We start from the raw sequence: 144,179 nt of genomic DNA, 5'->3' as shown, positions 1-144,179 counted from the left end.
GTTAAAATCTTATGATTTTTGTTATTTTTGTCATTAATACAGTTAATTAAATTTTTGGTCTTCCTAAAATTAAACTAGCTCTGAATTCCTGGTATAAAACTAGTCTGCTCAAAATGTATAATCTTTATAATATGGTGTTTTAAAATCTTTGAATTTGGTAGGATACCTTCTTTTGCTATATTTGTAAATGATTTACATAATATTGAAATTGATCATTCTTTGAATGCTTGATAGAATTGTTGTGAGGAAGATTATTTAGTATTAGTTACATATAGTTTATATGGACCTAGCAGGAAGGGCTGGAGGACTCCAAGATGGAAAGGAGCAGGAAGTGGTGCTTGTGCTCTGAGAGAGACTCCATTAATGGTTGGGACATAACTGTTGCTAACCCTGTGAGATCTCAGTTAGGAAAAAACTGCATCCAGATTCCCTGGGATCCTGAGAGGTGGAGGCTTTCAGCAAGTGGACAACAGACCTGCAGAGCTGCACCAAGTGGGGAAGTGGTTTGGGTTCTGGTGGACAGCATTTCAAACTCACTTTCCCTACCTGGGTACCTTGGATCACCTTGGCTCTTGGCTTCCTGTGACCATCCTTGGATTTACCGTGAGACCCAAAAGCCACCCTCAGGCCCTTTAGCTGAGCTGACCAAACCTGGCTGGAACCAGGTTTGGAGGAGCTATCCCTATGACTTCAGTACTGCTTCTTTTGGGCCCTGCCTGGCTTAGGTCAATAGGATAGTGTAGACAAGTCCTTCCCTGCCCCTGTGGTTTGCCCTTAGGTTTCAAGTATAGAATTCCTTATTCCCATCCTTTTATTATTTCCCTCAATTAAACTGTTATAAACTTTTACCTTTTTGCCTGTTGGTTCCATAGGCCCTGACCTTGGTGAGCTAAGTGACTGTTGGGCCAACTGCTATTCCTGTGTCAGTTAAAAGCTTGGCAGTAAACCCTGGTCTCCCTATCCTGGTTGGTCCTGTCTCTCCTTCAACCCAGTGTGAACCCACAAACCATTTTGTTACATTTAATAATAATAGTTAACATCCCTGGTGCCTCACCATTACAGAATTCACTTCTGATTCTTTCTGATCCTGAAAGTTTTTCCTTTGAATTTCATTTATGGATTGTGTAGTTTCTTTTCCTAAAATTGTTTGTTTAAATTCTCTATTTTTTTTTTGCTTTGTTGAGTATTTTATATTTTTGTAAAACAGCTCCTAATGATTACTTTAATTTCTTCTTCATTGGTGGTGAGTTCACCATTTTCATTTTTGATACTGATTATTTTATTTTCCTCTTTCCTTTTTTTTAAATCAAATTAACCAAAATATTCTGTCTTTTTTTAACTAACTCTTAGTCTTATTGATTAGTATAATGGTTCCCTTACTTTCAATTTTATTAATTTCTCCCTTGATTTTTAGGATTTGCAATTTAGTCTTTAATTGAGGATTTTTACTTTGTTCTTTTCCTAGTTTTTTAGTCGCATACCTAATTCATTGATCTGCATTTTCTCTATTTTATTGATGTAAGCATTTAAAAGTATAAATTTTTCCATAAGTACTGCTTTGGCTATATTGGACAAATTTTGATATGTTGTCTCTTCATTGTGATTCTCATTAATAAAATTATTGGTTGTTAATATAATTTATTATTCGACCCACCCCTTTTTAGCATTAGATTATTTAGTTACCAATTAATTTTTTATTTATCTTTCCATGGAGCTTCATTAATTATAATTTTTAGAGGGTGTGATCTAAAAATGATGCATTATTTCTGTTTTTTCTGCATTTGGCTTTGAAGTTTTTATGCCCTACTACATGGTCATTTTTTGTGTACCAACCATGTACTACTGAAAAGAAGGTATATTTCTTTCTATTTCCTTTCAATTTTCTCCAGAGATCTATTACTTCTAACTTTTTAAAGATTTCATTCACTTCTTTTATTTTTTTCTTCTTTATTTTTTGGCTTGTGTATTTACAGAGGCATGTGGGAGAAAGGGGAAGGCTAAAGCTTTCAAACTAGATAATCAATGTGACTTCCCCATAGACTAGCACTTATATTTCATCTACAACATGCCAACCAAGTGTTAAGTACTTTACAAATATTATCTCATTTAATCCTCACCAAAATCTTGGTAAATAGATACTATTATTATCCCCATTTGAGGAAATTGAGGTAAAAGACTTACTCAAGGTCACACAGCTAGCAAGACTTCCTATCCAAGGCCCATATCTTTTTTCCATGGTTACATGATTCATAATCTCCCCCAATTCCCTAATCTCTCCTCCTCCCATCCCAAAGATGACAAACAGTTCCACTGGATTATACATGTATCATTGTTCAGAACATATTTCTATGTTATCCATATTTACAGTAGAGTGATCTTTTAACAGCAAAACCCTAATCACATCCTATGTCGGTGATGGCAAACCCATGACATGCATGTCAGTGCTGTCAATAGCAATTTTTGATGACACACGGCCTCATACAGAGAAATATGGGGCCACATGCCAAGGATGAAACATTCGCTGTAGTGTAGTTTAGACACTGTACACTATAGATGACAATTCTACCTATATTAATTTACCTATTTTTGTTTATTAAATACAGTTATATCTTACAATTATACATTTTTTTGTTATTTAAACTATAAATATCAGGAGGATTATGGTTTTTTTTTTCTTGAAGTGACATACCACCTGAGTTATGCTCAGTTTTTTGGCGAATTTTGACACAACAAGCTCAAAAGGTTACCCATCACTGCACTAAGTGATTGAACATATATATTTTCTAATGCATTTCTTGTTCCATAGTTCTTTCTCTGGATCTGCCTACCTTTCAAATTGTTCTTTCCTTCCAGTATTTGTTTTTTAGTATTATGCTAAGATTGTTTGGAGAGGATTCTCATGGTGGTTTTGAGATTTCTCTGTTTCTACTCCATTATCTTGGCTCCACCTCTGTAAATACTTTTGCAAGAAGCCATTTTGGACCAGCATGATTGCCAATTACTGAGTTAGAACACAGAATGCAAAGATGGCATTGAGCTGGCATGAGACCAAAAGTCAGTTGAGATGTGCCTATAAAAGGAGAGAAACTTAGAACATCAGGGTCTCAATTTTGAGATACTGGTGGGAGGGCAGGATCATCTCAGGATTGTCTCTTAGAAAGGTTACTGATATCTGGTAGGATTGGGTACTTAGACTGCTCATTGGCTATTCTGTGTCAACAGTGCTAACAGCAACCAGCTTCGGTCATCATTCAACATCCATATACAAATCTACTAATTATCAACAAGAAGATCAACTCTAAAATCAAAATCATCTTGAATTGAGATAACCATCAAACAATCAGTCAGGCAGGCTTCAGGATATCAGTTTCTTTAGGAATCTACTGAAGATTTAACATAAATTCATTGTATAGATAAGGTTTAGGATTCATCCTTAATCCCTCTTTTCTCAATATTTACCCCAACCTTTCCTTTACCTTATTTATCATCATTAAATTAGTTAATATAAAAGAAGCTGATACTGACCTAATTTATTCTCAACATTCCAAGGGGAAGTCTGTCAGTTACCACTTCTCCTGGACATTACTGAAGACATCTTTAAGCTTACTGATCTTCTGGGTTTAAATTTTACAATCACAGTCAGAAAAAGCATTCATATCAGAGTTTATTATTCTTGAGTTCATTTTATAAACTACTTGCTAATTGAGGGAAACCAATCACTTCCTCATTAGTCAGTGGTAACAGGTGGAGTCAAGTGAGCAACATAATCCTGTCAGCTGATTCATCATAAACCACATTCAGCTGCAGAGTCACTAAGGCAGATTCAAAGTAAACACTTTGACTTCCTGGTTAAGATGGTGGCAGAGTAAAAAGCAGTTGCTTAACCTCTCCTAACTGAAACATAAAGGACTCCTCAAGAAGACATAAAAACAAATCCAGAGGAACAAAGGGACCCCACAACAGGGCGCAGCATTGGAGGTATGTGGAATTGGGGCATTTCCATGCTATAAAGGGGTGAAACAGCTCTCACTAAAACGTGAGCTGAGCAACCCTCTCCCCCACCCCACACCACCTACAGTGCCAAAGCCAGTACACAAGAGTTAGGGCAAGTTTGGGGCATGCATTAAGTCCTTGGCAGCTACCTGGGGTCACCAGGGCCTGCTCCTGAGAGCAGCAAGACTTAAGACCCCAAGAGGCTAAAGAACGCGCGGACTTTGAACACAGACCCTGAGCTCAGGCACAAGTGCAGGCACGGACGCAAGCCCAGACAAGAATCCTGAGCTCAGGCGAGGACTCAGATCTTGAGCGCAGGCACAGACCTTGAGTGGGGACCCAGTGTAGAGGGGTGCACAACTGTTGAAGCAGCACCCTGAGACTGTTAAAGGAGCCTCAGGCAGAGGAACAAGCAAGGGGATCACCAGGAGGCTTGACCCTGAGAACAACTAGTCCTGAGACCTCAGGAGCCCAAAAAGAGCAGACAGACCCTGAATGTGAGGATAAACCTGAGAGGGCACAAGGCTAACAATGGCAAGCCAGAGACAAGAACCCCAAAAGAGAAAGATCATCAAGAAGAAATCTGTAACACTGGACATCTTTTACACAGATAAAATCCAGACAACAAAGCAAACAGCAGAGGAGAACAAACAAGTAATCATATCCAAACCTTCCCAAAATAATGAAAACTGGCCACAAGCTATTGAAGAGTTCAAATCTGAGATGAAGAGAAAGATGGAAGAGATCTGGCAGGAAAATAACAGTTTAAAAGGCAGAATTTTGCAATTGGAAAGTGAGGTTCAGAAATCAAATGAACTGATAAGCAAATTGAATACCAGAAATGACCAGAATGAAAAGGAAAACCAGTCCCTAAAGGCTAGAATTGATCAATCATAAGCTAATGATCTCTCAAGACAGCAAGAACAAACAAAGTAAACTCACTTTACCATCCATATAGGAGGTTTCACTAATACCTCCTATTGCTCCACCAACTCAAAGGACCATTTTTATTTTACATCTTCCAACATTTTCCCTTTTTCTTTTTGTTAATAAATGTGTTTGGGGATGTGAATTTTCCCCAAGGACTATTTTGACTACATCAAAAAAAATTTTTTTAATGTTGTTTCATTGCTGACATTATTGTTAATGAAATTATTGTTTCTATGATTTGTTCTTTAACTCATCAATTCTTTAGGATGAAGTTATTTAGTCTCTAATTGATTTTTAATTCTTTTTTCCAGGAGCTCTTTAATATAATTTTTATTTCATTGTGATTAGTAAAAGATGTGTATATTTCTGCTTTCCTGCATTTGTTTGTGAGGTTTGCTCTTCCTCATACAGAATATTCCATCTTTCTACTCCACATTTCACAGGCTGTACCCCATGCCTGGAATTTTTTCCCACCTTTCTCACCTTTGAGCATTTTTCTCTAGTTGTCCCTCTAGCTTTGAATGCTCTCTCTCCTCATCCCTCTTATTCCTGGCTTTCTTCAAGACCCAACTAAAATCTCACCTTCTGTAATAATCCTTTCTCAGCACACTTAATGTTATTGCCTTACTTCTAAGATACCTCCAATTTATCCTGTATGTATCTTGGGTGCATGTTGCTGTTTGTTGTCTCTCCTAACAGAGTAGAAATTCTTTGAGATCAGGGACTACTTTTCTTGTCTTTTCTTTGTATCTCCAATGTTTAGCACAATGCCTGGCACATACATAGAAGATACTCAATAGATGCTTATCAATTTGTCTTGTAATAAAAAGCACGACTTTCAGGAATAAGCAGTTCCTCTGTATTCTGTCTTGGTCAAATCACATCTTTATTATAGTATTTAGTTCTGGGCACCAGTTTGTGAAGAACATTGATAAGCTAGAGAATGTCTAGAAGAAGGCAACCAGGATGATGTAAGGTCTATAGGCAATGCCATTAAGAATATAGTAAAGGAAATAGAGGTATTCAACTTGGATAATACAAAGGAATAGACAAATTTTAAAAGGTCTCAAAAAGTAATATCTTTATTTTTAAAGTTCCTTATTGTAGAAAATGATAAGTAAAGGTAATGGAGACACCAGGGATATTATAACAAAACTAAGTGATTTGTGGGTATACACAATGGGGTTTATGAGAGACTAGACCTGGACACGGAGACCAGAACAGCCAAGCTGCTCCTAACTGACAAAGGGACTGCTAATTAACTGTCACCCTGGGCCAAAGGCTTTGAATCCAACAGGCAAGGTAACAAGTTATAACTGGTTTTAATTATGAACAACTAAAAGGTGGGATAGGGATGTCTACTCTAAACCCTTAAAACCTAATGACAAAACCCACAGGGAAAGGGGAGGATTTATTTCTACACTAACTTAGTGACCTAAACAGACAGGGCCCAAGGAGGTGTAATGGAGTCTCTGGGTGACTGCCTCAGACCTGGACCTGCCAGGCTTGAGCACAGCTAAGGGCTGATGTGGCTTTGGATTTCTCACTGCAATCCACTGATGATCTGTGGATGCCAAGAGCCAAGGTGGTCTCAGGTACCAAGTAGGGAGGGTGTGCTTAAGATGCTGTCCACCAGATCTCAAACTTCTCCTCTTCCTTTAGTACAGCACTGAAGACCTTGACTCTTTGCTAGATGCCACCACCACACAGGATCCCAGGGAAAATCAGGATGCAGAATGCCCTTTTACTCTGAGTTCTCCCAGGCTGGCAACAGTTTTTGCCCACCATTAATGGAGTCCTCTCTCAGGGCACAAGGCACTTCTTCCTGCTCCTTCATTCCATTTTGGAATTCAACCTTAATTCTTAATTACTATCTAATCTTCCTCACAACATTATAAAATAGCAAGCTATTCTAATTATTCTAATATTTATTCTAATATTCTAATTTAGCTAAAGTTTCCTAATTTCCATAAAGACTCAGATTATGTAAGTTAAGTTTTGCAAGGATTTGCAAGAAGTTAGTACCAAGTCCTGCCAACATCATAGCAGAGATACCAAGCACAGCTGAATGTTTCAAGGTCGTGGATCTCTGCTCAGCGTATTTTACCATCCCACTGCACAGAGACAGCCAGAAGCTGTTTGCCTTCTCTTGGGAAGGGAAGCAAATTCTATGGAGGCATCATCTTCCACAGGGTTTTTCGGAGTCAGTTACCATATTTTGCCAGATCCTACAGAGAGACCTTGAATAAATCACCTTTACCCATAGCAAGCTAATTCACTGTGTGAATGATTTGCAACTAATGTCACCAATAGCCAAGATATGCCAAAAAGACAGTGCACAGTTGCTAAGTGAACTGTGCAAGCATGGCCACAAAGTCTCTAAATCAAAGCTGTAATGACTTCCTAGAGTTGAGTATTTAGGATTTATCCTAGAGAAGGGCTCAAGGAAAATCTCCCAGAAGAGAATAGCTGATATTCAGAAGCTAAAGCATGTGCTCTAATAGGAATAACTAGCTACTGTAGACAGTGGGTCCTAGGGTTTAGTTTAATTGCAAAACCTTTGACTGAACTTACTAGGTCCATTGTCACAGAACCATTAAAGCTAAAGAAAGAGCACAAGCATGCTATCAAGAAACTCAATGCTGCGATTTTGTCCGGACCATAACAAACCATTTCACCTGTTTGTTCATGAAGACAAGGGTATAGCTTCTAGCACTCTCATGCAAACTCTGGGAGACGAATTAAGACCAATAGCTTATTATAGTTCCACCATGGACCCGGTAATTCATGGAATGCCTGCGTGTCTTAAAGCAATAGCTGCAGTGACTCTGATGATTAGAAAATCCTCAGACTTGGTATTAAGAGGACTTCTATGAGTGTATTCCCCACATCAAATTGAAACTACATTGAGGAATACAAATCTACAAGCTTTTACATAGCAGAGACTGTCACAATACCAAGCCGTGTTGCTAGGGAGTGAGAATCTATCATTTCATCAATGCAAGAATCTCAACCCAGCTACCTTAATGCCAGATCTACCATTACAAGGTGAATGTACCCATAGCTGTAATGACACTCTACAGATAGTGCAGAAAACCAGAGAGGATTTAACTGATATTCCCCTTGATAATTCTGACATGACACTGTTTATAGATGGATCTTCATATTTAGTAGATGGCACTAGATTCACGGGTGCAGTTGTAACAATGCAAGATAAGACACTGTGGTATGCAGCATTACCATCTAACATCAGTGCTCAAGGGGCAGAGATCTTAAGCCTCACAAAGGCTCTCCAATTAGCAAAAGACAAGTCAGTAACCATATATAGAGACTCTAAATATGCTTTTGTTTTTGTTTGTTTTTTTTAAAACCCTTAACTTCTATGTATTGGCTCCTTCGTGGAAGAGTGGCAAGGGTGGGCAATGGGGGTCAAGTGACTTGCCCAGGGTCACACAGCTGGGAAGTGTCTGAGGCTGGATTTGAACCTAGGACCTCCCATCTCTAGGCCTGACTCTCAATCCACTAAGCTACCTAGCTGCCCCTCTAAATATGCTTTTGGAGTAGTCCATAGCACCGGGGAAATTTGGAGACACCGTGGATTTATAACAAGCAGTAGAAAGCAGATAGCATATGGAAAATTGATTAGTGATCTCCTGGAAGCTGTCCAGTTACCTAAACAAGTGGCAATTGTTCTTTGCAGAAGTCATCATAAGCTGGTAGATAGTGTCGCTAGGTAATCATAGGGTGGATGTAACAGCCAAATTCGGGGTGAGATATGGACCATTTTACAACCCAAGTTTGTCTTTAGTGGAAGAAACAGATTTGCAAAATGCTTATTCACCAAAGGAAGTGGAGGAATGGAAGAAAGAACTTGGTGCCTGATTGGTGAATGACATTTGGATATCGTCATTTGGAAAGCCCATATTACCAAAATCTCTGTACTACACACTTTGGAATGCTATACATCAACAAGGTCACTATGGCATACATGGGATAATTTATTCCATTCATCGCCATTGGATAGCTAAAGGCATTACAACTCATGCCATAAGGATATGCAAGAAATGCAAAATTTACTTGCAATTCAACCAAGGAGTAACCAGAAATAAGAACTTTGGTAGGAGAAAACTAGCCTACACTCTGTTTGAAGATTTGCAAACAGATTACATTTCAATGCCTTCATGCCAAGGGTTCAAGTATGCCTTAGTCATAATAGGTCGACTGACTAGGTGGCCTGAAGCCTTTCCAGCCAGAAAAAAACAACACTGCATTTGGAGCAAAAGTGTTACTAAGAGAGATAACACCCAGATTCTTTATTCCATCTCACATTGGCTCAGATTCTATAAGTCACTTTGCTCAGAAAATTTTAGGGAAGGTCTATGAAACCCTAGGGATAAAAAAAAAAAACTACATTCCATGTAGAAGCCTCAGGCTTCAGGGCAGGTGGAGAGATGTAACAAACAACTAAAGACTCTGATTGGCAAGTTCTGTGCTGAAACACACTTAAAATGGCCAGATGCATTACCTTTAACTTTATTTCACCTAAGAAGTCAGCCAAGTAGCATAACACACTTTTCACCATTTGAAATGCTATATGGACATGCACCTTGGCAAGGCAGTGCACCTCAGAAAACAGCTTATGTGTCACACCTGATAAATATGAAAAATGATAAATGCTGGTATAAATATATAAATTAGTATTTTAATTAAAGCCATGTTTATAGATAAAGTTATCAGACCACGTGCTTGTAAGCATTCAAAACTGCCGCCTCCATTACTGCCTCCAGTCTGCTAGCCAAGACCCTACCAGCAAAAGAGACCACTCCCTCCTAACCCAGGAGATTTTAAACCCTCTCTGCGTCAACGTAGACCTCCCCATGCCCCAAAGACCCGGAAACGGAAACCAGTTGGACCATGTTGGATCACGGGAAATGTAGTTTTGATACATTTCCCATGTCCATAGAAATATATACACTTTTAGATGGCATTTTCCCAATTTCACTTTTACACACCTAAAAACTGAGTGCAAGCTTTATGAATATATCAAGGCACTTAAGGAGAGGTTGGATGAACTCCATAGTTTGGGTGTAATCCAAGAAAGAGTTCTTCTTGATTATTCATTGAATGATTACAAACCAGGAGACACAGTCTATATTAGAAATTTCAGCAGGAAGTCCATTCTTGATCACAAATGGACAGGCTCATATGAAATCCTATTAACCACTCCAACAAGTTTAAAGGGCAAAGGAAAAGATCCATGGTTCCACATTTCACATGTGAAATCATCAAAAGATGTGACTCAGCAGCAGCAAAATCTAAACCCAGCAGACTTAACATCTGAAAAGCAATCTACAGAAACCATAAATATACATCCAAGCAGTGATATAGAAGAATTAAAGGATGATTAAACCATCTAACAATAACATCCATATCCATAGAATGAACCATCTTAGGGAAACATCAAAAAATTATAACATCAAAATCAATAAATCAATAATAAATCAATACATCAACAAATGCAAACAACAATTAGAAACATCATTTTGAACCTACAATGGATATAAAAAAAATTCGCGTCATAAAAGTATCTAAATTTTTTTTTTCACTACACAAAATAACACAAACTACACAATCACACTTATGCAACAAAAATTACAGAAGAAAAGAAGGGGACAAGTAACTTCAGACAAGTCGAGGTGGCAGTCAAGATGGGTAAGTTGATTACAGATGAAGGCCAGAAGAAAAGCTTCAAGACATCACAAGACATCACAAAGCAACAAGGACAACAGGGCAAGACAGGACTGTCAAGCATCACAAAGAACTAGATATCATCAGGACAAAAAGAAAGGACTATCCCATAATCTTCAAATAATAAGGTTTGAATTGTGTAGGGTGGAAACATAATACAGCATAACATATCTTCAGCACATGCTCACTGCATCCAACATAATAGCTATACATGCAATACAGTACGTAAACAACTAAAGAACAAGGCTAGATGGAGTAGGTGAGTTTAATCATGATACAGAACATTTGTAGGTCAAATTTCATTATATGAAGATTTAAACAATTTCACATGTACATAAATGTACATAATGCACATAGTTAAGAGCAGTTTAGTACCTTATCCACACCAAGAGACATTTTGTATCTTGCTCTGGATGACAGTGCTTCTATTGCTCTTATATGTATAAAGTTACATTGTATATATGTAAAATATGCACTAACATATGTAAATAGATTTGTACTAACATGATTAGGGAAAGACAGATAGGGAATTTGTGACAGAGTTAGAATAGGGTCAGAATATTGTCTAGGAATAAGTTAGAACATAATGTATTATAATAATATACATAGAAAAGCAAAGTTTATTTACTTAGCTATTAAAAGCCTAGAGCATATTTTTAAGGTTTAACATTTAGGTTTTTGTAACTAACACCCTAATATAGCACAAGATTTGTTACTTATGATACTAAAAAATTTTGCTAACATTAGGAATGTTAATTTCTTGGTTAAAGGCTTTAGAATAGTTTAAAGTTATAATGTTGTATATGATTTTATAGTAGTCTATATTGTAAATCAATGCTGAAACTATATTTGCTTATAAATATGTAGTTTTCAATAGTAAAACAAACTGTAAGCTTGCAGTAACAGTTGCTTAGTTGCAATGCACAATTGTAGTTGTTAAATGTTATTGATTTATGTTTGCAAATGTGTTATTGTTACAATGCATGTGCTTGTTGTGCATATACCTGTTATATAAAACCCCACCTTTCCCCAAATTTTTCTTTCCTTTTTCCCTGCCTTAGACAGAATAGAAAGTAGATTAGTTAAGGCATAGAAAGTGATAGATTTATTATTTTGTGAAAGGGGGTAGACATAGATAGGAAAACATAATTCATAGTTAGCATAGAATTATAGTAAGTAGATATACACATAGGAAATTTTTAGGTTAAAAATTCCCAAAGACAAAATGGGCATTATTGTAAATTAAGTTTTGCAAGGATTTGTAAGAAGCCATGTCTTTGGGCAGGGTTTCCAGTTGGACATTTAGAATCTTGGGAGATTTCTGATGCCATCCTAGGGCACAACAACAATCATCAGTTAGGCTGTGCCGTATATAAGGGAGAGAGAGACTGGACCCAGTGACTCTTTCTGGAGCCAGGGATCCAGGGTGGTTGGAGTCAAATCTTTCTCTCCAAAATTTATTGGTCTAGCCAAGTATCAACCAGCATACCTGAAAGTTACAGGATTACTACTGAACTTTAGGGTCAATTATCAGCATCCATCAAATTATCACAGAAGATTTATCCATCTAAATATCTTCAATCAAGCTGCAATATAATTTGTCTATAGGCAAGCAGTGTCCACCAAAGCAAGGCAAAAAAGGCCCTTTCTGACTCAGCTCAGCTTTCAACATTCTGAAGCTGTTAGGTTATCTACTTTGAATTAAGATTAGACTTCATTTAAGGATTCCTAAAACCCTCTTCCCTTTTCTCAGTTTCCCTTGTTGTTTGATTACCTCAAGTAAAACCTTTGTTTATAAAACTCAAACCAGTTACTGACCTTTGTTGGTTGGCCTGGCAACAAGATAGCTTCAAAGAAGTTTTAGGGAATTTTAAGGGATAAAGGGGGATCCAGTTTTACTCTCTGAGGCAGAGATTAAGTACCATCACCAACATTAATAGTCAGATGTGTTATAGATCATTATTGATATTCTAATAATATTGATTTAGTTAACATCAGTTGATACCAGGAGAATAGTCTTCCTGAAGAACCATATTGTGATTGGTTGAAGAGATTCTACAGGAAGTTTAGTTGGATTATCTGACTTCCTGTTTATACCAAAAGACTTAATAAAACTCCTCTACCATCTAGGGTTTTTACTTTATTCTTCCTAACAAATTACATCATTTCTATCAAGTCCCTCAATGATCTTAACAATCAAGAACTGCTTTTCAACATGAGGCCTTTATTTTCCCAGCTGCTGATGCTTCTCCCAGGGTTATACTGTATATATTTTATTTGTGTTTAAAATATTCTTACCTATGTATATGTTGCCTTTTCTGTTAGAATGTAATGTTTCTCTCTTTTTATGTCATCATATAGCAGGGATTTAATAAGTGCTTGTTGATTGGTTGACTGATTTAATTACCATACTTAGGCCAGATCAGAGAGGGGAATGATTGAAGATAGAGAGATGTTGGGAAATTATTGAAATATTTTGTCAGGTGAGGTCAGCAAGGTCAGAATTAGTAAGAAAATGAAATAGGAACATACAGTGAGTAGGGAAAGAAAGCCACAGGTGTGAGAGAGATTTCTAAGACAGAAAAGATAATTCTTAGCCACTGATTGGATAGAGGAGGTAAGGTTTGAAGAGGGATTCTGAGGATGATAATCAGAAATGGATGGGGATTTAGGAGAGGGGGTGGCAGCAGCTTGGTGGCTCAGTGGATTGAGAGTCAGGCCTAGAGTAGGGAGGTCCTGGGTTCAGATCTGACCTCAGACATTTTCTAACTGTGTGACCCTGGGCAACTCACTTAACCCCAAATGCCTAGCCCTTACCACTCTTCTTCCTCAGAACCTAGGATTGATTCTAAGATAGACAGTAACAGCTTAAAAAATGAAAAAGAAAAAAGGGATTAAGTTTTTTTTTAAACTCTTACCTTGTATCTTAGAATTGATATTAAGTATCAATTATTCTAAAGGAAGCAAGTGATATAGGCAATTAAAGTAAAGTCATTCACCCAGAGCCACACAGTTAGGAAGTATCTGAATCCACATTTGAACTCAGGACCCTTTACTCCAGACCTGCTTCTCTTCCCACTGTGCTACCTAGCTGCCCCAGGTGGTTAGGTTTTAAAGAGGAAGATGATAAGTTCAATTTGTAGTATTTTCTACAAAGTGTATTCAATGGAATAAACTCAATTAAAAATTGAGAAAAAAAATTAAGGAAAAATCACAAAGATCTACAGTGCAAATTCCCATGTTTCTTTGTCATGAGGAACTTTCATGGGTTAACAAGCCATTGCTATTCTCCAACCCTTCTTCCTCAAGAAAAATAATATACATTTTGACCAAGTATATAATCTGCTCCAGGTCCAACCAAGCACAGATTTGTTCATTCAACAAATATTTATTGATTACTAGTATATACAAGATACTCCACCAAAATCTGTAAGGGATAAATAAAAACAAATCTCTTTCTTCAAGGACCTTCGATCCAGTAGGGAGCATAAGACATCAGACAAATAATTATAATACAAAGCTAGAAATGCCCAAAAAACAATTAGAAACATGAAGCAGGTCAAGATTACAAATTTAGATTTGGGTGTCATTTATGTGGAGTCATAACTGAAATTTCAGGAGGGCCTTAACTAAGGTGGTGGTTGTGTGAATAGAGAGAAAGGGTTGAATAAAAAATGTTATAGAAAGATATAGCAAAATTTAGCACCTAGTATGATATATGGAGTCAGGGAGAGTAACAAATTAAAATGACATTTGGGTTAAAAATTGGTGTCAAAGAATGGTGCTGACTTTGACAGGCATAGGAAATTTTGGGGAAAGGATGGGTAGAGAGAAGTGGTATGGGACATGTTGAGTTTCAGATATTTATAGGACATCAAGTTTGAGCTATCTAATAAGGCAGCTAGCTAGTGAGGGGTCTGAAGCTCAGGGGATATATGACTCAGGAGATAATAATTAAGTCCATGGTAGAAGTGTAATGCCATAGAAGTGAAGTTCCAAGGGGCTTTGATTTAGTGTTTATACTAGAAAAAGGCCAAGGAGGGTGAGATTGGGGAAAAGCCTAGGGATTTGGTGACTTAGAGGTCATTGGTGACCTTTGAAAGATTCCAAGGTATTAAAAAGTAGAAATGTAGAATAGGTTTTGAACATCTGAACTATGGAAGACATTTAATAGAATAGCAGAGAAAACAGCCTTACAAATGACTTTCTTTCACTGCGTTGAAAAAGCAATTAATTTCTTTGAATGTGAGTTTTCTCATCTCAAAAACAGGGATTTAAACCAATGCTTGCAATAAGCAGACATCAAGTTTCAGGCATTAGTACTCTCCTAGATATTAGGGAATACAAAAAGAGAAGGAAAAGAAATTGTACCTGTCTTTAAGGAAGAACTCCTGTGGCAATATCCTTCCTACTACCAACCAGTTAATTACCTTTAATGGACAAGTAAACCTAAAAGCCTGCCACAGGCCACCAAACTGCTTATAGTTTGGCTCCCAGAGCCATAATCTCCTTAAGCAAGTTCTGGGGAGATGAGCAACTGCCTTTAAGACTGCTTAAGTGCTCACTGCAAAGGACCCAGAAAAGAAATTTCTCTGTTAAAGTCCCAGGCCTGTCAAATGGTTCAATAACAAAAAGAGATACGGTTTTAATGGGAAAAAAGGATGTATTTTATCTGCTTTGTCTGTGCAACTGAAGAACAATTGGGTCTTTCCATCTGCCTTGCAGTTAAACTTTTCTATATGCTTTCTCCTCTTAGCATGCTAACTCCTTGAGATAAGATTGTCCTACTTTTCTTTTTGTATCCCCAGCACATGGCAAGTCATTGCATGTGTAAGTTCAATGTTTTCCATTCATTAACTAATAGAATTTACATTCCACTCAGAAGAGCTCAAATGACTTGTAAAATCAAATAATTGATCTGAATAACTGACATTTTTAGAATTCTTTAAAGTTCAAAAAAGATTTTACATAAACTATATCATTTGAACCTCACAGCAACTCTATAAAGTACTGTAACTATTGTTATTACCATTTTAAAGATGAAACTTGGGGACATTAAGTAACTTGCCTATATTCTTGCTACTAATAAAAAGCAGGCATTGAATCAAGATCCCTTATAACTTCGAACTCAGCATTCTTTCTATTACACTAGATTGGTATTATATGCATGCAAAATATCCTAACCCTTGGAATAACTCAAGTTAATTCCTATCAGTTTTATCACACTGGCAATGGTTAAAAATGACTTCCAGACTAAGAAACACATAAGCTCTGTCAAGTTACTATGGTCTAAAGTCACCTAGATTCCTGGAATCATTGTAAATTATTAAAAAATAAAATAAATATTTAACTACTCATAATGCTATCATCTGGGCCTTAGTATGTGAAATTTGAGAGGCAACATTGAATATGTGAGCAATTGAAAAGAACTCCAGCCGCTGGACACATACAAGTTTTTCCCCTGGTCATTCTTTAAGATAATTGCTGTCCAGTAGTCAGTCTGCATATAAATGAGTAGTAACAAAACCGCAAACTTTATTCCCCTGCTGATACACACAGTCCCATTCCTCCTTTTACCCACGTTTCACGCCCTTCCATTCAAAGCCGTGACTCCGTTTTAAGCAGCTTAGAAGATTCGGGTACAATAAGCTCTCCGATAAAAATAACTAGGTGCTTCCGCGCCCAGAGGAGGAACAAGCCCAGGAGCCACAGACACATCGAAATCCTATGTAACGTCTCATAATTTTACCTTCTACAAAACCTCCTAAGCGCCTGTAAGGGTGCAGACATTAATTGCCTACAAGTACTGCTGAATGTAGGAAAAATACTCAGGAAGAAGCCAAGAAGAAAAGTAGGGATTCTGCTCGGTTCTCTCTTTTGCCACGCCTTTCCCGCCAATCAGTTGAGTGCGCCTGCGCTCTTGCTCCTCCCGACTCTTCTCCACCCTAACCTAGAAAGGGCCAGACTCAGTCCCGCCTTCTGAACCGGGTCAGGCATTCCCAAACAGGAATGAGGCGCTAAAGTCACGGAACGCTGCTGGTGACGTAGAAGGAAGTGGCTACTGAACTGGGGGCGGGACAGTAACTCCATTGGGTGGGGGTTTAGTTTGCGGAAGTAGTGAGGAAGGTGGGGGGAGAGGTCCTGTGGGACTAGAGGAAGCTGCGGGAAAAGGACCGGAAGAGGGGCCGTCTTCCTGGGGTCCTAGAATCACTATCTGGCTTCTGCATCCACTCGGTAGTTCGCGACCCGACGCCGTTGTGGCTTCTCGCCTTCCACCCTTCTCTCCTGGCCGTGGGCTCCTCCCGCCGCCATGGCGTCTACCAACCTCCAGGTACTCAGACCACCTACCTCTCCCGCCGCCTCATCCCTCCCGGGAACCCGAGGTCACGAGGTCAAAAGCCGGGATAGGGGGAGGGAAAGGGTGGAACCCGGCTTGAGCTGGGGGTGAGGTGGGAAGGAGAGGGAAGAGGAGTAGGAAGAAGAAGAGGAGGAAGAGGTAGAAAAAAGGAAGAGGACAGGGAGGAGGTTCGGGCTGTGGTTTATGCATCTCCTGTCTTTTTACGAGGTCCCCCGGTCTCTCCGCTGCCCCTGTCCTGATTAACCAGAAGCCCTACCTGTGGTATGAGGTCAACAAGCCAGATATGGAGCTAAGCGCTAGGAGCACACAGGAAGACAAAAAATTAAAAACATCTAATAGTGTGCCCAGTGCTTGGGGCGTGTCAGGCCGGTAGCCAAAAGGGACTTTATTTTACCGGTGAGGAGATTGAGGCCCAAAGGAGGTACTTGCCCAAAGCCCCACAGCTGGGGTGGCAAAGCCAAGACCAAAACTCTGGGCTCCCCACTCCCTAGACCTGGTAGTGCTCTCCTTCCACCATAGCATGAAAAGCCTTGATCAGCTAGGTCAGCTGTCAACCTATATATATATCTCCAGATGTTGAGAGAGGGAGAAAGAAATTTTTCTGGTTTGAGTCTTACAGTAGATCATCTAGAGATATTAGAAAGTATTAGCACTCATACTTTAATTGTTTTTCTGTTCTGTCTCTCTTTGACCCCATTTAGGGTTTTCTTAGCAGAGATACTAGAAAGATTTGCCATTTCTTTTTCCAGTTCATTTTACAGATAAAGAAACTGAGGCAAACAAGGTTAAGTGACTTGCCTGGGGTCACACAGCTAGTGATGGGCTGGATTTGAACTCGGGTCTTCTTGACAATAGGCTCAGTGCTCCTCTTATCTACTGTCACCTAAGGTGCCCTTGCACTCATAATATTAAATGTCAATTTGAGGGTTTATTTGGGGAGGTAGAATTTACTGACTTTTGGTTTCTACCCTAAAGTAGACCAGAGCCCTCAGAGTAGCCCTTAAGATCCACTCTCCCTAGGGTAGTGATGGTGAACCTTTTAGAGAGGCAGTGATCTCCTTAGGTTCTCTTTAGGTACCCTTGGAGATAGGAAGGTGATAAGTCCCACCCGTATCCCTCTGGTTTTCTAGTAAAGAATTCTGGCAAATTCTGTGCTAGGAGGACAGCACATGTGCACACAGAGAGGGCTCTTGAGTGCCCCTCTGGCATGTATGCCATAGGATGGCCACTATAGTCCTAGGGCTTTGGATCAGGACTGGCTTTTGATTTCTTATGAATAAGTGTGACATAACCTGGTACACTATGATGCATTTATATAGCTTGAATGGACAGCATCCAAACTTACCTTTTAGAGTAGAATATCATTCTAAACATTATTTCTTCACTCCTTACAATTCCATTCTGTAGCTTATGTTGTCAATCAGTCTTTTCAGTTGTGTCCAACCCTGTAATTCCAGTTGGGGGGTTTCTTGGCAAAGATACTGGAGTGGTCTGCCATTTCCTTTTTCAGCTCATTTTATAGATGTGAAAACTGAGGCAAATAGGGTTAGATGCCTAGGGTCACACCGCTAGTAAGTGTTTGGCTAAATTGGAACTCAGAAAGATGAGTCTTCCGTGACACCAAGCTTTGTACCCTTTCTACTATGCCAACCAGTTTATACTTAACCTGCATAAATACAAATAATGTATATGTTTTATTAATCTTACTAGTACAAAACTCTATCTTGCCTATATTTATAATATTCCCAAATGAGAAAAATTGAAATAAAATTTTCCTTTAGTTCTGGGTCATGTTCCTAGGACTGTTCACCTTTGACCTCTTTTTGGAGCATTCACATGACAATCAGCCACACAGTGCCAGGATGCAGGTCTGATGAGCCTGGAAGGAAGGGGTTTCCCTTTACACAATCCCCTGTGTTATTCTGTTGGGAGATAGAAATCTCTCAATTGAGGTCTTTGAGAGATTAACATGCCTGTTCTCCCCAGTGAACCATTTCACATAACCAGCTTATACCTCTAAAGATTTTCTTACTAGAGGTGTATAAAATATTGCACTTTACAAAGGGGGAATTACAATGATTTGGGCATAAGAGGGAAAGAAAAGAGAAAGAAAACAAAAATGATTGATAGACACATTGACAAAACACCAGTTAGTGGGCACTCACCTTTGGCATAAGAGTTTACATTCAGAATAAATGATATGTTCAACCCCCTTCAGTTCACTTCATTATATCCCAAAGTTCACTCTGGATCTTTTGATGCAATGTGTGGTTTACACAGGCATCCTTATGGCCCCTTCTCCAAAAGATCCACTTTCTTGATTAGGGATGTTGGCAATTTTCTCTTCGTAAAATTTCTCCAAAAGATTTTAAACGTTGGATTTTAGGATAATTATAAGCACAAGGAAATTTGCATAAGTAACTAAAGATACAAGCTTTTTTTTTTGAACTATAAAACTCATCACTGCTTGATTTTCAATTGCTCTTTTAAAACTAGTTCTGCAACATTATATCTTTATGTCTGACAATTAGGCCAAAAAATCCTTTCAATTTTTTCTATGTAAATGAGTCCAAATAAATTTTCTAACCTGCATCCATTTTTCCTAAACTATTAAAAATTAGAGACTGTATTGTATAAAGTGCTAGAGTCAGAAAGATGTGGGTACACGTGTTACTTCTGATGCTATTTGATGAGGCAAGTTCTATTGGTAAAGGGAATCCCCAACCTGACAGTCACAGATCCTTCCTTTTTTGACAGACATACTTAGTGGTCTTTGTTCAATACATTTTCATTCTATTTTTATTGTATTTTCACTATTTGAAATGAAGGGACCAAATTCTTGTATTAACTTTGCTAACATAGTGGAAAGTACTCTGAAGTGGTACTTATGAGAATCTGGATTGGAGTCCTGATGCAATTAATTTCCTATGTAATTCTGGACAAATCAGTTCACCTCTCTGGGTTTCAATCTGCATGTGTTTGAAATGAAAAGATTGGACTGGGTGATCTGTAAGGTCCCATCCACTTATGAAATTCCATGATTCTACAGTAATGTATTATAGAAAATGTTTGGGTTTTGCTGGATTCTGTAAGAAATCATGAAAATTAATGCTATTTCAGGCTTCAGCAAAAGTCTAGTCTGACCCCTTCATCTCACAGATACCCAGACACAAGCCCAGAGAGGTGACATCACGTATAATTGCTAATTAGTTATTCTGAACATCTTTAATAATAATTATTATTTTTAAGACCCTTACCTTCCTGTCTTGGAGTCAATACTGTGTTTTGGCTCCAAGGCAGAAGAGTGGTAAGGGCTAGGCAATGGGGGTCAAGTGACTTTCCTGGGGTCACACAGCTGGGAAGTATCTGAGGCTAGATTTGAACCTAGGACCTCCCATCTCTAAGCCTGACTCTCAATCCACTGAAGCATTTATAATTATTGATGGAATGTGATACAGGACTGTTTAGTTAACAGTGAAGAAAATAAAACAAGAAAATATTATCAGTAATAGATAGTGGTTCTTGGAGTGAGCACATATAGTTTTTTATATAAATGTGATTTTTCCCTATTTGTCTAATATCTTTTCCTTTCTCTTGCAGTAATTGAACTTATGTAATTATGGAGTTTGGTCTTACTACTTCAGATTGAAAGCTTAATTCTTGGCTGCTATAATTTAAATTGAATGATATTTACTTTTCTTATTTTTCTAGGACTGTTTTTTTTTCTGCTGAACTTTAAGATATTGGGTAGTTTTTAATAGAACTTTAAGATATGTTTTTTGAATTATATATTCTTGATAAGTATATTTAGATATTTTTGGGAATTGCAGTTTATTAAAAATTTTGTTTCATTAAATTAAAATGCAGTTTGATTTTAGAAAATATGGACTAAATTTTGTTTAAGATAATTTGACCATTTTATGGAAGTTTTTCCAAATTAAATTTACTTTATATTATTGACATAATCATACTACTTTGTTTTTCATTACATTGTTGTATGTGTCTTCTTGCAGAAAGCAATAGACCTTGCTAGCAAAGCAGCACAAGAAGATAAAGCAGGGAACTATGAAGAAGCTCTCCATCTATATCAAAATGCTGTACAGTATTTTATCCATGTAGTTAAATGTAAGAATTCATCAGTTAATCATTTTTCTTCTTTAACTTTTTCTTAAAAACAAAAGAAAGATACTTTAATACTTCAGAGAGCTGTGATTTCACCATTATGAATTCTTTCTCTAGTAATGCACATCACAGTCCCTCTATGCTTTTGTACCTGGTCTTCAAAAGTTCTATTATTCTTTTAGAATTGACATATAACCAAGTTTATGAATGTTTTGTCATTCCTTTTGTTCCGAAATCTTCAATACTTCTTGGCCTATTAAGTAAAATTTACTCTTCTGCCCAATATCAGCATACTTCCATTCTAGCACAACCCTATACCTTTCCAGATTTATCTTGTGCTGTTTTCCTCTATAGCCAAAATGACTACTCATTGGCCTTCCCATGGATAATACTAATTTTAACTAGTAGAAAGCACTTTACAATGGGTGAAAAGGCTCTTTAGCATACATTATCTCACTTTACTCTAACTGTAGTCCTATAAATAAGTATTCTGTAGGTAGTATTTTCTTGATTTTACAGATAAGGAAGCTGAGGCTTATAGAGGTAAAGTGACTTGTATAATCATGTGGCTCTTAATTATCAGAATTAGTCTTGGATTTTGAATCCCAGGTATTTCCTTGACTCCAATTCTTAACACTCTTGGCTTTATCTCACTACCTTCAACTTTGTCTCCATGCTCATGTTTATATTATTTCTTATGTCTGGATTCTCCCTAACCCTGTCCCAATTCCCCATTTTATTCCTATCTATACTTTAAAGCTCAGTTCAAATACTATTCTTCCATGAAGGCACACTTTATCAATAATATTCTTCCCCTTAAACATTACATGTAGCATTCATCTTTCTAAAATATGTAAGTTATATATTACAGTTATTTGTACATTAAAAACACAAAGGTAGAAATTGGATTTTGTCTAAACTTTGTATATATCCACAGAGCCTGCCTGCCTATTTTTTTAGTTGAAAATTTGTATCATGAAAACCAATCTTGAGTAGCTAACAGATACAATTACATCTATAATATAGTATTTGATTTGTGAATGGTAATGCTTTAAAATGTAATGGAGGGGGCAGCTGGGTAGCTCAGTGGATTGAGAGCCAAGCCTAGAGACGGGAGGTCCTAGGTTCAAATCTGGCCTCAGACACTTCCTAGCTTTGTGACCCTGGGCAACTCACTTGACCCCCATTGCCTACCCTTACCATTCTACTGCCTCGGAGCCAATACACAGTATTGACTCCAAGACGGAAGGTAAGGGTTTAAAAAAAAATGTAATGGAATTGGTATGCATAATTTTTGAAAATTAGTCTACTAAATCAGATGAGTTTTATTGCATGAACTTTTAAAAGAATTTCTAAGAATATTTGGAAATCTGGCACTTATGTATTAAGAATGAATATTCTTCAAAAATAGGTGAAATAAGAATTGTTAGTAAATGCCAGTTATTTGCCAGTCCAGCAAATGATCCTTTGTATATGTAAGTTGATATATGAAAGATTAATTTTAATGTGTACTATTTTCTTCAGGAAGTTTTATGTTGACTACTTTAATATGCAGTATGTATATCTGTAATTCATATTTTAAAACAATACTGATACTTTGTTTAAAGGTGATAGATACAATTCATCTTTTATGCTTATGAAGTAATTGTTATCAGTAAAGATTTTGGATATAAGAGAAATGGTTAATATGTTATAATTTTAAATTTTGTTTCTCATAAGTGGTTTTATTGGGAGCAGTGAGCTCTTGATTATCTGTTCTAGATGAAAGAGAAAAGGTATATATTATAAAATTGAAATAATCAAACACACTTGATTTTTATTTTTTTTTAAATATTTATACACAGAGTCAATCACAAGAACTTAAGTATTCCATTGGTGTCTTCCCCCCCCCCCCCCAGGAAAAACCTTTAATTTAGTCTGTTTTAATCATTGACTGAGATAGAGACAATGTCTCAAATCCCCAAAATGGTATTTTCATCATTTAAAAAGCAAGTTGGATGGGCAATTTGGATAAAACATTGTTATCCACAGTACTAAGTAAAAGATCTGCATCTCATTGGGCAGATCCTTATAGAAAAAAACATGAACAAAAGTCACAACATTTAAAAGAAAAAGATTTACAAAGACTGGGATCTGAGCTGTGGAGAGTATATCTACTCCATTGCAATTTTGGATTTTTCAAAAAATCAAAACAAAACGTAGATTAAAAAGTTCACTTAATCTGCTACTCAAGGAATTAATGAAGAATCTCTATTCTCTTTTTAATTAGATGAAGCACAAGGTGACAAAGCAAAACAAAGTATCAGGGCAAAGTGTGCAGAATATCTTGATAGAGCTGAGAAGCTAAAAGAATACCTGAAAAAGAAAGAAAAAGCCCCTCAGAAACCAGTGAAAGAAGGACAGTCCAGCCCAGCTGATGAGAAGGGGTATGTCTTATACATTGCTATCGAAACCTTTATTTTCTAGATTCAGTACTCAAAATAAAAATTATTTGTTTAAAACCATTAAAATTTTAAGTGATGACAAAACAGACATCTTCCCTAAATATACTGGTAATAGGAACTCAGTGAGTTTCTAGCAATAGTACTTATTAATTCTGTCTTCTAGATCTTTACTGCATAAGATTAAAAATCATGGTGTAATGGCAGTCTGTGAATTGGAATATACTTATGATACTGGGACATTGTTCTGAGAAGAATTGGGGTATATAGATAAAAATGAAAATTAGATCTTTGACTATGAATAATTTATTAAATTAAAGCTTCATTTGTTGAATGTACATGAATGTCTTATTCAGATATGATTATTTGGTATGTCAAAGAGATAAAAAGTTGATTTAAAACAATTGTAAATACATATAAAAGTATGCTTTCTAGGTGAGTATATTACTGGTAAGCACAGATTCTACTGTCTGTTTAACAAGAAAAATAATATGCAACCACAAAAGTACTTTTGTCTCCTTGTTTAGATCTTTAGGTTGTTTATCATTAGACATGCTTTTCTTGATTGTGGAAGGAAGCTCAAAACTGTTGAGCCGAATGTTACTAGAAAATTGAGAGGATATATTTATTAAGTTCAGTTTTTCAGTTAAAAACAGAAGGGGAAAGAAGTAATAGCTCCTATAAATAGGTCCATTAGTTTTCAACCTTTACTGTGTTTTCTAGTAGTTGTCTTCAGACCATCTATCATCTGTCTTCACCTGTGGACTTCAAAAAGAATCATTAAATTTGTTGTGAGAAAACAATCTCTGATCTTTATTATTAGTTGTTAAGTTCTAGTTTAAAAGATCAGTATTAATACCTATTGCCAATATTTCATTTCATCAGCGTGATTATTACATATCACTTAAAAATATATAGATCTTGACATATGCTGAGTGGCATATATTAAATGACTCATTTGTGCTCTTAAGTTGCAAATATATGAATTGTTGCTTGGTCCATCCTCACAGTTTCAGGAGAGAAAAATTAGTAAAATAATGTATTATAATTATTATGTACATGCTTACTAGATTTTAAGCTCCAAATTATAAACTCCTTGAGGATAGAGACTTAATCATTTTTCTTTTTTTTTTTTGTTCCCAAAATATCACATTATGCCAGGCATAATTAGAACTTAATAAATATTTTAATTGAATTTTTTTAAAAATGACTGATTTTCCCCACTAGTTTCAGATTTTGCATTATATAAATGTAAAAAGTCTGTTCATTTTTATAAAATGCTTTTATGGCATACCTAAATTTCTTGTTTTAATCTTAAAGTTTATTTTTAAGTGAACTGGAATTAGTATACAGCTTGAGAAAAGCACAAAAAGAATCAAAATATATTCTAGAAACTTTCTCCTCTTAAATGCAAAAAATTCATTAGAGAAATTATTTAAGTTACAAAGATAGACCAAACAACAGAATATTTTTTAAAAATGAAAACCTTGAAACATTCTCAAAGAAAGATTGAAAACTCTCAATCCTTTACAAATATAAAATTGTACATTTGTTTTAATATGTTTTGGTAACTTTAAAAAAAAAGAAATTATGAGTCAATAGTGAACTCTAGTGATCTGTAAAACTTAAATTTAGGAACACAAAGTTTGTCTAACAATCTGTTTATGAAAGACAACCAGACTTTAGAGCTCTGGTTCATGGCTTCTTAGTCTCTTTTTCCCCCCCCCATTCATTGCTAATCATTTGATATATATAATGGATTTGATATTTTAGTACTTATTACTTTAATCTATTAAACCCAAGTAACAAACTGTTGCCAGCATTTAGTAATATACATATTTTAAAATTTCCCCTTAAAAATCATAAACATCTACAGTTTGACTTTTCCCCCTATTACTCATATCTGTTTTATTTTATTCATATCTGCTTTATTTTGTATCCTATCAGTGAATAGTCATTTGAATATATTTAATTCTTTTTATTAGGAATGACAGTGATGGGGATGGAGAATCAGATGATCCAGAAAAAAAGAAACTTCAGAATCAACTTCAAGGTTGTTGTTCAAGAATTCCCCCTTAAATTTGTTACCTTTTAAAAATAATTTATAATTAATTGTCATTTAAGTGATATATTTGAATAAGATTCAAGAACCAAATCTCTTTAAATATTAGTAATGTGATGTTAAATTATCTGTGTTTGTTTTGATTTAGAGCATTTAAAAAGAAGTGTGCTCCTCTGATAACTTTTGGCGGGGCTTTTCGCATAACAGTAATTGCCTTTTTGTTTCCTCATTAAATAATAGATTTTCAGGCATTTTCTTTATTTTCTGCCTTGACTCTGTACTAGCTAACTGAAAATCGGTCAGAGATCTACAATTCTTATGAAGACATTAATGATAAACTCAATCAGTGGATCAGAGATATATATCAAACATTACTGCTGTGAGACAGTATACCAAATGATTATAAATGAAAGATGATGTCTTATTAAAAGGAAAAAATGAGAAATCATTAATTGGGCAGAAGGAACAAAAAAAATGTGAGTGCTTTTTATATGCAAAGCACTCTGCTAAGCTCTGGGGATACAAATGAAAAAGCAACACAGTCCCTTCTCTCTAGGACCTTATGTTCTAATAGGAGTAAGCAACATTTATGGGAGGTTTTAACTTCAAGTCAGCTGTGAAGGTCCAGCGGTAGAACAAATTAGAAATAACTTTATTCTGATTATTTCCATAGCTTCTTTTATTGCAGCCTTATTCTTTTGAATTCCTACTTGTTTGCCTTCATAAATAATTTTCAAGTAGCTTATCACTCTACTTCTATAAAAATCTTTTAATAATTAGATCAGTGATTCAATCTCTATTGCCATTATTGGTAGGATTTGTAAGACATTATAACCTTTTTAGCTTAATTTTTGAACAAAATAGTATGTTTTATATATTCCAATGATTCTCGGCCTTTTGGCTAAGATCAAGTGTCCTATATATCCCAATGATGTTTGGGATACTTAGTATTTGAACAGCTAGGTGGCATAGTGGATAGAGTGCCAGGTCTGGAGTCAGGAAGACTTATCTTCCTGAGTTCAAATTTTGCCTCAGACACTAGCTGTGTGACCCTGGGCAAGTCACTTGACCCACTTTGCCTCAGTTTTCTCATCTTGAGATGAGCTGAAGAAGGAGCACCTTTGCAAAGAAAACCCTTAATGGGGTCGCAAAGAGTTGGATACAACTGAAAACAACTGAACAACAAGAAAATGACAAAATGGTACTTAGAAGCAAGTCACTGTTGTTGTGATGATTATGCATTTACTAAGTGTGGAGAGTTACTACCATGTGACTATTTTATAGTCTTAGAGAAGGAAAGGACCTAAAAACTCATCTATTCCAAAACCCCTTTATTTTACATTTGTTGAAACTTCTTAGAAAGGACAAGTGGTTCTCTGAGAGTTATACAGCTAGTTAATGCATAAGCAACACTAAAACTTGGGTCTCCCAAATCCAAGACCAGTGTTCTTTTTACCATGGCTTTATTTCAGTGCTAAAGCATTTTCCATTTCTTTGTTTTGCAATTCTTTCTCATAAAGTAAATATTTAGATGGACTGACTTGTTCTTAGTTCTTACTTTTGGAAGAAATGGAAACTACACTTTCTTTTTTTCGTGCCCTACCAGTTAATATTTGCTAGATCTAATTATTGCTTTTCTGAAAAAATATATTTTTAAACTTCTGGTTTAAAAAATGAGGAAATAAAGTTGGCATTTGGTGAAAAATAGGTAAAAATATTACTAATAATTGTTCTATGTTGTCCTCTTTTAGTCATACTCTGCTTGTATGTAGATCTGACATTTATAAGATAATGCTTCCCTTTATATGGAATATATTCTTTCTATATCTCTTGCTGCAACAAAGCAGTATTTTAAATCCCTCTGGAAATCATATGGTAATTTTGTGTGTTTAAGGATGTCCCTTAAGCCAAACCTCTTAGTGTCCTGGACAGCTTTCTAAAGATCATAAATTGGTCAAATATGCTCTTGTACAGAGAATTTCTTTGGAGAATTTTTTCCCCTAGTGGTGTCCAACTCAAATAGAAAGGATTCTCTCAGGCCACATATTGACTTGGAAAACCACAAGTTAACATTATCTCTCTTTTATTTTATTTTTCTTTATTTCGTTAAACATCGTCCATTTATATTTCATTAGTAAGCACTAGAGAGTTTAACAACTCTGTGTTACATCATTACATGGGTCTAGGCCAAAACAAAAACAAAAGTAGACTTGTAGGGTTACACTACTGTAAGGTACTATAGAATTATAAGCTAATATTTTGCTATCATACCTTTGAAGAAACTGAGAGAGATTAAGCAACTGTTCCCCTTAAACAGCTAATTGCTATCAAAACAGGACAAAACTACGGAAGTCTCTTGACTCATGAGTCCAATCTTCTTTCCACTTTTTCACATTATTTTTCAGACAATATTTCAAACCTTTTTAGGAAGGTTTTATAATGCATACCTTCAGTACTTCCATTTCATATTTCATTATCTCAGGGGTTTGTGATTTTTGTGGTTGTGGATATTCCCTTCACTGATGCGTATTGCAATCCCTGTGACTTGTTTAAACAGCTTTTAAGATTTTCTGTTGATGCATCGCTGTACAGATAAACTGTTGATGAGCCTCTCCCTACTTACCTAGCTTGTTAGTCCTCAGTTGGCATTCCATCAGAGAGCTCACATGGCAGGCCTCCCCTCCTTAGCAGAATTGACTAGAGTTTGCACTTAACTTGTGTTCCAAGAGCCTGTTACCTCCACATCAACAGTGAGGTGTCAGTAGTACTTTGGAAGAGGGTCTTGGGTCCATCAATTTTTAGATTAAATAATATCATAGTCTTTCTTAATTCGATTTCTAAAATAATTCCTATTTTAGGTGCCATTGTTATAGAACGACCAAATGTAAAATGGAGTGATGTTGCTGGTCTTGAAGGAGCCAAAGAAGCTCTTAAAGAAGCTGTGATATTGCCCATTAAGTTTCCACATCTCTTTACAGGTGAGATCACTGACTCATTTGTGTGAGTCAGTTGGTAGAGAGTTATCTGTTCAATGAGGAATAGCCCAAGGAGTTCTTTTACAGTAGAACTGTCTTTGAGATTGTCTGGTTAGCTTAAGAAACTCACTTTAGCTTCAGTCTCTTAGGAGGAGGAGAACATCATCAGTAAAAGTAATGGCAACCTGTCTGGAATGAGAAGCAAGAGGATATTTTAGCAATTCCTAATATAGAATATGGCCCTTAATAATAACAAATGACTATCTTTTCCACTAGTGGTAATGAGTTTACAAAAAACCATGTGTTCATTCTTGCCCCCATTCTATGAATTAATTAAAAACATAGCTTTTCAGATCTTAACAGTAAAACCGAGTTTTCTTATGTGCTGAGCTAATTGTTGTGAATAGGGGTCAAATCCATTACTGACAACACTATAACTTGAACCAAAAGACTTAGATGGGACTATCATGTATAAAGTGAGCATTCAGTTAATGCTGTTATTTATAAGGAAGACCATGTGCCAGCATGGCATTGATTTTCTTCTTTTGTTGCAGCTTATAAGAATATTTACTATCTTATAAAGAATGAGAAAACTTCTTACTGAAATGCTAGACAAAACTACTTGGTGTGTGAAAAAATATGTAAAATTACATGAGCATTGTGTTAGAATAATTATTATTTAGTATTTGAAAATATAGCCCTATTGATATCTTTTGACTAATTCTCCAGCTAGTAAGTGAAATTTTTCTCTCATGTATTTTGTATATATACATGTGTGCATACACACATATACAAATATATTTACATATTTGTATTTAAATAGACTCATTTAAAAAATTAATCCTTGTCATACTTTTTGTCAGATTTATTTGCCACAAATACTTCCCACAAAATACTTTTTTAATCTTTTTACATTTATATAAAACATATAAATATATTTCTAATAACTTCTTGATTTCAAATTTTTCCTTTTCCACAATTTAGGTAGATTCTTCTAATTTTAATGATTTTTAGTATATTTAGATAATTGATAGTTACTGCAGCATATTATGTAATGTGGCTTCTAGACCCATTTTTTCCTGTATAACTTTACAACTTCCCTCAGTTTTGCAGATCTTTTATATAAAAAATAATCTTTAATGACATCTTATTTTCCTTGTTTAGTTGTGTTTAAGTAGCCGCTTTTAACCCAGAAAAGCCATCATAGTTTTCTCTTAGATAGTGAAGCATACATGAACAAAAATTTGCCTGAGTTTTTTTAAACTTTTACCTCCTATCTTAGAATCAATACTATGTATTGGTTCTAAGGCAGAAGAGCAATAAGGGCTAGGCAATGGGAGTTAAGTGACTTGCCCAGGGTCACACAACTAAGAGGTGCCTGAGGCCAGATTTGAACCTAGGACCACCCCTACCCACCCCCATCTCTAGCCTTGGCTCTCTAACCATTGAGCCATGTAGCTACCCTCTGCCTAATTTTTACATTAAGCAATAAAACTGGGTTTAAAGCCTAAATTCCTAATTAATGGTACCTAATCTAATTGTGTATTAAGTAATAAACCTAACTCTAGCTTTACACATAGTCTTTCTAGAATCCAGAGTTAAATAGAAGAACCACATGTGATTGAAATCATAGAATTATGATAGGGCATCATGGGATAGCAAGGTGGCTCAATAGATACACCAGTATACAGTATTGATTCTAAAACAGAAATTAAGGGTTTAAGAAAAGAAATATACTCATTACCCAAAATTTTCCTCCAAAGAAGGGGTATTTCCCTATGACGCCATAGTAAAATGCATTGTAGCTGATACTTGGTCAGAAAGTGATTCATGTAAATAAGAATGCTATCTATAAAAATAGTGATGAAAGGACTTTTAAAATGTCCATCAAAAAGTCTATCTAGAAAAACAAAGAGTAAAATACTTCCAAGTTGTATCAATATAAGACTGACTCAACACATTTTTATACCCTATGGCACTGCTTATAGCTTTCTTTGTCTCACTGTTCAAAAGACTTTTTCTGTTGTTGTTATGAAAATGTATTCCATAGCATTGTTTACTGCCAGAGTTTAAGTTTTAGGGATGACTGGTTATCTGGTTATGATCCTATATTGGAATTAGTAATATTGATCCTATCTTAAACTTAATTTCTACTCTTAATTTTAGGTAAAAGAACCCCATGGAGGGGCATTCTTCTGTTTGGGCCACCTGGAACAGGGAAATCCTATTTGGCCAAAGCAGTTGCTACAGAAGCCAACAACTCGACATTTTTTTCAATATCTTCCTCTGACCTTGTTTCCAAGTGGCTAGGTGAAAGTGAAAAGTAAGTTATCAACTAGAGTTTATTAAGACACATTTCTTCATAATTCTTTAGAATCGTCTAATATCCATCACTCTCATAAAATGCAATTCCTACAAGAGTTCAGAAATTCATTGTACTTTTTACAAATTGCTTTTTTGGAATATTCATTTGTATTATGCTTATTAAGTTAGATAACTACTACTAAGTTGCTGTGAAGTATAATACCCTTGAAGGGAAGAACATTTAGATAATAAATTATTTCTTTTGTTTAAGTTCCATGCTCTCACTAATGAGGATCTGTTTGCAGAAAAACAGAACTATTATAATAGAACTCAGTCCCAGGTGGTAATGCTGAACTCTAATTTCCTGGCAGAAAACAAGCAAGGAGCAGAATACTATTTCATTTAAAAGATAGCTACATATTATTGGTGTTGTGATGATCATTCATGTTTATTGGTGAAAGTACTTGGAATAAGTGTTTAGAGAAAACTGTATATAAGTATATCTGTAAGAGGGAGATTTAGATATTTATAGATATGTATTTAAAATGTGGTTGCCAGGAGTCAACAATTCAGATTGGTTCCATAATTAAAATAGACCCAAGTCAGGATCCAGCTTAAGGTAGTTTATTTACAATTAGGAAGGTAAAAGGTAGGTAAATAGAGAGAGGGAGAGGCCAGTCCAGGCCTGGAGACGCCTGGACTGAGAGAGAGGGTTAAAAGACTAATTAAACTAGGTTACAAGCCACAAGACCTTAGAAATCAGAGAGGCTATAAGCCTACTTAAGGCAGAGCTTGGAAACGCCAAGGAAGTCAGCCTACCTTACCCATGTGACAATTCAGAGTAGAAGCATTCTGAGGTCTCAGGGGAGCACCTTCAGCACCAAGTCCAAAGCCGGAACTTCTTCATCAGGTTGTAACCCACATATTTAAAGAGATAGTGTCTCTCGTCATTTCCTATGGGCCACCTTTAATTCAAGTGGACCAATGGCAGCCTCTACACTGATTTGGACTGCCCAAAGGACAGTCCCTTGTTCTTGATTTTATACTTATTGTCAAGTGTGATTAACTATCTCCCCTCCCCTTTTGTGGGAGGTGGGGATGATATAATCTAGATTGTCATGTGTGATTAAATCTCCACTCCCCCTGAGGGAGGTGGGGATGATATAATCTAGATGCCTAGGGTAAGTAGATTTTTGACTATGAATGGGCTAGAGTTAATTTAATTTACACATATCCTATATAATATTAGCTTGATTAATGTCAGTTTACAATAATGTTATGTACCATTTTATTTTACAATAAGTTAAGTACCATTGTAATGACACAAACACCACTGTAAAATTATTTGATCAGCTATCTATGACATTGTTCTTATAAATGTCTCTTCTGTAATACTTTTCCTCTGAAGTCTTATTTTAATGAAGCCAGTTAGTAATATCAGCTAGACTTTATTTATATATATTTATTTACTTAGAATATTTTTCCATGGTTACATGATTCATGTTCTTTCCCTCCCCTCATCAGGTAGATGGGCATGGATTAAACAGTTTTCCAGTGTTCTCTTGACTGTTAATTTCCATTACCATTTTGTGAAGACTTTCCAATCTGTTATTTCTCTCATCTCATATCTAGGAGCAATGTCTAATCACAGTTTTGCAAATGGATAGTGTGTTATTTAGAATTTCTGGGGTTCCATTTAGAGGTATTAAGCCTCACTATATGTAGATATATGATAAACTTCCTGTGGACATGTGGGGGGACTTTGAAACTACATTTTCCATGGTCCAACGGGTTTCCTGCTTTGGATGATGTCTTCAAGGTAAAGCCCAGCTTTAAATATTGGGAAGTTGGCTTTGACTTCCTCTTTGCTACCTGAGCATGCTCCCAGGGGAATGTAGAAAGGATTAAGGAAGGTACGGAACTTAACGGTGGAGGTGGAATTTTTGAAATAGACAGGTGCGTGGTCCAGTTTTATTCTATGAACATGGGCCTAAATAAAATATTAGTTTTCCTATAATATCAGCCTTTATCATTTTTAATCATTACAATAGCATGGTTTAATAATTTTTAATTTTTTTATGCCCTGCGGGGCTTATTTAGTCCCGTTGTGTTGTTCCAAAACAGTTTTTGTTGTGGGGGGAGGGAATAAGAAAATGAGAAGCATTCCTGAAAAACCAATTTTCCAAATTTGGAAAGTGTAATTTTCAATATACTACAGATCTCTCTTTTATGAGCTAAACATACGTTAGCAAATATGAGCATTTCCACATAAAAAGAACAAGAAAAGAGGATTGTATATGAAAGTGAATATGTTGGATATGACTTTATTTTAAATATATATGTGTATATATATGTATACATATGTGTGTGTATTTATATTTGTATACATATATTAAATTTAACACTATTAACAGTGAGTTATTTCTGTGTTCCCTTTTGAACTTCCTACTTCTGTCTTCTATATATTTTGAAATATTTTATTGACTTTTTTCTTTTTTTTCACATCACTCTTACTACCCACTTCCCCCAAAATAAAAATATTTTTTTATTTTTATTTAGAATATTTTTTCCATGTTTCCATGACTCATGTTCCTTTCCCCCCCCAAACCCCCCCTCCCCCGTCTCTCCTCCCCTCTTCCAAAGCCAACAAAGCAGTTCCACTGGGTTATACATATATCATTGTTCAAAACCTATTTCTGTTTTATTCACATTTGCAGTAGAGCAATCCTTTAATAACAAAACTCACATCCCTATCACATCCCTATCATACTACATGATTGATCTCATATTTTTCTAATATATTTCTGGTTCCACAGTTTTTTCTTTGAATGTGGATAGTGTTCTTTCTCCCAAGTTCCTCTGGATTGTCCTAGGTCATCGCATTGCTGCTGGTAGAAAAGTCTATTATATTTGATTTTACCACAGTGTATCTGTTTCTGTGTACAATGTTCTCCCGGTTCTGCTCCTTTCGCTCTGCATCAATTCCTGGAGGTCTTTCCAGTTCACATGGCATTCCTCTAGTTCTTTATTCCTTTCGACACAATAATATTCCATCATATATATATATATCATATAACAATAATATTCCAACAGATACCACAATTTATTCAGCCATTCCCCAATCGAAGGCTACCCCCTTTTTCAATTTTTTGCCACCACAAAGAGCGCAGTTATAAATATTTTTGAACAAGTCTTTTTCCTTATGATCTCTTTGGGGTACAAACCCAGCAGTGGTATGGCTGGGTCAAAGGGCAGGCATTCATTTAAAACTCTTTGAGCATAATTCCAAATTGTCCTCCAGAATGGCTGGACTAATTCACAACTCCACCAGCAGTGTCCCAATTTTGCTATAACCTCTCCAACATTTATCACTTTCCTTTGCTGTCATATTGGCCAATATTCTAGGTGTGAGGTGGTACCTCAGAGTTGTTTTAATTTGCATTTTTCTAATCGGGAGGGATTTAGAACATTTTCATTTGCTTATTGATAGTTTTTATTTCATCCTGTGAAAATTGACCATTCATGTCCTTGACCATTTGTCAATTGGGGAATGGCTTGATTTTTTGTAATTTTGACTTAATTCGGAAAATTAAACTTTTGTCAGAGTTTTGTTATAAAAATGTTGTCCCTGGTTTTTGCTTTCCTTCTAATTTTGGTTGCATTGGTTTTGTTTGTACAAAAACTATAAAAGTATTTTCTTATAGCAGATAAAGTAAAACAAATCTGCATTTTGTTCATAATCTGAAAAAAATGTCTCATTTTGCACTGCTAGACCATCACCTCCAACTAGAGGTGGGAACAGTGTTCTTCGGTCTTCAGGGTTTTTTAAACTGTTTTTTAAACTGTTACCTTCTATCTTAGAATGAATACTGTGTATCATTTTCTAGGCAGAAGTGTTAAGGTCTAGGCATTGACTTGCCCAGAGTCACACAGCTAGGAGTGTCTGAGGCCAGATGTGATCCTAAGACCTTCTGACTCTGGGCCTGGCTCTCCTATCTGCTGACCTACCTAGCTCCCCCTTCTAAAATCTTGATTGGTTATTGTATTTTTCATAGTTTTTAAGTTTTTCATAGCAGAGTTTTTTCTTTATGTTATAGTTTTTATAAAAATTGTTCTGATTATTGTCTTATCAGTATATGTCAGTGGTTACAAGTCTTCCCAGATTTTCTGCAATCTTTTCCTTTCATCTTTTTTTACCTCTGCTTCATACATACAGTGCCCAAGATATCACAAAAAGCTGTCACTGCTATTTATGCTTATTTGTATTGTCCATAATAGACTTCACTAAGGTCTGTTATGATTAAAAATGATAAAGACTGATATAATAATAAAAATTAGTAGTTTAATTAAAGCCATGGCCATGTTGGTAAAATATATATATGACCACGCCTGCCTAGCTTTTACCGACGGAGTCCATCCTCTCTCCCACATGCCAGCCAGCTCCTCAGGAAGATCAAGGGGCTTTTTCTAGACCCTCCCCTGAATTTAAACTGTCCTATGCGAGGGGACGTTTGACGTCCCCATGCCCAAAGAGCTGGAAATCGGAAACCCATTGAACCATTGGAAATGTAGTTTCAAAGTCCCTCACATGTCCATAGGGAGTCTGTAACATACTTTTAAATGGCATCTCCCCAATTCCAAATATACAGGCCAGAGTATCAAACTAGTTAATTCTGAGCAATAGGTTTCTCATTTGGTAAGGAATTTTTGTTCATTAATAAACTATGAAAGAAAAATTCAAAATACTTCTCAGTTCCATATGGTTCCCTTTTGGTTTCTCTGGTAATGGTGGCAGAATGGGTAAAAAAAGAGACAAAGGATGCCCTGATTCAGCAACTTTTAATTCTTCTGTAAACATTAACTTAACTGTTATTAAGCCAGTGAACATTCAAAGTAATGCAAGCTCAATGTGAATCAGTAGTACTGTGCTGAGGAACCCAAAACTAATGTGATCCTGGACTATGATTAAGAAAGGCACAGCTTCTAGGACTAGGGAGGTGTCTTATTCGGTTTTGGAATGTTGATAAGCTGGAAAGTGTCTAGAGGGAGGAACCAGGAATGTTGAAGAGCCTGCAGTTAAAATCATATGAAGATTAGTTGAAGGAAATGGACATATTTAGCCTGAAGAGAAGACTCAAGGACAGTGCCCAGTATAATTACCGACACATACTAGGTGCTTGTAAATGCTTTTTTATGTAATATGCTAGCTGTCTTCAAGTATTTTATGTGGAGAAAGACTTAAATGTGTTCTCTGATCTCTGCAGAAAGAAGTAAAAACAATAAGTGAAAAAACGTATGATTACAACATAGACTTGTTCTCAAAGCTAGGTATGTTATAGGAGGGATTTCTTTTCTATGTAGGTTGAATTAGGAGATCCTTTTGGTTTCTCAAACTGTGATATTAAGTGGATACATTGTTAGAACTGAGTCAAATCTTGACATTCTTGAAATGGCTAGACAAATTGAGCATATTTCATATACTTAAAGTATGCCAGACTTTGGCGACAAGTGCTAAGGCAACAAATACAAGCAAATAAGAGAATCTTTGACCTGAAGGAACTTTCTTTGTAATGATAGGAGGGGAAGTCAGGGAAGGATAGCCAGTAAAGCAGTTGTCAAGGAAGAGTAAGTCTAGAGAATGGAATCTGGATAGCAGGGGAGCATTGCTGAGACAATAGTCCAGTGAGATGGTCACTAGTCAAGAAAGTAGAGCCCCAGGGCATGAGTTTTTTCAGGGTGGCAAAGTGGTCAGCAAGGAGATATGAGTCAGGAGTGAAACTGGAAATGAAATCAGAAGGCAAAAGGAAGTAGCCCCTAAATGATTCACAGATTCTGCTTGAAAAGGAATTGATTTTCTCTTGTGTCCAAAACCAACGTTCTCTATCATACTCCATGCCTGCTCTCCATCATCCTGCTTCTTCTACGTGACAACCCTTCAGAGCAAGACCTCTGAATTGAAATAGCTGCTGAGCCACATGTTGAACCACCCCATGTTGAAATGGGCCAACAGAAACAACAGTAGGGAAAAAGCTTAACAGAAATTGAAGCAGAAGAAAAAGGAAATGAAAAGCATCAAAAAAAAAAAGAAAAAAGGAACTGGAAGAAGCAAAGGGAGAAGGTTAATTTGCTGATACCAGTATGATACTTGTATTTTCTCCTTTACACTGTTCACCTTTGGCCTGAGTAAATAAAACCTATAGTTTTTTACCTGAGCATTCCATAGGGAAGTGAGTTATGTTCTACATGTGCTTCCAGGCCAGGTACAGGGGGGCACTTCACACTAACCTGAAACAAATTCTATAAGACCAAATATGCTTCTTTGAAATTTATTTTACTTAGGTGTGCCAGTGAAACCTTTTCCATGTGATAGGCCTTCAGATACTTTATGATTGTTATTAGAGGTCACTAAGTCTTTGCTTCAGGCTAACCATCCCCATTTCTTTCAGCAGGCTTCTTATTTCACTACCATAAGATTCTCTTCCATTTTTGTTGCTCTCTAGGCACTTTTTCTAGCTTATTTGTCTAAATAAAACAGAGTGCCCAGAACTAAGCACGTATTCTAGATGTGATCTGATCAGAGCAAAAATCAGTATGACAGTCATGTTATTCTGGATTATTTACGCTTCTTAATGAAAGCTAAATGGCAGTAAGTGCATTTGGCTACTGTGTCACACTGTTTACTAATTGAACTTACAGTCTACAAAAACCCCAGATAATTGTTACATGTTTTCTAGTATTGAAATTGACCTTTTGTTCCCAAATGAGGAACTTTTAAGTTTATCCTTTGGAATTTCATCCTGCTAAATCTAATCCAAAATTCTAGTTTCAAAGATATTTTTGGATCCTGTAATCTGCAATGTTCAGTCCTATCCAACTAGGTGTCATCTGCAGACTTGATAAGCTTGTCATCTATGCTTTTGTCCAACTTATTGATAAGAATGCTGAACAACATAGGACCAAGGACAGATCCGTTGGGTCACCTCTCCACTATAGAGTTATCTCTAGACTGAAATGTATTTATTGACCACTATTTAGGGGTGGAGCCAGTCTACCAATTCTGAGTCCATCAATCCAAATCTACTCAAGACAGATGTATTAGTATAATGATCTCTTTGTGTTCAAAATACAGTGTTCTATTATCAGTATTTATAATAATATCCTTGAAGCCCTGTATATCTTCAAGTGCCTTCTTCAAATCATCTAAGGTTAAATTATATTTTTAATATTAAATGTATTTATTCTATTCTACTTTTTAAAATTAGCAGTTCCTGTATGCTATATTCTTATAGAATTCCAAAGTAGAAGAGACTTTAGAAATTGTCTAGAATCCAGAGTTAGAGGGGATTTGAGAAGTTAAATCTATACCTGAACAGAAATTCTATCATACCATGCCTGATAAATGCTTAAAGGTCTTTAGTGATAGGGAAATTAGGAGGTAGCAATTTCCAATTTTAGTTATCTTCAATTGCTAGGAGGTTTTCCCCCCCTCATGTTAATGCAATTTGGTGGCAGTGAGCTAATCAGAATACCTTGTTCCACAAACATTCTTTGTAAATGGAGAGTAACTACTTTTGGTTGCAGTCTGAAATAACAGATTTAGACATATATTATATCCTTGTTATTGTACTTTTTGCCATAATTATTTAATTCCATTTAACCAGAGAATTGTGAAAATTTTTAATTGATTCTGATCTAATACTTAGGAATTTTTCCAGGGTAGTTTAGGACCAATTTTGTTTTATAAAATCTATAGAGTTCAAATGAAACCATATTTATAGGTTATGAGATTTATTAGAAGCTATAGCATTTGTTATTATGACTAATGCACACTACAAATAGGCCCTTTCTCTTACTGCTATTAGTTATTTCTTTCTTTCCTTAAATCTTTAATGTTCCATAAGATAGAACAGAAAGAAGTTGTGTGGAAAATATGAGACTTATTGCCTGTGTTTAATAAGTTAAAAGCTTAGGCCACATCTAACAAGAAAGCCCTTGTGTTCTTTGCTCTTTGTTATATCAATATTTTGCCTTTTGTTTCTCCAAACCTATAGACTGAGTCCTTGCACGTAGAAATTGGAATAGGGCCTGGACCTGTGATCTCATTCCTTTCTTTACCTCTTGGGTGAGGAACATCCTTCATCCAATTAAGGTTGGCAACTTCTCTGCAATTTTTGGTCTTAGAGAGTATCATAACACACTGACTTGCCCAAGGTCACATAGCCAGTATGTGTCCAAGGTGGAACTTGAATTCAAATCTTTCTTACTTCAAGGTTGGCTTTCTTTTCCCTATAACACTCGACCTCTCTTGAACAGAAGTCACACCCAGACTCTATTTAGATGTCTGGATGAACACCTTTGGGAACAGTATGGAAGGTTGACATGACTTTTTTTTTTTTTTAACTTTACTTTTTGTTTTAGAATTGATACTAAATATCAGTTCTAAGACAGAAGAGAGATAAGGCCTAGGCCAGTAATGGTAAACCTAAGGCAGGGGTATTAAAGGTGGCACACAGAACACTCAATGTGGGCATTTGGCCACCCTCATCCCCACCCTGATTTCATTACTAAAAAGGCTGAGGGATTTGGGCAGAGCTGCTCCCCTCCCTCTCTCCATCATACCTGATGACATTTTTTCATATTCCCCACCTCTCTGTCTAGTAGCCCAATAGGAGAGCTTTCTCCTTCTCTGGGGGGGGGGGGGGGTGAGGCAGGGTCTGCCCAGCACTTGGTGGAGGGGAGGGGTGTGGCACTAGGTCTGGGGAGGGGGCAGGCATAGCACATGGTCTGGTGGTGGTGTGGGGACAGGGCCTGGTACTCCATCTCAAAAAGGTTTGTTATCACTGGTCTAGGTAATCAGAGTTAAGTGATTTGACCAGGGTCACACAGCTAGGAAGTATCTGCAGCCAGATTTGAAACCAGAACCTCCTTTTTTCTAGGTCTGGTATGTTATCCACTGTGCTACCTAGCTGCCCCTTGTGACATTTTTTAGTAGAACATTTTTCAGACCTGATAGCATATACTTGTAGTCTGTGTTCCTAGAGATGTTGAAGTCGGTGGATTGCTTGAGTGCAGGAGTTTCAAGCTGCAATAGGGATAATACAGAAGATAATCACCCTTAGAGGCCCATTGGCATTGGGATCTGATCCATGAGTGCAGGTGCATTTTAAGCTTTGGCAAGATAGAGTTCAAATAAAACCCATGACATGATTATACTTGTGGATGGCCTTAGTTTGGGATAGGCTTTTGAAAAAAACACTATATCTGTATAATTCAATTTTCCATTTGGTGTTAAATTAAGAAACTCCAATATGAAAGCAACATTATATTTGTTTAGTTACATGAAGGCAAGTATTAAATGTCTACTGTGTGTAAGACACTGCTAAGCACTGGATAATATGGATATGCACAGAAAAAGTCTCTGCTCTTAAGTTGTTTATGTGGGGGACGCCAACATGTAAAAGGAAGCTGGAAAGTGATGATGTGGACATGGTAAAGAAAGTCCTGTAGTATATGAGTCAGCAGTATAGTCTGGAGGGGAATACATACAAATATTTGTAATGCTGTAATCTATTAAAAATACTTAAGCAAATTTTCTGATCGAATATGCATGCTTATCTATCAGGCATTTGATGCTTGAATGTGAGCAAAGCCTTTTTTGATTCCTATAGACTTTAGGAGATCAGTGGTAGAAGAACTTAGACTATGCAATATAGATATCTTTCTTCAAGAAAATATTCAAAAAATCCAAAATTGTAAAACAAATAAATTAGGGACTAATTAGAAGCTATAGGGTACAAGAACTTAATACTAAGTCAAACTTTAACTAAAAACAGCTTGAAGTTCAATCAAAGTGAATGGTAAAGTTTCTTTGGTTATAAATACCTAAATGAGTAGAGAAATGTAATGTGATTTACATAAAACTTTCCCAGAAAATTTTTATATTATAAAGTAAGGTGCTTTATATTTCTGTATGTGGGTATATACATATCTACACACGCAAATACTATAACCCAACAGCTTTTTCTTTTATGTCCCAAGAAGATCACTTAGTTGCTATAAAAAGGCTATTCTTCTTGCCTTTTTCCCTAGATCTTAACTCCCTTCATTTAAAAAACAAGCCTTTAGCACATAGGTCTTGCCCAAAATACTTTTCATAATATTTGCAAACAATATTCTTTTGGGTTTTTAAAAAAACCCTTACCTTCTGTCTTAAAATTAATACCATGTATTAGTTCTAAAGCAGAAGAGTGGTATGGGCTAGGAAGTGAAAGTTAAGTGACTTGCCCAGTCTTACGCAACTAGGACATGTTTGAGGCCAAATTTGAACCTAGCGCTTCCCACCTCGAGGCCTGGCTCTCAACCTACTGAGCCACTTATGTGCTCCCCATTCTTATGGTTTTAAAAACACTTTACCCTACCACAAAAACTGAATAACTTTTATTTCTAGATAATTAGCTTTAGTTTTCTCTTTAGAGATCTTTCAATAGCTTAGGCAAAGTGTAACTAAATTATCTCCATACCAGTTATTTCAAATATAGATGAAGTACTCCCTTCTTTACTGAAGTTGGGGAGCTACTCGCATGGAACATTGTCAGACTTGGTTGATGTGTTAGTTTTACTGAACTGCTTTTTTTCTTTGGTATTGTAATAAGGAATGTCAAGGTAGATAGGTGAAAATTTTAGAAAAGTATATTGGAAAATGCAAGCTTGAGCTGAACATTCTAAGGGCTTTTGGAATGTGGCTGAAAGGTCACAGGGCTTTTGAACTCTGGGACAGCTGGGAGCATTTGCCACTGGTGGAGGAGCTTATGCCCTGATCTCACTGGAGAGCCCCCACTTGGAATGCATTTTGAGGAACTACAAATAGGTCTGGATCAGTAGTTTTGGAGGGTGGACCTCCTGGCCTGTGATAGCCTATTGGAGTGACCCAGTGGAGTTTGTGGACCGTACCAACATCCTGAACCCTGGGACAGCTGAGAACATCGTTGGAGCAAGTAGTGAGATCCCCCAAACCCTGTCAAGCTTGCATTTAGCCTAGTATAGTGTAGTGTAAGTTTTATCTCCCCTGCACCACCTAAAAGGAGTTTGATAATAAAATAAGGTATGGGAAATGGGGCAAACTATTCTTAACAGCTACAGGAGAGAAGAAACAGGGGTTTAGGTAGTCCAGGAAATCAGGGTAGGGAAGATAAAACTTACACTACACTATACTAGGCTAAATGCAAGCTTGACAGGGTTTGGGGGATCTCACTGCTTGCTCCAACGATGTTCTCAGCTGTCCAGGGTTCAGGGTGTTGGTACAGTCCACAAACCCCACTGGGTCACTCCAATAGGCTATCACAGGCCTGGAGGTCCACCCTCCAAAGCTACTGATCCAGACCTATTTGTAGTTCCTCAAAATGCAGTCCAAGTGGGGTTTCTCCAGTGAGATCAGGGGAAGAGCTCTCAACTGTCCCATAGTTCAAAAGCCCTATGACCTTTCAACCACATTCCAAGAGCCCTTAGAATTTCAGCTCAAGCTTGCATTTTCCAACATACTTTTCTAAATTTTTCACCTATCTGCCTTGACTTATTCCTTATTACAGTTTATAAAGATTGTTGGTTGGTTAGGGAAGGAGTATATTCAGAAAAAAAAAAAGTTATATAGAATCCAAAGATGTAGTAACAATAGTCTGGCTTAGTTTAGGTTTTAAATACAAAATGTAACTGGGTCCCATTTAACAGATGTGCCGAGTGTTGTTTTCACATGATTCATTATAGGAGAATATACACATAGACTAAAAGTGCTATCATGAATCAAAATATTTTTGGAAATCCTCATGGAATTTTCTTCAGTATGTGGTATAATCTTTTGAATATCCTTGGTGGTGACAAAAGCTTTGTCTTTGATGGCAAGTTTGATGTCTAGAAACAAACAGAAGCCATTCATATCCAAGTGTGGAGAGTAAAGATGGATCATCAGGCTGATAATAGAGTTTGGGGAGATAACACCAAGGTACCACTGTGAAGAAATGATTAGACTGATTTTTCCTTTTATGACTGGTTCTGACGACAACTCCATAGGTGAACACTCATTTACATGGAACTTTTTTCATGTGAAATATTTTTCTAAAAATAATATTATATTAGAGTCATATCTTATCTGTCATGGCACATTTTACTAGAAAATGACAGAACAAGACAAGCTAAACTATTTGTATGCCAGATGTAATTGTAAAGAAAATAGATTTAAACATATATGGGATAAAAAAAGTTTTTCTTTTTTTAGTGGAGTTGTCCAGCCAAATCTCCTGAGGGTTAGCAAAGAGAAAATTTGAAGATTGTTAGCTTGTATTTTCTGACATCCCAGGACTTAAAGATGAATTGTAGACATTAGGATTTTTCCACATAATGTATCCATAGTAACACCAAAGATTGTTTTTGTCTTCTTATTTTATTACATGACATGTCATAGTATATAGAAAAAAGAGCATTTGATTTGGAATCAGATGGACTGGTTTCAAATGCTAGCTCTAGCACATGGTACTTCTGTGACCCATGGCAATCATTTAACCTCTTTGGGTCTCAGTTTCTTCCTTTGTAAAAAGGAGAAATTGGACTAAATTATGTACCTTCCATAATGCTAATGAACATTGAAAATTGGAATAATTTTTTTTCTTTAAAAGGCAATTTTTTTAAACTCTCACCTTCCATCTTAGAATCAATACTGTGTATTGGTTCTAAGGCAGAAGAGTTTTAAGGGCTAGGCAATGGGGCATATAGCTAGGAAGTTTCTGAGGTCAGATTTGAACCTAGGACATCCCGTCTCTGGGCCTGGCTCTCAATCCACTGAGCCACTTAGCTGCTCCCTAAAAGGCAAACTTGGAAAAAAAAAAAAAAAAGCTCACTTTGTTAGCATATCCTTATACTTTGTCCTTAACTACAAGTATTAGGAATGAAACTTTGTATAAAAAAATCAAACAACAACCCCAGCATTTTTCTATTATATCAGCTTTGTTTGTATGATACCTATTACTATAGTGCCAGGCCCAATTAACTAGCAAAACTCATTTGTACAAAATATCAGTGGGGACAAAAATATCTTCCCTCATCAGTTTTGTGAAAGTTTTAAAATTGATTGCTTATACTGTTATCTATAGTTGTTCTTTCATCACCATAGGAAAAACAAAAAATGAAAGGTCTAATAGTATTTATATAGCTTCTATAATTATTTGGAGATATGAGTACTTTTTCGTTTTTGTCTTTTGAATCCCCATTGCCCAGCATATGGGCACATACAGATTCTTGTCAAATGATTGAGCCAGAGAGGTAGCATGGTATAGTCGGCAGGGGACTTGCCTTGAAGTCAGGAAGACGTGGATTCAAGTCTTGTTTCTAACACATCTTGACTATGTGACTGAACAAGTCACTTAACATCTTAATGCCCATGGCAACTTTCTGAGACTGAGTTGCCAGTCTGCAATGTTGAAGGGAGTCTTCACCCTCAAATTTCCTGTGCCCAGTGAACTCTTTAATTCAAGACCCATCCACCCTCACCTCAAAAACAATGTCAAATATGAGGAGAGAAGTTCTTTATCTTTGATCAGTAATAGATATTCACAGCAATGAAGTAATGGGAATATTCTCATTGTTAAATAAAACCACTTTTTAGAATGTCTTAAAGAAGGGAAGGGAATAAAGCATGTGCCTACAATGTGCTAGGTGCTAAGCACTTTTTACAAATATTATCTTGTTTGATCAATCAACAACCCCGGGAAATTGGTACTATTATTCTAATTTTACAGTTGAGGAAACTGAAGCAAACAAGTTAAGTGACTTTCTGCGGGTCACATAGCTAGTTAAGTGTGTGTGATTGGATTTGAATTCAGATCTTCCTAAATCAAGGCCTAGTATTCTTTAACACGTGGATTGCCTTTTCTGTCTCTGAATCTATCAACCTAAGATCTTTATTTTTCTTGCATTTAAACATTATAATGGTTTTTTTTTTTTACCCCTCCTTACTTACCCCTAAAGACCTAAAGAACAAATATCAACTCAGTGCTCATCTTAGTTAAAAGAAAGGGATCTCTGTTATGTTAAAGACTCCTTTTCTGGAGATGCTTAAATTTCCTATGCCTTTTTTTGAAAGGGGTTATAAACTTAAATTAATTTAAAATAAGTTCTGTTTCCCATTGTTACATATTTTTGTAATATTTCCATTAATATCTTTAATTAGCATGATAGACTAGAATTGAAAATATTTGTTTCTTTTCAGACTAGTCAAGAATTTATTTCAGCTTGCCAGGGAGAACAAACCTTCTATTATCTTCATTGATGAAATTGATTCTCTATGTGGCTCTAGAAGTGAAAATGAAAGTGAAGCTGCTCGGAGAATTAAGACAGAGTTCCTGGTTCAAATGCAAGGTAGGATTTATTATTTTAATAACCCCATTTATATGTTTAATCAGCTTACTACATACCGTGAACATAGTGAGTGAAATTAATTTTCATAATCTGTATATTTTGTTGTAAAGTATATTTTCAGTGTTTAATTGTCCGTCACTTACTGGAAGATTCAAGTTAAAGGGGCTATTTGCTATATCATTTAATAACACAGAAAAGCCCTATTAAAAGTATTTTCTTCTTCAGCAATTATTAAACTAATTAGGGAGTAGTTTTAAAGAAAACAAAATTGACATAAGAACCACTTGGATTCTTCATCTACAGAGTACTATATTTTTAGGTATACATAAAATTTATGCATACATAAAATTATGATTTAGTAGACAGCAAGATAAAAAATTATTAAATATAGTCTTTATTTTTGTGCAGGAGTTGGTGTGGACAATGATGGAATTTTGGTACTGGGAGCTACAAATATACCCTGGGTTTTAGATTCTGCCATCAGACGAAGGTACTATAATCATGATGATTTTCCCTAAAAATGCCACCACTAAATAATAATAATCCCTTTTTTGTTGTGAAAAATAGCATATTAAATCATTATGCAATTTTTGCATATTCATTTGACTTTTATTATGCTAGGAGTTTTCATTGTATTTCTTACTCTTCACCAAGTGGTATTATGGAGTAGGGTTAGTAAACATCTTTTTTTAATTCCCTAGTACTTTTGCACAGTTGCCTGGTAAGGGTTTAGTAAATGTTTGTTGACTGACTGATCAGGCAAACATGACGTGAAATTTTACAAATGTACTTTAATTGACATTTTGTTTTCTGTTGTGTTCTTTTCTAAAATTGTAGTTTCTTATATTTTTTTACAAAAACAATAGATGACCTGGGTTAGTTTGCCACCTGGCCAAAAAAGCTATTTCTCTAACTTTTAAATAAATCCATGTGTTGAATGTTATTGGGGAGAGGGAGAAGATACATAGTTTCCACTGTCTTCACTTGATATTATTCCATTCTATGTTATCTCATGTACACTACATTTTCTTTGCATTCATCTAATTCATTCAGCAGGAAACCTAGCAAGAGTGGATAAATATAAGCAGTATTTGAAAAGTATAATCTAATTGTGAATGAATGTTTAAGATCAGTGGAATGATTTTGAATGACCCTGCTTTTGTTGCAGTGTAACTTAACTATATGAATTAGTTTTAAACTTTATTGGACAACTTTCAGAATATGTTCCTATATCACCAAGACATCCCCAAACCCTTCTCATCATAAACAGCAAAATAAACCTCATCTTTACATGGTACTTTAAGGTTTACAGATTTTATTGAAGCTGATATAAGTTTTAGATGTATAATAGCTTTTATTTGTATTGTATCACTAAACTTTTGAGTTACAGAGAGGTCAATTTTCATCAGTAACATTAGTTATTACTTCTTAAAGGTCCCTACACTGACAAAACACAGGTCTGGAAGAGAAATAGCTAGTTTCTTTTTGAAGCACCTTGCATAATCATAATTTACTTTTATGGCATATAGCATAGTACACTTTACTTGTTCATTTATACATGGCTAGGAAAGCAACCCCTAATTATAATATCATCTGTAGGAACATATTTTGGAAAAATATGGAGATTTTTTTTGAACATCAGAATTGAGTTCAGAATAATTAACTTGATTATCCTTTTAAAAAATTGTTTCATGGACATTTTCTACAAAGAAAGTAAAATATTCAAATACAAGACCTAATTCTGTTGTATGCAACACATTAATATTTTTATTTAGCCAAACTTTGCATATATAATTAAGATTATCACCTGCTTGCTCTTTATTTTCCAGTTTTTAAAACACAAATATATTTTCTGTTCCTTCTCATATTTTTCAGATTTGAAAAACGTATTTATATTCCTTTGCCTGAAGATCATGCCAGGACAGCAATGTTTAAGTTACATTTGGGAACCACACACAACAGCCTATCAGAAGCAGACTTTCGAGAACTGGGAAAGAAGACAGATGGCTATTCAGGGGCTGACATCAGTATCATTGTACGAGATGCACTGATGCAGCCTGTGAGGAAAGTGCAGTCAGCTACTCATTTCAAAAGAGTAAGTCAGTTAGAGCACTGTAGATGTTAGAACATGGTTTCAATATACTTCACAAATAGGTATCTATGCCTCATGGTTTTATATGAGTATCATGAACTTTTTTCCAATTTCTTTATTTTCATTTGGGATTAAACTGTCTTTAAATGCAATTTCCTTAATGCAGGTAACTTTCACTTTCATAGAAAATAAAGTTTCTAAACAGTCAGTAAACTTTTGTTACCAGCATACTACTATGTGCTAGGCATTGTGCTACATGCTTGGGAATACAAAGAAAGGTTAAAAACAAGTCTCAAGGAATTCACAATCTAATGGGGGAAATAACATGCAAAGAAATATGTACAAACAAGCTATATACAGGATAAACTGGAAATAACAGACAGTACAATTAGTGGGAATTAGGATGAGCTTCCAGTAGTGTTGAGAGCCATTGGAGAAACAGGGTCAAAGTTAGGGCCTGTTATCTGGATTCCCTACATGACCAATCCAGGCTGAGGCAGTCTTTGTATTTGCTTCTGGTCACCTGAGCCCTGAAAAGCTCTGGTACCAGTAGGTAGGTTAATCCAAAAACAACTTGACCCCTCCAAGGGGCTATTAGGAGTCATTTAGAGAAATAGAGTCTGTAATAGATATTTTGTCTGGATCCCATTACAAAATCATCGGCAAGTAAAACTGTGTATGATTTTTCTGCACTGCATGTCAGATGCAGATAGAATGGGCCATCTAAGGTAAAAATTTAAGGCTCTTCTTTTGACTCATTTTCAGATCCCCACCTTTTCTCAATATTCTTATTGGAAAGCTTTGAGTCCTTAAGCAGACCAGCAGCTACTGAGTTAACAGATTTTCTCCTTGATAATTAAGAAGCCTGAACCCTAAAAAATATATTACTTAGATAAGCTGGAGCCGGACAATCTAGTCCAGACTATCTGATCAGGTCCAGATCTGTAAATCAGGAAGACAGGACTCAATTAGTAAACATCTCCATGAAATATATTTCTGCTCCCAGAATTAACCCCTACTAATTGGTGGTTGGAATTTGGCCCTTGTCCTTGTACCTATATCTCTACTTTTTAGACTTTAATGGGTTGTGTATGATTTGTAACTCCTTCACAGCTGTGACTCTTTCTTTGTGTTCTTTGTTTGAAACCAGTATAAAATAAATTCCAAAGCCCATAGAGGTTAGATCAGCACGGGCTAACCACTAGTCTGGTTGTTCTCATTTTCTTTTTCCTGTCTTAACAATCTGATGCCACAAAACGCCACTCAGGACCCTAAAAACATATAGAGCTGGCTCTATACAGTAGAAGGCAAAATTTTAGCTAGAACTTGAGGGAAGTTGCCAGGAAATGGAAATGAGGAAGAAGAGCATTCCAGGCATGGTGAACAGCAAATGAAAATGCCCAGACTCAGGAGATGGAGGTTATATTTTGAGAAACAACCAGGAGGCCAGTGTCATTGGATAATAGAGTGTGTGTGTAGAAGGATGTAAAGTGTAAGAAGACTGGAAAGAAATTGGGGAAGGGGCCTGGTTATAAAGGGATTTGAATGCCAAACACAGAATTTTTAATTTGATCCTAGAGGTGATAGCTACTTGGAGTAGGGAGCATGGCATGGTCACAACTACACAAGATTATTTTGACATCATTTCAGGGGTTTATTTAAATGGCTACCATATTTCTAAAAATTATTTTTATTTTCTATGAAATTACATTTTAAATAATTACAGTGTTTATGATTAACATTAATGCATTTGTTCTAATGTGAAGGCCTCAGAAGTAAAAACCATAGCAAACTCTTGTGTGTAAATGAAGTACGAAAACTATTAAAATGTTTCTGATTTTAATTATCAGCTATTTTTAGAATAAAATAATTTCTTTTAAACTGATAGCATAGCATTGAAAATGTTGCTAGTTTTTTGTTTCATCTCTGTTTAGCCTCAAGAATGAGATCAAAACTATAGGCATATGGGTCATGATGGAATTGGTTCTTACCTTCCCTGGCATTATAGACAAATACTGGGTCTCAGAGAACTGACCAAATTATCCAGGTCCTACTCAGTGCTGGCATTTATATTGACTACTGGCTTCCTTGGGCAAGTCATCTACACTAACTGAGCATCATTATCCTCACCAGTAAAATAGGAGGTTGAATGAGATGATCTTCTAGATATCTTCTAGCCCTAAGTCCTATGATTCAACATAATTTTGAGTTTAATACCACACACTACTTACCTAAACCTAACCTAAACATTAGTGTTGAAACTGGTGGGATGTAATACCAGTTTGATACTGCTCAAAATTTGTATTGGGACAGATCTAGAGAACTCATGCTTTTTTTCTGTAGTACTTGAGACAATCCATATACCATAGTAATACTTCACACCCTTGCCAGTGGGACAAAAATGAACAATTCTCAATTAATAGCAATGTTTATTGAATACCTACTGTGTGTAGAGCCCTTTGTTAGGCTCTGGTTTGATTTGATCATTCCTTTATTCAGTGTGTGAGACTGCATTTATTTTTCAGAACAAGAGGGTATTTTTAAATTATATGTAAGAGACTTACAGTTGCTCTTTTTCTTTGAATTTTTTCCTTACATGAAAATAAACTAAATCAGGAACATGATTAGAAAATATAAATAGAATTAAAATAAAAATAACTGACAGCTCTAAAACTTTTTTCCTTAATTTATGAATTGTAAAAAAGTACAATTTGTGTAGAAATATTTTAGTGTATGTTTAACAGCTCTGTATTTTAAAGCAGTTATGAATCATTACTGAATTGCTTTGAATATATTTTTCAAATCCATTTATTTAATTAATTTAGGATCTTTTTCCATAGTTACATAATTCATTAAAATAATATCTTTTGTAACATAATTTAGTTTCCTATTTTAATTTTAGCAATTATTTTCTTTTGAAAGTGACAGCAAGCCAATACATTAATACTTTATGTAGAGTAGAGCCACCAAACATCAGAGTAGTTATCCAGCCTTGTGGAACATATAGAAATTCAGGATATGATGACAGTCAGCTTTTTGGTTTTCCAAAGGTGTTCAGCAACTACAGAAGACATGTTATACAGTGTCTGTCAAGATAAAAGATTTTCTAGAGATTGTGAGGTCCCGAAGATGCCCTTATTTAATGTTGACTGAGATGATTTTGTCAAGTTTTAGAATACCATAGCATCTCTTCAGTGAGATCCACAACCACTCAAAAGAAATTTTTCTGATAATTTACACAGGAAAATCCAAGTGGATTAAGACTACCCGTGTCTAAACTGTAACATATAGAACATGCAGGAAGTCCATTGAGCTAGTCATTAAATGGATGAATCTTAGAACAGCCCTGCAGATGGATAACAAACTGAACATAGCCTGAATAGCAAGAAGACAGCATATTCAGGTTGCACTTAGGAAATTGTGAGATGTTTTCAGCAGTTCCTAGTTTCTCCTTGATAGAAAAAAAACCATTTTTTAAATACCATATTATTTTAGCAGTGTCATCTATTCATACCCACTTTGAGTTTCTTCACTGTTTTTTAGGCTACCCTCAATTGTGATTTCTGGGCAGCTTAAAGAACATTGGAAAAACTCATGGTGGTATGAGTATATTATAGCATATTACCATTGATAACTTGCTTGCAAAAAGGTCATCCAGGAATGTATAATAAAAGATGATGATCTGGTCATGAGCAAGAATAAAGAAAAAAAAGGTAAACAGTCTGTGTGCTACCCTGATCCTCTCAGTGCTCACAGGCACAGAGGAAGAACTCTACCACATTGGATAGAGCTTATGTGGAAGATTTATAAAGCTTAATTAACATGTTCAAGAATTACTCAGGATGAGGTAGTATAGATGTTATCAGTGAGACCAGAAGCAAAAGTCATAGCACTAAGAGTCTTGATAGTTTAATGATTCATAATGATGAATTTTACTCATTTTTCATAGACAAAAAGATTTTCTTCATATTCTAAACTTTGATGGCTATAATCTAGTTTCTTTTATTTCTCATTCAACTAAAAGAATCCATACCATTATTTTTTTCAAGGTTAGAGGTCCTTCACCCACTAATCCCAATATAATAGTAGAAGATTTGCTTACTCCATGCTCTCCGGGTGATCCTGGTGCCATTGAAATGACATGGATGGATGTCTCTGGGGATAAACTTTTGGAGCCAGCTGTTTCCATGGTTTGGACTTTTTATTTTGTCTTTTTAAAAAAATGTTTAGTTATGAAATTATTTGGGAACTGTTTTATGTATATTGCAAATAATAGTACAAAATTAGAGTCAATATGGAATAATGGAATGCTGGGCTGAGAGTTAGATAAACAGCTGAGTTCACACCCCACTTCTGACACTACTAGTTGTACTAATTGAAAGAGTCCTCTCTTTGGAATCATGGAACCTGAAACCAGACTCTGCTACTTAACTGCTTATGTTGAACAAATCACTTTTTGTTCCTTGATAATGCTTTATTAAGATTTTTTGAGTATTCATATTCTGAATATAATCTATTCATAATAGCTTATTTATATGTTTATAGAAATGTGCATCTACGTGTTTACAATCAAAAGAAACTTGTATTGGGATAAGAATTTCATTTTGTGTTAAATAATAGAAAGCTATACAAAAATTCTATATTCCAAAAGTTCATACCGAGTTACTGTGATTCCAAAGTATAGGATATTAAACTTGGTAAAATGACACTAAAAGAAAGATAAGAACTGGATAGAACATTCTTTTTCCTATTTTTCTCTTTTCTTTTCATTTTGGGCCTTCCTTAACAGTAGGTGAAGCTGTTTAATCATTGTTAGATTTGTAATTACTTCTTAGAGGCAGGAGCATCATTTTGTGTTATTTTTCTCCTTACTTACTAAGCTGCCCTTTTTTAAAAAAACTAAATTTCAAAGTTTAGAGGGCTTATGCACTTTAGGAAGTTAGAGGTCTTTTTTTTTTTCATACATTCTGAAATTATTAACATTCTGTGAGGATTATAAATTCTCAGGGGTTTGTTCCAAGAAGGGTGATTTTGTGCAAGGTTGAGAATTTTTACTCTGTTTTGTATTTTGTTAACTAATTATGTGTATATGTAAATATATGTTAAACAACTCATGAATTTAGTGTTTATAAACAAAAGTAACTGGAGTTTTTTTTGTTTTTTTTTTTCTCTCAAATTACAAGTAAAAAATGTTAACATTCATTTAAAAATTTTTTTGAGTTCCAAAATTATCTCCTTCCCTTTCTCTTCTCTTCTCTCCTTGAAAAGGCAAGATCTTTGATATAAATTATAGTGATGCCAAACATTTCTACGTTAGCCATGTTGCAAAAGAAAACAGGTCCCCCCTCCAAAAGCAAAAAAAAAAAAAATAGAGTTAAAAAGAACGTTTCAATCTGCATTCAGATTCTATCAGTTCTTTCTCTAGAGATGGATAGCGTTTTTCATCATAAGTCCTTCAGAATTGCCTTGGGTCATTAATGAGAATAACTAAGTCATTCACAGTTGATCAGCATACAGTATTGCTGTTACTGTGTACAGTGTTTTTCTGTGTCTGCTTACTTCATTCTGTATCAGTTCATATATGTCTGAAAGCTTCAATTCATGTAAGTTCTTAGATCCTCCTGTTCATCTTGTCTTAGAGCACAGTGGTATTCCAAATACTTTTGTATATATGGGTCATTTTCCTTTTTCTTTCATCTCTTTAGGGTACAGACCTAGTAGTGTGTACCCTACTTTGACTGTGGTCAAAGAGTAGTAGTGTAATGATTAAAAATGATAAAGGCTGATATTATGAGGAAAAGTAATATTTTAATTACCATGGCCATGTTGGTAAAATATATAAGACCACGCCCGACTATTTCAAAAAATGCCGCCTGTCCATACCTCCTCCCATCTTGTCTGCGTAGCCAAAGAGATTGTCTCAAGGCCGACCTCTGAATTTAAGCTGCGCTATACATTGGAGACATCACCACGTCCAAAACCGGAAACCCATTGGATCACGGAAAATGTAGTTTCAAAGTCCCCCACATGTCCACAGGAAGTTTGTCAAATACTTTTAAATGGAACCCCCAGAATTCCAAATAACACAGTAGTTTTATAACCCTTTGGGTATAGTTCCAAATTACTTTCCAGAATGGTTGGATCAGTTTATAACTCCACCAACAGTGCCTCATTGTCTGTAATTTTTCCACTTTCCTTCCACATTTATCATTTTCCTTTTTTTTTGTCATATTAGCCAATCTGATAGGTGTGAGGTGGTAATTAGGGTTGTTTTACTTTGCATTTGTATACTCATTAGTGATTTAGAACATATTTTCATGACTGTAGATAGCTGTGATTTCTTCTGAAGAAATGTTCTGTTCTGCCTATTCTGTTCTTATTCTTTTGAGCATTTATCAATTGAGGAAGAACTTATATTCTTATAAATTAGACTCAGTTCTCTGTATACTTGGGAAATGAAACCTTTATCAGAGAAACTTGCTGTAAAAACGTTTTTTCCCAGTTTCCTGCTTTCCTTCTAACTTTGGCTGCATTGGTTTAATTTGTGCAAAACTTTTTTTAATTTGATGTGATCAGAATTACCATTTTATATCCCTTAATGGTTTTTTTTTTTTTTTTTTTTTTTTTTTTTATCCTGGGACTCCATTCTAGGAGCATAGGGCCACAACCAGTAGGCAATGGGACACACAGTCGCTCAGGGTCACCCAGCTGGGAAGTGTCTGAGTCCGGACTTGAACCTAGGACCTTTCGTCTCTAGGCCTGGCTCTCAATCCACTGAGCTAGCCCAGCTGCCCCTACTTTAGGTTGCAGTTTCTTTAGCAGATGTAGTTTTTACAGGGTGGGGTTGCTAGCCCCACGCCCAACCCTCCTCCTTTTTTCATCGGGGCTAGGGACCATCCTTGGCCCAGGAGTGGTAAGGGTGGGCAGTAGGGGTCAAGTGACTTGCCCAAGGTCACACAGCTGGAAGTGTCTGAGGCTGGACTTGAACCTAGGACCTCCAGTCTCTAGGCCTGGCTCTCAATCCACTGAGCTAGCCCAGCTGCCCCTTAATGTTACTTATCCCCTATTTGTTGTTTGGTCATAATTTCTTCTTTTATCCATAAATCTGATAGGCAAATTATTCCATGCTTCCTTAATTTTCTTATTATATCACCCTTACATCTAAATCATGTACCTGTTTTGATCTTATCTCAGTTACACAGTGAGAGATGTTGATCTACACCTACTTTCTGCTAAAGTGCTTTACAGCCAATGAGTATCTTTAGCCACTTGCTTCTTATTAATCTTTTGGAGGAAATTGTTTTTCTTAAAAAGACCTATTATTTCATTGATACAAGCAGCTTATGGTGAAGAGCTTCCTTTTTCAATACAAATGGGCACTTCTAAGTTTTAGACTTTGGGTTTTGTTTGGGATACTATGGGATCCATATTGCTGAGAGGGGTTTAAGCTGCATCACAGAATTCCATAGGGCCCCCCAAAACTCTAAGAGAGGGGGTAGTTAAAGGCAGTTGGAGTCCTGTTATAAAAGCCAGGACACCCTTCTTGCAGGTTCCTGACTCTTTGCTCTTGGTTCTGAGCAGAGGGGCAATCTATGTAGCTCTGAGCTGGATCATTCAGTCTCTAACTGCCAAAGCTACTTTACTTTGTTAGACCTTCAAACAAGACCACAGTCTACCTTAGTTTAGCTTTCTAGGTTTAGAAAGAAGATTTAGGGGCTTAGATAGGAAGTCAGCCATTCAAGATACATTTCCCCCTCTTGGGGTAGGGGCTGCTTATTTGACATATCTGTTTTAGATAGCTTCCCTTACCTATCAATACAAAACCATTTCCCCCTTCCTATTCCAAGATATCATTAAACCCTTATCATCTAGGAACTGTGTCTGGATACAGATAATTTGGGGAAATACTCACATCCTCCATAAGCCAAGTTCTTCTTACTAGTGGCTCTGAAGTTGATCCTAAATTCTGAGATAGTGGGTTGCTCCTAAGACACCAAGCCTCACCTGTTCTATCCTGTGGGGAAATAATACAGAGAAAGATATCATCACAAGGGGTTTAGCCTTTCCCCCACTTACCATCTTGGCCCAGAAATTACCAAGCTAGATTATCCTCCATTACAAACAGTTAACTGACTTCCAACTGCTTAGAAGGAGGGGGGAGGTGAAAGAGTACTCCACAGGCTCCTGCCCCTCCTATCCAGTCAAGCCTGCCTGTGTTCTCCAAAGACCAGGGATTAGGGAGACTTCATTGCCACTGACCCCTGTCATCTTACAGTTTCCCTAATCCTACAATGCTGAGAGGTTCATTGACTTGTTCAGAGGAATAACCAAGATGCAACAGAAGTTGGACTTGAACCAAAGCCTTCTTGGCTCCAACAGCAGCTTTCTTCATTCCACTATGTCTTGCTGTCTCTCAGGACAGCCCTTTTTAGTTGAGCTATGAGCAGGACTTTTATTAGTGAACTTGATCATAGCTATTCCTTATTTAGCAGTGAACAAATTATCTGTTGAGTGGCTATTGTGTATTTGAAAATACAAGCAGCTAGATGGTTAGAATGCCAACTTGGAGTCTGAATTCAAATGTGGCCTCAGATACTGCCTATGTGACCCTGGGCAAGTCACTTAACTCTGTTTTCCTCAGTTCCTCATCTGTAAAATGAGCTAGAAAAAGAAATGGTAACTACTCCAGTATGTATTATAGTCTGTTTTCTCAAAGACACCAATCTAGTTGCAAATATTACCTCATTTGTCATTAGTTACATGCTATGTTTATGGCAAAGAGGCATTTGCCATAGTGGAGGAGTGGCTTAGAGTTCAGAGACTGTTCAGGTTCCACCTCTTGAAATATACTGAGTAATTTTGGGAAAGTTACTTTCAGTCCCTCTAGGGCCAAGGCTTTAAGTTGCAGAGCAGGTGTTGATCTGCTTTAAGGGACTTTTATCACTGAAAGTGCCATGTTCTAATAAAATTATAGGTCCTCTCCAAAGAAAATAATGTTTCTGAACAATCCATGCATTTGGTTATAACTGTCTTAGTGACACTTTTGTTAAGGGGAGAGAGTTCTTTTGTTTAATTCACTTAGGAATATATAAAAATTCTCTATGCCAAAAAAATTTAAATAAAATACAATGCCTAGTAATGGACTATTCTGGGTAATTAAGTGTTAAAAATTAACTCCTTTATGTTTCCACCTATGTTGATTGAAAATCTTTTAAAATGTACTGTCTTTTACAGCCTTAAGTAGAATGTCCTAAACATCATTTCATTCATTCAGCAAATATTTTTTAAATGCCTGCTATGTAGGTACTGTGGGGGATAAAAAGGTCAATAAGATGTAGCCCTTGATCCAAAGATTAGACTATATCCTTCTTTGAACTTCAGTTCTTAGTCTTGTAGATTTAGGAAATAACAGGAATTTTGGCCAGAATATATGTAAATAGTAATAATTGCTGTAGATATTATCCTGAGATTTTTTTAAAAATAGTATCTGTGATATGTGTCCTCTTACTATTTAGTATTTTCTTCTAAAAGAGAAATGCCTAAAAAACAAATTTTGATCATTTGAGTGTATTGTTTTTGTTTTTCATTCAAGTATCTAACATTGGTGGGTAAACTATAATTTTGACTCCTAGATTTTTAGTAAGTTACTCAGTTAACAAAAGTACCATGGGTTCATACAGCTTAGTGATGCTTTTTTTCCTTTTTTCTCTCAACAGCCTGATATGTTACGGTCATTAGCCAGCACAAAACCAACTGTTAATGAACATGACCTCTTAAAATTAAAGAAGTTTACAGAAGATTTTGGTCAAGAAGGCTAAACCAAAGACAACTAGTAAACAATTGGCCATAATTTTTCCTTTTTAGGCACTCTTGCCTCTTTGGGATGGCATTCAAATATTTGCAGATTTTCCAAAAATGTTTCTTTTTCTTCTCCACAGGAGAATGAAGATCTCTTGAACGTTCCTTTAGCTTTATGTTATTTTTCTTACAATTTCTAGAATCTCCTATTTAATAAGAAAAAAATGGTAAGATATGGTGAGTGACAAGTCAAATGGTAAATATTAGAACTCTCACATGAAAAGCAATGATGTCAACAGACTGTTGTTGGTTTGTTTTTTAAATGTACCTGGCATAAAATATTGTCACATAAACTTGAAGTAAAGTAAACCCATGTTATGTGCTTTGGAGAAGAAATCATCTTAAATATCATTTTTCTTGTATGAATTAATTGATTATCCCACAAATGTTATTTTTATTTCCTTTTTTAATTAAAATTTTGATGGAAAGAGAGATTACTGTAAAAAGCAAGGAACACTGTGATCAGGCCTAGAAGATTTTTAATTATGTGGTGACCAGTACTAATTGAACACTGATGGATTTTGTACTGGTGTTTTTTCACTGTATGTATTTAAATATTGCCTTAAAAAAGCAGTAAGCTTTTGTTTTTAACTTTACTAGTTCAAAAGAACCTTTCACTGTGCAATCTTGGAAAACATATTAGACTTGACATCATCTTTATCCTGAAGAAGAAACTTCTTTATCCCAAGATCCTTTTAATAGCAAGATTTGACCAAAACAGAATTAAAATATATTTGTAATTTTTGGAATACCATGTCATAAAACACTAATGCGAAGCTTGAAAGTTGAGTGGTCAGCCTTTCATTTGTGAGTGATAACATCCATAAATAAACATACACAACATATATACATATGTATTGTGTGTATGTGTGTAGAATTTTTTTCCCATTGATATTAGAGCAGTAGAGCTCTGCTCTATTAGGCTTGTTAATAATTTGCCCTAGCCATACTCTCATTTTATAAATATCAGTGTGATATTTTATCAAAATTTTGGAAGTGAGCTGATGTTATAAAATTATTAAATATTAAGGTAGCAGTTGTTTATTTCTAATAACTATCTAAGTCTGGATTTTAAAGACTATAAGATACAACACTACCATCAGCATTGAGTGTGCCTTGTAAGTTTCTTTGGCTGTAATTTTTTTTCTTAAATCATTGAATTATCTAGGATGCAGTACATTCCATAATTATTATAAGATTCTACCTTAGAAATGCTTTAGAACACCTTAAAATATTTGCACATTTCAAATATTATGCATTATGGTTGTTTCTGGCTTTTTCTTTTATGTACAGATTTTTGTGTATTTTTTAGAAATCATAGGTTTGATGAAAAATGCTATTTGAAGTAAAATGATGATACCCCATCAACTGTATTCTTAGTTTCTTTTGGAGCTTCCAAGAAAACGAACCCAAATCCTTTGCTTAAGGAAATCTGTAAAATAGTGCATTAAAACAATATACATGTAAATGTTTTTAATTTTTCACAGTATTCTTTTTGTACTGGGAATGGGAGTTGACAGCCTAAATTTAACTGGAAAAAATAAATTGAGCACAAGATATTATATATTTTTAATGTGTACAAGCTCAAATTATGGTATATTATTGCAATTATATGCTTAATAGAAACCTTACAGATTTATTCTGTAATGTTCAGTTTTAGGATTTGTGATGAAACTACATTTGCTTTGGACATGAGTTGAATACCATTGCCCAAAAATGATACCGTGTAAAAGTGTACTAGCTAAGATTAATATTGAATCATAGTATTGGACTTCTAAGTTCCTTACTTCCAAGCCTGTTCCTAATTCATTACAAAGATTTCTGAGTCTAAAATTTTTCCTAGAATCATATGACAGTGTCATGCCTGTCTTGGAATAGTAGACCAGCAAATCTGATGGACCTAACCCACCAGCACATTTCCATGATATTTTAGAAGGGAATGTGATTTCATGGCTGGCCTGAATGCTTATAGATTGGAATTTAGCCCTAAGTTGCTGTGGGCACAAATTAGACTTAGCACTCTGGCTACTATATCCCCTAACTGCCCTTAAAAGACTTATGACATTTTCCAAATGGGGTGACAATAGAATATTTATATTTTTCAGTCTCTCATAAAACTTTTACAAAAATTGAACATGTTACAGTATAGATGTATTGTAAACAAATGTAAAAAAGCAGAAGAATGTCATATGCCATAATACAGCAAAAATCGTCATTGATTCTGGGGCCACAAACAAAAGATACAGACCCAAATGGAAACCTAACAATGAAATCTTAATGAGTGGATCAAAGGACAATTTTAAAAAAATGATAATGATGAAACAGTATACCACAATTTCTGGGATGCAGCTAAAGTTTGTTATAAACATAGTAAAACAGGATTAATGAACTAAATGTGCATTTTTAAAAATTAGATAACTAACAGATAAAGCTAAAGTAAGCATGAGATAATAAAAAGAGAGGAAACAAATTGAAAATAGACATAGAAACAGTAAAACCCAAAACTAGATTTTGAAAACAAAATTCATAAACCTGTGTCTTTTTAAGAGGAAAGCAGAAAAGTCAATATAATACAAAAGTAATAGAGGGGTACAAACTACTCAAAAATGATCAGAAGACTAGTGATTTTTAAGTAACTCAGATAGCAAAAAAAAAAAAAAAAAAAAGATCCAGCTGTTGTAAAGACTTTGCAGGAAGCCATGTTGGCTTGTCATGAATGCCAGTTAATTTGGTTAGAACACAATAATGCAGTTAGAGCATTTTGAGCTGGCACGAGACCAAAGTCATTTGGGATTGGACTACAAAAGCAGGAGAAATCAATGCATCTCTCTCTCAATCTAGGAAGACTGGTGGGAGGAGAAAGGTCATCTCAGAATTATCTCATAGCCAGGATTAAGTGCCTAAGCTACTGTTAGGAAATTCTATGTTTTTACCAGTTTCCAACATTAATATTGCCAACATCTATTAATCAACATCAAATACCATCATAAAGTCATTTGGAAGATCAACTATAAAGCTATCTCTTGGTGAACTGAAGAAACTTCAAGCTTTGAGGCTAGGCCTGTGGCCTAGCCAGGCAAATGGCCAAACAGGCTTCAAGATATCAACTTTACAATCAACTATATAGTTAAATAAAGGATTAGGGTTTTCCATTAATCCCTCTCTCTTTCACAACTTCCCAAATCCTTCCCATTACCCCATTCATTATCATTAAATCGATGTATTAAGAAAGCCATCACTGACTTGATTAATCTAAGAGTTCCAGCAAACTGTCAGTTAGAAATCCATCTGGTCATTAGGGGAGATAGTTTCACAATCTTCTAATCAAATCCATCTTAAAACGCAGTCAGAGATTGGTATCAAGGATCATCATCCTTGAAGTTATTAACTAAGTAAATTACTAATTGGGGAAATAATCATTTCCTCATTAGTTAGATGGGAACTAAGAAAAGCATTTGGCCATTCATATCAGCAGATTCAATAGTTTCAAGTCACAGTTAAACATCAATAAAGCTGCTGCTAAGCAAACCTGTTTTGTTATCCGGATAAGAGGTTTCATCAAACCTCAGCAGTTCCCACCTCCATCTGTAAGATCCTTGGGGCTGTACAATAATCATCTACAAAGTTCCCTGTCAGTGCCCCAGGATCATTACATTGTAAAGGAACTATCAAAGAAAAAACTACTCAGATGGATTCATAGGAGAATACTGTCAAACTTTAAAAGAATAATTAATATTGATACTTCATAAATTATTTTTTAAAATTGAGAAAGAACCTTATCAGAATCCTTTTATAAGACAAAATGTAGCATTAAAACCTAAATCAGGGATAGATAAACCATAAAAGGAAAACTATTATTAATGAATGTTGACTCAAAATTTTTTTAAGATTATGTCAGAAATACGGCAATTTTTTCAGGAAATTGACCAAGATTTATACCAGGGATACAAGATTAGTTCAGTATTAGGAAAGCAGTAAAATCATTTTTTTATTCATTTTTTAATCATCTCAACAGATAACAGGAGGGGAAAAAAACCTTTGACAAAGTACAACATTCTTATTCTAAAAAGTTTACAAAGAATAGTCATACAAGTGCTTTTTTTTCCCTTATAGATTTTTTAAATTATTCCAAATGTTTACAAATCCAAATAAAACAAGCATTTCATTATATAAAGAAAAAAGATATTACACAAATGAAATCACAGATCTATATGTTTTAACTTTTTTTTTCATTATCCACCTAATGGATACCATCCACTAGTGTCCCAACCCATCCCCACCCTTCCCACATCACATGTTCATAAGTCATGTTTTATCTTTCCGGAGGAAACATTCTCAGCTTATTCTTCTAGGATTAGTTCTGTGGCTGGGTATAATGCCCTGGTTCTACTCATTTTACTGTTCATTATCTCATACTTTGCAAGTTTTTAAGAAATCAGTTTATTTCTTATGGCACTGTAGTTTTTCTTCACAATCGTGTACCACAATTTCTTTAGCCATTTCCCAACTGATGGGCATTCCCTCAGTTTCTAATTCTTTGCCACAAGGGTGGAGCCAAGATGGTGGCTTAGTAGCAGTGGAAACTGAAACCACTTTGACAGTCTTTCCAAGCCAATCTTTTAAAAAGTGCCTCAAAATGGCAGGAGTCAAAAACCAACAGCAAGACGGAGTGAAGGAAATCTGCTGAACACAACTTGAAAGGTAGGCAGAGAGTTGGTTTTCATGGGATAAGGGGAAATTGGAAGCTAAACCCCCCTCACATACCCACCAATTCCCCCATTACTGCACCAAGTTCTGTGACTGGGCACAGGTTAATTTCAGGATCCCAGGATGTAGGCTATACCAACAAAAGAGCACCTCTGACCCCACGCCTTGAAGTCGCAGGCCCTGGCACCAGCCCACAGAGAAGCCTGGAAGTCCATAGCACTGAACCCTTTCAAGCCTGCCCTGCTGTGGTGAAGACCTAGCCCCTAGGCAAAATAGCTCAGTGCTGAGCTCTGCAAGACCAACAGCAGAGGAGAGAGAATCAGCAGATTTCAAAATTCTCAGTCCACAGACAAAAAAAAAAAAAAGGCTGGAAAAACAAGCAAGCAGCACTAGAAACTCCAAACTCAAAAATTTCTATGGTGAGAAGAAGCAAAGCACAGAATCAACAGGTAATGGTGAGATCTAATTCTTTGCCACCACAAAGAAAGCCACTATAAATATTTTGGAACATATGGGTTCTTTTCCTCTTTCCCTAATCTCTTTGGGAAACAGACCCAGCTTGTTAGATCTAAGGGTATATACACAGTTTTATAACTCTGGGTATAATTCTAAATTGCTTTCCAAAATAGTTGAATCACCAATAGTGTTTCAGCATTCCCATTTTTCTACATCCCCTCCAACAGTTGTCACTTTGCCCTTTTGTTTTTTAGCCAGTCTGGTGGGTGTGAGGTGATATCTCAGAACTGTTGTGGTTTGCTTTTCTCTCATCAATTGTGATTTGGAACATTTTTCCACATACCTACATATGACTGACTTCTTTGTCTGAAAATTATTCATATTTTTTGCATGTTTATCAGTTGGTGGTGGCCCATATCTTATAAATTTTATAAAAAGTTCACTATATATTTTAGATATGAGACCTCTCTCTGAGGGACTATTAAATTTTTCCCCCAATTTTTGGCTTTCCTTCTAATCTTGGGAGCATTTATGTAAAACTTTTCAATTTAATGTGTTCAAAATTATCCATTTTACATTTCACATTGTTCTCCATCTCTTGTTGACTTATAAATTTCTCTCCTATCAATAAATCTAATAGGTAGTATGTTCTCTGTTTTTTTAATTTACTTATGGTATCTCCTTTTATGTCTAGATCATGTATCCATTTTTATCTTATCTTAGTGAATGGTGTACATTATTGGTCTATTCCTACTTTCAGCCAAATTAAGTTGTCAGTTGTCCCAGCTATTTTTTCCAAACTATGATTTGTTATCCCCAAATCCTGGATCTATGGTTTTATCAAATGCCAGAGTATATAATCTTTTACTGCTGTTATATGTCTGCTTTGTTCCACTGGTCTACCTTTCTATTTCTTAGTCAGTACCAGAGAGTTTTTATAATTAATGCTTTATAATACAATTTAAAATATGACACTGATAGACCTCATTCTTTTATATTTTTTCATTAGTTCCTTTGATATTCTTGATCTTTTATCCTTCCAAATGAATCTTTTTTTTCAACTCAAAATAATTTTTTGGTATTTAATTGGGATGGCATCAAATAAGTAGGTTAGGTAGGATTGTCATTTTAATTATATTGGGTCTGCTTTTTCATGAACAATAAATATATCCATTTATTTAGATATGACTTTATTTGTGTAAATAGTTTTATAATTATGTTTGTGTAGTTCCTGGGTTTGTTTGGCAGCTATATGCCCAGATATTTTATTCTATCTGGAGTTATTTTAAATGGTGTATCTCTTTCTATCTGATGGTCTTTTAAAAAAATACAAAATACATTTTTTCTAAAACCAGAGCAAACATGATATGCTATGGCATATATTAGAACCTTTCCCAGTAAATACAGGAATGAGGCAAGGATGCCCATTATTATTTTGTATAGTGCTATAAATTCTAGCAAGAGAAAATTGAGAAAGAAATCAAAGGCATAAGTTAAAAAGGAAAGAAACGACCCCTATTTGTTGGTGATATACTGGGACACTTAGAAGAATCTAGAGCAGGGGTCAGCAACCTTTTTGGCCGTGAGAGCCATAAACGCCACATTTTTTAAAATGTAATTTCATGAGAGCCATACAGTGCTCACAGTGCGCGCTCCTGTAACAGTGCCTGAAAAAAAATTGACTTTATGGCTCCTGCAGAAAGAGCCATCTCTGGCCCTCAAAGAGCCAGATATTGCTTGAGAGCCATACGTTGCCGACCCCTGATCTAGAGAATCAGAAAATATTCTAATTGAGACAATAGCTTTATCAAAGACGTAAGATACAAAATAAAGCCACAAATTACATTTTAATCTAGTTTTGGCCCCACTAGGAGTTTTGCAGGCTGCAATATCATGTTTGACACCTCTACTAAAAAGGAATAAAGGGGTAGGGGGCAGCTGGGTAGCTCTGTGGATTAAGAGCCAGGCCTAGAGATGGGAGGTCCTAGGTTCAAGTCTGTCCTCAGACACTTCCCAGCTGTGTGACCCTGGGCAAGTCACTTAAACACCATTGCCGACCCTTACCACTCTTCTGCCTTGGAGCCAATACACAGTATTGACTCTAAGGCGGAAGGTAAGGGTTAAAAAAAAAAAAAAAAAAAAAAAAAAAGGAATAAAGGACAAAATGGAACGTTGCCCTTTCTTAGGCTCAGCATCCTTGTCCTTACCATTCCTTATGTGGCATAGTCTCTATTCACTTTTTTTAGATACCCCCTTCTGCACAAAATTCCGTTTTTTAGTGTATTTTCTAGAGAAATAAGCATAATACTTCAGAAGTAGCTTGACCAGGATCTATCCTCATTCTGCATGTCATACCTCCCAGCTGTTGTTTAGTTGTGCCCCATTTGTGGTTTTCTTGGCAAAGATACTAGAGTGGTTTTCCATTCTACTTCTCCAGCTCATTTTACAAATAAGGAAACTGAGGCATATAGGGGTAAATGACTTGCCCACGGTCACATAGCTAGCAGAAGTCTGAGGCCTTTGACTCCAAGCCCAACAATCTATCCACTTAGCCACCTAGATGCCCAATACTTCTCAATGCAGCATACAATCACACAGCATACAATCACAGTGCACTTTGAACCTCATATGACTCATATTAAGCTGATTCTGTTTTACATTTATTCTTAGCCATATCCCTTCCCCCAATTTGTAACTGAGTTCTTTTTACATCTCTCTGCCAGCGTATTAGCTTTCCTCTCACCTGGAGGAATACTCTCAATAGTAAGAACCTGCACAGTTGTAGAGTTGTGTCAAAAACAAAAAACTGCCAAAATAAAAAATAAATAAATAAAGACACAAACAAAGCCAGTCCCAGATGAGAAGGAAGGAGGGAAGGAAGGGAGCTCCAGTAAATAAAAGCTGACCAGGATTACTGTACCTTCACCCCCATATGACTGCTTAAAGTCGCATGCTCTAGTTCAGTTCACTTCTGGTTTTAGTTACAGCTAGGGAAAGAAGGGGTGGAGATAGTGTATGAATCATCATGACATATCCTCCCCTGAAGTCTTATCATGCAGGCCTGCTCACGGTCTGCGGGCTACTCTGGTCTGTAAAGGTTTTGCTAACAGAAAGCACAGCCTTGCAGGTCCTGCCATATCAGAAAGAGAGGCTTCTAATAGGTGAGAGACTCATCACCAACAGGCCCTCTCCATTTTCACTGACTTTTCCCAGGTCTAGAATGCTCTCCTTCCTCCTCTCTGCCTCCTGGCTTCCCATGCTGCCTTCAAGTTCCAGCTAAAATCCCATTTTCTACAAAAAGAATTTTCCCAAACCCTCTTAATTCTGATGACTATTTCCTACTTACCCTATCTATAACTTATTGGAGCCCTTCATAGTCTGATGAAAACAGGGACTGCCTTTTTCTTTTCCTTGTTTCCTCAGCCCTTAGCACAGTCCCTGGCCCATAGTAAGTGCTTAATAAGGTTTACTGGTTGATTGGAGGGGTTCACAGCTACCCATAAAGAAGGTGTATTCAGGTACAGGGGAGTTGTTGTCTATAGCTTGTCAATAGCCTTTTTAAAATGGGATATCCATGAATGAACATAATAACTTGACACACAGAAAGAGTCACAGGTCTGATTGGAACCCAGAAGCCAGGGGCAGGATTTTACCTTAAACAGGGACACAGAGAGATTAAGTGATTTGCCCAAGGTTACTTAAGTAGTAAATTGAGCACATGAGGGGTTCCAGGAGGACTAGCACCTCCGGTGTGAGGGCTTGCTGAGCCCTGTTCAGGGCTGCTCATCCACCTTTGGTGACCACCAACTCTCCTCTGTGGCTCCAAGAAGCTGCAGCATACCCAGTGGCCACAGTAAAACCATCTCAGCAGGCTGGCCAAACCATCTGGGGATAATTGACAGGCCGCAAACCCATCAAGGAGTTAAGGGGATATCTGCCCCAAGGGTACAAAGACTGAAGGGGAAGATGAGGCCACAAAGGTGGCTGAAGCAGGTGCTGGAGAGCACTTGGAGCTTGGTCAGACATCGAAGATGACAGGGTTATCCCAGCCTATCACCAGCCATCTTGACTTTTGTCTCGCCACTGGACTTTGTTGAGTTTGGAAGGGGGAATAGGATGGATGACTTCATGCAACTCTGCCTCCCTCAAATCTAGCTCACTGGAAAGTCAAGAGAGCACTCATTGGTCCTATTAGAAAATCAAGGATGAGCAACAACAGTTAATGTCTGAGCTGGGATTTAAACCAGGGTTCTTTAGCTCTCAACCTGACCCTTCTTTTTCTCAGCTGGGTGGACACATTTAGGCTCATTCCATGGTAGTTTCATTAAAGAAGTAAAGTTTTAAGTTATATTTTTAAGTGATTAACACTGTCCTGATTCAGATTTAGAATTATATTGCTATGTCTCCATATACCATATTAACTACCAAATTCATTAGCTAAATAATGGAGATTACAAAATAATTTCTAAATTACCTATCTTGATATCTTGAAAAAAATTTTTTTGCCTAATTCGTTTCAATTATTGCTTTACTTCTCTTCATTTGTTTTGCAGACAAAGCTACACACTTATAAGTCAGGGTGGGCACATCAGGATGGAAATGCCATCCCTCTTATCTCATCCAATCTTAGTTCTTAAACCTCTCTTGAATAGTTTGAATAAAATCCAGGAAATCAATTCAAAAAAATGTATTAACTATAATTCCAAGCTACCAGAAGGTACAAGAGAAGAGTCTCTACTGGAGTTTATAGCTTTGAGACCCTGATGAGTAGTAAGTAGCCTTTGGAAACCAGCCCAGCAATAGTTAAGACAAGGACTCCTCCAACAGTGATGCTGTACTTGGATGTGGAGGCCATGATATATAGAAACAGCCTCCCCAAATTTTCAAAATAAATATTGCTTTGTAAAATTTAATTGTTGGGGCAGGCAGTTGGCTCAGCAGATTGAGAGCTGAGCCTGGAGATTAGAGGTCCTAGATTCAAATCTGGGCTCAAGCACTTCCTAGCTGTGTGACCCTGGGCAAGTCACTTAACTCTCATCGCTTAGCCCTTACTGCTTGTCTGCCTTGGAACCAATACACAGTATTGATTCTTCCTCCCCTCCCACCCTTTTTAAAAATTTCACAGTATTGATTCTAAGATGGAAAGTAAGAGTTTCTTAAAAGTTCTAATTGTTGCTGATTGGTTAAATGGAACTGAAGTACAAGTCAGTGGAAACTAACAATAGGAGAGACACTGCAGGATGGAGACTTAAATGGACAGCACAAGAGAAGAGGCATCTCAAACCCTAAGGGACCCCTAGAACCTTGAGAGGGAGATTTCTAACCAGAGACCAGAATATATTTTAGGTGTCATCAGGGCCTCAAAGTTGGACTGGTGGGCTACAGACTTTTGGACTTCCTGGTGGCTCTCTCTCCTGTTCACAACCCCCAATCTCTGTAACAAAATGAAAGAATAAATCCTGAGGTAAGGACCAAAGTCAGTATTCATGGCTACCTGTCATTGTTGGATGGGCAGGGCCTGAGGCCTTTCCTCTTGTAGCATTGCTTCTCTTCTCTCATAGGACTGACCCCTGGCATGAAGAAGTAAGCCAAAAAGAAGGGCCTCTGCTTGCTTGGTGACTTCTGAATGCACTCCCAGTTCCAGCTACACAGCTGATCAGAAAGGTCCCTCTCCATCAAATGGGAGCAGGCCAGATCCAGTCATAGAATGTTTATAGGAATTCCATTATACATCTACATAATTCTCTGTACATAAACTCCCTATAGAGCAGCAATGTGGTGAATCAGATAGAGTGCCTGAAGTCAGAAAGACTCATCTTCATGAGCTTAAATATGCCCCCAAAACTTTCTAGATGTGTGTCCCTGGGCAAGTCATCTAACCCTGTTTCCCTCTGTTTCCTCATCTGTAAAATGAGCTGGAGAAGGAAATGGCAAACTACTCCAGTATCTTTGCCAAGAAAACCCAAATGGGGTTGAAAAGAGTCAGACATGACTGAAATGACTGAACAACAACAAAGACTCCCTATAAACTTCTCCAGATTTTACTCACTTAGTTCTGAATCAGTTCATTCTACCTTGGTTTCTCTGTAATAATTTCTTTTGTCATTTCTTACAGTGTAATAATATTCCATTAAACGTATATGCCACATCTGTCAGTCAGTCAGCAAAATACATTTATTAAGTGATTCATGTGCCAGGCCAAGAAAGGGAAAAAAATTATCCCTGCCCTCAAGGAGTTCACAGTCTAATGAGGCAGATAAATTGCAAGCAAACAATTATGTATAAACAAGATATAGACAGGCTACATTTGGGGTAATCTCAGAGGGAAGACACTAAGATTAAAGAGGAATGGGAAAGGACAGCTGGGTGGTTCAGTGGACTGAGTATTGCCTGGAGTTGGAAGAACCTAGGTTCATATCTGGCCTCAGGTACTTCCTAGCTGTGTGACCCTTGGCAAGTCATTTAATCCCAATTGCTCGGCCCTCACCACTCTCTTGATACTAGGACAGAAGGTAAGGGGTTTTTGTTTGTTTTTTGTTTTTAAAGAGAAATAGGAAGAGCTTCTTGTAAAAGGTATGACTTCATCTGGGAATTGAATGAATCAAAGGAAACTTGGAAGGTGAAATTCGAGAGCATTCCAGATATGGAGAATAGTCAGTGAAATGTTGGGAAATGGGTGTCAAGTGTAGGTACAACAAAGAGGACAGTGTCATAGGATTATAGGTTATATGGGGTATTAGAAGGTATAAGAAGACTGCAAAAGTGGAATGGGGGCCTTCTTAAGGAGTTTAGTCACATTAGAGAGCAGAGCTATAAGATGATAGAGAATGGGGATGGATGGATCAAGTGTTTTTGAGGACAGAGGACACAGCATGTTCATAGGCAATAGAAAGCAGCCAGTAGATAAGGAACAACTGAAGATTAATGAGAAAAGAAGGATGACAGAGGGGGCAACCTGTTGAAAAAGATGGGGCGAAATCAGGTAACTTGTGCATATAGAAAGGTTTATTTATCAAACAAGGAGAAAGGACACTACTTCATATGAAATGGGTGAAGAAGGGATAGTGGTAGAAGGCCTTCAAAGTGACAGAAGAGCAGGAGGGTAGAAGTTTGAATTATCTGCCAATGGACTTAATTTTTTTTTTTTTAGTGAATTTTAAGGTGAAGTTCTGAGGAAAGGGGAGCTGTGAGAGTTTTGAGGAGGGAAGAAAAGATTTAGAAAAGCTGCTGTGGTGAGTAGAATAGTGAATCATTTAAGGGGATGTTGAAGAATTGTCTTGATGCAGTGAGGACCCAGTTGAGAGAACATAAAATTGTAGGGTACTCAGCAGAGTTTCTTGATTTTCTCTAACTTTGTTCGACATTATGTGAGTTGGAGCAAAAGAAGCAGATTGTGGAAGTAATCCAAAATGAAGGTTTGGAAGAGCAAGATCTTCAGTAGGATAAAGGGAAAAGGAACCTGAGTGAAGAGGGCACTGTAGGGCTGAACTGATTCACCATTTGGTCAAGATGGGGAAGGGAAGAGAATGTAGAAAGTTCAGGGGGTGGGAGGTTGGCCTGGGAAAGAACTGAAGGGTGGAAGGATGGGAGACTCTAGATAGGATCAAGGATGGGGATGGAAGTTGCAAGGCAGGGGAAGATTATAATCAGATAAAGGAATTTTGGAATTCATGAACAAATGTTGAATACTTGTGAGTGAAAGGAAAGTTCAAGACTATATGACCATCTGTGTTTTGTACCTGAAGTAGGATAGAGAATGGGAAATGAGTAAATTGAGAAATTGGGTTAGAATATCTTGCTATTGTTTGCTCAGCCATGTCTGACTCTTTGTGACTCCATGGACCATCACAGCATGCCAGTATTACACACTGGGTTTTCTTGGCAAAGTCACTAGAGTGGTTTGCCATTTCCTTCTCTAGCTTATTTTCCAAAGGAAAAAAACTAAAGCAAACAGGGCTAAGTGACTTACCCAGGGTCACATAATTAGTAAGTGTTTGAGGTTAGATTTCAACTCAAGGAAATGAATCTTCTTGACTGCAGGCCTAGTACTTTATCCACTGTGCCACCTAGCTGCCCTGATGAGATTGACTTTTAGATTAATCAAATTTCTTTGGGTGAAGTTTCAAGATTGAGATTATAAATCATAATGTAAGAGTAGAGTTACAAGTCAAAAGAGTAGAATTATGACCCAAATAACCCGAGATTGCCTGAATCATAAGAATAGAATTGTGACTCAAGGAACCTGAGGTTTCCTGGGTAAATTTACAAGGATAAAGAACATGAAGCAGGGAGTGAAGAGGGGAGAGATATTAAAACTAACTTTATTATAGCTTGACAAAATAGAAAAATCAATTTTCAATTTCACTCTTGTAGGATAATATGAAGCTTTGAAGAGTGTAACCTATGCATTTTGCCTTTTAAAATAGTGTTCCAAGATTACCTCTTGTCTTAGGTAGAAGCTGCAAAGTCTTTTGCATTTCTTTGGAACTTGAATTGCTTTTTTTTTTTTTAAACCCTTACCTTCCATCTTGGAGTCAATACTGTGTATTGGTTCCAAGGCAGAAGAGTGGTAAGGGTAGGCAATGGGGGTCAAGTGACTTGCCCAGGGTCACACAGCTGGGAAGTGTCTGAGGCCAGACTTGAACCTAGGACCTCCCATCTCTAGGCCTGCCTCTCAATCCACTGAGCTACCCAGCTGCCCCCTCGAATTGCTTTTTTAATGGATGTTTGTAACATTTTTCCTTAGTTAGGGAGATTTTGACTATGACATTCCTGGAATCCATTAGGAAATACTTTCAGGAAGTGATGAATGAATTCTTTCAATATTTACTTTGCCCTCTGGTGCTAATAGATCTTGAAAATTTCACTTATTATTTCCTAAAATACAGAGCTCAGGCTATTTTTTTTTAAATCATGATTTTCATGGAGACTAATGTCTTAACATGATCTCTCCTTGAAATGCAAATTAAAGCAATGCTGAAATACCTCTTCACACCTATCAGATTGGCCAATATGGCAGTAAAGGAAAGTGGTAAATGTTGGAGGAAATATGGCAAAATTGAAACACTAATACATTATTGGTGGAATTGTGAACTGATCTAACTGTGCATGCACTCTGATCCTGTAATACCACTACTGGGTCTGTATCCCCAAAAGAGAGAGAATAAAAAAGGGGAAAGGACTTCTTTGTACAAAAATATTTGCAGCAGCCTTTTTTGTAGTGGCAAAAATTAGAAACTAAGGGGATGTCCATCAATTGGGGAAATGGCTGAACAAATTGTGGTACATGATGGTAATGTGTTGTGCTATAAGAAATGACATATAGCTATTGTGCTATAAGAAATGATAAGCAAGATGATTTCAGAAAAAGCTGGAAATATCTGCAGGAACTGATGCAGAGCAAAATAAACAGAACTGGGAGAACATTGTACACAATAACAGCAACAGTGGACAATAATTATTTGTGAAAAACTTGACTACTCTCAGCAATGCAGTGATCTGGGACAATCCTGAAAGACTTAGCACCTCCAGAGAAAGAGTTGGAGTCATCTTTAACATCAGTGTATTTATAGTTTTATTTTGGGGTTTTGCCAATGTATGAGTTTGCTCTTAAAACAATGATCAGTATGGAAGTGTGTTTTGCATGACAATAAAAAGAAAATTAAGAAAAAAAAATCTCTTCTTGACCTGCATTCTAGGTCAGTTGTTTTTAATATCAGATCTTACTACCTTTTCTTTTATTTCTCCCCACTTTGATTTTGTTGTAATATTTCTTGATGTTTTGGAGTCACTGATTTTGGTTTGGGCTACTCAGGTTCTTAGGGAGTCAATTTTTTCAGTAAAGTTTTCCACTTTCTCGTCAAAAGTTTTACTCTCCGTTCAATTCTTTTATCCAGAGATTTATTTTTTATTTTATTATTTTTTTATCTCTTGCTTTACTTCTTCTAGGTATTCATGTAATCCTTGTGGAAAATCCATTTTTTTCTTTGAAACTCTGCTATGTTACTCTTAAAAATTATTTGCCAGTTACATTAAAATTCCCAGGCACCTCCCACTCTTCCTGCACTAGTGGAGACATCATTTAACAAAAAGATATTTGTATATATAAAACTATGTTTTGCTTATTTCTATTTATCAGTTCTTTTCTGGAGATGGATATATTCAAGTCATTCTTCAAACAATATTTCTGTTGCTGTATATAATGTTCTCTTGGTTCTGTTCATTCTACTCTTCATAACTTCATGTAGGTCTTTCCACCTACAATTTTTCTAAAATTAAACTGCTCATAATTTCTTACAGCACAGTATTCCATCACAATCATATGCTACAGGGCAGCTGGGTAGCTCAGTGGAGTGAGAGCCAGGCCTAGAGACAGGAGGTCCTAGGTTCAAACCCGGCCTCAGCCACTTCCCAGCTGTGTGACCCTGGGCAAGTCACTTGACCCCCATTGCCCACCCTTACCAATCTTCCACCTATGAGACAATACACCGAAGTACAAGGGTGTAAAAAAAAAAAAAAACAAAAAAAAAACAATCATATGCTACAACTTGTTTAGCCATTCCCCATTGATAGCTATCTCCTCAAATTCCAGTTCTTTGCCACTACAAAGAGAGCTGCTATAAATATTTTAAAACATAAGATAATTTATGAATAAATAAGAGATAAAAAGCATTGTGAGATGTAAAATGGATAATTTCAAATACATTGATTTTGAAAGGTTTTGTACAAATAAAATTATTGTTGCCAGGATTAGAAGGAAAGCAAAAAATGGGGGAGAAATTTGTATGGACAATTTCTTGGATAGAGAGGTCTCATATCTAAAATATAGAGAGAACTTTGTCAGATGTATAAGATTATGAGCTATTCCCCAATTGATAAATGGTCAAAAGATATGAACAGATAGTTTTTGGATAAAGAAATCAAAGATATATATATATATATAAAACCATATGAAAAAGTGCTGTAGACTGAGAAATGCAAATCGACAAATGCTATTTAAATTTAAGCAAATGAATTTGAATGATTTATTTCTGTGTTGATTAAAACTGAGATCTGTGATCTCATTGAAATCGGGAACTCAGGAATAAGTAAACACTACTAATGCAGGTCAGCAACTTAGTTTCTTCTATTCAATTGAGTTTTAAAGTTCAGCCTAGGGAGCACTGAAGAGATTAAGTACCTGGCCCAACCCACCTGGATGAATGGGAGAGATTGGACTTGAACCCTGGTTTGATTAAAACAGCTGTTAAAAAAAAAGACTAAACTCTAACCCCATCCATTTTATTAGCACTTCTGGTATAAGATAAACATTCAGTGGAAAAGATTGAAACTTTTGGTCCAGTTCACCTTATTTTAGGACCTGGGGATTTAATTTATGCATGATCCCGAAATTCCCTCCAAAGTGTTGCAAGTATTCCTAAATAGCTTAGGGGGAAGGGCTATTTCCTAAAGGATGGGACTCTTGGGCACGCAGGATTCAGCTCTGGAGAGATTCAAATGGACCCGAGTTCTTAGACCTCCCCAACAAGGGCAGCGATTCCACAAACAAAAATCTTTCCCAGTTTAGGAATAACTGAATTATTATTCAATCGGCAAGCAAGCAAGCACCAAATCAATAAACAAATTAAACACTTCCATCTCCTAGTAAAAGGCTTGATCGGAAACAGAAGTCTGCACGCGCTTCGTTGCCCAAAGGCCATGACCCAGACTTAGGCTGTGGCCGGCCCTAGGCTGGGGAGAGCTAAGCGGCTGCGCTCCCTACGGGAGGCTGGCGGTGCGGGAGTCGCGGGGTTGCGATGTCCTCCAGGGGCCGCTCTTCCTCTCCGCTCCACGCCGGGAAGCCCCCGCCCGGGTCCTGGCCGCGCCTCCTCCCCGGGCTCCTCCTCTTCCCGTCCTACTCCCATCCCCGCCAGCCTCGGTGGCTAACCCAAACATTCCGGGTTCCTGCCGCGGGTGCCCAGCTCAGCTCTAGCCAGCGGCTCCGGGTCTTTTGTCTTGCCCCCCCCCCTACCCTTGCTGCCTTCCAATCCCGCCCCCCAGGCTCCACTCACGCAGCTGCGGCCCCCCTTGAACCCCCGGCTGCGGGCAGAGCGATGCTGCTGCTGGCGGCCGCCTTCATCGTAGCGTTCGTGCTGCTGCTCTACATGGTCTCTCCGCTCATCAGCCCTAAGCCCCTCGCCCTGCCCGGGGCCCATGTAGTGGTGAGTGGACCGAGACCCGCCTGGGGACTGGACGGGGCTGGGGGAGAGGGGGATGTGTTGTCCCGTTGGGGCATCCACGCCGGCCGGAGAGAGCCCTGCCTCCTGTTGCTGCCTTTTCCCCACCTTGCCGCTTCTAGCTAGTCTCCCGCTCTTCACCCACTGCTGCTGTGCCCTCCAGCTGTTAATTATCCAGGACAGAGATTCTTCCCTCCTCGTGACGCATCGCCTAGCTTCTCCCCATCCCCATCCCCTCCACCCTCCGACCCCCCCTCCTCCCGCTGCTGCCTTTCCTTCTTCTTGAGGGATTTCTCATCCCCTTCCCAGTTATCCAACATTCTCTGGGTGCCCCGAGGTCGCCTCCCCACCCCATCTGTTGCGTCCCCCAAAACCAGGAAGACCTTTTGTGACCGCTCCAGAACAGCTCTGGGGGAGAGAGAGGAGAGGGGCGCAGTGCACTGCGCGGGACCCCTTTGGGAGATACATCCTCATCCTTCCGGGTGCGCCAGTCTCTGCTGTCAGGCCTTGGCTGGGATGGAAAGGAGGGCCATTTGGAAAGTCACCTGACGCAGTCAGCCCTGTTAGGCACGGTGAGGCTGAGGAAGGACCGGGAGATTTGGTTTGCACCCTCCCTCGCCTGAAAACAGACCGGAGCGTGGCACACCATCCACATACTCTTAGCACTAGTCCATTCAGTTAGCCCCTGGACGGAGGAGGGCGGTTCAGAGGAGGAGCTGGGCGGTGGGGGCAGAGCTGGGCGGTGGGGGCAAAGCCAGGCTACCAGGAGCAGGCTGGCCGGGGAAGCCTTGGGGCCATTGTCTCTGGTGATAATCCCCCAGCCTGGTCCTTTCCGAATCACTTTTACCTCTTGGAGCCTCGGAGACACACGCTCATCCCTGGAGCACCCAGGGAAGGCAGATATTTTTATCCTCAGTTTTACTGATGAGTCAGCTGAGGCACAGAGAAATGTGGAACAATTTCACCCAAGACACTGGGTGGACCGCCAGGTCTGTAACTCATCCCTTGGGCCATTTGGCCCAAGCCCTGGTCCTTCACACTCTTTCAGGCCTTCTTAAAAGAAGGGGCTTGGTGGAAGGGCTCTGTGGAATTGAGAAGAATTAGGAAGGCTGGCCACAACCAGGGAGGGCTGAGGGAGGTAGCTGGGATCCATGGACCTTCTCTTGCCACAGTAGCGGTGAGGAACCCAAGAGGTGATTCACTGAGGTTTTTGCCAGGGAAGAATCTTCCTCAAGCCCAGGGAGATGAATGCTAGCTCTCCTTTCTTTGCCTCCTCCCTCTCTCCTGGAATAAAAGCCCTGAGGTCTTTTTCAACCTCATTCTCTTGCTGTTCTACCTACCAACAGTATCTTCAGGCCTGGAAGAGGATTATGATTTTGGTGGTCTCCCAAAGGTTAAATTGCCCTTTAGAAATGAAAGGGAGGCTGTTGGGTTTTTTTTTTCTTCCCACTTTTATTTGGTGGATTTAGTATTCTTATCTTTATTAACACAGCATTTTATTGCATCTTGACTTCTGTTTTCTCATTTGACTTCACATCTCTGACAGTTTGGCAAACTCTACAGAATAGGATTGCCAGTGACTCCTCTTATCCTTGTACAGGTGGATTATTATAAAATACCTCTTCTACTTTTTATATTTGTAATTAGGGTGAGAGGCAAAATTCATTTCTTTATATTTCTTTTTCAAAAAACTCCTAGTTTATTTTTTTAAACCCATATACTAATATTGGTTCTTAGTCAGTAGAGCAGTAAGGGCTAGGCAATAGTAGTTAAGTGACTTGCCCAGAGTCACAGAGCTGAGTAGTAACTGAGCTCAGATTTGAATCCAAGTCCTGATTCCAGGCCTGATGCTTTACCCACTGTGCTACCTAGTTGCCCCTCCTAGTTTATTTTCAATCCCTGCTATGATTAGAAAGAGAAGGAAGAGGAAAAATACAGATTTTTTTAAAAATTAAAAAAGAAAAATAATTCAGAATTCAGCATCACTTAGCTTTTTAAGAAGACTAATGCCTCAGAGGCAAATTTTTAAAACTTAGATTCTTTTTAATGTTTATTTTTCCACTTTTAATCATACTTTGATAGTTCAATGATGAGCTCATTGATGATATTTCCTTTATATGTGGAGATTGCAACTTGGTCTCATCTCTGCATCTTATAAGAGTTTTATCTGATGTCCTTCCACAAATTCCCCAGAGGATCTTTTTTCTATAAGGCAAATCCACGGGACTTGAAAATCAGAAGAATCCTGTGTTCAAATTTTACCTCCTATTTACTTAACCTTAACTTCTCTGGGCCTCAATCAGCTTTTCAAGATTCTGTGTTGGAGAGGGCTCACAGATCTTCTGAAAGAGTCTAAGCATGTGGATCAAAAAACTCATCAACCTCCATTCCCTTCCCTGATTCCCCAAAAGTGCTTATGTTGGAAGGTTGTAATAGCAAATGGAATATAATGTGCATAAAGTAGTTTGCAAATCTTAAAATGTTAGGTAAATATCAGCTAGTTTTACTGTTTATCATAGTTTAATATTTCAAGCATTTTTCACTCCAGTAATATAAATAATCCTTGCTTATACATCTCTGTGTATCAATAGATGGTATTGGAGAATTGCTCTGGACAACCAACTCTCTACAAGGTCAGCTAGGCCTGTCCTCAGAAAAGAGATAGTCCTTCACCAGTCCTATTCTTGATGATTTTCCATTTGGTGGAGCCTTCTAGAATTTATACTTTGCTGACATAGCCTTCAGAAGCCCATGATTCCCTTTATAACTGGATGAACTAAAGGACTTGATGGGATAGTTTAAGTTAGAAAAGTAAACACTTTGCTTCTTCCATTTTAAGTGATTCAAGGTACTTTAGCCTATAAACCCAACAACTTTCCTTAAAAGTATCTGTGCTTTAGGCCACATATTGGAAAGAAATGGATAGATGTTTTATTTTTAACCATTCTTTATAAATAATCTGTAGAGTTGGAGTGTGAGAATAATACAAGAATGTCAGAAACAGTGCACGTACTAATTCACACGAGGTTACCATCAATTTATAAGATTGTATTGGGGAAGAAACTAAAAGCAAAATTGCCCCTGTGAGATTTCCTGGGGAGGGAGGCAGGGAATAGAGAAGATTGGTATTAATATAGTTTCTTACATCCATGGGAGGGTTCATCATAATTGTTTACTTATCCATTCCCAGATAATCCTTATTAATGTAGTTTTTTTCCCTCATTTTATAAATGGTAAAGTTGAGGCACAAAAAGGACTTTAGGATTTGTTTAGGACCCCCCAAAAATCATAATATGCAAATGTTAGGAAACCTCTCCTACTGGATCTGTGGAAAGAATTAGAAGTAAAGTGGTGTGGTGTCAATTCTCTGAAAGAGATGTGATGTATCATAATTTGGGACAGGTTTTATTTTCTCTTCTTAGATGTTGCATGCTAGAGCTTCAAGAAACCTTAAAGATATTACCTCAATGTTTCTTATTTTACAGAATCCATTGAGCCAATCAACTTTTCTAATTGCCCTTAATAAAAAATAGAAGCTGTGCATAAGGGAACATATAACCTTTAAAAAACCTTAAGAGTTGAGAATAATGGTGAGGGAGAGACTTTTTAAAAAAGTAGGTTAAAATGTTGCCTTTAACTGTCTGTCACCTGGGCTCAGTGCAACTAAAGCTGACATCATCTTTTTGCTTTCAGCTCAAGCAATAAATAGTGTAACTGCTATTTTTTAATCCAATGTGAAAAGTTTCTTTTAACATATAGATTTAAAACAATGTAGTCGAGAATATAATTTTTAAAAAGAAGTTTCTGGAAATCTTTTGTTTCTATGTCTTTGTCTTCTGAATGTACCCCTTTCCATTCCCTTTCCAGCAAATCTAAATTGATGGGAATGTCATATGAATTAGCACATGCATTATCATTATTTTTAACACTCGATTCATTTTCAAAGGGCGAAAGCAATTAAAAAATACTGACTAACATGCATCAACCAAATCTAACAGCAGGTACAAAGTTGTGTATTTGTAGTCCTCCACTTTTGCAGAGAAAGAAGGAAAGTGCATTTTCTCATTTATTTTCAAGGCCCTCTTGGGTCATTATAATCACATTGCATTCTGTTCTTTTTTTGGTTCTTCTGTTTGATTTTGTCATCATTATTGTGTCATTATTACTTGCCTAGTTCCCTTGGCTTCCCTCTACATCTATTGAGGCTGACTCTATCTTGAATTAGATCTGTGTTAACAAAGAACTTACCTGGCTGCTGATAAGATGTCTTGGAACTGTAAGTGTGGAGGATGTGGAAGCCTTATCGTCAAAGAAAGAACTTTTACCTTTAATGTCAGTTTTGAAATCTGCCCATTTTTCTGATGCATTTCCACTATATTTAGCAGAGGACATTATAAATGTTGGAATAACAAAACATTGCTTCACCATTTACAGTTCTTTCCCATATCCTTTTATTTTGAGCCTCACCACAACCTTGCAAGGTAATAAGGGGAGCTGTTATATTAGTTCTGTGGAAGGAAAGTGGCTGTTGGAATCAGAGAATCTGGGTTTGAATCCCAGATCCACCATGTTATTTGTTTAATGATGGACAATTCTCTTCGTTCTTTTGGACTCCTTTTTCCTCATCTATAAAATGAGATGGTTGGAGTAGGTGATGATAATAATAAGAGCTTAAATGAATATAGTACTATACCTTTGCACATGTTATCTCATATGATTCCCTACAACAATCCTGTGAGTTAGGTGCTATTATTAATCTTCCATTTTACAAATGAGGAAATTGAGGCCAAAGTGATTTTTCTCTGGTCACACAAGAAGTGTCCAGGGTGGAATTTGAACTTAGGTCCTTTTGACTCCAAGTCCAATATTCTTGCCACTTTTAGTGTCTTCTAGCTTTAATCCTCTGATCATTTGAATAGGTGAAGATTTTGAGCCTAAGAAAATAAATTTAATGACTTGTCTGAAGTTACAAGGCTAATAATTACTAGGGCCAGGATGAGTGTACTCAAGCTTTCTCTTAATCTAATGAAGTACCAATTGATTGTTGTTGACATTTCTGCCAAGTCCAACTCTTTATGCACTCATTTGGGGTTTTCTTGGCAAAGATACAGAAGTGACTTGCTATTTCCTTTTCTAGCTCATTTTACAGATGAGGAAACCAAGGCAAACAAGGTTAAGTGACTGTCCAGTAGGATCTTCAGAGCCATCACTCTATCCACATCACCATCTAACTTCTTGTAGTTTTTCTCAAACTTTTGGGTCTCAGGAATACTTTACACTCTTAAAACTTATTGAGTACCCTCTAAAGAGATTTTATATATATACACAGCTTTTAATATTTACCATATTAGAAGTGAAAATATCTTAGGATAGTTAGGAAAATAGTTTTGACCTCAGAGACCACCCAAAAGGGTCTTGGAGACTCCTGCTTTGAGAACTGCTGATTTATTGAATCTTGTAACATTGTGGAAAGAGAGCTATACTTTTATGGGGTCAAGAGCCCTGGATTTCACTTACCTCTTCTTTAATCAGTTGTATATGTTTGGGTTAGATGTAGAGTAGGGCCCTATATCTGTGGGGGAATATGTTCCAAGACCTAGCATGGATGGCTGAAACTGAAGATGGAATGAACATCTGTAGATCCCATGTATATGTTCTCTCTCTCTCTCTCCCCTTTCCTTCCTCTTGGCTCCTGTAGCTCCCTCCCCAAAAAAGTGAAAGGGGGGGTGAAAGTAAAAGCAGCCTAGTGTCCTGTCAGGCCTCTGGAGCTTTCCCAGGAACCTCCTGCCCTTGGCTGACCATGGATAATTGAAACCTCAGAGAAGGAAGCCAGGGAGGAGGGGGCTCTACTCTGGTCCTTCTTTGGATCTCAAATCTTCAGGTATAAAATAGAGGGGTTAGATAAGGTGTTACTTAGTTTTCTCCTTGCTCTGATATCTCATAGAGAAAAATTATATTAAAAAGTTTTGCTGTCAGTGTGTCTTTCAGAAATGACTTCATCCAACTCTTTATGATTTTTTTTTTAAACTTTACCTTTTGTTTTAGAATCAATATTAATATGTCCTGGTTCCAAGGCAGAAGAGTGGTAAGGGCTAAGCAATGGGAGTTAAATATCTTGCCTAGGGTCACACAGCTAGGAAGAGTCTGAGGCCAGTTTTGGATCCAGGACCTCCCATTTCTAGTCCTGGTTCTGGAGTTCTAATGTGTCATCTAATGGAAACGATCACATGACATATTCAAGAGAATGGACTTTAGTAAAATGGGCATTTGTAACTAAGGATGTGTTTATCTTTCCAAAAAGCATTTCCTGGTATAAGTTGGGAAACATCTGGCAGAGGTGAAGATGTTATTTAACCTTTCACCTCTTCTTCCTTACCCTACTTAAGTCATCCTTTGCCCATCATACCCATGGCCTCAGGTTCTAATTGCTCTCTCTCCCATTTGTTCCAAAGGTCCCTTCTCTCTGTCCTGGGTGAACTCTAGAAGCTTATCTGTTCTGTACCTCTTCCCTTCTCAGTCTTTTCACCTTTCAACTTTCTTTCCACACTTAGAAAGCATAAACTGCGTGTAGAGAGGGCACTGTGATTGGCACTCAGGGAGATGATAACAAAAGATCGATAGAAATGTGAGTTGTTACTAAAGTTTGCAAAGCCCTTTTCCAACATGAATCCTTTGAGGTACTGGTAGCACAAGGATTATTGTGGTCATTTCATAGATGAAGAAACTGAAACCGAACCTGAGAGACTGAATAACTTGCTCTGGTCATCTGGTAAATGACAGAGCTGGCCAGGATTGCAACCAAATCTCCCTACCTCAAGGCTACTGCTTTTTCTATTGCCTCACAAATGACTTTCCAAAAGTTAGAAGGTACAGATAATTCAGTCTCTGCCCATATGGAATTTTGTAGACAATCTTTGCTTAATACACATTACAGGAGAAGCACATCAAAGCCCTATGAGAGGGGTAGAGTGTTACCTAATGGTGACTCAGAGAAGACTGCATAGAAGAGATGGCATTTGGCATTGATTTAAAGGAGCATTAGGAGAGTTAGGACATGTGAAGATGGAGCAGGTAGGTAGAAGGAGTGATATGAGCAAAGGTATAGAGATAGGAGAACCCATAATTCTTTAGGGTAGACTAATTTGATTGGAGTAGAGTTCCTGAATCAATCAACAAATATTTATTAATGCTTGTTAATTATATCCCAAATATATATAATCTATAATGTAATATATGATATTAATTACTTATATATCAGATATGTATTAACCATGTGACTCTGGACAAGTCACTTAATCCTGTTGGCTTCAGTTTCCTCATCTGTAAAATAAGTTGGAGAAAGAAATGACCAACCCTTCTAGTATCTTTGCCAAGGAAATCCCAAATAGGGTCATGAGGAGTTGAACACAACTGAAACAAATGAACAAAATATATCAGACACTGTGTCAAAGTCTGGGGATACAAAGAAAAAGCAAAAATAATCCCTCCTTCAAGGGGCTTATGTTGTAATGGTGAGAGAACCTTTGTGTGTGTGTGTGTGTGCACGCGTGCGCGTGGGCATGCATGCGTGCATATGTACGTCTATGTATAAAAGATGCATGCAAAGTAGATTCAAGGTAATTTGGGGCATTAAGAGCTTTCTTTCATAAAACAACTAATATGGAAAGCTGTTTTTCACCATTACACATGTAATATCTGTATCAGCTTACTTGCTATCTCAGTAATTGGGAAGGGAGGGGAAGAATTTGACTCAAACTTTTAAAAAATGAAGGTTTAAAAATTGTTTTTTCTTATTATTGGGGAAAAAATAAAATATTATTGAAAAAGAAAAAGAAAAAAGTTAATAGAACTGGGAAAGGTCTCCTTTAGAAGTTTTTATTTGAGCTGCATCTTGAACCAGAGGTGAAGGTAGGAGAAGAAACATCCCAAGCCTAGAGGACAGCCAGCTCAAAGGCTGATGGAAATGGAACTTCATGTGTGGGGGACCCCAAGTAGGCCAGCTGGCTGGACCTTAGAATATGTAGAGGGGAGTGAAATGTAGGATGCCTGAAGAGACCTGATTATGAAGAGTTTTAAAACCCAAATATAGGAGATTACTGCAGGAGAGACAATAGGAAACTAGGAAAGTTTATTTCTCAAATAACTGGAGAAGAAAATGTCAAACCACTCCAGTATCTTTACCAAGAAAATCTCATGGAGAGTTATAGTCCATGGGGTCACAAAGAGTCAGACATGACTGAGCCACAACATTTATTGAGGGGTTGGCGTGGAGATGACCCTTAAACCTGCTCTTCAGGAAAATCACGTTGGCAGCTGTGGAGAAGATGGCTTGGAATAGGGAAAGGCTTGAGGGACAGAGGTCAGTCAGGAGGCTGTTGTAATAACCCAGTGAGAGGTGATGTGGGGCCTGAAGGAGGGAGGTGGCAGTATGAATAGAAAGAAACAAGGTCTAAGTAGAGTGAGGCAGCACTGGACCCCAAATCAGGAGGGCCTGAGTTCAAACCTGGCTTCAGACACTTAATAGTTTTGTGACCACGGCAAGTCATTTCAAATGGTCTGCCTCAGTGTCCTCTGCTGTAAAATAAGGATAATTGTGGTACCTACCTCCTAAGGTCAAATGAGATAATAACTATAAAGTGCCTAGCATGTGCTGAGCACATAGTATGTGCTACATAAATGTTAGCTATTGGGGATACTGTTATCATCATCGTTATATCTGAGACCTATATTGTGGATAATGTAAGGAATAAAAATTTAGGTATTATAGATATATATTAAAAATATGTGGCCGCCAGGAATCAACAATTTAGGTTGATTCCGTAATTAAATCAGACCCAAGTCAGCATCGGGTTGAAGAGTTTATTTACAATCGGTAGGTAAAAGTAGGAATAAAGAGAAAAGTAGAGGCTAGTCCTGTCTGGACTGAGAGAGAAGAAGGTTATTAAGCTTAATAATGAAGCTGTAAGCCACAGGGCCCAACAGCCAGATAGGCAGAGTTAGAATTGGCCCAGCTAGGCAAAGGAAGTCAGCCTAACTTACCCACGTGACAATATAGAGCGTAATCTGTCTGTGGTCTCAGGAGATGCTTCTTCTTCCTGTTGGAGACAGCAACTGCCCCCACAGCAAGTTCACTCACTTACTTAAAGAGATTGTGTCTTTCATCACTTCCTGTGGTCCACCTCTAATTCAAATGGACAAATGGCAGTTTCTACATTGATTTGGACTGCCCAAAGGGCAGTCCCTTATTCTTGATTTGTTACTTATTGTCACGTGTGGGTAACTCGTCTCCCCTCCCCACTAAGGGAGGTGAGAGTGACATCATTAGCACACCTAGGTTGAGTAGATTTTTGACTATTAATGGGCTGGAGCTAATTCTATTTACACATATAGAGACAATAGGATCTGGCGACTGATTGGAGGCGGGTGAGAGTGAGGAATTAAGGAGCCTCAGTGGATAGAAGGACAACAGGGCCCTTGACAGTATCAGGAAGTTAACAAGATGAGATCAGACTGCAATGGTGCCACAGTGTGGAGTGCCTTGGATGCAAGGCAGAAAAATTTACACTGTCCTCAAAATGCAAATGGAAGCTACTCCATATTTTTAGGCAGAGAAAAAGAATATATGCTCTAGGGAGAGAGGGACAGTTTTTATGTCTGTCTTTGTATTCTCAGAATTTAGCTTTGTAACTTGTACATGTTTTATAAAATGTTTATTGAAGTGAACAAGTCTATATGTTAAAAAAAATTGGGGAGGTGTTGGTCTGGAATAATTAGAAGGAAGAGAAAATGGAGGCAGGAAACACTATCAGCATTTCACTTCATTGACCACCACACCTTCTGGCTCTTCCTTTTTTTCCTGCTGGTTTAAAGACACTACACTCACACTTCTCTTCCTATATATCTCACATCTTCTGTTTGACTCCTCATCTTTCTGACCCTCCGAAATGAAAGTCTCTCAAGGTTGACTGTCTTCAGCCCTGTCTTCTCTCCTTACACTCACTCGGTTGACAATCTTAGCAGACACTTGTCACCTCTGTGATGATGACTTCTTGTTGTTGTTCAGTATAATGACTTGCCCAGGGTCACAAAAATTTTTCTACAACATAGATCTCTTATTTCATATTGGAGCCAGCATGGCATAATGCTGAGATTCTTAACCTGGGTTCTATAAACTTAAAAAAATGTTTTGGATAACTATTTCAGTATAACTGCTTTCCTTTGTAATTCTATATATTTTATTTTATATATTCAAAATATTATTCTAAGGGGCAGCTCGGTGACTCAGGAAAGGTTTAGAGACAGGAGGCCTTGGGTTCAAATCTGGCCTCAGACACTTCCTAGCTGTGTTACCCTGAACAAGTCACTTAACCCCCATTGCCTAGCCCTTACCAGTAAGCTCTTCTGCCTTAGAACCATACTTAGTATTGATTCTAAAATGGAAGGTAAGAATTAAAAAAAATTTATTCTAAGAAGGGGTTCATAGGCTTCTCGACTCTCCCAGAAGGGGTCAGGACTCAGAAAAAGTTAAGAATGCATGAGATAGTAGAATACATGCTATACACCTATGTTCAAATCCTGGCTCTGCTACTTAGAATCTGCATTATGGTACAGGCAGATAAATGGAGCAGTGGAAAGAGCTTTGGGCCTGAAGTCAGGAAGACCTAAATTCAAGTCCAGCTTCAGATAGTTCCTAATGAGGTGACCTTGGGCAAGTCACTTAACTTCTATCTGCCTCAGTTTCCTCAACTGGTAAATGGGAGTAATAATGGTAACCAACCTGTCAGGGTTGTTGTGAGGATCAAATGAGATAAATTGGTAAAGTGCTCAGCCATTTTGTAAATGCTTGTTCCCTTCTTCCTTTAGGCAAATCACTTTAAATCTCTGCAGTTTAGCTCTTCATCTCTAAAAGGAGAAGATGGATTAGATGGTATTTATTAGATTATCTAATATAGATCTATATATAATACACATTTATAATATATAGTAAGTGTATATTATATACAATATATATTGTACAATATCTAATTAGAGGCTATTAAGGTCCCTTCCCCCTCCCTATCAATTTTCCTATTCTTTCACATACTCCAATTCGGAAATCAACAAATTAAACTATCTTCCATCTCCATGCCTTTTTTAGAGGCCATGTCTCCAGTGAGGAATGAACTTTCCCTTCCTTTCTAGGATGCTTCATTTAGAGCACCTCAGGGGCTTTTCCTGGTCCCTTCTTTCCCTCCTGGAATTACTTTGTATTTATCTGTTTTGATGTTGCACACCCCCAGGACAAGGTCAGCTCCTTGCTTTGAGCAGGGACTATTTGGATTTTTTCTTTGTATCATCAGCACTTGGGACAGAGGCTGGCACATAGTAAAACCAGTACATATTCACTGCATTGAATCAAATGATCCTGAACTCTCCCTTGACCTCCAGAGTAACCATCTCTAACTGGATAGTCAATGAGTACTTCAAAGACAATTTGCCCAAAGCTGATTTTATTTTTTCCCCAAATCTGCTCTTCATTAGTTGTAGTGATATTATAATTAACCCAGTGTCAGTGGTGTTTTCATTTACCTAGACATTTGTTCAAACATATTTTTGAAACATTTGTTGTGCAACAGAGGACTACAGTAAGAGCTTTGATTTTTTTTCCTCCTCTCTCACCTATTTTGTTAATTATTTAATCTTGCCCATTGTACAAAACACCTTTCACATTGTTCCCTTTTGTTCCATTCATATTGCCAACAGCCATGTAAACTCTATGTTAAAGTCCATCTGGATTATTATAATAACTTTATAACATATCTTTACTCTTCCTCTTACATGCCTCCTCAAGTCACCTTTTGCTCTCTTTTGAGTCACGTTCAGACACTTATGCCTTGATGTAGTTACATTACTCTCTGCTCAAAAGCCACCAAGAGAAATTCATACTCTTCCCTGATTGGTCAGTCCCTTCTAGCACCACCATTTACAGAGAGAGCCATATGGTCCTTCTTTTCTGGGCTTTGCTTCTGACCCAGTGGTCTTCTTTCTCCATCATGCTTCCGTTTCTCTACAGGAGTCATTGGGAGGACATGGGTTCAAATCTGGCCTCAGATGCTTCCTCTCTTTGTGACCCTGGGCAAGTCACTTAACCCCCATTACCTAGCCCTTACCCTTTTTCTGCCTTGGAACTGATATACAGTCTTGATCCTAAGATGGAAGATAGGGCTTTTTTTAAAAAAAAAGAGAAAAAGAAGATGAGTCCCCAGAGGATAGACCTAGGAACAGTAGATCATAGAGAACTAGAATCTGGCTCATCATAAAAAAGTCTTTTTGGATAGTGCTGTCCAAAAGGGAGCAGAGTCCCCAAATAAAATCTGGAAAGAATATTGTTGAGAGAATTCCTGCTTAGAAGTGAGTTGGACTGGGCAGTTTGGGGCTCTTTCCTTCTCATCTTGGCTTTGGCACAGCAGAGCTGTGAAAGTGCCCCCCAGAGGCAAAACAAGTTAACATTTGATTGTCTGCTAGATTTACAAGGCAGCTCTCCTGGCAAGGAAGAGTCCTGGCAGTGTTTCACAAAAAATGCATTTTCACCTTTATAATTTCTAGAAACTACAAGAACAGCTCAATGTTTATTTTCCCTTCTGCTCCCTTACATTTGTTTAGGTTACACAGTTTATAAACCACCTTCATATATATTTGATGTGAAGGACACAGGGATTATTATGCATAATTTTAGACCTAGGTGGTACTAACTTCTGGTCTAGTATATTTTCTTTTGTATCTGTTTATCTTTTTGATAAATATTGGTCTTAAGTAACTTTCTCCTCAAAGGAAATGAAAAAATATTGAGATCTTATTGCATTTATTTATTTTTTCTTTTTAGGTTACTGGAGGATCCAGTGGCATTGGGAAATGCATTGCAATTGAGTGTTATAAGCAAGGGGCATTTATAACTCTGGTTGCAAGAGATGAGGTAAAATTCTTCATTTATTATTCTAAACTTAGCAATTCACTCACAAGTTTTACAGGGTGAACCTTGGTGTATCTGGGCTAAAAATGACTTTTATATCCATGAGTGTGGTCTGTTCTCAGACTACCAGTGGTCTGAGAGGGAGGGCCCTTAACATTGTTGGTGGGCTTGCTTATACTTTGCATATTTATGCTATGAGAGCTAGAACATTTTGTTATGGCATTAATTAATAATTTTAATAGGATCCCATGGCATGTAATTGTAGGACCAGGACTAGGACAGCTCAAGTCTATCTTTTGCTTGCTGTTCTTTGGCATTTCATCAGTCTATTCATGCTACTTGTATATTCATGTAGACGGAGAGACCGAGAATATATCCAGCCTCAGTTCTGACATCTCAAATCAGTTGTATATAGACAGATCACTGGGTGGTCAGAGCTAAGATTAGAATTAGTTAACAAAAAAAAAGCAAGAATAAAGTATAACAGTGAGAAAAAGATAACAGTGTACAATGGGAACAACTTAAGCTTGAACTATTTAAGCAAATAATTGACAATTGAATGGGAACTGGACAGCAGAATTGACATTGATGCCGACTTCATTGTTTGAAATTTAACCTTTGTAAATTAATTGCCACAACTAGGAGACCAAAAGAACCTGGGAGCATCTTAGCAAATATCTGAGTTACTTCCCAAACAAAGAAAGAGAGATCACTATTACAGGCAATTTTCAATTGGAAAATTATTTACAAACTCGTTTGTAAAATCTTGTGAAGGATAATGGACAAGCAGTACACAAAGCAGGGAGAAACAATAGAGAACAAGTTGGAACAAACAACAACAATAACACCTTGGCAAGATATCCAACCAAGTCAGTCACCCAAAGCATTTTTAAGGATGAAGATGAAGGGAGAACAACAAAGAAGAAAAATTGAGAAGATTTCTAAAAATTGTGATAAAATGTTTTCTGAGCTAAGAACAATGAATCTTCTGCCCATGACCCCTAATGCCATAATCCTGCTGTGCTTATGAGGTTGGTAGAAATGATACTTAAAAAACACACACACACACACAACCACGATGGAAAAAACAGCCAGATTGAACCAAGTATATACAAGAGGAGAGTCACGCTGGAGATGATATAATTGTGAGCATATTGAAGAACTGATACCACATATCTGAATGAGGAAATTACCAAAGGGGTGTGTGTGTGTGTGTGTGTGTGTGTGTGTGTGTGTGTGTGTGTGTGTAAGCTTGTACCTTTAATTAATATTGAAAAAGGGAGACTAAGTACATCATTAAATCCATACTTATATGTTCATTCACCTATCAACAAGAAATCTTTGAGTCATGTATGTAGGAACTGAGGGCACTTTTGAGGAGGGTATCAGTGTGGAATAATAAATAAAAACCATCATTCCCTCTACAGGGTTATATCTTTTCCCTCCAAATTCCCTTTGTGATGATTTTTTTCCATCATAATATAAGCTTCTTTTAAAAGAGATTATTTTTATTTTAAAATATTTTTCCATATTTCCATAATTTTATTTTCTTTCCCTCCCCTCTTCTCTTCCCTCCAAGAGCCGACAAGCAATTCTACTGGGTTGTATAAATGTTGTCACTTGATATCTATTTCCATATTATTCATTTTTGCTATAGAGCAATTTTTAAAGCCTAAAAACCAGATCACATACCCACATATATATATACATGTGATAAGTGATTATCATATGTTTTGCTTTTGCATTTCTACTCCCATAGTTCTTTCCCTCAATGAGGATAGCATTCTTTTGCATAAGTCCTTCAGGATTATCCTGGCTTGTTGCATTGCTACTAGTAACAAAGTCCATTACATTGGATTGTTCCACAATGTTTTACTTTGTGTGTGTTCTCCTGGTTCTACTCATTTTGCTCTGCATCAGTTCATTGAAGTTCTCCCAGTTCATATGGAAATCCTCCAGATCATTAATCCATACAGCAAAATAGTATTCCATCACCATCAGATACCACAATTTGTTCAGCTATTCCCCAGTCAGTGGACACCCCAACATTTTCCAATTTTTTTTGCCACCACAGAAAGAGTGGCTATGAATATTTTTGTACAAGTATTTTTCCTTATTATCTCTTTGGGGTTCAAAACTAGTAGTGGTATTGCTGGATCAAAGGGCAGGCATTCTTCTAAAGCCCTTTGCGCATAATTCCAAATTGCCTTCCAGAATGGCTGGATTAATTCACAACTGCAGCAGCAATGCATTAGTGTCAGGATTTCACCACAAACCCTCCAATGTTTATTATTTTCCTTTACTGTCATGTTGACCAATCTGCTAGGTGTGAGGTGGTACCTCAGCATTATTTTCATTTTCATTTCTCTATTTTATGAGAGATTTAGAACACTTTTTAATGTGCTTATTGATAGTTTTCATTTCTTTATCTAAAAACTGCCTGTTCATGTCCCTTGACCATTTATCAGTTGGGGAGTGGCTTGATTTTTTTGAACAATTGACTTAGATCATTATAAATTTGAGAAATTAGACCTTTGTCAGAGGTTTTTGTTATAAAAATGTTTTCCCAATTTGTTGCTTCTCTTTTAATTTTGGTTGCTTTGGTTTTGTTTGTACAGAAACTTTTTAATTTAATATAATCAAAATGATTTTACATTAAAAAATCATTTTACATTTTGTAGTGCTTTCTGTCTCCTGCTTGGTCTTAAGATCCTTCCTTTTCCATAGATCTGACAGGTATACTATTCTGTGTTCACCTAATTTGTTTGTGATTTCCCTCTTTATATTTAAGCCATTTACCCATTTTGAATTTATCTTGGTATAAGGTATAAGATGTTGATCTAAACCTAATCTCTCCCATATTGTTTTCTAATTCTCCCAGCAGTTTGGGTCAGATAGTGAGTTCTTGTCCCAAAAGCTGGGATCTTTGAGTTTATCAAACATTATCTTGCTGCTGTCATTTGCCCCAAGTCTATTCCATTGATCTACCCTTCTACTTCTAAGCCAGTACCATATTGTTGTTTTTTTATGTGTGATTTGAACATTTTTTATTTAATTAACTAACTTAGAGTATTTTTCCATGGTTACATGATTCATGTTCTTTTCCTCCCCTCCTCCCTTCTCCCTCCCATAGCCAGTGAATAATTCCACTGGGTTTTACATGTGTCATTGATCAAGACCTATTTCCATATTATTAATATTTGCATTAGAGTGATCACTTAGACTCTAGATCCCTGTTCATATCCCCATCGACTCATGTGATCAAGCAGTTGTTTTTCTTCTGTGTTTCTACTTCCACAGTTCTTTCTCTGGATGTGAATAGCATTCTTTCTCCTAAGTCCCTCAGAATTGTCCTGGATTATTGTATTGCTGCTAATAGAGAAGTCCATTACATTCAACTGTACCATGGTGTCTCTGTCTCTGTGTATAATGTTCTCCCGGTTCTGCTCCTTTCACTCTACATCAGTTCCTTGAGGTCATTCCAGTTCACATGGAATTCCTCCAGTTCATTATTCCTTTCAGCACAATAGCATTCCATCACCAACAGATGCCACAATTTGTTCAGCCATTTCCCAATCGAAGGGCATCCCCTCATTTTCCAATGTTTTGCCACCACAAAGAGTGCAGCTATAAATATTTTTGTACAAGCCTTTTTTCTTATTATCTCCTTGGGGGTATAAACCCAGCAGTGGTATGGCTGGATCAAAAGGCAGACAGTCTTTTAAAGCCCTTTGGCCATAGTTTCAAATTGCCATCCAGAATGGTTGGATCAATTCACAACTCCACTATCAATGCATTAATGTCCCTATTTGCCACATCCCCTCCAACATTTATTACTTTACTTTGCTGTCATTTTAGCCAATCTGCTAGGTATGAGGTGGTACCTCAGAGTTGTTTTGATTTGCATTTCTCTAATTACAAGAGATTTAGAACACTTTTTCATGCGCTTATTGATAGTTTTGATTTCTTTATTGAAAATTGTCTATTCATGTCCCTTGCTCATTTATCAATTGGGGAATGGCTTGCATTTTTGTACAATTGATTTAGCTCCTTATAAATTTGAGTAATTAGACCTTCGTCAGAGGTTTTTGTTATAAAGATTTTTTTCCTAATTTGTTACTTCCCTTCTAATTTTGATTGCATTAGTTGTGTTTGTACAAAATCTTTTTTATTTAATGTAATCAAAATTAATTATTTTACATTTTGTAACATTTTCTAACTTTTGCTTGGTCTTAAAATCTTTCCTTTCCCATAGATCTAACAGGTAAACTATTCTATGTTCACCTAATTTACTTATAGTTTCTTTCTTTATATTCAAGTCATTCACCCATTCTGAATTTATCTTGGTGTAGGATGTGAGATGTTGATCTAAACTTACTCTCTCCCATACTGTTTTCCAACTTTCTCAGCAGTTTTTGTGAAATAATGGATTTTTTGTCCCAAAAGCTGGGATCATTGGGTTTATTGGACACTATCTTACTATTAGCATTTGCCCCAAGTCTATTCCATTGATCCACCCTTCTGTCCTTTAACCAGTACCATATTGTCTTGATGATCACTGCTTTATAGTATAATTTGAGATCTGATAATGCTAGACCTCCATCCACATTTTTTTTCATTAGTAATCTTGATATTCTTGATCTTTTGTTCTTCCAGATGAACTTGTAATAATTTTTTCTAATTCTATAAAAAAGTTTTTTGTTTGTTTGATAGGTATAGCACTGAATAAGTAAATTAATTTAAGTAGGATTGTCATTTTGGTTATATTAGCTTGTCCCAAAGAGCAATTGATATTTTTCAATTGTTTAGACCTAGTTTTATTTGTGTGAAGAGTGTTTTGTAGTTATGTTCATATAATTCCTGAATTTGTCTTGGGAAGTAGATTTCCAGGTATTTTATCTTGTGTAGAGTGATTTTAAATGGAGTTTCTCTTTCTAACTCTTTCTGCTGGGTTTTGTTGGAAATATCTAGGAATGCTAATGATTTATGTGGGTTTATTTTGTACCTGCAACTTTGCTAGTTATTATTTCTACTAGCTTTTTAATTGATTTTCTCAGATTCTCTAGATGTTGATCTAAACCAAATTTTCCTCATACTGTTTTCCAATTTTCCCAGCAGTTTTTGTTAAAGAATGAGTTCTTGTCCCAAAAGCTGGTGTTTTGGGGTTTAGCAAATTGGGTTTACTGAAGTCATTTACCCCTAGTTTATTCCATTGATTCACCTTTCTGTCCTTTAGCCTAATTTGTTTTTTCTAGTTTCTTTAGTTGCATGCCCAATGAAAAGTTTATATATATATATATATATATATATACACACACAGTCAGTTTTGATGGGCAGGTGATCTTTGGTTGTGGACCTAATTCTCTTGCCTTCCTGAATATCATATTCTAAGTGTTGAGGTCCTTTAGTGTGGAAGCTACCAGATCCTGTGTAATCCTGACTGGGGCTCCTTGATATCTGAATTGTCTCTTTCTGGCTGCTTGCAGTATTTTTTCCTTGGCCTGGGAGCTCTTGAATTTGGCTATAACATTCTTGGGAGTGATCTTTTGGGGATTTAATGTAGGGGGTGATCTATGGATTTTTTCAATGTCTATTTTACCCTCTTGCTTAAGAATATCAGGGCAATTTTTTTGGATAATTTCTTGTAATAGGATGTCAAGGCTTTTTTTTTTTTTTGTTTCAGGCTTTCAAGTAGTCCAACAATTCTCAAATTGTCTCTCCTGGATCTATTTTCCAGGTCATTTGTCTTTTCAATGAAATATTTCATGTTTCCTTCTATCTTTTCATTCTTTTGATTTTGCTTTATTAATTCTTGCTATCTTGTGAGATCATTAGTTTCTATTTACACAATTCTAATCTTTAAAGACTGATTTTCAGCTATGGTCTTTTGATTTTCCTTTTCAGTGTGGTCTATCCTGCTTTTCATAGCTTCCAATTTTCTTATTCTGGTCTCCAATTTGGTTATTACTTCATTTGATTTCTGTACCTCTTTTTCTATATGGACAATGTTGTCTTTTAAGCTGTTATTTTCTTTTTGTATTGTTTTCATTTCTTTTTCCCACTTTTCCTTCCATTTTTCTGCTATCTTTCTTATTTAGTTTTTGAACTCTTTTTTGAGTTCCTCCAGAGCTTGTTAGTAATTTCTGGTTTTTCTTTGGAAAGTTTGGTTTGCTTGTTTCTCAATCTCTGCTATTGCTTCTGTATTTTCCTCTTTTTTTTTTTCCATAGAAATTATCCAGGGTAAAGAGCTTTTTTTTTTCTTTTTTTTGCTGTTGCTTATTTGTTTTGCTGCTAGAGGACTGGGATTCCTGCATGTTGGTGGTCATTGCTTTCTTAGCTTCTATCTCACAGGACTTTGCCATGGAAGTATCTTCCCTTCCTTGTTAGAAGCCTAAGTGAGGGCAGGTAGATCTGTGGTGTTCTTTGTATAGCCCATGCTTTAAAGTGTTTTGCCTTTAGACTATCTTCCTCAGCTGCACTATTTGTTTGAGGCTACATTCCCAACCCTTGCTTCCTCAGCTATTGCCTGCCATGTTGCTTCTCAAGCTCTGTGTTTTTTAGCCTCAAATCTTGCTGCCATGGCCTACATGGTGCTTTCAGCCAGCCCTTGAGAATTTGGAGATTGCCCTGGCCCTTGCTCTAACTGGTACAGTAGGTGGTGTGGGGAAGGTATGGTCAGCTTATTCTTTAATTAGTGTAGTTTTGCCCTCTTATAGCATGGGAATTACCACTCACTTCCTACCTTTCATGCTATGTCCTGTGGGAAAGCCCTTTTACTCATCTGGTTTTGATTTATGTCCTTTTGAGACACTTTGTAATAATTGGTTGGAAGGAGATTCAGAAGGCTCCTGCTACTATGCTGCCATCTTGGCTCCATCACAATGTAAGCTTCTTGAGGATAAACTCCTTTTTACAATTATATTTGTATCTCCAGCACAGGGCCTGGCATATAGTAAGTGATTAATTAATATTTGTTGACTTGACTTTTCCCATAAGCATTTTCTTTTCCAAGTTTCCCTATTTGTGTTGTTATAAAAAATAGTGAGGGATTGATGGATAATAATAATAATGATAGAGGCTATGAAGACTAGAGGCTTTGAAGGTGGATTGGATTTTGGTGGGAGAGAGAGCACACTTGGGTGTTCGTCCTCTGCCTGCCTCAACTTCTCAAATTTGTTCCAAGCATTTGGACACTTTGCATGGATTTTTGCTGCTTCAAGGAGGTCTGCCCTGCATTTTAGTAATTGTCTCATTTCAGCACCATTAGTAAAGTCAATGTCTTCATGGCCTCTAGACCACGAAGCAAGATCCTGATTCGTTCTAGTCTCTTCTAAAAATCTAGCATTTTCTGATGGAGTATAAAATTCGTCCAATAAAAATGCAACATCCATATATGTTGGATTAAATAAATTGAAGGTTCTTTTGAGCTCTTTTATTGACTTGAATGGGGAGAGGAAATAATTGGGAAATCTCCTCCTTAATACTTCTAGGTTTTGTGTGGTGAAGGCTTTATAACGTCTTCATTTTAACTAGTTCCCCATCAGGTCTAAATTGTGCTTGGTCAATGATCGGATAGAGAGAGACTATAGTGGGGCCTACTGCTCCTATCTAAGTTTGGGTGGTTGTGTGTTTGTATTGGTTTGGGAAAAACTATCAGTGGTCAGGGGTCTGTTTGTGTCCGTTGTAATCGGTTTGTATGCTTTCTCTATCACCTCTAGTTGCAGGATGGTATGAGCATCTAGAGTTTGCCTCTCATGTATCTTCTTGTTAATTTCTACCATTAGCCTCAACTGCTCCTTCGTCACATTAAATAGGTCCTCATTGGTTCCCCATAGTAACTGTAGTGCCTTCTTGGTTCCCCATAGTAACTGTAGTGCCTTCTTACGTCCCCAAATCGCTTGTATGGCTGTTATGAACATGGCTAGAATTGCTGGCAGATAGGAGAGAAAATTGGCCATAGTCAATGCCAGACATTTATAGGCATCATTCAGGGTGAGAAGCTTGATACAATATTCAGGTATGACATAAAACCATAACCTAAATATGCCTTGGGTGATCAAGTAGACAAATAGGTATAAGGTTGACACAATGAATGTTGCCCTGGCAAATCCCATAGTTCCTAAGCCCCTTTTCTAGATTTTTTTTCCCTTATGGCTTCACCAAAAACTGTTATAAAAAATAGTGAGGGATTGATGGATAATAATAATAATGATAGAGGCTATGGAGGCTAGAGACTTTGAAAGTGGATTGGATTTTGGTGGGAGAGAGAGCACACTCTCGCCCACGGCCTCAGTGTAGGCGCTGCTGGTTAAAGCTATGCTTCTCCTCTCCTGACAGGCTTGCTCAACTAAGCCTGTCAGCTATCCCTTATAACAGATGCCTAGACAGGGAACTACTGAGAAGTTATAGGTATAGTTAACCTCTCTAGTTCCTCAGCCTGGGGTTGGAATAGATATTGATAAGGGCTATTGGATATGCTATTTGCATAACGGTGAAATCTGACTGCGTGAGGATCTCCCCTTCCGAAGGGCTTAGATATATTGATCACTCAGGAAAGGTACTTGATAACAAAATAGTATATTTGATTCTAATTAATGGGGTTAGGAACAATTTGATTCTAACTAAAGGGAAAAGGATGAAGGACTTGGGAACCTTATTTGCTAATACTCTAAGCTAATAATCAGACTATTGGAGATCAAGTAGAGGCTGGAGGTTCTTCACCCTCTCAGTAACTCTGGCCTGACTTGTCCAGAGCCAAGCCAAAGATTAGGGAAGGCTATTGATGATATTTGATGATAGTATCACTGTTCACTCTCAGCTCTATTGTCAATGATGGTGATTGCTCTCTAGCTCTCAGTAAGACAGGTTGGTTTCCAGGTACAGGCACAGGTACAGGTACAGGCCTACCCTCCCTTGAGACCTCTCACCTCCCAAGTTATGCTCCAGAGAGAGCCCCATGTGCCGGGCCTGGTGGGTATTTATAGGGTTGGCTCCAACTGATTTTTTGACCTGGCTCACGGCATCTGGGTACATTCCGAGGTGTTCAACTGCTGGTCTTGTCACTCAAAGTTGGTGTCCATCTTGTCCCAGAAATCAATATAACAGTGTCAAACAAGCTACCACACTTTAGATTTCTCAAATTCACCCCCTTGATATTGTCTTGGGCGCCTGACATTGCCTCATCTGGCAGATCCAGTCAGTGGGCAAATTTTACTGTTTCTCATCTTGCAACATTTTTCACATCTGACCCTGCCTTTCCACCCACCCGGTTACCACATCACCTGTCTCCAAGATGATTGCAACAGTTCCAGAACTGGAAGCAAGTCTTCTTCTTCTACCTGTCCCCACCAAGGCCTTTTTGCACTGTTGCCAAAATAATTTTACCTAAGTACTTTCTGACTGTGCGACTTGCCTATTGGATAAATTTCAGTGGCTTCCTCTCACCCTTAAGATAAAATATAGCCAACTCTATTTACTTTTTTAAGTCATCCTTAACCCGGCCCCAACCCATCTGTCCGCCTTCATTTGAAGTTATCTTTCCCTTCCACGCTCTGGAATATAACCAGCCTGGCCTTCTCCCTCTTTCTCACACAGGACAATAAATCTCCTGCCTCTATACCTTTTCACTCAGGTGTCCCACATGCCTAGAGCATACCCCCTTACTGTGGCCATTTAAAGGTTCCCTCTTTGTTTAAGCATCATCTTCATGAAGTCTTTCCCAATTGCTAATGCCCCCTTTTGGTATCTAGGTGACAGCTGGCACTGTAGTTAAAGGGCTGGACTTTGAGTCAGGAAGACATGAGTTTACATGAGATCTCACACTTGTACTAGCTGAATATCCATGGGCAAGTCATTTGTTTCTGTTTATTCCTGTTTCTTCTACTCTAAAAAAGGTATAATAATAAGATCTGCCTTGCGGGGTTGTGGGGAAGATTAAATGAGATATTTTTAAAGCACTTAGCATAGGGACCCACACATAGTAGACACTTCTTAAGTGCTTGTTTCCCAAAGTAGATCCCCATCAGTTTGGGAATGGCTAAACAAATTGGGGTGCATAAATGTAACGAAATGTTACTATGCTGTAAAAAATGATGCGTGCGATGAATACAGAAAAGCATGGAAAGATCTAAATGAAATGCAGAGTGAAGTAAGCTGAACTAGGAAAACAATACATTACAACAAGACATCTCCTATCCATCCATCAGAATCAGTCAAGATTCCTTGAGAGATGTAACAGAAATAACCCTATTCAGCAACCCTTGAAGAGAAACATCAAGCAAGACCTAAAGCAGGAAAGTGGATGCTTGCCAGTGATACTCATCACTATGATAGAAGAAGAGCAGTTCTGTGTCCAGGCTGAAGAGGGATTTTCTATGTATGTGCCCATCCTTTCAATGCTCCAATTTTCAGGTGACTTTTTCCCTCTTGCATCAAGTTCTAGAATATTACAAAGAATTTGGCCTGCTCATCTTTACAGGAAAGACTAAGTGGGGAATGTCTGTTTCCCAGACTGTGACATACACTTGTGTGGACATTCTATTGGGCTTGTTCATCAATATGTGTATATAGGACAGACTGTACAGTATAATTAGATGACAGAGAGGAGAAGAATGGTTTAGATTGCCTTTTAGAAAATTGCAAAGCTCCTTTACAAACCCCAAAACTTACTATGAAAGCAAAGGTGTCCATCCTTATTAATAATGTGTTGCTCTATGGCCAATTAGGCTTGGAAATCTAACAGTCTCTGAAGAATTAAGAATGAATCTCTCTGGTGCGGGGATCCAATGAAGAGGCCCATGGTGAGCATCAGCGAGTGGTATACCATGTAATGAGTGTGAAGCCCTGAAAAGCAGAAGTAAGAAATGTTATCTAGGAATTATATGGTAGAAGATGGGCTTGTCATGTAAAGTCAAGGGTTGGCAAATACAGAGTGCTCCAGTGCTGCTCTAACTGTATTAGGAAATGAGAAGAAAAGCCTCCAGCACTTTGGGTTGGTTGATCTTCTAGTATGTGAACTTATGGGAAGACAGAGGCAAGGTTCTCACAAGATGGACAGGTTGTGATCTGTATTATGAAAGGGAATTTCTAAAGCAGTTAGATCCCAGATCCATTAGAGTTTGAGAATCTTCTTATTATGTAGCCATGGCTGTTTCACAGGTTGAGGAGTATGTGGGATATTCAGGAAGGACTAGCACTTCTGGTGTAGGACTTGATGAGCCCTTCCCAGGGCAGCTTATCCACCTTTGGTTGTCCCCCTTTAACACTCACCTGTGGCTCCAAGAAGCTGTAGCACGAGCAGCAGTCACACCAAGGCAAAACCTCAGAAGAGGATTAAACGAGGTTAAGGATAACTGATGGCCTCACACCTATCAGTGACTTAGGAGATGGCTACCCCAAGAATACAGACTTCCCCTCTTTGAATTGAGGCATTAGAATGGGATGAGAACAGTTTATTACAACATCAGCTGAAGAAGGCATTACAACACATTTAGAGTTTGGTAAAACGTCAAAGATGCCAAAGTCAGCAACTGCCTCCTGGGCTCTCTCTTATATCATCATTCTGGAAGAGACAGTGAGACTGATGATTTAGCACAACTCCAATTCATGGGCAAGTCAAGACATCTCTTATCTTGTGGTCATCTCTCTTTTTGGAGAACATAGGAAAAATCACAACAACCGTCTATAAAACAATTTACTTAATTTGATAAGAGATATAAGTAAATTTCACAGTATTTGCCTTTAGAGTGCATAGGTATGATTTCTTTGTGTTGAAGAGTATTTTTTCTTTGTGTTGAAGAGTATTTTTTCTCTTATTTGATAGGAAATTATAAAATAGGCACAACCATTCTAGAAAGCAGTTTCAAATTATGCCAAGAAAATGACTCCATACTATTTGGCCTAGAGATTTTTCTTCAGAGTATATGCTCTGAGGAGGCCAAAACTTACAAACTCCTAGATATGGAATAACGAGTTTGTATTCATCAGAATTTGAGCAATATTAAGTTTTTTTGTGTCTTTGCATAATGAACAAGACATGTAACATGTTCACTTATCCATTATCAACACTGTAATTCAAGCTTTGAAAAAATCTTTTTAAAATTTTTGCTCTAATTACAGGATTAGGTTTAAGAATTGAGTGCCTTCAGATAAAAGAAATGGCCCCTCCTATAGGTATAGTTTGCAGAATTATCATTAATTGGTTCTAAAAAATATAACAAAATTTTTTTTAAGGATGAAGGAATGACAGTTTTAGAGGAACAATCATAAATGGGAGAATAGGCTAAATTACATTCTATTTAGATTCCAGAACATAAAGAAGCTTGCTTATACTAAGTTAGTTACGATATTGTAAAGAGTTTTGGTGAGGGCTGTATTCTACTTTTCTGGGTTTTTTTTTTCTCCTAATGTTTAACGAATGTTTATTTATAAGCTACTTTCTTTCCCTGAAAAAAACAAAACAAAACAAAACAAAACTAAAAACTAAAGAAATCAGTTAAACTAATTGCTTTCCTTTGGTTTCAGAACAAGTTGCTCCAGGCAAAGAAAGAAATTGAAAAACATTCTATTAATGATAAACAGGTAAATTACTTTCCTGTATCCATTTTATGTACTAATCACCCTGTGACTGGGCCAAGGTAAAAAGAATGAATTCAACTATTAACACTCATCTGAATGTTTATAGAATTTTCCTAATTAAAATGCCCATTAGACTGTTTTAAAGTGGCTGGAATTCTTTTTAGTTGCTTTGGACCTAAAATCATTAATTAAAAACACACATAAAGAGAAACATAGATGTTTGGATAACAGAATTTCAGACTGGAGAGACATTTTCCCAGGCAAGGCCCAAGCTCAGTTATTTGTTGCTTGAATAACCATACAAACTCCTGTGGGGCAGGTGGCAAGAAATGCTTCCTTTTAACTGTACATCTTGATCAGAGCTTTGCTTGTATAGGAGAAGATCATTTTAGACTCAGGGGTGTCTTTTTTTCAAACTTTTAAAAAAATTATATATGTAGAAACAATTTTTTTTAAACCCTTACCTTCTGTCTTGGTGTCAATACTGTGTATTGGCTCTAAGGCAGAAGAGTGGTAAGGGTAGGCAATGGGGGTCAAGTGACTTGCCCAGGGTCACACAGCTGGGAAGTGTCTGAGGCCAGATTTGAACCTAGGACCTCCGTCTCTAGGCCTGGCTCTCAATCCACTGAGCTCCAGCTACCCCCGTAGAAACAATTTTTGATGATTGTTTTCTGACATTTTGCAATTCAGATTCTTTCCTTCTCTCCTCACCCCCCAGCCTAAGGTGGTAAATAGTCTGATATAGGTTATACCAATGCCTCATACAGTACATATTTCCATATTCCCTATGTGACAGAAGACACATATATATTTAATAAAAAAAAACTCATGAAGAAAATAAAATGAAATATGGAATGCTTTGATCTGCAATCAGATCTAACAGTTCCTTCTTTGGATAATGTGTTTTATTATGAGTAATGCAAGGTTGCTAGCAGAAGCCTGCATTACATTTTTTTTTTAACCCTTAACTTCTGTGTATTGGTTCCTTGGTGGAAGAATGGTAAGGGTGGGCAATGGGGGTCAAGTGACTTGCCCAGGGTCACACAGCTGGGAAGTGTCTGAGGCCAGATTTGAACCTAGGACCTCCCGTCTCTAGGCTTGGCTCTCAATCCACTGAGCTACCCAGCTGCCCCCCCTGCATTACATTTTGAGTTATCTTGGGGCCTTGTTTTGCTGGTAATAGTTTAATCCTTCATAGTTGATCATCATATAATATTTCTGTTACCGTATATGTTGCTCTCCTGTTCTGCTTACTTCACTTTACATCAGTTCATATAAGTCTTTCCAGGTTTCTCTGAATTCCTCCTATTCATCATTTCTTAAGATATAATAGTATTCCATTACAACCGTATTATACAACTTGGTCAGCCATTCCCCAATTAATGCCTACCCCCTCAGTTTCCAATTCTTTGCTACTACAAAAAGAGCTGCTAAAAATATTTTTGTACAAGTAGGTCCTTCCCCCTCTATCTCTGGCCTCTTTGGGATATAGACTTAATAGTGGTATTGCTGGATCAGAGGTTATTGTTGTTTTATGGCCCTTTGGCCATGGTTCCATATTGCTCTCCAAAATGGTTGTATCAGTTCACAGTTCCACCACCAGTATATTAGTGTCTCACTTTTCCTACATCCCCTCCAACATTTATCATTTTCCTTTTTGGTCATATTAGCCACTGTGATAGGTGTGAAGTAATAATCTTGGAGTTGTAAACAATTATATATTTCTCTAATCAATAGTGATTTGGAGCATTTTTATATGATTGTAGATAGTTTTAATTTCTTCATCTGAGAAATGCTTGTTTATATCCTTTGAATATTTATTAATTGGAGATTATTTATTAATTGGAGATAGTCATATACATTTGTCTCAGTTCTCTATATTTTTGAGAAATGAGGCCTTTGTACAAAATACCTGCTATAAAATTTTTTTTCCCAAATTTGTTGTTTCCTTTTTAATCTTGGTTGCATTTTTGAATGTCTCTCTAGGTAGTCTACACCTCCTGGGAGTTAAAGTCTAAAAAACTATTTGTAGGTACAATGCTCTCCCCTCTCGAGAGCTTAACTGTTAACTTTTCAGATACTATTAGTACATTGTGGATTCTCAATAATTAGCATCTTTTAATTGGGGAACACATGCTTTTTCTTAATAATATGACAGTTTTTTGTTTGTTTTTAGTGGGAGGCTGGGGGTGATTAGTACTAAGAATATTCACCTTGGAACAGTTAGGTGCTACAGAAGATAAGAATGCCAGGCCTGAAGTCAGGAGGACCTGTGTTCAAATCTAGATTCAGACATTTCCTAGCTATGTGACCCTGGGCAAATAATTTAATTCCATTTGCCTCAGTTTCCTTATCTGTAAATGGACTGGAGAAGGAAATGGTGGACCACTTCAGTAACTGTGCCAAGAAAACCCCAAATGAGGTCATGAAGAGCCAGACATGATGGAAAATGATTGAAAACTTGTTGAGGGCAGGAACTATTTCATTTTTGCCTCTATATTCATAGGACCTGACAGTGCCTAGTACATGGATACTTAATAAATATTTATTGATTACCACAAAAAGATCATCAACTCTAGCTTGAGACTAATGGAAGACACAAACAGGCCCCTGAGGAGTACAAGGTTGAGAAAATAGCCTATTTATTGCAAGCACTGCCTTATGCCCCACATAACTTCTTTGCTACTAGTAAATAAGCAAATTTTAGCCAAAGGATTTCCTTTGTGGTAAATGGCACAGATCCAATCTGAAATAATCAACAGCAAAAAGAATGATTTCTTAAAAATTGGTCATATGATTTCCATATCCCTTTTTCTTTTTATGTTTTATAATTTGTGCTGGGTGACAAGAAAAACAAACAAACTTGTGTCTGATCAACTTAGACTGACCCTTGAAATCAGGAATGCCACTATTTATTTAGTGGAATGGAATTATTTCTGTCTTGGTGTCTTAGGAACTAAGAACAATTTATTATAGTTGATTGATCTGGTGAAAGCATCCTACCTGACATAGCAATAATTTTGTTTTGTTTTGCTTTTAATTTGGTCCCCTACCTGAAAACTTTTCCTTAGCAACACCACAGAATATTAAAGGCTAAAACAGCTCTTAGAAGTTATCAGTGAGGTCCAAACATCCTAAAAACACAATTTGGAATTTTGCTTAAAGGGCAAGAAAATCATGTATACCTCTTTGACCCAATAATACCACTACTAGATCTGTATCCCAAAGAGATCAAAGAAAAAGGAAAAAGACCTATTTATACAAAAATGTTTATAGCAGCCTTTGTGTGACGGCAAAGAATCAGAAATTGAAGGGATGTCTATCAATTGGGGAATGAGTGAATAAGTCATGGTATAGAATTGTAATGGTACACTGCTCTGCTAGAAAACATGATATGCAGGATAGTTTTGGAAAAACCTGGAAAGACTTATATGAACTGATGCAGAGAAAAATGAGCAGAACCAGAGGACTATTGTATACAGTAACAATACTGTGTTATGGTCAGCTATGAGTGACTTTTCTATTCTGATAAATTCAGTGATCCAAGACAACTCAAAGGACTTGTGATGAAAAATGCTATCTATCTCCAGGGAGAAAATTGATGGAGGCTGACTGTAGACTGAAACATAATTTTTTCATTTTATTTTTTTCTTGTTTTTTTTTTTCAACATGAATAAAATGGAAATGTTTGGCATGATTTCACATATATAATTGATCTCACATTTCTTGCCTTCTTAATTTACGGTGAGGAGGGGTGAGAGGGCAGAAGAGAATTTTTAAAAAATGAATGCTAAAAATAAATAATTTATTCTAAAAAAAGAAGTTATTAGTAAGTCAGTAAAGAAATATTTATTAAATGTGTGCCAGGCACTGTGCTAAGCTGTTTTTAAAAAGGCCAGTCCCTTAATTGTCCAGGTAAGGAAATTGAGGCCCAAAGAAATAAAGTGACTTACCCAAAGTCATATAGCTAATTTGATGGCCAGGACAGGCCAGAACCTTGTTTCCCAGTCCAGTGTTTTTTCCCTGTAACTATATGCCCATCCCACCTATACCTCTAATCCACCTATCACTGAAAAATTAATTTAGAGTCCTTTATTTATCTCTTTCCATCTGTGGCAACAGATTTTAATGACTAATAATTATAGTGGTTCATATATATGCCTCAATTTCATATATATGTACATATTTACACACATGTAATGTGTAAATATATATGCATGTATGTGTGTGCATATGACAGTTTATCTTTAGCAAAGTGCTTTCCTCACCAAAGCTTCTCTGTGAGGTAGTGTAAATATTATGTTTTGACTTTTTCCTCCTCCCACAAAAGGTCAAATTGGATGGACTGGTGGGAAAGAAGCTGTGTTCTTTGCATTTGCATCATTTTACCAAAGCATTCTATACTGGTATGATTGGATTCTTATCCAACTCAATGGCCTGTTTGTGCCAACTCTGGCCCAGAGGTCCTTTGGGTAAACTGGGTCAGTTCTAGAGTTGGACTTGAGGTTACCTCAGATTGCAGTTGTCTCTCATCTTCCCTCTATTCTTTGTTCCCATTATCACATGTTTATCCAAATCCTCATTGCCTTTTCTCCTGCACTATTTATAAGGGCTTCCTAACTAATCTCCCTGCCTCCAGTTTCTGCTCTCTCCAGTCTATTCTTCATACACCTGAAAAGGATTCTTTCAGAGGATCACCACTCCCTTGTTCCCCTTGCCTAGTGTGATCTCCCAGCCCTCAAAGTTGAAATATATCTCATCTCTTCCTGCAGACACTTCTGGTAGTCCCTCCTCTCTGAAGCTTTCTCTCTCTCTGCTCTTTCCCTTCTCAAGCCTCTTATATCATTCTGTTGGGACTTTTCCTTTGCAGATTCCATATTTCTCCTTGTGGTGTCCTTTGTATACATCTCTAACCCTTTCCCCTATTAGATTTTTTTTTTGTTCCAAATTGAATTGAATTTGTGTTCCAAATTTAATTCAAAAATCAGTTTTTCCAATTTTAAATTTTGAGTTCCAAATTCTTTCCCTCCCTACTTCATAAAAAAGCAACCATTTTGCTATAGATTATACATGTGAGGTCAGGCAAAATATTATCCATTATCCATGTTGCAAAAGAAAACAAACAAAAACAAAAGTCAAAGAGAAAATCAAAGAAAGTAAAAAAATTGCTTCAATCTGCATTCAGACTTAACTCCATCAATTTTTTCTCTGGAGATGTATAGAATTTTTCATCATAAGTTCTTTTGGAATTGCCTTAGATCTTTGAATTAATCAAAATAGCTAAGTCATAGAATGAGAACTCGATTTGGTCCTAGGATCCAAAAATGACCTTGGGGCTCTTGGACAGGACTGTGAAATTTTTTCAGAGTGAAGCTCTTTACCCTTGACCAGGCTCCTTTCTTTCCTAACTCAAATTAGTTTGGAACGAATCTGTTTTTGGGGTGGAGTCAGATACTATTTACTTGACCCTTGGTTCCCCAAAACTTAATGTTGGCCTCTGATTTGGAACCATAGCTACTTGATCACAGATAGAGCAGTCATTGTCAGAAACAATATTGCTACAAGAGGATATTTTTTATTTAATATTTAATATTTTTATTATTATTTCATTATTAAATAGTAAAACTATTAAAATTAATTACATTATTTTTATATTTATTATTTTTATTTAATATATTTTAACACATAATTTTCTGATAGTTTTTCCTGTCCATATGATAAATGCTCTTTTAGTTCCTGGCATTATATATATTTATAAAATACATATATATTACTTGTTTTCAGAAACCTCCCTGGACTTGATTGTTGGGAAAAGACTTGACTCTTATTAAAATGAATGATGTTTAGAAAGAGATTGGCAGGCACTTAAATGTGTTTAATGATGTCCTTTTTATCAGGTCGTGCTCTGCATATCAGTCGACGTATCTCAAGACTATGGACAAGTGGAGAATGTCATAAAACAAGTAAGAAATTTAGCTGCCTGGAATTAGGTCATTTCCATTCTTTTTACATTTATTATTTGAAAGAATTTGTTAGCTTTTGCAATTTTTTTCTTGCATTTTTAAGAGCTGTGTCTTTCATTAATCAAGACACCTGCAGCAATGACCTTTTTTCTAGGCACAAGAAAAACTGGGACCCGTTGATATGCTCATAAACTGCGCAGGGATGTCAGTTTCAGGAAAATTTGAAGATCTTGAAATAAATCATTTTGAAGTGAGTAAAAATACTTTTCCTTTAATAATTAAATACATGAAATGCACTATAATGCTGCCTAAGAGGGAATAAGGTTAGTTGAAAACAGTATGCTGTATCCTGAATCCTTTAACATTAGGGGAAATGGACCCAATTAATGGTAAATGCTTGCATCTTAGAGCTATCTCAACTTTTATATAGCACCTTTCATCATGGTAGCACTTAGAATTTCACTTCTGCCCCAAAAGAAAATGCTATTAGTTTTATATTCTCTCAAGTGTAATTTTTAACCCAACGCTGATTTTTTTCCCCCTTAATGTAATATTGAGGTCTCCTTCACAGTCTGAACATCAACTTCTTCTACCTTTGAAATATGTTGGTTACATTCTCTTGTATGCGCTAAGAAAACCAAAAGATTTAGAGTCTAGATCTCTTAATTTGAGGTCAGTGAAGTCGCCTAGTTCCCAATCCACCCAATTTTCCTGCTTAGTCAAATCTTCAGGGAGTAAATAGAGTAATTTACTTTATCAACAGGTAGAAAGAGTAACTGGCTTGGCCATCTTCCTTTTAACCTCTAGAGTTCATTAATGAAATTATTAATGAAAGTGAAATTTTAAGTAGTCATGTGTAGTTAGAATGTATTGGGAGGAAATATCTAGAGGGCAAATGTAATAGTCCAAGCATGAGTTGATGAGGGAAGGGAGAAAAGGCGAATGAGGAAATAGCCAATTTAAGAAACAATACAGAGGATATTGGCTTGGCCCTTGTACTGAGTGGAACTTAGGGAAAAAAGGAAGTTTAAAAATGATTCCATAGGGACAACTAGGTAGCTTAGTGGATGGAGCGCCAGGCCTGCAGTCCAGAGGACCTGGGTTCAAATGTGAGCTCAGACGTCTCCTAGCTGTGTGATCCTGGACAAGTCACTTAATCCCAAATGCCTAGCTCTTACCACTCTTCTGCCTTAGAACAGAAACTTAGTATTGATTCTGAGATGGAAGGGAAAGGTTCCCTGGTTAAAAAAAGAAATTCCATGGTTATGATTTTGTATTAGGGGGCCAGGGGACATTTGTACATCTACCTGGGGATATAGAAAATAAAGATGTGTGTGTCTAGTGGAAGTTTCAACAACAACAATAATAATTGCTCACATTTAGTTAGCACATTAGAATTTTACATACTTTTTAATTTGATCTTCTCAATGGTCTTGTGATATAAGTATTATGTGTATGAGTGTTTTGTGTACATTATGATTATCAACAAGATGATTGAGGAAATAAAGTATATGAAGTAAAAGTAGGTAATGAAAATTAATTCCCATTGAAATAAATGGATTCCCATTAAACAACCTTCTTTGAAAATTTATTTTCATCAATCCCTTTTTTTGTTCTTTATGGGCTAAGAAGATAGGCCTAGGCAAATAGCACTTCCATCCTCGTTTCCAAAGCCAGTGAGAAAGCCAACGTGGAGCTTACCCTTGGAACTTAGTTCTTCTGAGCTCTAAGGCTCCTGAGTCCTTCCATATACAGGCCTTTTCTCCAAATATCATGCCAAAAATGCAAAAAAGAGGCCGATGTTCTGGAACCTCTGGTTTTTACTTAGCTTGTACCTTTTCCTCTCAATTCGAGGGATTCCCTGAAGGTCAAAACACTTCTCTTTTTGAAAAGAGAATCGTCACCTGCTTTTGTTTGCAATGCACCTAAGTCTTTAAGAAAAAAGCTTGTTCAGCCAGTTTTTACTGAGGGCATAAGCCTCTTCGGTTGCCAGGATATGGCTCTCTGCCAGTGGAATAGATTGGAATTTTATATTAAATGATACAATACTGGCATGATGTCTTATTTTTCAAGGTGCTTTTTCCCACATCTGAGTTTCTTATTGAGATGCAGCTAAATGTTTATATTTGCAGTAGTCTTCTAGTTCTTTCTTCTTCAAGTTTCTCCCCTTTCCACCTCAGACCTCTTCATAGTTGCCAAATTAATTTTCCTAAAGCATAGGTCTAACTATGCCTTTCTCCTGCTCAAGAAGCTTCAGTGGGTCCCACTTCCAGGACAAAGTGCAAACTCCATCATTTGGCTCTAACCTCTCTTTTCTTTTTATTATAAAATTTTTGATATTTTATTTTTCCAATTACTTGTAATAAAAATTTTCAACATTATGTTTTCCGCTATTATAAAGTCCAGATTGTGTCCTTCTCTTTCTTCTCTCCACCCTCCCAGAGATGTTAGTGATTTAATCTGTAAACCATCTTTTCTAGACCCATTCCATATTACTTTTTCTCAAGTACTCTACCCTCCTGGTAAATTGGCCTCCTTAGGTATTCCTTGAACTCACATAAACTGTCCCTGAATGGTAGCATACTCTCCCTCTTTACCTCTGCTACTTAGAATCCTTAACCTCAACCTCCCCTCTGATATAACTTCCTGTGCAAAGCCTTCTATGAACCTCCCATTTACTAGGGCAGCTAGGCATGCAGTGGATAGAGCACAAGGTCAGGACTAAGGAAGATCTGAGTTCAAATTTAGCCTCTGACATTTGCTAGCAGTGTGACCCTGAGCAAGTGGCTTAATTTATGAATAGTAGATTTCTCACTTGTAAAGTAAAGACTTTGTCCTGAATCTGCTAAAACTTATGTGCTGTATCTTCCATTAGATTATTAACTTAAAAAATTTTTTTAAACCATTACCTTCTGTTTTAGAATTGTAACTAAGTACCTCTTCTAAGGCAGGGGAGTGATAAGAGTTAGGTAACTGAGGTTAAGTGACTTACCCAAGGTCACACAGCTAGGAAGTTAGAATATAAGCTTTTTGAGAGCAAGGATTCTTTCATTTAAAAAAAAATTTGTTTTTCCCCCAATTGCATACAGAAACAATTTTTTAAACTTTTGTTTTCTGACATTTTGTGATCCCAATTCTGTCCCTCCCTCCTTCCTCTTCCCCCTCCCTGAAGTGGCTCCATGTTGATACATGGACTATCGGATTCTGTCACTTTTGCTATTGTATCCCTGGCACCTAGGACAGGACCTTGAATGTAGTAGATACCTAATGAGTACTAATCGAATGGAATAGTAAGTGCCTTGAGAGTTTAAATTTTTCAAATAATATTTGTGACCTTTTTTTCCCATAGAGATTAATGAATATAAATTATTTGGGCAGCGTGTACCCCAGCCGTGCAGTGATAACCACCATGAAAGAAAGGAGGATGGGCAGGATTGTCTTCGTGTCTTCCCAGGCAGGACAATTAGGGCTGTATGGTTATACTGCGTACTCAGCGTCCAAGTTTGCTCTTAGAGGATTGGCTGAAGCACTGCAGATGGAGGTAAAATTTTTTCCTTTTTCCTTTACTTTTCTTATCATCTTCTGGTTCATGTGACTTTTAAAGTTCTTCATATGGGACTGAGAGGCCCATGAGAAGAGTAACTGTAGCCTGCTTTTGAAATCTAGGTTCAAGTGTGGCTTTTGACATGTATTGGCTACTGCTGTAAGCTGCAGGAGGGCCCCGATCTGCCCAGGGCAGGGTTTCTGCATTCTTACTGGGTGCTGTCCCTCGTTCTCGGTGCTGGGCACACAGAGGGAGGCAGTAGGGAAACGGTCCCTGCTGGCTGGGTGCTTCCATTCTAATGACAGACTCGCCTACCTCTAGGCCTATACAAGAGATGTATCAAGTAGATTCAGGATGACTTTAGGGGCAGCTACATGGCTCAGTGGATCAAGAACCAGCCCTAGAGATGGGGGTGGGGGGCGAGGGGTCCTGGGTTTGAATAAGACCTCAGGCAAGCCACTTAACCCCTATTGCCTAGCCCTTACCACTCTTCTGCCTTAGAACTGATACACAGTATTGATTCTAAGTTGGAAGGAAAGGGTTTGTTTGTTTTTTTTTTTAATGAATTTAGAGAGGAAACCACTAGTAGCTAATTGGGGTTGGGAGGTACCAGGAAAAGGTCTCTTGTAGAAGATAACTCTAGAGTTGCATCGCGAAGGGCACCAGGGATTTCAAGAGGTGGAGGTAAGGAGGGAGAAACTAGATGATTTCTAAAGGCTCTTCTAGCTCCAAAATCTTTATTTTATGCTTCTTTTACTGGTGTTAAGCTAAATAAGGGGAAAGCAGAAGGAGTAGTGTAATATAGAAAATGGCAGGGTAGAATTCCTGCAAGATACAGGGGACCCACTGGAGAATTCTGGGTGAGGCTTGACCCTGTATCTTGCAGGAATTCCACCCTGCCATTTTCTATATTACAGTAGTCAGAGATGTAGGAGGAGAACCAGGAGAGACCAAGGTCCCAGAGGCCAAGGGAGGAGAGAATATATGAGGTGGGTCATGGAGTCAAAAGAGAAGTCAAGGAAATGAAGACCATGAAAAGATTAGGTTTCCTTTTGAGAAAGTTGTTTCATTAGTGGTGAATTCAGCAGCTAGACTGGATGTGGTTGAGAAATGACCGAGTAGTCATCATTCCAGAAGGCCTATGATGATTGATGCATGAATCATTAGAATCATGAGTCACTGAGAGATGATGGACTCAAGATGTTTGAGCTCCTGTGGGCCAAAGAATAATATTAATAAGTAAAGGGAGAAACAAGAACATGCAAAAACCTCTCTGTGATAGATAGACAATTTTGGAGATGGCCAATTTATACATTTGCCTTTTGCTTATGAATATTATAAGGGCTTTCTTTTTTATTTTTCAATTTGGAAGGGCTGGGTGGGAAATAAAATCAATGATAGTTAATTGAAAAAAAATGTTTAAATAGAAACAAGAACAAACACTCATAAACACACAAGAGAAAAGACTAGGTGGTGAAGCAGAGAATATTGTGATTTTGTTCTAGGATTTTGGTTCTGGGGAGGAGAGAGGATGATAGTTTGAGAAAAGAGAGGTTCAAGTGAAGGATTTTTTTAAAGATGAAGAGAACCAGACATCTTAGTAGTTGTCAGAAAAGGAACCCAAAGTTAGGAGGAAATGGATGAGTACAGGAAATGACTTCTGGGGCAAGGATCAAGGCACCTATACACAGGTTAGTTTTCTCAAAGGAAAAAGTTACCTTTCCTCAGAGTCTGGGGCATAGAAGACTGGTGGAGCTATAGAAGGATCTGAAGAATAGAAAGAGAGGAGCTGATGGAACTTAGGATGGATAAATGGATGGCAATGACTTTTCCTTCCTCCAGAAAATAGGAAGGGCAGTCTACCTTCTGAGAGAGCTGTTGTTCTGGTATTTCAGTCCTGTCTAACTCTTCATGCCCTTTATGGGTTTTTCTTGGCAAAGATACTGGAGTGGTTTGTCATTTCTCATTTTATAGTTGAGAAACTAAAGCAAACAGAGTTAAGTGACTTGACCAAGGTCACACAGCTAGGAAGTGTCTGAGGCCAAATTTGGCCTGAAGAAGATGAGTTTTCCTGCAAGCCTGGTATTCTAATCACTGTGCCACCTAGCTGCTCTCTGAGAGAGAGTGGGTAAGGCTAACATTGGGAACTTGAGAAAAGAGAACTTTTGAAATGGCAATGGAGTTAGCTGGGAAAAAAATAAAAGGATTAGCATGTAGGAGCCAGGGCTCTTTTGAGATTTTTGAATGCAGTGGAACCATTTCATCCTAATCCTGTGACTTTCCTCCATCATTGTTTAGCAGCCAGAGAATATAAGCAGGGAAGGAGGAAGTTGGAGGTGGGCCAGGAGGACAATTAGCCCAGTCCGTAATGGTGGTCGGGCAGAGGGACTGACACGTAGAGGATCCCATAGAGCCGAACTGATCAGTGTCCATCAAGGGTCAAGACTATTATTAGGGATGCCAGATTAGGGGTGAAGTACCAAGGGAATAAGGAGAGACATTAGGACTATACGTCTTGGATGTGAATGAAGTTAATATTTAGGAGGAGTGAGACTGAAGAAGAAATGTCAGGATGTGAAATTATGGTCAGAAATGGTGAATTTTAGATTTAAACATACATTTACTAATGTATACATAATATTTGCAGTGTACAAAAATAATATATAAAGTACCTATGTTGTTCAGGGCAGGAACTATGCTTTTGCCTTTCCTTATATCCCCAGAACCTAGTAGGGTGCCCGGCACATAGTTAATAAGTGCTTTCTGACTGACTGTACTAGTGCCCGTCAGCCCGGCTGCACAGGGCAGTGTTGGCATCACAGAGGTGGGTGAGTTATAGGCAATAGTGATGTCCACATGTGATGGCAAGCCTTGTGGGCGAGAGACATAGATCAAAGATGTAGGAAGCTGAGGAGGCTAATGAAGTGGGGAGCCAGGATAGCCCAAGGAGTAATAGAATTACACACACACACACACATGCACACACACACACACAGAGTATGCGGGCAGGGATGGGACAGAGAGAAAGACTAAGTCAGGTCCTAAACTTTTTAGAAGAAGAAGAGTTAACTTTAGAGGTCTGTAGATTATAGCAAGAAAGATCTGGGTGAGATAGATGAATGGAAAGAGAGAAGAGGAGGAGAGGTAGCAGAGGGATTGCAAGAAATGGAAGATCTGGAAGTTGCACTGTGAGGCCCAGGGGCATGAGAAAAGGAGAAATCCATACTGTGGAGAAGGTGGCCAGGGATGGCACTCTAAGAGGGTCAGATTTCCTTGATCACTGAAAGATAGTAGGCGGAGTAACATGGTGTTCTGGAAAGGATGCAAGACCTAGAATCAGGAAGAATTGAGTTCAAATCCAGGCTCAGACACTTACTAGCTAAGTGTCCTTAGGCAAGATACTTAAATTCTCTCTGCCTCAATTTCCACATCTGTAACACGAGAATACTAATAATAGCATCTACCTACCAGGATTAATATAAGGATCAAGTGAGATGATATATGTAAAGTACTTTGCCAACTTTAAGTCATCATTAAGTGCTAACTATGATTATTGTAATGACAGTTATCATAGAAAGAGTATGAAATGAATAGATGTAGGATGAAAGAATGCGTTAAAGATAAAGGGAGGGGGCATCTGGGTGGATCATTGGATTGAGAGCCAGGCCTAGAGACAGGAGGTCCTAGGTTCAAATCTGGCCTCAGATATTTCCTAGCTCTGTGACCCCCATTGCCCGGCCCTTACTGCTCTTCTGCCTTGGAACCAATACATACTGTTGATTCTAAGGTGGAAGGTAAGGGTTTAAAAAAAAAAATAAAAGGAACATTTCAGAGGATACAGTAGAAAAGGTGAACAGAAAAAGACAAAGGAGTGGCTGAATTAGGTAGAAACTCGGAGAAGGATAGGGTTACATCTGGAGTAACTGAAATAAGGAAAATTATATACTCTGATAGCTTTATTTTAGTCCCATGAGCCCCCAAATATGTTACTAAGTAAAGGAAAAAAATAAACCATGAAATGCTATCAAAAACCTTATCATGGTCTCTCTGTAACAGAGGCCTCATTTGTTTTTAGCTGAAGGAGGCCCAGAGAGCATCTGGGATTCACTCAGCCCATGCTTGGATTCCATACTACTCTTTAAATAATCAGTTCTTCAAGTATTCTACACTTAAGTACTAACAAAAGAAACAAAAACAAAACCTTATGAATGTAATTTAAATACCATTTCTAGTATTTGTTAATTCAGAGTAGCAAATGTTTCCAAACAATTGTTATTTCCCAGCTAACTTAAAATGTGAGATTATCTCAAAACTCTTAACTGAATTATTTGAACTGTTTTGTTGGTAGTTCTGTTTCAAATAAATGAAGGTTGACAGTATTTCTTGAACTTCTGATAGTCCAACCCATTGAGAATTCTACAATAACATCCATTTTGAGAAATGTTGCTTTTGGTGATAATCTAATCATTGTATTTCATTTTTTAATCTCCCTGGTATGAAGGCATAGTTGTGGCATGGTTTTGCTTTAGATCTTTTGACCCAAAGTCCAATTTAATGTCTTTATGACCCATTGTTTCAGAAGAACTTAAATTAAAAAATACCAGATTAGCCAGTGTCCTAGAAGACTATTCCAAGATGATGGTTTCCTTTCAATTGGAATCATCTTGAGCATCTTTTTCTAGGGCAGGTGTGGAAGAAGAGAGGCAGAAGGCAGAACCATCATAGGTCATCATCCTGGAAAGAAGGAAAAATTAGAGTTACTTTCTCTTTACTCTCCTGGTTATGACTGTTCTGAGGCTTTAAAACTATCTAATATGTTGATGTTGAAGGCATTAGTTCTGTCTGTCAAGGGAAAAGTTATGGGTGAATTTTTTTGGCTGAGCTTTCATGGTAGTATCCTGTTTTTACCCCTGATGATTAATGTCCTATTGGCCCTCCTGGGGTGGAACCAAACTGAAGAGATTGTTTTTTTCTTATCAGTCTCCTCCCTGGGTAAGCTAGCTGTTGCAGGATTTAGAGTCGCTAAATAGGCTGTTTTGCTCAAAGGTGTTCTCTGCATTTTCTTCCAGAGGCTTCCAGCATGTGATCTGTGGGAGGTAGGAGGCCTTGGTGATAAGAGAAAGCCCTGGGATATTCTTTGAGGCTATTGAGTGTAGGCAGATAAATTTGGTTTTAAGCCTCCCAGAGATAAATTATATCATTCCATTGGAAGCCAACTCTACTGCTTCCTAACCTCTTAGGTATTTGATTATAAACCAGGTAAACGCAGAGGAGCAGTTAGGTAGCACAATGGATAGAGAGCCTGGCCTAGAATTGGGAGGACCCAAGTTCAAATCTGGTCTCAGACACTTTCTAGCCTTGCAATCCTGGGGAAGTCACTTAACCCCAGTTACTTAGCCCTTGCCACTCTATTGATACAAAGACAGTAGATAAGGATATTTTTTAAAAAGGGGGGAAAAGTGAGGAAGGGTCTGGGAGATAGAGAGGAGGGTATTCAAGAGTTAAATCATGTTCTAGGAGCTAACTAATCCTACTGTCTCCACTTATCTTACATAAACTGGTATGTGTACATTCTCCTTCCTTTGATAGATATAAGCTACTTTAGGATAAGGACTGTTTCATTTTCCTCTCTGTATCCTCAGAGGCTGGTCCATAGCAGGTACTTAAATAAATGCTCCTGGATTGATTTCTGTTTTATGAATGACTTACTTTGTTTTCCCACTGTCTTTTAAGATGTTTGAGTAGAATGCTGAGGTACTCCGAAAAGGGTAATAAGGAATAGGGGTTGAGGGTTGCAAGAGCCAGAGTTTGCCTTCCAAGATAGGAGAAAGTATCCAGATATGAGAGGCACAGAACTAGGAGAAAGGTCTTGCCTCAGGATAAGAAACGAGGGTGAGAGCTCTAGGGCCCTACTCTTTATACTGGGGAGTCCATTCAGGGAGATGTCTCAGGGTAGGAATGGCTGTCTGCAAGGGCTCTGGATGCTTTAGGATAGAGGAGAAGGAGAATGCCCTAGAATGAGAGCTATGTCCCAAGGTTCTTGGAGTAGTTGTTCTGAGAAAATGATAAAAAGGACAGATAGGGTTGAGTTGAGGAGAGTATGTGGTAGCTTAGGCCAGTGATGGGCAAACTATGGCTCGCGGGCCAGATGTGGCCCCCTTAAATGTTCTATCTGGTAGCGACATTATTCCTAATCTGACAAATACAATGAGTAGGATACAATACAATGAAACTTTGAAAGAGTTGCCTTAGAAACAGATGGACAGATGAGCATTTCCTTTCCTTTGGCCCCTCTTTAAAAAGTTTGCCCATCACTAGCTTAGGCTAATTATTTGCAAAACATTACAGAAGCGAAAGATGGGAGATTCTAAATGTTATCACTTAACAAAACACTGAAAAGTCATTGAAGAGGAGGTAAATCTACAGACAAGATCTGAGCCTCACCCAAACCAGAACATCCCTAGAATGTTGGTAGATGAAACTTGAGGGAAAAACAACAAACTGATGTGAAAGAGAACAGGGCTGCCAGGATTCTTGTAATCTGTTCTCAGGTGATGACAGTGGAACCGCTGCAGTACCCACGTACTGTGTGAGCAAATGGCAGTTTCACTTAATGATGATAAAGTCAGGGTGATTGCCTAGGCTTGACTTAATGACACATGCTGAAAGTGGCATGCTTTTAAAGGCATTTGGGAATTGATTTCATTATGTCTCAGAGGCTCTGAGAGAATAAAAAACATCATGAAGATGCTTTTAACAAATAAAAGGTCATTGAGAACGTATCAGCAGCTGCCAACTCATGCCTGCTTCCATATCTATAAAATGTTTCAGAAAGAGCTGTGTACACATTAAGGCTATCTTTGATGAGAACATTAGAAGGGAACAAACAGACTTTTGCAGATTTTTTTTTTTTACAACAGACTACATCTTTACAATCATAGCTTACCTAGAAACGTGGGAAATAATCCTTCTTTCTTTATTATGATTTAATCTTATAGAAGATGATACTGTTTCCAAATGATCTCCTTCAAACAAAGCTGCCTTCCATGCAGATATTGGAAATAAGGCAAGATTCTATGACGTAGGACAATAGATGTGACTTTATTTAATGACTCATTAAGAATAATCACTTGAAGCAAAAAATAGGAAAACCTATTTCCCTAAGGTATTTATCTATATCTTGTCTTATGTAGAATCTAAACAAGACTCTCTTCTTTTATTTCCCATTTATTCACACATGATATTTTGCTAATTGCATCAGACCCCAGAACATCTCAATGCTTCACTAGTGAAATCTGTAATTATTTGGAAAAGATTGCCTTAGCTGTCCACAGGGAGATGAAAAAGTGGATGTCTGATGCACGTTGCTTAAATTATGAAATGGTATTGGAAAGACAGTAGAATTAGTGAATCCATCAGTATGTATTACTTGGACAGGAATTATAGCTAGACCATAAATTGGGCCCTGGGCTGAGTAGGAGGAGATCAAACTGGTTGACATTTAGATAACTGCCCTGCTTCTAAAGCCATCTCTTTAACATCAATATCCCTACCACCTCTAAAGTATACCTTTGATGCTTTCATTTTCATGGGGAGCTGACCCTAAATTCTTTTTTTTTTTTTTTTTTTTTTAGGTAAGACTAAACATTTATGTATGCATTTGTAACAGACTTATACAAATATCATTTGGATAGCACTCTACCCACCACTCTCAGAACAACAGTCTTGTGAAGGTATTAGACTGGTTCATTTCCAAGGTTTCCCAAATTCTATAAGAAAAGCAGGAGAGATATTATGATGCCTTTTTTCAGACAAGCAGACAGGTCATAAGTTAGACTGTCATAAGTTAATTGACTCAACTAAGGTCAATTAGCTTGTATTCTAACCCTAAATTCTTGAAGGATTTACCACTGGTGTGCAAACTGGTTTGCTATTAATCATTTTTAAATTAATCAATAAAAATCAATTTAAAAAACCCAAAACTTTTCTTTGGGACCAAGATTATTTAAAATTTCTTAGTAGATTCAGTTCAATTAAAGAAACAAGTAAATAAATTAAATAGCTACCAAGCTAAAGGAACTTTCAATATGGGCCCATTCTTGTCATTCAAGCACCAGCCTACCTTCCTTTGAAGAGATTAACTATCAGGTTGGTTACAAGGCATGACCATGTTGACCGCAGCTACTTTTAAAGACCATTCACCAGAGTGGTGTTCAGCTGGGCTGGTAGGAGCACCCACACGGATGAAATTTTTATGGCCTCTAGTAATAGCGAAGCGTCCTACGATGTTCTTTCTGTGGCTGTGAATCATGGAGCAGCGTTCTCTCAAAGGAATAAAATATTCAGGTGACACAAAAGGGAATGGAAACATTCGTGGTGGCTATAAATAGGCCACAACATTGCCAATGATGACAACTTGTCAGATGTATTGTAGATGAGGATTGGGAGCAGGTTGGATTCAATGGCTTCTAAGGTCCCTTTGACGTCTGGAATTTTTTGTTTCTGTTACTTTGTCATAAGAAATGGTGTAAAAGTTGTCCTCAAGGGCTTATCGGACCAGCAAGGGAGATGAACTGGTCACGTAATGAGAATGAGAGATGAGAAGTGGCAGAATAAGTGCTCTAGTGGTAGCTTCAAGATATTAAAAGAACCAGAGGAAAGTCACCAATCTGTTGGGTAGTTCTTCTGTCTTAGCCTTAAAGGACCAGGGGAAGACTTCCACAAAGTGTAAAACCAAAGAGGGATTTTTTTCATCTGTCATAGTGAATGGTAGCACTCACCCTGAAGAGATCTCGGGGTGGTGGCCCAGAATCCTGGGGCCTGAGGGACCAAGTCACTGCCAGGACAGGCTCACCAGGGTGTGTGAGTTCTGAAGGAGATGCCCAAGTAGGAGATTGTCTCTGGGAAGCTGGATGAACTTGAAAATTTTACAGGTGGAGAAAACTTTACATAATTTCAAACTTGCCTCTTCTCTCCTAACTACCACCATATTTTAAACAGATAAATTAACTCAGTCTCAGAGTAAGGGATGTTTTTTTTTTTTTTGGCATTATTTTCCTTGGTCATTTATCTTTTCTTCCTGGAATCTCCAGCTCCACCCACTTAATTTGTAGCTCATTTCTTATGAAATTTATCATTTTTTAAAATTTTCTGACTTATGCTCAATTCTTTTTTTTTTTAACCCCTTACCTTCCATCTTAGAATCAATACTATGTGGTAGTTCCAAGGCAGAAGAGTGGTAAGGGCTAGGCAATGGGGGTTAAGTGACTTGCCCAGGGTCACTCAGCTAGGAAGTATCTGAAGCCAGATTTGAACCTAGCACCTTCTGTCTCTTGTTCTGGCTCTCAACCCACTGAGCTACCTAGCTGCCCCCTCAAATTTTTATAAAAATAGATTTTTATTGATATGTTTTGTCTTTTTTTTTTTAAACCCATACCTTCCATCTTAGAATTAATACCGTGTATTATTTCCAAGACAGAAGAGCAGTAAGGGCTAGGCAATGGGAGTTAAGTGACTTGCCCAGGTCACACAGCCAGTAAGTGTCTGAGTTCAGAGCTGAACCCAGACCCTTGTGTCTCTAGGCTTGGCTCTCAATCCTCTGAGCTACAGAGGTGCCTCCTCCTGATATCTTTTGTCTTTACATCACCTAGATTTCTCCTTGTACTTCTTTCCTTTCCTCTCCCAGAGAGTCATCCCTTATAACAAAGAATTGAAAAAGAAGAGAAAAAATGTGTAAAATTAATCAATAAAAAAACCCAAAACTTTTCTTTGGGGCCAAGCTTATTTAAACTTTCTTAGTAGATTCAAGTTAAATAAAGAAACAAGTAAATAAATTGAGTCGCTAGCGGACTAATATACCTTGTACTCATTTCTGTTTTTGGCCATTTTCCATCCTCCAAACTGGACCATCAGAAAGCATGCTCAAGAAGACTTAAGCCTTGCTCTTTTACAAAAATGAATAATATGGAAATGGGTTTGAATGATAATATATTTATGTATAACCTAGTGGAATTGCTTGCCAACTCTGGGAGGGGGAAGGGATAAGGGGAGGGAGAAAACATGAATCATGTAACCATGGAAAAAATTTTTTAAGAATTGGTTAATTAATTTTTTAAAAAGATCTAAGCTAGGGGGCAGCTGGGTAGCTCAGTGGATTGAGAGCCAGGCCTAGAGACAGGAGGTCCTAGGTTCAAATCCGGCCTCAGACACTTCCCAGCTGTGTGACCCTGGGCAGGTCACTTGACCCCCATTGCCTACCCTTACCAATCTTCCACCTATAAGTCAATACACAGAAGTTAAGGGTTTAAAATTAAAAAAAAAATTAAAAAAAAAAAAAAGATCTAAGCTACCCAGTTTTGTATTCCTTAGGACATGCCTCCTAATCCTGTACTCTTCCCTTGCAAATGTTGTTTCCTTCTTCCCTTGCCACTTGTCTCCTTTATGCATTGCCTTCCTCTATTAGAATGTAAGTTTCTTAAAGGCAAGAAACTTTGTGATTTTGTCTTTGGATTTTCATCCCTTAGAATAGTGCTTGGCATATTTGAAGCACTTGGTAAATGCTTTTCATGTGTCCATTCAGATTTGCCAAATGAAGAGAGATAATCTATAGTGAAAATTCTTAGAAAAGGGGTCTTATTGGATTGAGAATTTTTTTTTGTGCCAGGGTATTTATTTTTTAATTTTATTGATTAAGAAAATTTTTCCATGGTTACATGATTCATATTCTTTCCCTCCTCTCTTCCCATCCCCCCCAATAGCCAATGAGCATTTCCACTGGCTTTTACATGTGTCATGATCAAGACCTATTTCCATATTATTGATATTTGCACTAGGGTGATCACTTTGAGTCTACATCCCCAATCATACCCATCAAACCATGTGATTAAGCAGTTGTTTTCCTTCTGTGTTTCTGCTCCCACAGTTCTTTCTCTGAATGTGGGTAGCATTCTTTCTCAGAAGTCTCTCAGAATTGTCCTGGGTCATTGCATTGCTGCTAGTACAGAAGTCCATTACATTCAACTGTACCATGGTGTCTCTGTCTCTGTGTATAATGTTCTCCTGGCTCTGCTCCTTTCACTCTGCATCAATTCCTGGAGTTCGTTCCAGTTCACATGGAATTCCTCCAGTTCATTATTCTTTTTAGCACAATAGTATTCCATCACCAACAGATACCACAATTTGTTAACCATTCCCCAATCGAAGGACTGGATTGAGATATTTAAAATGATATATCCCACAGTTGGTAAAAGAACATTCTGGATAAGTGTTCTGGAGAAGGGTAGCTTAGTGGCCTACCCAGGGAATGAGAATTTTTCCTACATGAAGGAATAATCTCCCCTGGATTGATGGGATTCAGGGAAGGAACGAAGAACACCTGGAAGACCCCAGAAAGGTGACAATAGTGTATGTTTTTCTCTTCTATAGAACTGCCTCAGGCATGTATGGAAGAGGGTGTCTTTGAGGTCTAGGGTTTTACTCTGAGGAAGAGTTATTGGAAGATATGAGCCTCCTTGTTCAAGGAAGGCAGAGTACTAATGAGTGTGTATAACAAGAGACATATGGGAAATGTTGGTCTGACCTGTAATGATAACAATAATAAAAATATCAACAATAATAATGCCTAGCAATTATCTAGTACTTTAAGATTTGAAAAACAGTTTAAACTATCTCATTTGATTTTAACTATAACCCTGTGAATAAGTTGCTATTATTATACCCCCTGTCCATGAACTACAATTTATGTTTACATAACCGTATACTTTTGTGGTTGGTTTAAAAAAAAAATCTTAATGAAGCTAGTGTTAGAGATGGGATTCAAACCTAGGGTTTTGCTGACTCCACCCTTAGGGCTTTTTATCATATATTGCTGCCACTTCTTTTGATCAGTAGAATGCTTTCTTTTGGGGTTGGGCAGGGAGGGAGATTGGGTCTCCCTGTTCTGCCTAGGTGGGAAGAAAGCAGCCACTCAGAGGCAGAATCCCATTGTTGGTTGGGGCAGGTGTTTTGACCTGTTTCAATTATGACCTGGTTGGCCCTCCTTAATCAACCTGGTAACCCTCTGCTCTTGGGGGCTCCCCACATTGGTGCTGGCCTCTGCTGCTCAGAACTCCCCAGCTTGAGCAATCCACCAGTAGCAGTAATTACAGGCAGGTACCGTTTGGCTTGGATTTGTTTTTCTACAAGGGCTGTTTCCTGGGCAATGAAGGCTGGAACATAACTACTTCATTTTCCAAATTTTTAAACAGGTAAAATAAAATTAAAATCATTATCATCAGCATCATTGTAGGAAAAAACTAGCCAGAGAAAATAGCATGTTGCCTGAGGGAGGGAAGAGTGAGTGGGAAGTGTTATTCCCTGGCCTCAGAGAAGGGAGAGGGGAGTCAGAAAGGGTATGGTTTAATGGGTGTCTATGAGCCTCCTATTTTGTGCATGATTTTCTTAAAATAAAGCTGCTGAGGTTGAACTGCCTTCTTCTCCATCTCTGGTCTCCTCCTCGAGTGCTGATGAGGTAGATGATTTCCAGGGAGGTTTGGGCAAAGGCTGATTTTTCTATACTTTGGGACTGTTGTTTTCTGTAAAATAAAGTTAGAGCAAGGGTACTTAATGATGGTTATTTCTATGGTCCTATACCAAAGATCCTCACAGAAAAGATGGAACAGTGCCAAGTTCCTAAATTGTAAACCTTGAATATCATTTGAGAATTGTCATATTTATTTATTATATTCATCATTATTATGTATATTACATATATATTATATTATATTCATGCACAGCATATGGAAATCAGCATATAACTTTGAAAACTGAATTCTCTTGACTTATGGTTATTGTTCTTTAAAACGCAGGTGAAACCATATAACGTCTATATAACCATTGCCTATCCACCAGATACAGACACCCCAGGTTTTGCAGAAGAAAAGAAAACAAAGGTAATATTTATCAGTATTTATTTTTGTGTGTGCCTTTTGGCGTTATCTTAAAAGGCTGTGGAGTCCTGGTTTTTCTGACAGCTGGTGGCTCAATAAATAGAGTGTTGGGCCTACAGGGCCAAAGTTCAAATTAAGCCTCAGATGCTGCCTGTCTTTGTGATCCTGGGCAGGTCACTTAACCTCTAACTGCTTCAGTTTACTCAACCATAAAAACAGGATCAAAATAGCACCTGCCTCCCAGGTTTGTTATGAGATCAAATGAGATATTTGTAAAGTTTTGGGCTCATAACAGATACTTAATAAATGCCTGTCCCCCAACTCCTTTGCTTTTTTCTGTCAGTCAAGTATTCAGTTAACAGTATTTACAGCATACTCTATACGCCTATCTCAGTATTATATCCAGTATTTAAATGGTAGATACTTTAAATGTTTATTGAATTTTAATCTATTCTACATCCTGAATATATCTAGTCCTATATTCTCTTCATCTCCCTTCATGTTTTCACCTGGATAGTTCTAGAGTAAGATGCTCCTTTAAAATATTTCCAGTATAAATCTGTCCCTTCTGCACCCAACCTGTCTCCTATTAGCGTCTGGTTTAGCCTGTCCCCCTCAGTCCCCATGACAACAGCAGACAGCTGAGGGCCAGCTTGAACATGTGAGCTCAAGCAATTCACCAACCTCAGCCTCCTCAGTGGGAGGCCCCTTTTATTCCCAGGTTTGGAGGAGATTTCTTGTTTTGTTGTTTTCACAACTGTTTTTGATATATCTTTCCATAATCCTATACTCATGCAACTGATTAGAAAGAAAATTAGTGCCTTACATTTTCCTCATGTTTATTTGGTAGTGATAGCTAAAAAGAAAAAAAAATCATATATCAATCAATAACATTAAAAATACACAGCATAAAACAAAAAAGTTATTCACACAAAGAGCCATTTTGTTACTACCTTGTCAATTTTAATATATATTTCCCCCCCAATCCCCAAACTGTTACAGAAGTTCATGATTTCATATGTATTCCTCCCCCTTTTTTTAATGTGTCAAAATGTTTATTTGTTGGAAAACCTGCCCTTTCTCCAAAGGTTCCTTCCTGTTTCTGATAAGGGCACTACATTGTCGTAATTGCTCAAGATCTTAACTTCTGAGTTGTCTTTGGCTGTGTCCCTCCCTCACTACCAAAATCCATTCAGTTGTCACATCTTACCAATTCTACTTCTGTAATAGCCTCTCTCCTTCCAGTTTTCCCCCTCTTCAGTGTCATCCATCACGACTGCAAAAAGAAGATTCGGGCCTTATTTTCAGAAGTTTTCAGGATAAACTTCAGACTCCTCAAGCAGACATTTCAGGCCCTCCACATTTTTCTAGATTATTTCACACTGTTTCCCTTCACACACTTTCCTTTCCTGCCAAACAGAATAACCAATCATTGAGAAGTCCACTTTCATGGACTCCTCTCCCACTTTCATACATTTGTACAAGCAGTGCTCAGTCATCCTCACCTGGAAAGCAACTTCTCCTCATCACCTGCTCCATGACTACTTTCCTGATCCCTTTGAATATTAGCATTCTTTTCCTTCTTGAATTACCTTGGATTTAGTTATTGTGTACATGTTACACCCCCCCTTTACATAATGCATGGTCTCTGATGGCAGGAATCGTTTTGGCTTTCATTTGATATATCCAGCACATAGCAAACAGCCTTGCACAAATGGAGTTTTGTTTTTTGTTTTTAATCTTTAAATTAAAAAGAATTTTTTTCAATTACAAGTAGAAAGCATTTTTGGCCATTGTTACCTGATATTGCATAATTCAGATTCTTTCCTTTCCTCCCTGCCCTTTCCCCTTTCTAAGGCAATAAATAGTCTGGTATAGGTTATACTAGTGCTGTTATGCAATACCTATTTCCATATTCCTCATGCTGCAAGAGAAGACATGAATCACACATACAATAAAAAAAATCATGAAGGAAATATATGCATTGTCTTAAAATGGCATGCTTTGATCTGCAGTCAGACTCCAACATTTCCTTCTCTGGCTGTGAATAGTATTTTTATGAGTTCCCTGGGGTTATCTTGAAATCTTGCCTTGTTAGTAATAGTTTAATCCTTCACAGTTGATCAATGTACAATATTTCTGTTACTGTATATATTGTTCTGATTCTGCTCACTTCACTTTGCATCAGTTCATCTAAGTCTTTCCAGGTTTCTCTGAACTCATCTTGCCCTTCATTTCTTGTGACACAATAGTATTCCATTAAAGCCACATACCACAACTTGGTCAGCGATTCCCCAATTGATGAACATCTCCTCAGTTTCCAATTTTTTGCCACTACAAAAAGGGCTGCTAAAAACATTTTTGTATATTTAGGTCCTTTTCCCCCTGTCTCTGGTCTCTTTGGAATACAGACCCAGTAATGATATTTCAAGGTCAAATGCATAGTTTTATGGCCCTTTGGGCATGGTTCTTTATTAGTCTCTAGAATGGTTGTGTTAGTTCACAGCTCCACCAGTAATATATTAGTATCCCAATTTTCCCACATCCCCTTCAACATTTATCATTTTCCTTTTTTGTCACATTATCCAATCTGATAGGTGTGAGGTGTTTTCTCAGTGTTGTTTTAATTTGCATTTCTCTAATCAATAGTGACTTGAAGCATCTTTTCATATGACTATAGATATATAGTTTTCTTCATTTCTTCTTCTGAAAATTACTTGTTCATATCCTTTGACCTTTTATCAGTTGGGGAGTGCTTTATAATCTTATATATTTGACTTGGTTCTGTATATTTGAGAAATAAGGCCTTTGTCAGAGAAACTTGCTATAAAAAATTTCCCCCTACTTTGTCATTTCCCTTCTAATTTTGGTTGCATCGGTTCTGTTGGTACAAACTTTTTTTTATTTGATGTAATTAAAATTATTCATTTAAGCTTTTTATGTTCTCTATGTCTTGTTTAGTCATAAGTTCTTCCCTTATTCATAGATCTGAGAGGTAAACTATTCCATGTTTCCCTAGATTACTTATAGTATCACCCTTTATTTCTAGATTAAGTATCCATTTTGTCTTTGTCTTGTCATATGATGTTATTGGTCTATGCCTAATTTTTACCAAACTAATTTCCAGTTTTTCCAACAGTTTTTGTCAAATAGCAAGTTTTTCCTCACAAAACATGGATCTTTGGGTTTATCAAATTCTAGGTTACTATGCCCATTTAATACTGTTTGTTGATAACTTAAGACAAATACAATTTTAGTAAGTGCTTGTTGAATTAACTCATTGTTTGTTTGCTCAGGATCAGTGCCCCATCAAGGGATGCCCTATCTCTTATTCTTTACTCTTTGCTCCTTTTGACACTCTATTGACTCACCTGGCCCTTGAAACTCTTCTCTTGGCTTTTATGATATTGAATTTTTGAGATTTTCTTCCCTTATCTTGTTTGCTCCTTTACTGTCTCCTCAAATGATTCCTCTTCCTTTTCCCACCCTTAAACTGTCTTTGCTTCCCAGATTTCAGTTCTCTGTCCTTTTCTCTCCCTACATTCTCTCATTTGGTCGTTTTGCTCACTCTTGTGGTTTTAGGTGCTGCCTCTCTGCAGATAGATGGCTTCTGTACCAGGATTTAGTCTTGTCCTTTTAACTTGCACCTCCTTCTACCTTCCCTGTTTGTGTTAGTCACCTTGGCACACTGGAAGCACCCTGGAGAAGGGAATAGCAAAGCACTCCAGTATCTTTGCCAAGAGAACCCCAAAAGTCCATGGGGTCACATAGAGTTGGACGTGACTGAACAACTGAACAACAACAACAGAATGTTCTTTCTCCATCTCTACCTCTTTGATTCCTGTCCATCTTTTAAGGACTGGTTCAAATGTCACCCCCCTCCATGAAACCTTTCCAGATGCCAAACGTAAACTCTTCCTTCCTGAATTCTCATGAGTATTTTTACCTTTCTTATTGCATTTTCACATTGTATCTTATATTAATAATTGTGTGTCCATATATTACATTCCCACTACTAGACTTTAAACTTCTCTAGAGCAGAGACTGTGTCATATACCTCCTGTAGACCCAGAAACATATAGGACAGTGATTCATACCCACCCTCACCAACTCTGTGACCAGGGCCATTTCCTTAACTTCTCTTGGCCTCAGTTTCTCCATCTGTAAAATGGAGATAATACTACACAGGTTTGTTGTGAGGGAAGCACTTTGAAAACAGTACATTTCTTTATAAATGTGTCATTGCTCTACTTTATACTCACATAATTGTTGAATAAATGAATGGCTATATGGCCATTATTGCCACAACTGCCTGAATACAAGAACAGTAGGTGTATATGTATGTATGTATGTATTCCATCTAGGTCAGTACTAATTCTTTAATTTTATCTTGGAGAGTTGTCCGGGTCGCTGGAAGTTAAATGATTTCGCCATTGTCACTTTGCCATTATTATATCAGAGGCATGATTTGAAACAGGCCATTCTGACTTCAAGGCTGACTGGCTCTCTTCCCTCTGTGCCAGGAGTTCCTAATCTTTTTTTTTTGCATCATGAACTACTTTGGCAATTTGGTGAAACCTATGAACCTTACTCAGAATAATGTTTTTAAATGCTTAAAATAAAATAAAAACAATTACAAAGGAAGCCAATTGTGTTGAAATATAGTTACCAAAATATATTTTTTTAAAAAAACAAATTTACAGGCATCATGAAATCTTTCCACTGACTCCCCTCTCTCTTGGTATTTGGTAAACCCCAGGTTAAGAATTCCCATCATAGAGTATTCCTGAACCCGAAGTTTGACTAATTCACCCATAATCACAATTTAGCAGGTGTTCAATGGTCTGAGGCTACTTCCTTCATCATTTAAAGCAGTATGTCTACACTGTATAGACAGGTAGGTAATGTAGATAGCGTGCCAGACTCCTACTAACTGTGTGACCCTGGTCAAGTCATTTAAATCTGTTCGCCTCAGTTCCTCATCTATAAAAATTAGTCAGAGAAGGAAATGGCAAACCACTCCAGTATCTTTGTCAAGAAAATCCAACATTTAAGAATCAATAGACCTGGACTCTAGCCTGTACTCAGACATTTACTAATTAGGTGACTAAACTTTTTAGCTTTCCTGATCCTCAGGGCAAAGCCAAAAACAATAATTCTTGCAATATCTATCTGATCTGGAGGTCATGTGAAATTTTTTTAAAGTGCAAAAAACAAAAAAACACCCATTCTTTTTGTGTCTGATAAGATTGGAAAGTTGCAATGTTTTTTTCTTCCTTAATTTCTTTCTTTTTCCTCTTTCTCGCTTTTCTTTCTCTTTATATTTCTCTTCTTTCTTTCCCTCTTTCTCCCTTTCTATTTCTTCCTTTTTCTTTCCCTTCCTTCCTTCCTTCCTTCCTTCCTTCCTTCCTTCCTTCCTTCCTTCCTTCCTTCCTTCCTTCCTTTCTTTCTCTCTTTCTCTCTTTTCATCCTCTTCCCTCCCTCTCCTCCTTCCTTCCTTTCTTTTTTTTTCTCTTTCTTTCTCACTTGTTTTCCATCTTTGAATCAATACTCTGTATTGGTCCCAAGGTAGAAGAGTGATAAGGTCTAGGCAATGGGGATTGTCTGTCAATTGATTGAGCTACCTAGCTGCCCTCTATGGTGTTATTTCTTAAGGAAAAAAAGTTTTAGTATTTAATAATAATTAATTTAATTTAAGTGTTTAATAATAATTAAAGGTTCTCACAGCATCCTCTTAAAGTAGGCAGTGAAAGTATTGTCATTCCAGTTTCAACGATGAACAAACTGAGGTTCATAGAAGTAAACCCAATTGTGATAAAAAACAAATAAGTATTAGAGCCAAGACCATATCCCCACTCCAACTCTATTGATTTTTACATTTTTTGATGTACCATACTATTTCTGGAGTGGTTGTTCCTTAGCACTTAAATTATGAAATTAATGATAGTTTCTATTCTATAAGAATGCTTAATAAGTCCTAAGATCTCTTCACAAGAACTAGCATTTAATATGCCAAAGCCTCAGCATTTGTAAGCCATATTTATTGTTTAGAGGTTGTTTCTTTCTGTATTTGTCTCCATTCCATTCTTTCTGTGTCTCTCTCTAGTCTTTGCTTCTCTCAGTCTCTCCCTCATTTATTTCATCCATCATTTAAATGTAAGGCAGACAGAAGAACATTGTACACAGAGACCAATACACTGTGGTAAAATCAAATATAATGGACTTCTGTACCAGCAGCAATACAATGACCGAGGACATTTCTGAGGGATTTATGGTAAAGACACTACCCACATCCAGAGGAAGGACTGCAGGAGAGGAAACATATAAGAAAAACATCTGCTTGAACGCATGGTTGGGGTGGACATTATTGGGGATGTAAACTCGAAACTTCCACACCAATGCAACTATCAACATTTTGGAAATTGGTCTTGATCAATGACACATGTTAAAACCAGTGGAAATGCGAGTCAACTATGGGGGGGGGGCTGGGAGGGTGAAGGGGAAAGTAAGAATATGAATCATGTAACCATGATAACGTTTCTAAAAAATAAAAAGTATTTAAATGTAAGGCAGATGTCTCATCTTAGGGTAGAACAGATGAACCTGTTTTTAGAGAAGCTCTGCTAAATAGACTTATAACACTGGGTAAATAGAGTTTTGCCTCTTGAGTAGGAGTAACAATGGGTGATGGTTTCATTTTTACTCAGCCTCTAAGTTAACTCTCCAAGTGGGGTTTCTTTCCTCAGTACAGTGTTAGATGGGCAGCCCTGGGGAAGGCCCATTCTCCACTGGTCCTTTGGGTGCTGGGGGAAGCACGAGCACTGGGGTGTGCTAGAGAGTAATGACTCACCCCGTGGGGCCGGGAGCACCTTCCAGAGAGCCAGCATTGGCATCTGGATTTGGTGATCCCCATACCTCAGGAAAGTTCACGTCAGTCCTGTGACTTGGCTTTCATCTTTCAAAACATTTCAGAAAATATTTTGTCATTGTTCAAATTATGTGGTTATCTTCAGTGATGAAATGCTATTGCTTTAGGAGTTTGGCCCAGCATGATGGCACGTTATGTGTGTCACGGGTCTTGTGTTGGGCATTTCTGATTCAGATGTCCTTATTCTTATGTGTTGTTTAGTATTTCAGTCCTGTCCTGTTCTTTATGACTCTATTTGGGGTTTTCTTGGCAGAGATCCTGGAGTGGTGTGACATTTCCTTTTCCAGCTCATTTTACAGATGAGGAAAGGCCGACAAGGTTAAGGGACTTGCTCAGGGTCTTACAGCTTGTGTCTGAGATCAGATTGGAATTCAGAAAGACGATTCTTCCTGACTGCAAGCCTGGCCCTGCCCTCCAGTACTCTCTTCAGATTGTTTCTGGTACCAAAAATCATGCCTTCCTCAGCGTATAGAGTCTTTGTTTTTGTCTCATGCAAGCATCTTCTCTTACTAACTGACCTTGGTCACTTTTCAAAGTGGCACTACCTTTCAAAGTGCACTATTCAGGCATGGGGAGGACCAGGGAACATCTCCTGATTATCTAACCATCCTCAGGAGAAGAAAAGCCTCTATTTGGACTCAGGAGCTCTGAGGGCTAAGGTCACTGCAGCCCCAACCTCAGAGTTTGCAGTTTTTCACATTTGCAATCCCATTTGATTCTTACAACAGTCCTGTGAAGTGGTGCTATTATTATTATCCCCATATTATCTTCTGCCATAGTATCAATCCTAAGGTAGAAGAGTGGTAAGGGCTCGCAATGGGAGTTAAGTGACTTGCTCAGGGTCACCTAGCTAGGAAAAGTCTGAGGCTAAATTCAAACCCAGGACCTCCTGTCTCTAGGCCTAGCTCTCTATCCTCTGTGCTACCTAGCTGCCTCTCCCAATTTTTCATTTATAAAGTACTTTAAAGTTTACAAAGAACTTAAAGCCTCCATTGATACTCACAACAAACCTCTGGAAAAGAAGGGTTTCTGTGTGTGCCCAAATGTGCTTCCCTCTGAATGTGAAGAGAAGGTGGTGCCCTGTGGAAAGCCAAACAGCCCTTTCCTGTATCCGACCCAGGGGATGCACATTACTGTCGCCATCAGGGCGCAGGCACCCAGACATTTCAGACTTTTCCTACATATCAGGACTTGATCAAAATGAGAAAATTAAAATAACTGGAAAAATATTTCCCAAGAATAAGTAATCGAAGCTTTTAATTGAATTAGCTTTGTAACAATATTGACATATTTATTTTCTTCTTCCTAAGCCTTTAGAGACTCAACTTATTTCAGAGACCTCATCACTTTGCAAACCAGAACAGGTGGCAAAACAAATTGTCAGAGATGCCACAGTAAGTAAAATTTCCCTTTTTTCCCCCTCTTTTGCTTGGGTTGGTGGCACACATGCTTAGAAAAATACGACCCTCGAGTTTATTTCAAAACATAAATAATAATTGCATGTAGTTTTTTGTTTTTGCAACTCTAAAGCATGAATCATTTTATTTTTATTTTTAACCAACATTATATTAAAATAAAAACATTATTTTTAACCAACACTTATTAATTATGGCATTTTAATGGAACTGATTTAATTTATTGATAGAGTGGATAGAATTCACAATATTTAATGTCAGATGCCATTCTTTCTCTCTTACTCTATTTAATAACTAATTAAATTGACAGAATTTTGAACATAGCCTTTCTTAACATCAAAAGCAAGTTTTAAAGAATCCAAGTTCATTCAAAAGACTATTATATAATCTCAAATGAGAGGAGCTTATGAGCTTTTAGAAATCATACACTCTAAAGGTGTCATGTGTTACATACCTACTACTTCTCCCTTTTAAAGCAATTTTTAAAATTATTATTCAGAGGTTTACTTTCTTATTTAACTTGCCAGCAGTCTACTGTTTCTTTCTTCTTCATATTGTTCATTACCATTTTTCTGAGCATTAACTAGTAATTATAAAATGTAATAGCTTTTCAGGGTATCTCATAATTTCCTTTTGGCAGATGGGTTTTCTGAACCAGCAGTGTTAGTGCATTGTAAGAGAAGGCTTATTGTAATATAGTTGTCAAATTACCTTCAAATTGACTTAATTGGAATAAATAAGACAGTGAAATTGATCAGAGAGCATATATGAGTTATTCAGCCTTTTAGAATAAGAGGATCGTAGATTTAATCCTTAAAAAAAAAACAACCAAAAAACCTTAGAGGTCATCTAATCCAACCCCATTTTATAGAAAAAGAAAAAGAGACTTAAAGAGGTTAAGTAATTTATCCAAAGGGCAAAGCCAGTTTGGACTCCAACTCTTGTCCCTTTTCTACAAATCCAGAATTCTTTGTAATTTGTTTATTGAGTATCTGCTCTGTGTGAGGCAGTATAGTAGGTGATAGACATATAATAAAAAATGAAATAATTCCTATCATTAAGTAGCTTATATTCTACTTAGGAAAGCTTATATTCTACTTAGGAAACCCTTAAGATGAGCTTTGAAGAAAGCTAGGAACCCCAAGAAATAGAGGTGAGGACAGATAACAGCCTGTGCAAAGATATGGTGGTGGGAAATGGAATTCCGTGAATGGAGAACAACAAATAGGCTAGAACACAGAATATGTAGGAAAAGTAAATGAAAAATCAATCTGGAAAGGTGAATTAGAACCAGGTTGACAAGGACCACAAATACCAAACAAAAGAGTTTTTATTTTATCCTAGAAACAATAGGGAACCACTAAAGTTTTTTGAGCATGGAAGTGACATGGTCCTATATCTGCTCTAGGAATATCAAATTGGCAATTTTATGAAAAATAGATCAAGAGGGGAGATACATGAAGCAGAGAGGAAAACTAGGAATCGATTGCAATAGTTAATGCAAGTGGTGGAAGAGAGTGGAGAGCATGGGACTCTGTGTGTGTGTGTGTGTGTGTGTGCGTGTGCGTGCAAACTTAAGAATGGCAACCCTTTACTGAACAGGGAAATTGGTAGGATGGATGGGTTTAGAAGGAAAGAGAATGAGTTCTGTTTGGAACATGTTAGGTTTGAGATGCCTGGAGGACAATCGAAGTATAGGCCCAGAAGTGAACCTGGGGAAGCAGGAGTGGGATATAGGAGAGGTAAGGACCATGGATATAGGTTTGGAAGTCCTCGGCATAGATATGGAGAATGGAACCCATGATAGCTAATGAAGCCACTGAGAGAGAACTTTGGGGTATCCCCACACAGGAAAGGCCAGCCGTGGATGATGAATCCTATAAAGGAAAGACTGGCCAGACGGAGAGAACCAGAGAGAGCCAGGGTCATGAGAACTGAAGGTGACGGGAAAATACAGGAGGAAGAGGTATTAGTCAAGAGCATTGAAACACTTCAGAAAAATCAAGAAAGATAACCAGTGCTAAAGCCAGTGCTAAAAGGAGAAATAGAACCATTTCGTACCTGAGAAACGGGTTGTTTATCTTGCTTTATCTCTGATTCAGAGCAAATGGCCCCAGTGCTTTAAAGTGACCCTTGATGGCTCTCTGCACTTGGACAGTCTCCACAGAGCCATTCGAAGACTTCTCTGCATAAGGCACATGTTTTGTCCATCCCTTAGTTTGCCTAACAAAATAGATGTCAACAAATGTGAATTCAGAGTTTTGGGCTCTTTAGCAAAGGTCAGCATGAATTTGAGCAGAAGAGTGAACAAAGAATATATCTTCCTGCCATGAATGTTTCACATTTCCTTTTTTTCCAGCAAGGAAATTTTAATAGTTCCATTGGCTCAGATGGATACATGCTGTCATCACTGACCTGTGGCATGTCACCAGTAACATCTATTACCGAAGGACTCCAGCAGGTAAGTTCTTTTTGGGTCACTATGGGACGAAAGTGTCTCATTTTTAAGCCTGGAAGAGAGAGGGCGAAGGAAAGCATAAATAACTTTTCAATATAGGAAGGATTCTTTTCAGAGAAGAAATAGATTTAAATGATAGCTCAAGGGTATTAGGGAAAATTCACTGCTAATAAATATTCTAAAAGTCATTTATAAAGGGAAAGGGGAGTTTCTATTCATTTGGAATGATTTGGATATGGTTCTGCCCAACAAGATGTATGCTTCGGGAGTGGAAAGATCTGAGAGGGATAGATAGGTAGACAGATGATAGACAGATAGATAGATAGATGATGGATGGATGATAGATAGGTAGATAGATGGATGGACAGATAGGTAGGTGAGTAGGTAGGTAGACAGAGAGACAGATGATAGATAGATGGATGATAGATAGATGGATGAATGCATGATAGGTAGGTAGATAGATAGATAGATAGATAGATAGATAGATAGATAGATAGATAGATAGATAGATAGATAGATGAATGAATAGATAGATGAATAGATAGATGAATAGATAGATAGATGAATAGATAGATAGATAGATGAATAAATAGATAGATGGGTAGATGATAGGTAGATAGATGATAGATAGATAAATAGATAGATAGATAGATAGATAGATAGATAGATGATTTTAGATTATTCATTAAGTGTATATGAAATGTGGCAGCCAGGTGGTGACATAGTGGATAGAGTGCCAGGCCTGCAGTCAGGAAGATTCCTCTTCCTGAGCTCAAATCTGGCCTCAGACACTTACCAGCTGTGTGACCCTGGGCAAATCACTTGACCCTATCTGCCTCAGTTTCATCATCTGTAAAATGAGCCAGAGAAGGAAATGATAAACTACTTCAGTAGCTTTGCCAAGAAAACCCCAAATAGGGTCATGAAGACTCAGACACGACTGAAAACAACTGAGCCACAACAAAACATATGGGATAGGGCATACTTATCTGGCTCTGTGGTGCGTGCCTTGACCTTAAGGGAAGGGAAGGTTTTGGTTTTAGATTTGGTTCTAGGTAGAAGATGAGGGATGACCCTGAAGAGGGTAGAATTAGAAAGGCAGGAAAATACAGATTCATTTATACTGAAAGAACACTGAAGAGATTGACCCAATTTGAACTGCAGAAAGTTAAGTTGAGTACATTGGTGGGGAGCAGATAATAAAGGGCCAGGAAAATCTGGCATTTAGGTGGTATAGTGGGCACGAGCTTTGCACTCAGGAGTCAGGAAGATCTAGTTTCAAATTCAGCCTCAGACACTCTGTGGCCCTGGGCAAATCCCTTAATTTCTCTGTGCCTCAGTTTCTATAAAATGGGCATAATAATAGTATCTACCTCCCAGAGTCAATTGTATCAAATGAGATAGCTTATGTATAGCATTTTATAAACCCTAAGCTAGATGTAAATGCTAGCTACTGATAGTTGTTGTTTATTTAAACCCTTACTTTCTATTGTTGATACAAAGCTTCGGTTCTGTAAACTGAGGCATGAACCCTAGGGGGGCCTAGGTCACTCTTTCCCCCAAAGGAAAGAAAGCCAGAGAAATACTGTTCCAACTGTGAACCCTGTGGGACCCAAGCCCTCTTTCCCACTCTAGGGAGAAAACCCCAAGGGAAACTGCCTCTTAGTAAGCAGGCACCACAGGGCATGTGCCCTTTTAAAAATCAGATTGATTCTCATATTCCTTATCAAGATCTAGAAACCAAGGCAATTTTAAACAACACGAAGTCATTGGAAACAGTAGCATCATGACAATTCCAAGGCAGAAGAGCAGTACAGGATAGGCAATGAGGAGTATGTGACTTGCCCAGGGTCACACAGTGAGGAAGTACCTAAAGCCGGATTTCAACCCAGTACCCCCCAGTTTCTAGGCCTGACTCTCTATCCACTGAACTGCTCAGCTGCTACTGTTGTTATTGTTGTTGCTAAAATCAGATGAAGGGGATGAGACTTGATCCTCATAGACAAGAGCAAGCTTTTGTAGGTTCTTATGAATCATATATTTTTGGTAAATGTGAAGTCCATTTGACAGCAATGTGAAGTAGTGTGTTGTTGCAGACAGTGACCAGAGACAGGAAGACCAGTTTGAAGAACTAGCCCATAGTAGTATCACTAAAGATGCAAAGAAAGAAAAGAAGGAAGGAGGTAATGGAGAAAGGAAATAAGAAGGAGGATGTAAGGAAAAAGAAAAACTAAGGAAGGAAGGAAGAAAAAAGGGAGAGAGAAAGGCAGGAAGGAGGGAAAGAAGGAAGGAGAGAAGGATGGAAGAAGATAAGGAAGGAATGGAGGGAGGAAAGAAGGAGAAAAGGAAGGATGGAAGAAGATAAGGAAGGAGGGAGAGAAGGAAAGAAGAAAGGAAGGAGGGAAACCATTAAGCACCTACTATGTGTCAAGCTTTTGCTAAGCACTATACAAATATAATTTCCGGTGTTATTTTGCCAGTAGTTACACAGCTAATCTGAGGTCAGATTTGAACATAGGTCTACTGAATTCTAGACTTTGTGCTCTATCTATCCATTATGCCACCTAGCTGCCCCCCAAAGTCCAAGTGGTATTTGTAAGGATTAAAAAGGACTTCACAACAAGTTGGAAATATCAATAAAGGAATGAACCTTTATGTCCCAATACTTCATTCAATCTATCAATCACCAAGTATTTTTTGAGCACCTACTAAGCACCAGGAACTATGCCAGGCTCAAGGGATATAGAGGCAGAAATGAAACATTTCTACCTTGAAAGAATGTATATTCTGTTATCAACATGTGCATATACAAAGATGTGGAAAATAAATGAAAGGTAATTTAATTGAGGGGATCAGGAAGGGCCTCAAAGAGAAGGCGGTTCTTAAAATGAGTTTTTAAGGAAAGAAAGGATTCTAATAGGTGGAGATAAGGTACATTTCAGGCATGATGAAAATCCCACCAGCACAAAGGCATGGAGATTATAGATGATAAATAATATGAGAGGAGCGGCAAGCAGTCCTGGCTGGCCGGGCTGCAGAATACAGATTGGAAAGGTAAATAACCATTCAGAGAAAGCATTTGTTACATTCTCACCACTTATCAGGTACTGTGCTAAGTGCTGGTGGTCCTAATATAATCAATCAAGGCAGTCCCTGTCCTCATGTAGCTAACATTTTTTTTTTTATCCTTTTGTTTGTTTAAGTTTTAGAAAGCAATAGAAGATGTCCCCAGAAATCGGATAACTTCACCATTAGACTGAGACCTTGCATGTAACTGGACTGGACAATTTAGGTTTAGAAAACTTCTATGGGGAACAAAATAGAGGATCGAAAGGATTTCTTTCTTGCAGGGCCAGCCCAGTTGAGATTAAATAACATAATTTATGTTTTAATAGGAGAGGTAAAAGGGAGACAATAAAAGGAGAGGCAGGAAGGGGGAGGCATGGGAAGGCATGGCCTAGGCAGTTCAGACAAAAGATCATCTGTTAAAGATGGGGGACTGATCCAGAGGTGGGGCCTGCGGTTTGGGTGAGAGGGAAGTGAGGATGATGGCCAGAGAGCGGGCATTGTAGGGAGGTTAATACAATAATCTAGGTAGGAGCTGATAAAGACCTGAACTAGAGTAGTGACTGTGGGAATAGAACAAAAGGGAAGGGTAGGAGAGCTCTAACAGGAGAAATCACAAGATATTTGAAAACTAGGGAATAAGGAATGGTATATTTCTGAGGTAGTACACCCAAGATATTAGATGGTGGTGTAACAATGAAATTTATCGATTGATTGATTGATTGATTGGGTTAGCATTAATCAATAAATTAATTCTCTCTCCCAGTGATCAAAAACTAGGAAGGACCCTCGTGTAGATCCTTAAATAGAGTGTTCATTATGTAGTCTCTCCCTTGGATATTCCCAGACATCTCTAATTGGTGACTAGCCAACGAGGAGGAGATCCTTAAAACTCAACTCCTCCCCATCCCTTGGATGATGGCGTTTAGTCATATACTAAGTTCTATGCCTCCAATGTGGCCAGGGTGGGAATCTAGTTTTGCCCTATTAAAATTGATCCCTGCAATGATTCTTTTTTAAAAATTTTAAACTCTTACTTCCTGTCAAAGGCCGAATAGTGGTAAGAACTAGACAGTAGGGGTTAAGTGATTTGTCCAGGGTCACACAACTAGGAAGGGCCCTGCATTGATTTTTTTTTTTAAATCCTTATCTTCTGTCTTAGAATCAGTACTGCGTATTGGTTCCAAGGAAAAAGAGCAATAAGGGCTAGGCAATTGGGATTAAGTGGCTTGCTAGGAAGTGTCAGAGACCAGATTTGAATCCAGGACATTCCATCTCTAGGCCTGGATTTCAATCCACTGAGTCACCTAGCTGTCCCTACTTTGATTCTTTATGAGGAATTGAAGGACTCGAAGTTGATACAATTATGTCCATCTGACCACAATGGAAGACTCTCTGGGGTGAGGCATTTCTCCGAATTCCCTAGGAACAAAGAAATGAAGATGTGTCTATGTTTCCATTCAGAGTTTCCAAAATAGAAATAATTCAATACACTAAAAATAAATCCTTTCAAACCCCACTCTGATTCTTGGAGAGACAGTCTCCCCAATGAATCACTATAGATAAGATATTTATAAATTTTAGTATTGACTCATCAAAATATGTAAGATCCCAAAGGTACTATTGTATTTATTTCATGGAGGGTTTAGCTATGATGCTTGGGTGTTTCTTAACACAATGTTAAAAAGTGATTGATTGACACATGGATGGAGAACCACAAAGAGGACACTCTTCTTCTAGCATAAAGGTCTTACAAACAAAAAAATAATGGTGTCTGGGGAAGACATGAAAGGGATAGGTGATCCAACCTCCACTGTCCAGCCCATTACTCCAGGGACTCAGAGTCTCATGCTACAGTTATCTGATTTCCAGGGACATCTATTGCTGTGGTCTTTCCCTTCTTAGAGCTTTTAAATCAAGCTGTTCCTCAGAGCCATTTCTCTGGCAGAGGGCATTTTCTGGTCCAGGTCACTGGTGGCATCTTTAAAATTTCTTGAAAAATAGATCTTAATAGAGGCTCAGAGTGAGCAGAAGTAGGAAAGTTCGGCAGAGAGTTATATTTCGGGAAAAGGTGATGAGTTCTGATTGGGACAAGATAAATTTGAGATGCCTACTGGAAATCTAGTCTGAAATGTGGAAGAGGCAGCTGGAGACTGGAGCTCAGGAAAGGGATTAGAGCTGGGTATATAGGTCTAAGCACCATCTACATTGAATTAATAATTAAAGTCACTGGAGCTGAGGAGGCCACCAAGAGACCGAATTGACACAGAAGAGAAGAGGGCCCAGGATAGTCTGGGAATTTACTCACAGTTAGGGGGCATGACATAGAGGGACACCCAGCAAAGGAGCCTGGAAAGAAGCAGTCAGATAGGAAGGAGGTCTTAGAGAATATCATAAAAAATAAAAAATAAAGTGTCTAGGAAGAGAAGGCACCTAGCAGTGTCAAATGTTGCAGAGAGTTTGAAAGGGATGAGAATTGAGTCATTTTGTTATTCAGTCATGTCAGACTCTTCGATGCCCCATTTGAGATTCTCTTGGCAAAGTTACTTAAGTGGTTTGCCATGTCCTTCTCCAGCTCATTTTACAGTTGAGGAAACTGAGGCAAACAGAATTAGGTGACCTGCCCAGGGTCACACAGCTGGTAAGTGTCTGAGGCTAGATTTGAACTCAGGAAAAGGAGTCTTACTGATTCCATCTGAGCCCTCAATCCACAATGGCATCTAGATGCTCGTTAGATTTGGCATTTCTGAGTTACTTTGGAGAGCCCAGTTTCAATGGAGTGATGAGGTTGGAAGCTACATTGCAGAGAGTTGAGGAAAGGGAATAGGGAAAGGATAGAAGGTTACAGGATTATAGTTTGGGGGAATGGGCAGGTCTAAAGAGGGGGCATTTGTGAGCAGTAGGAGAGAGATCTGAAAGAGGTGGTCATGGGGGAGGAGGAGTGCAGTGTGTGGGAGGAGATGGAAGGCCATGTGTAGGGGTTGGTTTCTGGAAGGAGAAGGTCATCTCTTCATCAGAGATGGAAGTAAAAGGAGAGGCTGGGGAATGGTATCCAGGGGCTTTGCAGTGTACAGAAGGGGAGAAGACAGAGTTCATGCTGAACACTCTCTGGTTCCTCTGTAAAATGGGACATGAAGCCCTCAGCTAAAAAAATGGAGGTGGGCAGAAGGTAGTGTGGGAAGTTTAAGGAGAGATTTAAAAAACCCCTGTGGGGAACAGAATAGGAAATACATTAGGTAGGATCAAAAAGATTTCTTTCCTGAAGTGACAGCCCAGTTGAGATTAAATAACACAAATTTGTACTAAGCTCAATCTTATGGTTTCCTCCAAATCTGTCCAATAGCCCAGTGGATAGAAATGGAAAAGGCAGATGGTTGGAGTGATCCAGGATTGGGGTTTGGCCAGGTCTCAGCATCCATGGGGCAAGGGGGCAAGGGGGCAAGGCATTTAAGAATAGAGAAGAGCATAGTGTTGAACTGATTATCACTTGGGTCAAGAATGGAAAGGGGAGAAAGCCAAGGTAGAGTAGGGGTGATGACCTAGGAGGGATGCAAAGAAAGGTCTCAATAAGAATAAAGAATGGTTTTAGGAGAGAAGCAGGAAAGGGACAGATGGGATAGTAGGAGGTTATGATCTGAAAAAAAGGAATTTTGGAGTTTGTTTTATCATCATAGCTAGTATTTATATAACACTTTAAGATTTTCAAAACCTCATTTAATCCTCACAAAAACCCTATTAAGTAGATACTATTGTTTTTCCTGGAGATGGCTTAGTAGATAGAGTGCCAGGCCTCAAGAAAAAAAGACCTAAATTCAAATCCAACCTCAGATACTTATTGTGTGATCCTGGGCAAGTCATTTAACCTATTTGTCTTAATTCACTGGAGAAGGAAATACCAAACCACTCTAGTACCTTGGCCAAGAAAACCCCATGGATGGTACTGACAGGCTACGGTCCATGGGGTGACAAAGAGTCATACACAACTGAATGACTAAACAACAACAAAATTGTTATTCCTATTTTACAGCTGAGAAAGCTAAGGCTTGACAGATTATATGACTTGCCAAGACCACACAGCTAGTATCTGAGATAGGATTTGAACTAAGGTCATCCTGACTGCAAGTTCAGTGTTTGTTCTGCCCCTTTGCCACCTAGCTGCTTCATACAAGTGAACCACCGGTGGGTGCCCGGCGCTAGGCAGAGCTGAGCTAGAGATGGGGGAATTGGGGAGTTAGAATGGATGTCAACATTTTGGTATCCCCCAGTAAAAAGGCAGACTCAATTCTGGCAGAGAGGGAGGCTGGGAGGCACTGAATTCCTTGAGGAAAGAAGTGGAGTGACCTGGGAGCTCCTCGCTCCCTGCCTCTAGGACTGGGATTGGGTGATCACTCTGGACAGAGAGAGCTTCCAAAGAGAAGAGCTCACAGACGCAGAGTTTAGACAAATGTATTCACAGTTGAAGTTCTCTGTCCGGTCCCGTGTAAGGATACCCTTGGGGTCCCCCCTGAAACGAGCTGGGGAATGAGCTCGGCCACTTCCCCGCACCCACCCCACCTTCTCTTTCAGATAGTTACGATGGGTCTCTTTCGAACCATCGCTCTATTCTACCTTGGAAGTTTCGATGGCATCATCCGACGATGTATGATCCAGAGGACAAAGACTAAAACGGTGGACAAAACGGCTTGATAATCCTTCCGAGGAGCAGAGAATGGTTATTCAACGATCTGGACAGCTTGCTGCTAACTGGGATCTGACCTGTTGACTGGTGCAAATGGGTTTGGATATACGGAGTTTGAACAGCTCTTTCTTCTTCAGGAACCTGGTTGAAGGCAGGAAGACAAAAACCCAATTCCAGGAAATATTAATACTATGCAAATATGAGGATGAAGACTTTTTGATTCTCTGGGTTCTGAGGTAGAGAGAGGATGGTGTGGGACACACTAGACTGTAAGAAGTGGGAGAAAATGGGACTTTGAAGTGGGTACTTGCTGGTAATTCTGAATAATGACATGTAGGTCTTTTCTTTTATTCTTTCCCCTCACCCCTAACCCGATGGTGGTAGAGACCAAAAATGGATTACGTGGCATATAAAGTCAAGATTTTTTAAAAAAATATTTTAGGTCTCAACCATGTTCTAGAATGGTTTAAAAAACTCAGCTTACTCAGTTCACAACAATTTTTTCCCATTGTTAATAGTTTTAAACATCGATTTTTGTCACTGAAACCCTTTTACAGTATAGCCATCATGCTTCCTTCTGCTCCTGGTGGGAAAATGTTAGATTGGCAACACTATCTGTCAGAAATCCCAAACAGAAACAAATTTTGTGTATGACAGCAGCTAGGAACGGGGGGTGGAGGGAGGAGCCATAGGGCAGATTTTAAAAGACAAATATTTCCTAGAGAGAATTTATTGAAAAAAACAATTCCTCTCCAAGTTAAAATGCTTGGGAAATTTTTCTCTATTGACCTTTGGTGAAAAGGCAGTCTTCTAAAATTATTTTTGAAGAAAAAATAAAATTTTAGAAATTTCATTGTTTACAATATCTTAAATAGCCATAATCTAAAATTTATACATTCCATTTTATCCTATCCATTTCCTTTTTTTCTTCATTTTTACCTAAGATATTACTGTAATATTTACACACAAAAAAGAAAAAAACCAAATGACATTTATTTTTTATTTTTTTAAACCCTTACCTTCCGTCTTGGAATCAATACTGTGTATTGGTTCCAAGGCAGAAAAGTGGTAAGGGCTAGGCAATGAGGGTCAAGTGACTTGCCCAGGGTCACACAGCTGGGAAGTATCTGAGGCCAGATTTGAACCCAGGACCTCCTGTTTCTAGGCCTGGCTCTCACTCCACTGAGCTACCCAGCTGCCCCCCAAATTACATTTAATAAGAGAATTTGTATCAGTTAAAACACATGTGTCCTAGTTGGGTTACCTTGGGCAAGTCACTTACCCCTCAATTTCCTAGTATCACTCCTCTATCTTGGAATTGAAATCTAGTATCAATTCTAAGACAGAAGGAAAGAGTTTTTAAAAAAACAAAAACATGTTGTCAGATTCTTCCAGTGGCATATATTTAGCTTTCAGGAAGGCTAAAACTTGAATAGGTAAATTTTGTTCCTTAGGGTACCATTCATTGACTGAGATGATAAGGCCCATGACTCGAGACACAGCGGTTCAAAGCAGGCAAAAACAGAAGCATAATGCCATACTTTTCTAAAAAATTTATTTGGGCAACCCACACTTTGCTATGAGAGAGCCTTACCTTCGCACCATATGTTAATGATGCCTACATAAACGACACTAGCAATGCTTTTTTAAGCCGTTTTTTCTCCCTTGCTCCCAGGAATGCTGTTTCTGATGAGCAGGACCCTTGTTCATTTAATGGACTTCCATAGTAAGTGCCTATGATGAGAGCTTTAGCAAATGCTGCTTGTTTCATACCGGCCATTATAAGCTCTCCTCTGTTGGAGGGCTCTTGTCTGCATTTCCCTTTTAAAGTCCTCCCCTAGGTGCATTTGGACAGTGAGGCCATCGGGATTCACTTTTCAGAGACAGGCCTCTTCTGGTGGTCACATAGAAAGGGTTTTGTAAAAAAAAAATTATATATATATATATAAGTGTGTGTGTGTGTGTGTGTGTGTGTGTGTGTGTGTACGCACACATAGATATACATATGTACTTGTAGCAAAACTGGGGAGAGGGTAAGCATATTCTTCTTGATTTTTGGAACTTCTTGGTTTAATTTTAAAATAAAATGATGTTGAATGCCTTTAATTCCTGATAGCTTGATGTAGGTAGCTTGCAGTGACTTCATAACATTAGACAAGGCGAGTGTCACGCTTTCTTCGTCACGGTGAACCATTTGGTATCCAGGGTCGTCTAAAGTTACTACCTTTAGACCAAGTGAAGTTATGCTTGGCAGCAGATCTGCTGAGATGATATTTCTCAGGAAATATCAGGCTTCTTTGTTATATGTGTATTTCTTGTACTATACAGCTATACTGTTAAAAGGGTCTGACCTCAACCAAAGCACGAGAATCTTGTAATGGCTCCATCTCTAGTTTTCTCCTACCTGGCTCAGGGAGGTATAAGACTCTTATAACATTGGTTTGCCTTTTTCTTCCAGAAGTTTCCTGAGCCAGAATATTTTGGTAGCATCCCTCTGTTTAGGGCCCCCTTTCTTAAGAGATCGATTTTATGCCTTGCAAATAGGGTAAATTAAGCCTTTGGTAAAAGATGCTCAGTTATAATTATACTGAAAAGCTGGTCTTTCTTCTCTAGTGATCTACAATAGTTTCTGACAAGAATTTAAGTTCTGGAGTCCTTTGTTCTGGGTGGTTTGTGTTGCATTGTTTTATTATAATATATGTATATTTATTTTTTAAACTTTTAATTGCATTTAGTCTGAAAAGTTATATATGAGGTTTAAAGAAATATTCATTTTGGAGAGAGATATGAAACAATCCTAATTTTAAAAGGAAAACTCCTATTTTGTGAGAGGGGCAATTTAACCATTTGCACTGTTGATAGAAGAAAAAAAGCTAAAATATTCTGTTGTTGCAAGCATGGCAGGTTGTCAACCTAACGACACTTATTCTTACATGTTTGCCACAGATTCCTTCTTTGGATATCTTCAGTATATTACTGGCAGTTTCTGTAGAAGCCTTCCAAGAGGGTTTT

The 144,179-nt window shown here is 37.6% G+C and overlaps 2 protein-coding genes across 2 annotated transcripts; both read left to right on the top strand.

Annotated features, from left to right (window-relative positions):
- Nucleotides 1–16,805: 16,805 nt before the first annotated feature.
- Nucleotides 16,806–58,758, top strand: VPS4B (vacuolar protein sorting 4 homolog B). Its single transcript, XM_044665784.1, has 11 exons — nt 16,806–17,002; nt 21,043–21,154; nt 23,421–23,577; nt 25,578–25,645; nt 28,513–28,632; nt 30,796–30,952; nt 45,188–45,336; nt 45,745–45,826; nt 47,212–47,431; nt 51,478–51,618; nt 57,145–58,758. The coding sequence occupies exons 1-11, from the start codon at nt 16,982–16,984 to the stop codon at nt 57,244–57,246; spliced, it is 1,329 nt and encodes a 442-aa protein (XP_044521719.1). The 5' UTR covers nt 16,806–16,981; the 3' UTR covers nt 57,247–58,758.
- A 15,626-nt stretch (nt 58,759–74,384) lies between these two features.
- KDSR (3-ketodihydrosphingosine reductase) lies at nt 74,385–141,565 on the top strand. The gene is made up of 10 exons (XM_044665773.1): nt 74,385–74,649; nt 87,527–87,616; nt 100,136–100,192; nt 106,087–106,152; nt 106,307–106,402; nt 109,502–109,693; nt 122,542–122,625; nt 130,861–130,944; nt 133,325–133,426; nt 141,056–141,565. The coding sequence occupies exons 1-10, from the start codon at nt 74,542–74,544 to the stop codon at nt 141,173–141,175; spliced, it is 999 nt and encodes a 332-aa protein (XP_044521708.1). The 5' UTR covers nt 74,385–74,541; the 3' UTR covers nt 141,176–141,565.
- The last annotated feature ends 2,614 nt before the right edge of the window (nt 141,566–144,179 follow it).

This window comes from Gracilinanus agilis, chromosome 1 (assembly GCF_016433145.1).
Source record: "Gracilinanus agilis isolate LMUSP501 chromosome 1, AgileGrace, whole genome shotgun sequence".
In the NCBI taxonomy this organism is placed as follows: Eukaryota; Metazoa; Chordata; class Mammalia; order Didelphimorphia; family Didelphidae; genus Gracilinanus; species Gracilinanus agilis.
This window is presented reverse-complemented; position numbering and strand designations above follow the sequence as displayed.

Bases quoted from the DNA above. Each gene is read 5' to 3' on its own strand.
- VPS4B (XM_044665784.1), top strand. From the start codon at position 16,982: ATGGCGTCTACCAACCTCCAG. The intron at 45,827-47,211 runs GTACTATAATCA...CATATTTTTCAG, and splicing joins GATTCTGCCATCAGACGAAG to ATTTGAAAAACGTATTTATA. The intron at 47,432-51,477 runs GTAAGTCAGTTA...ATTTTTTTCAAG, and splicing joins CAGCTACTCATTTCAAAAGA to GTTAGAGGTCCTTCACCCAC.
- KDSR (XM_044665773.1), top strand. From the start codon at position 74,542: ATGCTGCTGCTGGCGGCCGCCTTCATCGTAGCGTTCGTGCTGCTGCTC. The intron at 100,193-106,086 runs GTAAATTACTTT...CCTTTTTATCAG, and splicing joins ATTCTATTAATGATAAACAG to GTCGTGCTCTGCATATCAGT. The intron at 130,945-133,324 runs GTAAGTAAAATT...CTTTTTTTCCAG, and splicing joins AAATTGTCAGAGATGCCACA to CAAGGAAATTTTAATAGTTC.